The sequence below is a fragment of the Rhinolophus sinicus genome, chromosome 17 (assembly GCF_057876585.1).
Source record: "Rhinolophus sinicus isolate RSI-liver-muscle chromosome 17, RSI-T2T, whole genome shotgun sequence".
Lineage (NCBI taxonomy): Eukaryota > Metazoa > Chordata > Mammalia > Chiroptera > Rhinolophidae > Rhinolophus > Rhinolophus sinicus.
In genome coordinates, this window is record NC_142517.1 from 44,322,513 (window position 1) to 44,446,701 (window position 124,189).

Here is a 124,189-nt window from a genome sequence, read left to right on the forward strand (position 1 = left end):
TAAAAAATATAAACTTCCAGTTATATGATAAATAAGTACTGGGATGTAATGTACAACATGATGGCTATAGTTAACACTGCTGTGTGGTATATATGAAAGTTGCTATAAGAGTAAATCCTGAGAGTTCTCATTAGAAGGAAAAAAATGTTTTTTCTTTTTTTCTTTCTGTATCTATATGATGATGGATATTAATTAAACTTATTGTGGTAATCATTTCACAATATATGTAAATTAAACCATCATCTTGTACACTTTAAACTTTTACAATGATATACATCAATTATTTTTCAGTAAAACTGGAAAACAGCCAACATTACAACATCAACTTTCTTACACTAGAAGGCGGCAAATAATTAGAAGGGACAAATAGAATAAAATATTTGAGTATCACATAAATATTGAAGCACTGGAGTGAGCAGAGAAAGAATAATATCTGAGAAAGAGAAATAAAACTTCTACCTGGCTGACTCCCGCACATTCTTTAACATTTATCATTTATTTCTTCCTTCATTCAACAAACAATAACAAATTATTAAACAAATATTTAGACTATTACAAAGTGCTATGGGAGTACTTCCTCTATGCTGATTTTGTAATTCTCAGATACCACATGAAGGCTTAATTTGTTGTTGCTCTTGTACAGGCAAGAACATGTTTTGGTCTTTGAAGACTCCATATTTATTATATAACTTGGATACATAGTAGGCCCTCAGATTTTACATTCAGTTACTAGATTCCAAGCATAACATGCATTCTCCTACCTCTGTAGCTTCGCATATCTTGTTCTCTGTATGTGGAATTATGCCCAACACACACACACACACACCCTTTCAAGTGCTTTCTCTTTGCCAAGCTGTCAGTGACCATCATAAGCATATCAAAGCTCCCTCTCTGTGTTCCCAGCATCCTAAGAATGACTATAACAGTAGGAAGCTTTGTATTATATTTGACTGTCTCTTCCACTAGACTGAGTAGTGTGTCATGTTTTTATAGAACTACTACCTAGCACAGTTTCTCTCACAGAGTAGGCCTTCTGTAAAATTTTGTTGAGTGATTTAGGTGTGTTACAGGAAATCAAGCTTCTACGTTAGAGGTCTGATCATGAATTATAAATGTAGGTGCCAGTATCTTATAATTTGGTGTGGTAGCATATGGTAAGATTTGTGAAAGTGGACAATAAAGCAGAAGTCCCTCTAAGATAGATTTAAGGTTCATGATAATACATTGTTATATAATATTAATACTAAGGAGAAATATGAGGAGAAGGAGCAGAAGCTGAAAAAGAAAAGAAGAAGAAAGGAGAGAAAAAGGGAAAGCAAAGGGAGACGAAGAGAAAAGAGAGGGGGGACACTGTCTGTGCCAGGCACTATTCTAAGCACCTTATTTCATTAAATCTTTATAACAACGCTATGGTAGATAGTATTATTATTTCTGTTTTACAAAATAGGTTCTTAAAATTTGAGAAACTTATGCAAAGTCTAGACAGTAGGTGATGAGGTCTACAATGATTCCATTGACATTTGACTTGCAGAAAAACTACTGGTCAGACTAATCAACATTCAACGCACTTGTTATGCAAACAATATGTAGGTTTTCTTAATGTAGCCTTATAACTTCTTGGTTTACTTATCGTACAGCTTTAGCAACAGGAGAATTGAAGTAAAATAATACAGAGTCAATACTGAGTGCTTCTAATTTTCACTATATAAAAAAATATTTGCCAAAAATAGTGTGGATTAAGGAATTTGAGTGCTGATGATAGTTGAAGAAATCCTGAGCAAAACAAAACATCTCTAGATCTCTTTCTCTTATATTTCATCTTTTTCTCCCACTTAACTTTCCTTGAGTCCTGTAGCGGACAGCTGCCATTTGTTTGCCTCCTCTTCCCCAGCCTCACTCCCAGAATCTGTATCCCCTTCCATGTTTTTGGCTTTTTGTCAACTATACTGAATCAAATAAAATAGAACTCAAAGGAATTAGGACAATGCAGTCAGGAAAATACACAAATAAAAATTATTAATGTCCTGTGAAATTGCAGAAGATAGGGCATCTATGGAACAAGAACAGGATGCTATAAGGAGGAATTTCAGAAGTGAGATACATTAGTTATCTATTGTTTCATGACAAATTACCTCAAAACTTAGCAACTTACAGCAAATATTTAATATCTCACATAGTTTCTGTGGGTCAAGAAGCCGGGAGTAACTTAGCTGGATGGTTCTGACTCAAGGTCTCTCATGATATTGCCGTCAAGCTGTTAGCTGGGACTGCAGTTTTCTGAAGACTTGATAAGGACTGGAGGATCCTCCTTAGGATGTCTCATTCCACGGCTCTTGGCAGGAGCCCTCAATTTCTCACTACATGGAACTGTTCATAACACACATTGTGTGTTCTTACAACATGGCAACTGGCTTCCCCCAGAGCAAGTAATCCAGAGAAAGAGCAATAAGGAAGCCACAGTGTCTTTTATGACCTGGCATCTGAAATTTACACACCACCACCTGCACTTTTTTAAATTCATTAGAAGTTAGTCACTACATCCAGTCCATACTCAAAGAGAGGGTTATTTAGACTACACTTTTTGATAAGAGCATCAAAGAATTTGTAGACATACTTTAAGCCACCACAGAGGAAGAAAAATAGCTCTAGGAAATTATAAATATGATCAAAACTATCAAAATAAAAATTCAATAAAAGCATTAAAAGGTAAAGTTGAGACATATTGACGGTAAGCCAGAGATGGTTACTACGAGAAGAATGTTAAGAAAAATCTTTAATCCAGAAGCTCAAATTCCCAACTAACTGGAATTTCAGGAAAAGCAAACAAAAAAAATAGAAGGGGGGAAATCAAGGAAAAACTTCCCCAGAATCAAAGGATATAAATCTCCAACTTCATAAAAGTGCTCTCCTACTGCCTAGCACAATGTATGAAAAGTGACCCAAACCAAAACATGACACTAGAAATAAGAGGAGATTCTAAACGCTTCCAGAGAAGAAAATTATTATTTTTTAATTATAAGTTTCCAAGACCCACCCATCTGATATTCAAATTCAGTACAGTTGGGGGGCAGGGGGATGCGATTTTTCATATCTGTTAAGTTGCCCAGGTGTTTTTAAAGATTAGTCAAGTTTGGAAACCTTTGGTACAAAGAGTTCTGACGAAAGTGAGATAAACATCTTTATATTTAAGTAAGTATCACCTTTCTAGGAAATCACTGGACATATTTTTCAAATATTCTGCTCTAAATAAATCCACCTTTTTTTGTGGGTGGCAGAATTATCCTCATTGTATAGAATCAGGATGGAGAAAGGAGAAAATAATTTCTAAAGCACCCATTAAACTAAATTTCAGTCACATGTAACGTTCCCCTCAGATTTATACACAAGGAATGGTAACCTGCTCTCTAACAGCACTAAAGAAAGAATAAAAGGAAATGACTTAAACTGCAGCAAAATAGCCTGAGGGTAAGGAAGTTTCCTGACATTGAGATTAGTTAAACACTAACATGGGTTTCTAGGGATGTAATGAAATATTCATCTCAGAGCGTTTTTTAGAAAATGTTTTGCATGTCTGAGTTTAGAGGACAAACCTGAAGGAAAGAAGATTGTTGCAAAGACTGAATACATTCATTCATTCAATAAGTTCTTGATGAACTACTGCTAAGTGCCTGGGACTGTGCTAGGTGTTGGGTATTTTAAGATAGCATTTTTAAATTTATTTGAACATGGAATACTTCTCAAATGAATGTGTATGAATAGATCTCCATCAAGAGGAACTTTTAAAATATAATGCTTATTTGCATAAAAAGTAAATAGAAAAAAGTCTCAGATTAATTGCTGAAAGAAAATAAAAAATGTTAAATTTATCAAGCTTAGCAAAAACAGCTCTCATCTGATGTTTTGTTATAAAACATGATACACATTTTTAAATTGTTTATACACATGTATATAAAAAAATCAACTATACTTTTTCAGAACATGCAGAAGTTCATTGAAGTGATGATACAAGATAAATATACAAATATTTTCTATGATCAATTATAAATGTAATGAGATAGTTGAAATAGGGGTCTATTCCCTAGACCAATCAAAAATATGAAATATCTATCTATAAGATTACAGAAAACAAACAAACTATATGTGAAGAATCTGGGAGCAATTTACTGAAATATATCAAAGAGCACTTGAATAGATGGAGAATTTCAGGAATGGAAGACTCAGTATTGTAAAGATACCAGTTCCTCTCAAATTAACCTACAGATTTAATGCAAGTCTAAGTAAATTCCCATGTGTGAATGGATAGGTAAGTTAGTATAACATGGAAAACTGATTATAAGTCCATCAAGAATAAATACATTAAAATAAACTGAAACAGATGGCAAATTGACCAGAGAAATTTAATTCCTTTCCTCCAAAGTCCCACCTAAAAATAACATTAAATAGATTTTTGAAAAAGATAAACTCACAAGGAAAAGAAGGATAACAGAGAACACAAAATGATATCAACAAAATTTTGGAAGATGGAAAACAGAGAGATGATAGCAGAAAAGAAGAGGATGCTATAAATTAAATGCCTACCAAAGAGAAACATGTAGATTCACCTCAGTGAACCCCTAAGAGGTTCAAACTATGAATGAATTAGGTGCTCTATCTGTGGGGATAAGAAGCAGGGATAAAAACAGAGAAATTGGTCAAAAGTCTGTATACAAAATGACTAGAACAACAGGTCTTCTCAATTTAGCACAGTCAAACCACTCTCCTCTCTGAAGAAAGGCTCTATGCTTCGACACAAAGGCACAGCAGAACGTAGGAGAGAAGTATATTGTAAAAACCTGCATCCCGAGTAGTGAGAAGCCAAGGTCCTTCCTTCATTCTAGGAATTCTGGTGATCAGAGACACACATCACAAGCAGACTAGAGGATCCTTTTTTTACAAACTGAATGGCCGTTTTTTAAAATAATTTACTATTTACTAATATCTAATACTAATGTCTAGGGATCCTAATAGGTAAATCACCCTACAGTGAAGCCAACAACTCAGCTTTTTTTTTTTTTTTTTTTGGGGGGGGTGGTAGCAGGGGAGGATCATATAGATTATCAAATGATGTTTAATGTGTTTCAATACATTATGGCCAATATTCTTTTTTTGGAGAGTTTATTTTTAATATTTATTTTTCAATTACAGTTGATATACAACATTATATTAGTCTCAGGTGAACAACACAATGATTAGACATTTATATAACTTGCAAAGTGATCACCCTGATAAATCCAGTACCCACCTGACACCATACATAGTTATTATACTACTCACTGTATTCCCCACACTGTACTCTACATTCCAATGAGTATTTTGTAGCTTCCAACTTGTACTTCTTAATCCCCTCCCCCATCTCTGAATGGGTGAACCCATCTCTCCACCACCCTGTACCCAGCAACCATAAAAATGCTCTCTGTATCTATGAGCTTGTTTCTGTTTTGTTTGTTCATTTATCCTATTCTCTAGATTCCACATACAAGTGAAATCATACGACATTGGTCTATGATTGTCTGAGTTACTCCACTCAGCAAAACACCCTCTAGGTCTATTCTTATTGTTACAGATGGCAAGATCTCATTCTTTTTTATAGCTGAGTAATATTCCATTATATATATGTACCACCTCTTGTTTAGCCATTCATCCATGGAGGTTGCCTCCAATAGCTAAGTGGCTATTACCACTTAGTTTTTTTTTAAGCACCTCATTCTAAAATATAAATGGCTAGTCTGAGTCACCAAACATTTGAGGAGAGTCTCTAGCATATAATACTGAAATAAACAAACAAAACAGGGCTGTGGGTGGATAAATAAGAAGGAACCCCAAAACAGATCTAAGAAAATGAACAAAAGAAAGCATCCAGTCATTTTGTTTTGCCCCTTGGTGGGAAAAGGGAAGACATAACATATATATGATAAAAGAACAGTGTTATTTTTTTTTAAGTAACAATCAGAGAACAGGAAATAACTCTATAAAAATTAAAACACAATCATAAAAATTAAAAATTCAATAGAGGATTGGATTGATAAGGTTCAGATGGTATAGCAAAAAGAAGATTAAAGAAACATACTATAGTGTGATAATATTAACAAAAACAAAAAAAAGAATGATACAGGAAGTATAATATCTGACTAATAAGAATTCCAAAACAGAGAAAATGGAAGGAATAAAATAATGAAAATAAATTTTTACAAAGGAGATTTTCCAGATTAAAAGAATCTACTGAATATCCAGGAATATAAATAAGGAAAAATTACATCAGTATCATTAAATTAGTAACAAAACCATGAAATTATGGTACACTTAGAATAGAGTCTAGAAGCTTCCAGAGATCAAAAATGATCATTTAAAAGCAAATGAGGGGCCGGGCCGGTGGCTCAGGTGATTGGAGCTCTGTGCTCCTAATGCCGAAGGCTGCCAGTTCGATTCCCACATGGGCCAGTGGGCTCTCAACCACAAGGTTACCGGTTCTACTCCAGCAAGGGATGGTGGGCTGTGCCCCCTGCAACTAACAATGGCAACTGGACCTGGAGCTGAGCAGCGCCCTCCACAACCAAGATTGAAAGGACAACAACTTGACTTGGAAAAAGTCCTAGAAATACACACTGTTCCCCAATAAAGTCCTGTTCCCTTTCCCCGAAAAAATCTTAAAAAAAAAAAAAAAAAAGCAAATGAAACAATTAATTGAGATCATTTAAGAGTGATGACAGTTGAGTCAGGCAAGAATTATCAAAGAATTCTGAAACTAGTAGGTGACAGTAATATAAGAACATTACATAGTCAAGAATTCCCCCACGTATTATTTTTATAATTAATAAAATTAGTAACTTACAATGGAGAAATTTGACAGATACCATTTTAACCAAACGATCAGAGTTAATGGTACTGATAATGGAGCAAACTGACATCATGTGCCTCTTGATGGGATGTACTGAAAAGAACACACTAACATTTATATAGTGTTTCCATCAAAAATATATAACCTGAATCTATGCATGAGATCAGACAATCCAAAAGTGAGGGACAATCTACAAAATAACTGGCCGGTTCTTTTCAAAAATGTCAATGTCAAAAAAGATAAGAAACTCTGAGAAACGGTTCAATATTAAAGATACATTAAAAACTTGGAAACTAAATGCAATGCCTGACCCTGCATTAGGTCCTGGATCATTTTTTAAATATTACAAAGGACATTATTAAGGTTTAATGTTAATAAAGTTTTTAGATAAAAATATTGTAACAATGTTAAACTTCCAGCTTTTCATAATTGTATTGCTGTTATTTAAGTGAATGTCTTTGTTCTTATGAAATTCACACTTTAATATTTAAAGGTAAAGGTATGTAGTCTGTAAAATTTACTCATAAACACTCAAGAAAATGGGGATAATGGTATCTAATGGTATGCAATATAGGGTGCTAGGAGCAATGCCTCTAAAATTCATAGGGAAAATGATTTACCCCCAGAATGTTATACCCAGCTGTATTATCAGTTTTCTATTGCCACATAGCAAATTACCATAATCAGTCACCCACTTATTATCTCAGAGTTTCTCGGGGTTAGAAGACTGGGCACAAAGTAGCTGGGTTCCTTGCTCAGGGTCTTAAAAGGCTGCAATCAAGCTGTCAGTTGAAGCTGTGCTCTCACCTGGAACTCAAAGTCCTCTTCCAATCTCATTTGAATTATTGGCAGATGTCAGTTCCTTGAGGTTGTGTGACAGAAGTCCTTGTTTTCTTGTTAACCATCAGGTTGGGACTGCTCTCATTTCCTAATGGCTTGCCCTCAGGCCCTTGCCATATGGCCCCTTCCTCTCACAATATAGCTTGCTTCATCTTCAAGGCCAGGAGGAGAACATCTTTCAAACACTTTATTTTCTCTTGAAGGACTCACCTAATTAAGTAAGGTTCAACCAGGATAATCTCTCTTTCTCACTCAAATCAATTGATTTGTAATTTGTTAATGGGAATAATATCCCATTATAGGTACTAGTACCACCCACACGAGTAGGGTATTATGCAAGTTGTATACATCAGGAATAGGTAATCTTGAGGGCCATCTTAGAATTATGCCTACCAAATTCAGACAAACCTTCATTTCAAGTTTGAGACAATCTGGTTCTCAACCTTGGTATCACATTAGAATCTCCTGGGTGACTATTAAATCCTAGTATCAGAATTTTCATTTAGTTAGTCTGAGGCAAGGCCTGAGGTGTATTGATTTTGCTTCTGCTTTTAAGGCTCTTTTAAGGCTTCTGCTTTTGAGGCTCTTTCATGTAATTCCAATATGCAACTACTGAAAACTACTGCAATAAAACAAAAAAATTTTCAGATATTTAAAATCTCAGAGAATTTACTTCCCCTTTCCCCTTTCTTAGGAAGCTACTAGAAGAGTACTCCTCTGAAATGGGGAAGTTATCAAGAAAGAGAAAAGCACAGGATCTAGGAAACAAGGACTCTAAAATAAGAACTAGCAAAGGGAAGTCCCAGATGATAGGCAGCAGGAGCCTAGAAAGCCACCAGTCCAGACAGGAGCAAGAGGATGAAGGGCTCCGGGATATGGCCTCCCAGGAAAAAAAAAAAAAAAAAGTAGAATGAATAGATTATCTGATATATCTGATCAGATATATTGGGGGGAGAGAACTTGTATTATGCATATGAGAGAATTGATATCTAATTGGAACAAAAGTAAGAATAGGAATATAGAAAAATTAAAATGTGATAAATGATGCTCAGAGCACCAGTGCCAGGAAGAGGAGTCCCCACAACAGCTGGCAAATGATATCAACAAAATTTTGGAAGATGTGAAAATCAGCAGGGTCTCAGTCCAGGTGCGACAGAGGGCTGCTAGAGACACAGGCATCCTCTTAAAGGGCCTGAGCATAGACCCACCGGCTCACAAACACTCACTCTAAGCTCCAGAGAAAGGACAGCAGCTCAAAATGCACCAGGGACATACAGAAATGTCTAGCTCCAAGGTGAAGTCTTCAGGGGCTGCGCTCTCTGGGATTAATGGTGCTGGCAGGCACCATTGTTCCTTTCTTGAGCCCTCCCCACACACAGCCTGCAGGTGCAGGCAGGCGCCAAATCTGAGTCTCTATTAACCTGGCTAATACTGCTCTTGCCCCACCCTGGTGATTCCCTGAGTCCCCACCCCACCCAATTCACACACCCACCAGAACCTCTTTCAGAGGCTAATCCACACAAGCAGCTGGCATGAGCTCATACTGTGGAATTTCCTAAAACCTCTCAAAGATCCACAAACGCCAAACAAGCAGAAGCTGCCCCGAGCATGCCCTATACTTCTAGCTAAGTGGCCCTGAGCCCTGTACTAGTGGCAGCCAGCCTCAGTTCACTGCATAACCACTCCCAGGCATCTCCAAGCCCAGCACCAGCAACTACCAAGTGCAAATCACTTTGTAGTTCCTACCAGGTGGCCCAGGGCTGGACTTAGGCAGCAGCTAACCTTGGCTAGCATCTGAGCCCCTCTTACGAGGCCTCAGAACTCACACACCTGGTGGCCAGTTTCAGACCACACCAGAACACCACCCAACTAATTTCACAAATGACACACTCAAAGGGTAGACTCGGTAGGCACTAAAGCCCCACTGAAGCAAATCCTCCTCCATGGGGTTAGCCCTTGCACACAGCTTGTCTGATGTAGTCATAGTAAGTCCTCATAGCCAGTCAAACTGAGAGTCAATCCTACCCCACTAACATGACAACAGCCATCTAGATTCAACTACAATAGGAGAGGACACACAATTCACACGAGGGACATACCTGGAGTACCTGAGGTGAACAGGGAGATTGTGACACTTGGCCCCACAGGAAACCTGCTACATAAGGCCACTCTGCCAAGATTGGAAGATATAGCAGCCCTACCTAATACATAGAAACAAACACAGGGAGGCAGCCAAAATGAGGAGACAAAAAAAAAAAAAAAAATGTTCCAAATAAAAGAACAGAACAAAGCTGCAGAAAAAGAACTAAACAAAATGGAGACAAGCAATCTATCAGACACAGAGTTCAAAACCCTGGTTATAAGGATGCTCAATGATCTCAGTGAGAACTTCAACAAAGTGATAGGAAACATAAAAATAGAAATAGAAAACATAAAAAAGAGGATTTCTGGTCAAGATGGCAGAGTAGGTAAACGCTGTGCTTACTTCCTCTCACGACCACATCAAAATTACAACTAAACTACCGAACAACCATCATTGAGAATCACCTGAAGTCTAGCTGAACCGAAGTCCTACCACTAAGGACATATAGAAGAAGCCATCTCAAAACTAGTAGGAGGGGCAGACATGCAGAATGGACTGGTCCCACACCCACATGTGAATACTAAAAATTGAAAGGGATATTTTGGCTGTGGAGCCTCTCACTCCCTCGAAGGAGTGAGAGGTCCCAGCTCCACATTAGGCTCCCCAGTCCAGGGTTCCAGTGCCAGAGAGAGAAGTTTCCATAGCTTCTGGCTATGAAAACCAGTGGAGCATGTGGCTGAGTGAGACAAGGGTGGCTGTAGTCCCAGCTGCTTTTCTTGAAGGGACCACGCACAGACTTACTCACTGAAGACTAGCTCTCTCTGAGCTCCAGTGCTGGGGCGACATCTTAAAAGACACCAGGGACATATAGTGAGGAACTGAATTGTCTGGCTACAGGGCAAGGACTAGAGGGGCAGCTTTCTCTTGGCCTGAAGAGTTGGCAGAAGCCATTGTTTCTTTGGTGAATCCTCCCCTATCCTGGTGTGCAAATGCAGGTGGCCGCCATATCTGAGTCTCCATCAACCTGGCTAACACCGTTCTTTCACCCCACCCCAGGGATTCCCTGAGACCCTGCTTCACCCAACATTTGTCTACATCCAACCCACTTCCAGTGGCTTTTTTGTACAAGCAGCCAGTCTTGGTTTATGCTGTGGACTTTCCTAAAATCTCTCAAAGGCTCAGAAAACCCAAACAAGCATCATCTGGCTTCAGCATGTCCCATACCTCCAGCTGGGCAGCCCTAAGCCAGGCATCAGCGACAGCCAGCCTCAGTTCACAACTTGGTCTCTCAAGGCACCTCCAAGCCCAGCACCAGCAGTGGCCATCTGCAGATTACTTTGTTTCTCATGCCAGGTGGCCCCAGGCAGGGCACAGACTGCAGCTGAACTTGGCCTCTAGCAGGTCCCCTCCCGGGAGGCACTGGGGCTGGCATGCCCAGTTGCCAACTTCTCACAGAGCCATAGCATCATCTGGCCAACTCCAAGGACAACACGTCCAAAGGGAGGACTAGCCGTGCTAAAGCAAATCTTGCTCTGTAGGGTCAGCCCCTACACCACTGTTGTCACAGCCAGTCCTCACATCCAATCAGCTAAGGCTCACTCCCTTTCATTGATGTGCAAACAGCAACCAAAACTCAACTGTAACAGGAGGGCACACACAACCCACAAAAGGAACACACCTGAAACACCCAGTTCTGGTGACTGAAGACTGCAACACTGGGTTCCACAGGACACCTATTACATAAGGCCACTCATTCTACTAAGACCGGGAGGCATAGCAGCCCTACATAGAAACAAACACAGGAAGGCTGCTAAAAAGGGGAAACAAAGAAACACGTCCCAAATAAAAGAACAGAACAAACTCCAGAAAAACAACTAAACAAATGGAGACAAGCAACCTACCAGATGCAGAATTCAGAACACTCCTTATAAGGATGCTCGGTGATTTCAGGGAGAACTTCAACAAAGAGATAGAAAACATAAAAATGGAAGTAGAAAACATAAAAAACAAAGTCAGAAATAATGAATACAGTAACTGAAATGAAGAATACATTAGAAGGAATCAATAGATGAAGCAGTGGATTGAATCAACACTTTAGAAGATAAATAGTAGAAAACACCCAAACAGAAAAGAAAAAAGAAAAAAGAATTTAAAAAAATGAGGAGAGTTTAATGGGCCTCTGGCACAACATCAAGCATATCAACATTTGCATAGGTGTACCAGAAGGAGAAGAGAACAAGGAATTGAAAAACTGTTTGAAGAAATAATGACAGCAAATTTTCCTAACCTGGCCAAAGAAACATACATACAAGCCCAGGAAGAGCAGAGAGTCCCAAATAAGATGAACCCAAACAGGCCCACACCAAGACACATCATAATTAAAATGCCAAAGGTGAAAGACAAAGAAAAATATCTTAAAAGCAGCAAGAGAAAAGCAGTTAGTTACATACAAGGGAGCTCTCATAAAACTGTCAGCTAATTTCTCAACAGAAACTTTGCAGGTCAGAAAGAACTGATACAAAATATTCAAAGTGATGAAAAGAAAGGACCTACAACCAAGATTACTCTATCCAGCATGGCTATCATTTAAAATAGAAGGACAGAAAAAGAGCTTCCCAGACAAGAAAAAGCTAAAAGAGTTCATCGCCACCAAACCAGTATTATAGGGGGACTTAAAGACAGGAAAAAAAAAGATAAATAATATGAATAATAAAATGGCAATAACTACATATCTATCAGCAAGTACTTTAAATGTAAATGGATTAAATGCTTCAATCAAAAGATTAATGGATAAAGAAGATGTGGTACATGTATAAAATGGAATATTATTCAGCCAGAAAAAAAGAAATCTTACCATTTGCAACAATACAGATGAACCTAGAGGGTATTATGCTAAGTGAAATAAGTAAGACAGAGAAAGACAAATACTATGATTTCACTTATATGTGGAATCTAAAAAATAAAATGAATTAACAAACAAAACAGAAACAAACTCATAGATACAGAGAACAAACTGATGGTTGCCAGATGGGAGAGGGGTCAGGGGGAAAAAGTGAAGAGATGTGGTACATATATACGATGGAATATTACTCAGCCATAAGAAAAGATGAAATACTGCCATTTGCAACACATAGATGGATCTTGAGATTATCGTGCAAAGTAAAATAAGTCAGACAGAAAAAGTTGAGCACCATATGATTTCACTCATATGTGGGATATAAAACTGAAAGCAACAAACGAAGAAGACAAACAAACAAGGAAAAACTCATAGACACAGAAAACAGTTTAGTGGTTACTGGAGGGGAAGGAGGGTGGTAGAAGAGGGTGAAAGGGGTCAAATATTATGGTGATGGAAGGAGAATTGATTCTGGGTGGTGAACACACAATGCAATATATAGATATATATTCTAGAAATGTACATTTGAAACATATAATTTTACCAAGCAATGTCAATCCAATAAATTTAATAAAAATAAAAAAATTTTAGAAGTAAAATAAAACAAGAACAAAAGGAAACTTACTAGTAATAATTTAATAGTTCAAAGGAAATAAATTGATAATGGAATGTCAGTTTTAACTCAATAGGCTAGCAAAAGCTAAAAAATCTAACATCAATAGTTAGGAAAGATAAGGGGAAATTCGCAACTGGTAGGATGGTTAGGGTACAGCAACTGTGGAAAACAATTTAGCAGTCTAGTAAGATTGAATATGTACACATCTTACTACCTAGAAATTCATATTCATGCAGGAGACATAGAAAGATATCCAATGCAGCACTGCCTGTAATATGGAAAAATTGAAAATAACTGAATTGTCTCTTGATTGGCATATTACTAAATTCATTTGTTTATTAAACAAATATATGAGTGGCTGCTAAATGCCAAAACTAGAGACACAGCAGTTAATAAAACAGACAAAAATCTTTGCCTTCATGTAGCTTACATTCTTGTAGAAGACATATAACAAACAAACCAAGAAGTACTTAATGTTAGATGGTAGTAAGAGATACGGAGAAAAACAAATCTGGGAAGGGATAACAGGGCCCCTAGGAGAGACAGTGTAATTTTTAAAAGGATGTTCAGGGAAATCCATACTGACATTTGAATAAAGACTTGAAAGAAGTGCGCAAGCAAGCCAAGTGAATATAGGAGTTAGAGGTGGAGAGAAGAGTGTACCAGGCCTTTAAAATAAACTAGATCAACATATATCAACATAGAAAGATCTCAAAAAGATAATGTTGAGTTAAAAAGGCTGCAAAACAAAATGTGCCACATGACATTATTTAAAGAAATAATTTTAGATATAGGTAGGTAAAAGTATAAAAAACACAGGTGAAACTAAGAAGGAAAAACACCAAATTAAAAATAGTGGTTCATTCCGGGGAAGAGGGAATTGGAATGGGGCTTGGATAGGGAGTCAAATGATACTTTAACTTTATTGCAATATTTTATTTCTTTGATGTAAAACAATAGGTTTCACTCAAACAGAACAGACTGTTAAATATAATATATATACTAACTAAGACATAAAGGTCAGGGAGCATGGGGAGGGAACCTATGATGGTTGCAAGGTGTCTTTCTACATTTTACGTGAAGTGATGTAATATTAATACTCAGTATGCTGTGAAAGTTTAGGTATGTATATTGTAAGTCATAGAGCAATTGCAAAAAAAGAGATATATCCAAAAAGATAATATATAAATTAAAATGTAATGTTAAAAAACATTCAAGCCACCCAAAAGAAGGCAGTAAAGTAAGAACAGAAAAAAACAAAAAATAGGGAACAAACAGAAAACAAGTAATAAAATAATAGGCCTAAATCGAACTATATCAATAATTATATTAAATGTAAATAATCTAAACACAGCAAATAAGACATTGTCAGACTGGATTTTTTTTTTTAAAGAAGACCTAACTGTTGTCTACAAGTAACCCATTTTAAATATTAAAACATAGAAAGATGAATAAAAAGATAGGAAATGCTATATCACACAAAAACTAATCAAAAGAAAGCTGAGTGACTATATTAATTTCAGACAGAATAGATTTCAAAACAAGGCTATTACAAAGGACAAAGAAAAATAGTACATGATAAAAAGTCAATTCATCAAAAACACGTAATTCTAAATGTGTGTGCACCTAATAGAGCTTCAAAACATACTAAGTAAAAATACACAGAAGTGAAATAGATGAATTCACAATTATAGAGATATCAATGCTCCTCTCCCAGAACTTACAGAATTAGTAGAGAAAGCCAGTAGGAACATAGAAGACCTAACTAAGAACATTAGCAACCAACCTGATATAATTGACATTTATAAAACGTGCCATCCAACAACACACATTAAATGTTCTTTTATAAGTGCGCATAGGACATTCACCAAGATATTCTGGGGCAAAATAAGCCTTAACAAATGGAAAAGAACTTAAATCTTAAAAGTATGTTTTCTGATCATAACTGAGTTGAAAAGTGTCATACTGTAGCTTATTTAATTAACTCAGTGGTTTCACTGTTTGACTTGGCAGTTTTATACATCCAGCGTATATTGCTACATAACCAAGTTGACTCTTGTTTCCAAATGACTTCAAAGCTTAGTAGTGACTTAAGTGCTTTTAGAGAATGTTTTGGTGCACAATACACATTTGAGTATCAGTTAGTTATCTCTATATTCAATGGAAGTAAGTCCAAAAGGCAAGTAACTGTTATATTTCCAATGCGTTAGAAAGGAACACATTTCATCTTGGACATTTCACCTCCCAACTTTAAAAAAATTAGGATGCAGTTCTTTAATTCTGAAATATTCCATGTTTTCATTTGATTTATAATCTAGAATCGCTATTTCAACTTTTCCTTTAAAATATTCTTTCAGTCACAGGAACTTGAGCAATGGGTTTTGTCACACAGATGTCTAACATACTCTAAAACACTGAATAATGGTGCAAACACCTTCAGAAGCAAGATAATACACATGCTAGATCAATGGTCAACAAATAAACCCAATGCACCAACTGTGAATTGGGCAGTAATCGCTACTCCTGAACCAGTGAATACATACATTCAAGTACCAGGTTGGCATTTTCTGACACGTGATTTCTTAAAGGAAGATTATCCCATAAAAATCAGATAATTAATAAGCATTTTCTTATTAAAATATAAATTGTAGAAGGAAAAATATACCTAGCATAATTTTTCCCCACCGATGACCACGTGGTAATCTCTCAGGAAACTGCCTAGAAACACAATTTGGAAAACGCTGCCTTGGGGTTTACTTTGAATACTAATTCAATGTTGCTGATTTTTTTAAAATGCCCTGCTCTGGAGTAACATAGTGTTCTGAAACTGCTGAAAAACACTGGTTTGAGAAAACTATTTAGAAACAGAGACCCCCTGGAATATGAGATGAAAAGCAGAGCTTAAGAGAGAGAACAGAGGAAATACAATCAAATGAAACTGTGACCATACATAGAAATGGATCTCATTTACGATTGGGTATGCACGTGTGGTGTCAGGTTTTTACCCTGGCTGACCTGTTGGACTGTCACATTTCTAGGGTGCGTCACTTCCAAGTCCTCTGCTTAAAAATTCAAGGGAGAGCCAACTTCTAAGGACTTGTATCGCAGACTTCTAATTAGGGCTCCCATAGCTTTTCAATACAATGAAAGACCACTAGGGGGAGAAACACGCAGAAAACCCGACCCTAATCAGTTGTGATCTCAAACCGCAACAGATCTCATTACAGTACTCTCAGGCAAAAAGAAGAGGCTACTATGATACGTAGCACCAAAGCACAACCTTGAATCTAATTTATAACCAAGATGGCTTTTCTGACGTGTCCGTGGGCACTTCGTGGAAAAAAGCACTTCTTCTGAATAGTCACAATGAAACCCTACGAGCTGATTCAAATCTGAAAAAACGAAACAAAAACAAACCAAAAAAAAAAAAAAAAACCCAAAACAAAAAACAACAAAAAAACCCACAACGGGGGCATTGCAAAAGGTGTCCCCGGAGTGAGTCTAAGGATTGCGGAGGGCTGCGGCAGTGCATTCCTCTTTCGGGATGGTCTACAACTTAACCTTAGGTTAGCACAAGGACGCGCAGCACCGTTTTGTAAAAGGCCTTCTTTCTAGCAGTATCCCTAACCACTTCTGGTTAGCCACTGACAGCGGCGGTTAGCCACCGCGCCCCCTTCTCTATGCCCCAAACAAGAGGAAATCTCATTTCCTCTAAAGTGAATGAGTTCAATTGTTTCCCCCCTCATTTCTGTATCTCTACCCTAGCGCGCCTGATGCTGGTAGAAACAGACATGACACATGTGTCGTCGTAGGATGGATGACACATCCTCACCACTGCAAAAGAGGTAGCATTAAACACACGCACTCCAAAAAAATAGACCCAATACAACCAGAACTTTGGGCGGAAAAGCAGGACGCAGCCGCACTGGCACACTGTTACCGGATTTGCCCACATGCCCCTCCTGGTCTCCGCAATTTCACTTCCGCCTTTACACATCTGCTTCCGGGGCATGGTAGGCCCGGCCCCTCCTCAGCCCTTACCCTCCTCTGCCAGAGGAGGGGGGGAGTGGAGGGGGTGGGGAAGAGTTCGTTGTTTGTTTACACGATGTGAGCGGAAAAGGAGACCAATAAAGTTTATTCTGGAAACAAAAGGAAAAAAAAAACAGGGGTGACAGAGAAAGGAGACGGGGGCGGGGGCGTGTGGTGGGGGCCAGCGAGCAGAGAGAACGAGAAGGAGAAAGCGGCAGTTCCGGTGCCGCCGCTGCGGCCGCTGAGGTCTCGGGCTGCTGCTGCTGTCGCGGCCGCTGGGGCTGGGGCCGCCGGCGAGGCAGGGCTCGGGCCCGGCCGGGCAGCTCCGGAGCGGCGGGGGAGAGGGGCCGGGAGGCGGGGGCCGTGCCGCCCGCTCTCCTCTCCCTCGGCGCCGCCGCCGCCGCCGCCGCCGCCGCCCGCGGGGCTGGGACCCGATGCGGCTAGAGCCGCGGAGCCTGGAGGAGCTCCGAGCGTAAGTAGAGCGCGGACTGGCTGGGAGCGGGCGCGGTCGGGATGGGGACCGGGTGGGTGCCGTGGACTCTCGGGCGCGCCCGCCGTGTTGGGCGGGGGCTACCGCGGGTTGTCTCTCCCGGCGTCGGCCCGCAGCGGAGTTTGCCTGCGATCGCCGCTCCCTCTCCCCGGCCTGCCACTGGCCTCAGCCAGATGCAGATACGAGGGCTCGCCGCTCCCTCTGTTTTCTCCCTCTGGCCGCTGTCTCGCTCCTCGTTTCCTTCCTCTCCCATTTTTGGGGATGGGGCGGCTGGGGACTGAGGAAGTGCGCCCAGGGCCGCCGCCCCGGCCGCGGTAGCTCGGTCCCCGGCGCCCTTGCACGCCCACCCGGCCCGCGGGTGGCCGGGCTGCCTCTAGCACCGCGGCGGGAGGGATCCGGGCGCGGAGCCGCGAGCTGGTCCTCAGGGGCTGTCACGCCCGAGGACTCCGGCCTCGCCCGCGCGGAGACCCTGCGTTTGCCTCATATTGGGTTTAAATCGCCCGGCTGGGGCAGGGAAGGAAAACCGCTCCCCCCATCCCGCAGTTCCCCTCCCATCCTTCCTTTGGAGGTTGGTGTTTTTGTTTTGTTTTGCTTTGCTTTTAACCGAGACAGTCGAGCGTATTTCATTCATAGCCCTGACACATTGTCTCGTGATTTGTGTCTTTGCTAAGTCTATTCTGTGGTGTCTGTTCCGTAGCTCCTGCGTGGTCGGAACGACAGGCTCGCGCCCGGGTCCGGGCCATGTAAACACCAGACGGTCCGCCAGTGTGTTTCGACCGCGGCTTGAGGGGGTTATTTTAGCACGTTAAAGAATAGTGGTGATGGTAGCTAGTTACCCGACTTGGGAATCGAAAGCTACTTTCTCAGACGTCAATAATTGGGGAGCTGTTTACATAGTTACACGAAGGGTAAGGGGAGCGCAACTAGAGGGTCTTTTAGAAAACAGCCTGCGTATCGTTTAATGAGTTGCGATTTCGTTTTTTGGTGAAGCTTCCTCATTTTAGTGCTGCGCCTTTGTGCACATGCGGGACAGGGCTTGCGAGATGATATTTCAATCGTAGTTTGTAAAGCCTGGGAGAACCCCTAGAAAAGTTGGGTAGATAAACTCCTGGTAACTCCACTTGGTAACTCCAGTCTGCGTCCACGTTTGAACCACTGAGGGCAACACTGGTCGTCTGTTTTCCTGCTTAGAAACTAGATTCTCTGTTTATTTGCTTACATTGCACTGGACAAAATTTATGTGTTGGATTGCATGTTAAGAAAAGACTTGGAAAATACTTAAGATACTATGTTGCTAACTTAATTTGGACAAATGAGAACACTATTAATGGACTCTTGAAGCAAAGGCAGCATAAGAATTTGTTAATGTGTATTCAAGTTTTAAGATTTTTTTAACTGAAGCATTGATTTCTGTTTGACAGCACAGATCTCTATCTAAACATCACGTGTTTTGGAAAATTTTAAATATCAGATTAACTGTTCTGCAATGTCATCAACCAAAATTATCTGAAGAGGGCCCAGTGGGGTGTGTGTGTGTGTGTGTGTGTGTGTGTTGATGTTTTTTAAGTTTTCTCATCTCATGTTTTGAGATAAGGTTAAATAAAATTTCATCGATAACTTTCAAAAGTTTCTTGTGTTTTCCATCATTGTAAAATAGAGTGCTTTCCTATTAAAATCATTAGAATAAGTGATCGAAAGAAATGAGAGCATATCATAATAGTAATATCATCATGAGGGAAACAGCAAGAACATAAATGAATATTAATAATATTTTATCATTGAGTATAATAAAGTTTGAAAGGCATTCCTATATCAGTTTTAGTTGAAGAATTAAAAATGAACCCCATATAATGCAGAAGTGTTTTTATATATATCTAAATTTTTTAAAATTATAAATAAAATGGATATAGCATTAAAGAAATGTCACCAAACACAAATACTGTACTTAAACTGAAAAATTACTGCATGGGGCTAGATCTATATAAAAGGGAGACTGTAAAAGAGCAGTGGCTTTGCCTGGCTCTGTGTATGGAACAGTCCTGGAGGCAGAGCTTCCTTCCTGTCAGGATAAGATCCTCTCTATCCCAAATAAGTATTCTCTTAAAACAAAACAAAACCCTAAATTTATAAATAAAATACTTACATAAGGTAGATCATAACTTTTTCCTAAAAGTTTACTTTTTGTGTATCACTTTCCTTATTAGTGCCTTTTCCTGAGTCAAGATTTTTAAACAATTGCTATTACCATTTAAAGGGCATTTGCTCTGTTGATCTGTTTATCTGAAAAGAGCTAACTTAATCCCATTTGCTCTCTTTAGCAACTAGAGTAGCATTAAAGAATCAGTTCCATTTTATTATTTTAATAGCTTGAATTCCAAGGTAGGGGTGCTTCTTTAGATGAAACATCATAAAAGACTTCATGGCTGGTGAAATATTTATGATCTTAAAATGTGTGCAACTTTAGCAGCCTAAGTCTTGTAATATTGTGGTTTTTATTTTATTAGCACAGCTATCAAGCTGTTTTCTTAAGTATTATTTATCCTGAGTATTACAACAATCCTGTAGACAAAGCAGTATTACTATCTCTGAGAAATGACATTTTAATCTAAGGTCAGATAGGTGTCAGGTTACAGACTCATTGACAAAAACCAATGTTTTCTGAGTTCTTTCACTTACCGTGCTATTTCTATCCTGCTCCAGCCTGCTTTTTAATAGATTTTAAAAAACTAGGGCCCAGAGAAGCTTAGTTACTAAAGATCACCTTTTATTTGCAATATATTTTTAATTCCTTATATAGCTTAAACAGTGGTTTTCAATCCTGCTACATATTAGAATCATCTAGTTAGCTTTTTAAAAATAACAGTGCCAGGGTCTCATTCCCAGAGATTCTAATTTAATTGGTCTAAGATGGAGCACGGACATCTGTGTTTTGTTTGTTTGTTTTAAAGTTCCCCAGGTAATCCTAACAGACAAAATTGTAAAGCCCTTGCTTTCAAGGACCTGTATGATTTGATTTGGCCCTTCTCTCTCTAGGTTCGTTTCCCCTCCCTCCTACTACAGCTCCCCTTTCATTGTTCTCATGTCCAAATGTTGTTTGCTCTTCCTGAAACATTTGCACACTCCATACCCCATCCTTAAGTAGCTGACCTCCTACTCATCTTTCATATCACCGCCTTTGAAAAGTCTAGTCTGGGTTAGGTGTCCCTGCTTCCTGTTCCCATAGCATCTTGTACTCCCACTGCCATAGCATTGACTCACTCTATTATAATTGCCTCTATTTGTCTGCATCCTCCACCAGGATGTAAATTCCATAAGGATAGGGACTCCTTCTATCTGATATACAGTTTATTCTTATTGACAAGCACAGTAGCCAGTATATAATAGGCTTTTACTGAGTAAATACATATATTGGCAACAGACTTTTTTAGAGCATGTAATAATTTATAAATACCAATTATGTTTTTATTCTTGCCAAATACATTTAATTATTTTGTCACTAAAAATGTACATCCTTGAACTTGCCACACATATGAATTTCATTTGGAGACAGTTGAGATGTTATAAGTTATATATAAATTATATCAAGAACAACACGCACACATACACACATGCACACGCAAGAATAAAGGTCATTATTACACACAAAACTGCACTGGAAATCAGAAGACTTGAATTCAAATCCCAGTTTCAGCACAAGTGTTGTGTACTTGAGCAAGATTCATTCTCTTTGGGCCTCAGTTTTCTCCTCTGTAACACAGGAGTTATACTGGTTCTCTATATGGTACTGGTGTGGTACTAATGATCTAGGCTTAAAATCATGTGAGTACTAAAAATACTAGCTTTGGAATCTGAAGCTTCTTGATGCAAAGCCTGACTCTTACACTTACAGGAGTACTTTGGGCAGATGTCCTAATCTGTATAATGGGAGTAATTGCTACTTGATAGTGTTGTGGTTGCTGAATTAAATGAGATAATACAGACCCAAGAGAGTTTTTGTCCTGGATCAGGTGCATAATAAATGTTCATTTCCTTTCCTCTTAGGAGGTGTTAGAGCTCATGAGTGGACTTACCTGAGATAACAGAAAGACTGACGGCTAGTGTTACAGATGTGACTAGGGACCAAAACTACTGTGGTCTTTAGTTTCATTTTATTAGAATCCCATCCCATTGTCAAACACCAAAGACAACTTGCCTGGGAAATAATTATGCCTAGAAGTCTGAACCATGACAGGGTAGCAAGTGCCATGCTATCAATACATCCATAATACGTAATATGGGCAAGGGGAGAGTCCAAACTGATGACCTTACACCATCTTCAAAGATAAGTAAAATCAGACTTCACCAGTCGAAAAGAAGGGGACAAATTAAAACTAAGGATGATTTACAAAAGAACACCCGAACATTTTGGTGAAAACTGTTCACCAAAGCTTAAAATTCAGGAACCATTATTTAGTAATTTCCAGGAGATACAGGAAATAGACCTCTGATCAGGACCAATTGCAGAAGATAAGATTGTTCTCAATGTCAGACTAGCAGTTTCAAATATCAATTAGCAGACTGAAGTTATTGATATTTTTCTCTATTTGGGAGCCATGTTTCTTAATTTTATATAGTTATCTTAGCTTTTATTTACTTGGTGATAGAGTAACCTTCCACACAATGTAATCATACTTCTCTCTGCTGAAGTTTCTTGATACTAGTTTTATTTTTGTATAAATCAAATTGACTTGCCTAAGTTTTTCCTTAAGTTTATGTTTAAAGTGAATTTTATTAACAGTCTTTTTGGAAAAAATACTATAGTAAAAATGAAAAACTGTGGCTAGGAGAAACTGAATTATTAGGGCATGAAAAAGAAATTTGAGACAATATAGTGAAGTCTGAGGATTCAACTTCAGAGCTTGAGATTTCCATTATTCAAAAGGTTATTCAACCTTAGCTATGCCGATAATGTTTTATAGGAATATATGCCTTACATTTAATCCTTTATTATATGAATCAATTGATCCTGATTAAGGACTTTTTAGGTTTTCTTTCTTCCTCTCCACAAGGATACAGATTGGGGAGTTTAAAGTTAAAATGTTTCAATAAAGAATTTGTAAGTTTGTAATAAAGAGATCGCTTAGAGGTTTTTCTTCAAGTTTAATGTTTCTTAAAGTGAAGCTGTTTTCAGTATTGATTATAGAGCCCTGGTCTGTATGGCTGAGAGACTAAATTCCAATCCCAAAATGCTACTTTGTATTTGTGTATGGGGGGAGAGGAGGCGGAATATATCACAGCTTTACCTCTTTTTCTGCATTGATTACAGTAAAAATATTAATATGTTGCTTGTTAAGTAACTAATATAATTAATGAGATAGTTTAAATGATCCCAAATTACATAAAATTATTTAAGGAAAAACGTATACATACTAATCATTATTTTAAATTTATATCTAATAGAAGAATAACACGATTTCATATTTGACCTAACAACTAAATATTCGTTTCTTCTGTATCATTTTAGTAGTTAGCTTGATAATTTATCTAAATTGCTCTCATTTAGAAGAGGTTAAATTTTAGTAACTTTTAGCATATAATTGCAGTTGTTACAAAGGAGTCTTTGTATCAGGGCCAGCCTTGAAATAAACATGGGATTAAAAAAAAAAAAAAAGTAAGAATTCTTACAGACTATGGTTATCTGGTACACTTACGAGTTTAAACATTTGTGTAGTGGAAGCCAAAGAAGTCAGTGTTGTGATGTGCAAAATGCTGCATTAGGATAGACTCATTCTGCTCTGGTCGTAACTCTCTTGCCTGACTCACCAGGAGTTAGTGAGACTCAGTGGAGAGATGCATCTTATAAAGTAGCATAGAAATTTAAGGCAATATTATGAAGATAATTTTAGGCATAATTTTTTTAACAGGAGAAGACCATGTTGTGTTCATTCTTGTATCTTCAGCACCTAGTATAGTGCCCAAATATCGGTGACCAGTAAGCATTGATATTTTTGAAGTACAGTCACATTCGGGACTCAAAATACTTACCTATCTATCGCTTAGTAGCTATCATATACTCTATTTGAAAGGTAGGTAAATTGCTTTGTGCCAGTTTTGTTCATTTATTCAGTATAGTTTTGAAATATATAAGAAATACTTTTCTATAAGTTTACTAGTTGCATATTTCTATTGATATTTGGAGACATTTTTAACAAAGACTGATAGGATAAGGAAAACTGTGTGCTATGGTGAAAAGAGCACTAGATCAGGAATCTGAAAATCTGGGTTCTATATTGAACTATGAACTAGCTGTTTGGCCTTAGATTTTAACTTTTCAGCACTTGTTTCTTCACCTGCAAAATTTCTTAGTTTCTTTACAACTCCAGAATTCTGAGATTCCTAGTACTGTAAAGCCTATTTCTGATTTCAGGGAAGGGCAAGTAAGCCACTCCTTAGAGGGAGATTAGTCTATCTCAGTTTGTTGTATTTTCAGAAGCTAACATCCTTTTGTCTTCCTGTTTATAAATTTGCACATGTTTGAAGGCCCTGTGTGCACTTCTGTGGTAGAGACAAGCTGCCATCAGAAAAAAATGGACTGGAATAATTTTTTCTTTCTTTCTGAAACCATCAGTGATTTTGAAGATTCAGACTGACTGCAGGCGTGGCCCTTTTGCTTACTACTAGCACAGAGCAGTTCAGTGACTGCCAGGCTTTGAGATCAGATCATCCATTGCACACCAGTTGCCAGGGTTATGAAGGCCAGCAGAGCAGTCACAGCACTCTTCATAGCCACTGGCCACCATCCTTACTTGTTAAAGACATAGGAAAATATGTACCATAATTTCCCTTGGAAAACCAACCCATCCCACTAGATGGTTTTCAGAAAATGTGTTGTAATCTTAGAAACACAATTCCAGAGGTATAGTAAGCTTCTTTTTTTCTCTGTGTATCCTCTGTTATGTATACAAATATGTGGAAAGATGATAAAAACCACTGTCCTTAATCAGAAAGCAATAGGTTTATACTATTGATTTGTTGTTCTGTCAATATTCAAATTGTTCACCTTCAACTTTTGAGTACTTTTTAACCAGCAAACTGTTAGGGTCATGGGATATTATTTAGAGTTATTTTGAGTATGTACTCATTTTTCAACAAGCTAAGCAGATTTCTGTGGCTTATTCTTCCTTAAGAGATCGTGCTTTTCCAAGTACTTTTCTGATGGACTTATTGCAGTTCTAGACCTGAAAGTACTATGCATTTTGAAACAATTGACTGCCTTTAGCCTAAAAGTGAGTGAATTGTGTTTCTTTTCTTTAGGAGGTTAACATCTTGGCAAATGCAAAAATCTTAGAGTCTTTTTTGCTAAGTAAGTTACTGTTCTGTGAATATAGATTTATGGAGCACATCATCAAATGTAAAGCAGCATTAATGAGAAAATTGTGGGGGTAATGATTGAAATTAGGCCCTACTATAATGTCCAGTCTGAAATCAGACCATACATGACAGCAGAGAAAGGAAAAATTATATTTTCAAACTGTCATTTTTACACTTATAAATATTAGTAGTAACATCATTTTGAAGTGATTTTCCGTATGAAGATTTCCCTAAATCCTAATGGCTATTATTTGTGTTGAGACTCTGATAGGCAGCATCTTAAAGTATTTATGAAAGAGATGTTTGTATTCTTTTTCTCTATCTATACACCAGTTGTAAAAGTTGAATATTACTTTTTCAAAGCAGTTACTGTACTTGTCTTGATAATTACAATGGCAGTAAAAGTAAAAGCAGTTTAGAATTTGGTAATTTTATAGTGTGAAGACTTTATTTTCTTTTCACTATAAATGACTAATTTTCAGCTTTCTTAGTGATATTATGGGACTGCAGATTCCCTCAAAATCACTTTGAATAATTTTTACTATTTCTGTACAATAAAAGCCCCTCTTTGTACAGTCGTGTGACGATGTTTACAGCTATTACTGGTCTTTTCTTGTTAAGTATAAATATCAGACATATAAATTAATACATTTTCCTGCAAATACTGTTTTCCCAACCAAAATGGGGCAAGGAGTTTGACAGCAGGACAGAATATTTAAAGTCAGAACAGTTTTAGAAAACACCATCAGTGTACTTAGCCTTCTCTGATTTTCCTTTCCTTCTCCTAAATATGTTCCATGATGATTAAGAGTGTGTGCTTTGGAACCAGACTATCTATCGAGATGACTAGTTTTGTAACTTAGGGCAAGTTGTTTAGCCTGCCTGGGTTAAATATTCTCCGGGTTAAGACATATTTCCTCTTTTGTAGTAGAGGGATACTACACAGTACCTATGTCTTGATACTATAACAAGGATTAAATGACTAATGCTTCGTGAAGCCTGTGGAACAGCACTCACTAAGCACTTAAATATCTCTAGGCTCCTTGAGAGCAAGAACCATGTCATATTCATCAGTTTATTTGGGGGCTTTAACATTAATGAATTAAATTCTGTCCATTCTGCAGATTTACTAATGGATCTAGTCTCTGGAGAATGAACAATAAGGTTGACTTCTAACAAGCTTCTTGATATTACTACTTGCTTTTTGTTCTGTTACAACTTTCTAAGTTTTATTCTAGCTCTAGGAATCTGAATTCTATTTTATACCTAGTTCTAAAAGAAGTTAACACATGGAGATTTAGCTTGATAGGAATGAGAAATTAATGGACAGGAGATATGATTTTTCATTTTTACTCTGATCTTCCAATGGATTAATTTTTTCTGTCCATTCCTGGAATCTCAGAATCCCCGGCAGATATCTTAATAGCACCCTGCCATTGAAGCGGTACCGGTTTTGGGCTATTTGGTATTTCCTTTCCCTGTCTTCCTCCATGCACTAAAGACAGTAGTTGTGTCATAGTGTCACATGTTACATGGCTTTTATAGAAATGTCATGTTTTAAAGCTCCTTATATCTCACTTGCCCATAATACTTACTATGAAGTTTTTATTGAATACAGTATTTACTCTTTTGTATATCCTTGTACCTAGTTTACACTGATTGGACGTTATACAAATCTTACAAGTCATTTATTTGAAAATAAGGAAAGCAACTATGTGTTTTGAATATTTTCATCAGTTTGGTCTCTAAGTATTTCTCTTTAATCACTATGGTAGAGGCTGGCATCACTGATACAAGTTTCTGTGGCATCGCCTGGTTTCAGTACTATCATTGGCACCTTATATAAATGAGACTATTAGTTCATATTTAAGTTTTGGTAAATATATATGAGATTGTATTTTCTTACCTCTCAATAATTAGCAGTTTTGACTAGACTGCCCTTTTGGACACACAAGGTAACTTATTCTTTTCAAGTCTGTATCTCTCATTTACCAGATTAATAGTAATAATAATAAAAGCCATACACTTTTTAAAACTACATATATTGTTATCAATTTATATAGAGATTGCTTTAAAAAGGAGCTGTAATTTTTGACATAATTGTTCAAAATTTTTCATTATTACTTTAAAGAGTTATCAAGCATACTTTCAAACATTTTTATGCATGTAAAACTGTATAGAATTTAGTCTCTCTTGGGGGTGATTACACAATGAAACCAAAAACAAAAACAAAAAACCATAACACTGGAAGTGACCAAGAGTTTATTGCGAATAAGGTAGTTATGACTAAATTAGGTATTGAAGTTAAGAATTTACTTAATTTTAAAATGGCATCACAAAGAATTATAGTTGGCAACCCGTGGGAAAAGTTTCCTTTGTCTCTAAATATACACATTAGTATATATATTTTGAGTTACCTCAAACCCTAACTTTAATATCATGAATCGGGAAAGGGGAACGTTATGGACTTTGCGTATGTTCTCTCTCTAACTCCTCACAGCAGCACTTCTGTACACATGTAGTCTGTCCATTTCACAGATTAGGAAACTGAAGTTCCACATCTAATCAGTACAGTGGAGTCTCATTACATTTAATTTTCATGAATTCAACTATACGAGCAGTATGTACTCAGCCGGAAGTAAAATCGTGACAAAAGTAATCATTTAAATTTGTAGTAACATCCCACTACTGAGCTTTTGCCTCTGAGTAGACATGAGACTAACGATGCGAAATTGTTGTTGGCTCAATTGGTCTCAATGTGTAGATCTGAACATCCCACTGTGCTGAGTGTGATTCTGTTATTCAGACATATTTAATGTTCATACAACATGGCCTCTAATACCAAGCCTCTCGTGCTCCACCAAAGAAACAGCAATTTGTTCCAGCTGGAAGAGAAACTGCTGAGCAAATGTGTTGATTTCCAAGGTGGCCTGCAGATAGGGCCACAGCAGACTGTCATCTCGGTGCATGTGCGTTCTCTGAGACATGTATGCACGTGCATAAACCCACTTCTTTTAAATACATATATTTTTATATATAATTTCATTATGTGTTCTAGATTGCCGTATATAATATCTTTATACAAAACGTGTTTCTGTACAAGATAGTATACAAACAAATGTACATTGTAATTACGGGTGATTTAAGAGATTTCTCAAGGAAAAATGTTGACTTTGTACATCAGCAGACTGTGTATCCAGGGCCAAGCACATTGCCAAACACGAGGTTTACTGTAAAGGGGGTCAAACATATGGTGATGGAAGGAGAACTCACTCTGGGTGGTGAGCACACCATGCAGTGCGTATATAGGTGACGTATTGTAGAATGTACACCTGGAGCCTGTATCATTCTACTAACCAGTGTCACCCCAGTAAATTTAATTAAAAAAATAAATAAATGGGAAAAAGTTTAATCACTCAGCTACTTATTAGAAAACACAGTGATTGTATTTTCTCGTCCCAAATTTCAAAGGCTTTTTTGAAAAACCTGCTTCATTCTGATTATTTCTTAAGTCGTATTAAAACAATATTGAAATAGAATATTAGAAATTAAAACTATCTCACAATATGTGGTCCTAATGTGACCACTGGACTTAAGCATTATTTATGTTGTTTTTTCCTTTCGCCGATCTATTCTTTTATATGTGATGGATTTGCTAAAGGAAAATCAACCGTATTAGGCAGAATTTATTTTATGAAAACTCTGAGTGGGTTTCTGCTAACTCTTTTGCCTAGAGAAGTGGAAGACAGAATATGTAAATATGGTGACAAATCTACATGTTATTCTCACTTCCTCATGGAATATTCACTCCCTTAATACAAACACCCACTTTTTGAATGTCTTTTTTGAAGTAGAACTTCCCCCAAAGCCTTGGGAAGAGAAAAGTGTGCCCTGAGCTGCCATGTGCCGCCATGTGCCCTTCTGTGTTGCTGGCCAGAAGACATGCCCTGCTGGCCAGAAGACATGCCCACCAGGCCAAGGAGACATGATTGCTCCTATATCGGGGAGAAGGAAAGGATTGAAGCAGTGAAATGGGACATTTGCTTGTAATTGTATATCAGAACCAGAATACCTAACCTGCCTGCTAACAATGTGACAGTGACTTATGTTTTATGAGCCTGAAAAGTTGTTACCAGATGGCTAGTCACTGAAAGAGATGTTTGCAGTGCTGTGTTCCAGAAATGAGCTTGTGCAAATAAACTCAAATAAAATAGCAACTCTAAATAAAATAGGAGTAAAAAATAATTCAATAGTGTATTAAGTCTGTATTATGTTTACCAAGTAGGAATTATTCTAAGAATGCAAAGATGGCTCAATATGAAATTCTGTCATGTATAGGTCAGTAAGTCTGATTAGGGCCCCTCTTGAGCTTTGCCTTTGCTCAGCCTGCTCCAAACCCTTTGGAGTGTACTTTCTCTTCTAATAATGGCCTTGAGCCACTGCTTTCTGCTCGGGCCCAATTTCAGCTCTTTGAAGTGTACTTTTTCTTCTAATAAATGACTTTTCTAGTGCTTTAAAATAAATATATAAATTAAGTAAATAAATAAATAAATACATCTGATAAGGGAAATAAAGATCCTGTCAGTGAGTATGGAGAAGAAACTAATAATTTCCTTTTTATGTCTTTAAAAACCAGGAATGAAGAGAAGTTTTCTTAATATGTCAAACTAACAGCTAAAATAATAACTAATGGTGAAATACTACAGAAGTAATTGTTACTAAAAACTTGGAAACCCGTTATTACTACATTATTATGTAACATTGTTCTGGAAGTTCTGACCAATACAATAAGACATGAATTAGGAAATGAGTAAATACTGAGAAAGAAGCTGCACAATTTCCAGTTCCAAGATCAAGTGAGAAGTTATTAGAATTAATAAGAATATAGATTTAAAACAACTACTTTAAAATCAATAGTTCTCTTTTATGATAGAATTATTTAGAAAATATAATAAAGAAATAATTTTTAACAATAATAGAAAATATAAAATTATGTATGTTAATTAGAAATGTGTGAGCCTATGTGAAGAAACCTAAAAACTATCAGGATATGGGTGGAGGTGGGGGAGGGGTGATTGCAGGCAGATACGGGGAGAAGAATATCATGTTCCTGAATGCGAGTCCAACTGTTACAAATATCAGTTTTTCTTAAGTTAACTTACAGGTTTTGCATAATTCTGAGTTTTTAAAATGTCTTTGAGACATCAATGAGATAATTCTTAATTTTGTCCAAGGGACTAAACAGCTAAAAGTGAGATGACTTTTAAGTGAAAAACCAAGAACAGTGACAGAGAGCTCTAACACTATAGCCCTATCAGATATCAAAACATACTATAATATTATAGTAAATTGAACAGTTGGGTGCTAGCATAAGCATTGATAGTAAAGTTACTAAAAAGGAATCGAGATCCCAGAAGCAGATGTTCTAAATGGTATAATAAAGGTGTCATCAGAAATCAACAGAAAAAGGAAGATATTCAGTAAATATTTTTGAGAGTATTAAATAGTTAGAAAAACAAAGTCAATTTGAGTAACAAAATAAATTCAGGTAAATTGAAGAGTTGGATAAAATAGAGTAAATACCCTTATGCTAGTGTCATTTAAGAAAGATATTTATTTGGGTGGGCAAATATACCTTTCAATCTTTAAAGAATTGGGAAGACTTAGGAGAGGGAAAATTCATTACATTTGACTCAAATAAAATGTTGGCGTTTACTTTGTCTTTTTCTCCCACTTTCTCTCCTTCCAACACAAATGACCAAATTAAAAGACATACAAACCAGGATTAGAAATTTGTAAGACAATGTAACAGATGTTTATATCTATTTTATTATTTGGGTGGGGAGCAGGATCAAACCATTTTATTGAGAGGCTTTGGAAGAGGGCAGAAGGACCGCGAGGTCAATGAAATCAGCGTCCTCAGCGCAGCGGGATGTCCCCAACTTCACAGTCACCGAAAGCCAGGTGTTTATCTTTGAATTTTAAGGTGTTCATACAAATACTTTCAAAAGCACCAAGATCCATGTAGATGAATGAGCAAAGAACTTGAGATAACAAGTTCATTTACTAAAAAGGAATTAAAGGATATGGGGAAATATTTTTCCCTGACAGATAGATAATCAAAGAAGTGAAACTGGAAGGTGGAGTGTTGTACATGGTTTTAATTTTTGAGTTAGTTTCTTCTAATGGTGTAGGTGTTGGTGAAGGTGTCCTGAAGTGTGCTGGCTCATATATTTCTGTTGGCAGTCTAAATTGATTCAACCCTTTTGGAAAGCAAGTCGGCAATTTTTGTGCCTTTAAAATTAACAGGCCCTTTAATCCCATAATTCCATTTGCAGCATCATATATAATAATGGAAATTTTAAAACAGCTTAAGTATTCAACAAGTAAACTGTGCTGTATTTCCCATAGCAAAAGGTGCTCATAGAACGCTATTGTTTATGAAGAGTTTACAATAATTTGAGGAAATCTTTTTGAAGTGAAAAGAGCAAATTACAGAATTACTATACTACATAAACACAACTACATAAACCAAAGAAATGAACTAAAAAGTATGCATAGGAAAAAAGCTGCAAAAGAATACATCAGAAAATGGTAATGGTGGTTGTCTGAGACGTGTTTCTCTGTTTTGTTTTCCTCATTCTTCTGTGGACCACTGTATTTTGAGGAGGTACAGTGCGCAGTCCTAGACCTTAATAGACGCTGCAGTTAGTATTTAAGTAGATGAATTTCTATAATAAGCGTGAGTTACTTTTACATTGAAAGAAATACAAATACAATCCACATCTAAATTAGGAAGTGTGGGAAGCACTCTAGAAAGGAAAGCAACCTGATTAATAATATCTTACACTTAGATTTCTAGAATTCAGAATGTTTTCACAGTTTTATTTTATATGATCCTTTTCTGTTATCATGACTTGCCTAAGTTAGAAATTTCTGTTGACTCTATCCTCTCTGACCTCCCAAATCCAACTGATCACCAAATCTTGGGTATTCTTTCTTAGAAATGTCTCTTGATTCCATCTCCATCTTTTCTCAGTCACTGCCGTGGTTTAGTCCTTTCCTGTGTCACTGAAGTATCCCAACCAGTCAATACACTTTTTTTACTTTTCATGGTGCTGCCAAAATTATCAGTCATGTATGTAACTAGCAGAATTTCATGAATGTGCTGTGTACAATAAATAGGTCTATGGAAGAGAGCAGAGGAGAGATTGGCATGGCTTTTAACAATACAGAAGTCATCTGCTTAAAGCTTAATAATTCCTTATGGTCTGCATTGCTGCTTCTCAAGTTTTGAGTGTGTAAGAATCACTTGGAAAAACTTCTCAAACTGTGAATTATATAGACCCTAAAAAATCTTGATTCAGTGGATCCATGAGCCCGGAAACGTGCCTTTTAACAACCCTTCCTACTCTTCATCCTCATGCATGTGATCCCAGGACAAGACTTTAAAGAACACGGACCTCGGAGTGAAGTGCAGACTCATAATTCTCCTCACAGTTTGGTACCAGCCCACTTTCCTGTACGTGTTTTCTATACTTTCGCCTCACTGAACACCTTACTGAACTGCCTCAAACTGACCTAGGTCTTCCTGGACTCCTGTGTTTGTGCTCCTGCTGTTCCTGCCTCTCGGAGCTCCCCCTTTGGCTGTGGCTCCTCCTCCCAATAACTTGTTGACCTGGCACACTGTCTGTGGCTTCTGTATAATCTGTATGAAGTATTCCTGGACTCACTGTCCTAGGCCGAGTCCATCTCTCCCTCCTCTCTATTTTCATAGCTTCTATTTATTACAGCAAACACATCCTAGGTTTTGCTTGCTTATTTACATATCTGTCTTCCTCAATAGACTATCAGCCTCTTGAAGTCAGGGATGTCGTTTTATATTGGAAGCATAATCCTGGCACATAATAACTGCTTAATAAATGTTTGTGGTGTGATTAACAATACAATAAAGAAGGTAAGGAAGGAGGGGTTAGTCACATTTTTGAGGTCTCTTATTGTTAAGTATTTGCTCACAATACCCAGTTTATAAGTATAGACTTGAGATTCACACCCAAGATACCTACCTTCCTTTCTGGTTTTGGTCTTTTTAGGTAAGGTATACTGTCACAGTAAAATTACACACACACGCACACACACACACACACACTCCTTTTCACGCATTTTCCTTTTCACATATTAGTTGATCTTGTATCATTTTGGAGGGAAAGGTATTTTAATAAACTTTTTCATCATCCTCCCACTTTATAAAATAATACCTATTTCTCCAATCAAGAACCAATTGCTGGATATTAAGCTATTTGTCTCTCAGTTTCACATCCAACCTCCTCTGCTTTGTGATATTTATTTGCATTGTATCTCTTGCAGAAACCAGTTATACTACCTAATGGGGTGTCCACAAAAACTTTTTTAAAATTTAAATTCAACTGATACTTATAGGTAACATCTTATTCTGCAACAGTTAAGACAAAGTCACATGTGTATAAGTACTCAAGTGGGTTTCCATCATATTTTTTTAAAGCTTGATTTCCAAAGTTTAGATGTGTTTTAGCCTTGCTGTAGACTTCAGTCTTTAGGTGTTGATGGAAATTCACCACCAGCTGCAAAGTTCAGATCCAGTGTGCCACAGAATACACGTAGCTATGGCTTAAACCAAATGTTAGCCATGAAATATTTGGTAGCAACTGTTCTTTTATAAGAAACATTTTAGATAATTAGAGTCATCTTGTAATAGCCTGATACCCAGCTGTCAGCTTTTTACTTTTTCTGCCAATATTTCTGGAACTGAAGTGAAGAAAATGGAAATTAGGGTGCCATACTTTGAAATATACTGAGCACTTGAAAAACTGTTACATCTTTTAAAGATATCCAAATTGAGTTCCTTAGTGTCTCAAAAAAATTTTTTTATAAAAAGCAAATAGCTGTAATAATCCTCTTGAATATTAAGCTGAAATATATATTAGTAAATAATAAGAACATTTGAGAAATTGAAGAATTGCCTCCATGATAGCCATTGGGCTTAAAGACTATGAAACTAAATCTTGAGCATTTTAATTTCACTTTTGAAATTTTCTGCTACTGTTTCTTAATTTTATTACCATGTTTCATCGGTATCTCACTATCCTTTTATTCTCCCTTACTTTAGCTTCTGTTGTTAATCATTCTACTTTTAATATATTCGAATCATTTTCTATCACATCCACTTCAGTAATATTCCTGATTCCCCACTGCGTTAGACAATGATAATAGTACCCTAGTTTTCCTTTTAAGTCTTCTCTTACCCTTCCACAACACGTTAAATATACAATTACTTTTATACTGTCAAGTAGTGGTAATTTTACATTCTATTCTGTAGCCATACTTAAATCGTCTTATGTTTTGACTATAGGTAGATTTTAATAATTGAAACTAAAGTATTTACATTAATATGATTACATTGGTATGAATATAAAATGCTTCACTCCATAACCAATTGGAATGCTAGGATTAGATTCCTTTCTCTATATGTTCAATACCATGAACTACACAGAGTATTCTAAGCATTCATGTCACATAGTTCTTTTTTTGATACACTCCACACATTGCTCAAAATTATGCTGTTTGCTTCATATTTTGAGATTGGTTTTATACTTTTTGGGTTGTTTTTCTAAACTTTCCGTTTGCCTTTTTTTCCCTATCATAAAAATAAACGTCATTATGACTCCTCAATTCATTTGTCTGTTGCTTAGAATCTGTTATGTTCTTTTTCCTAACCACTTTTTACTTGGACCACACAGATCTCATCTTCTACTTTGGGGATATTACCTTGGGCTTATAATTGATGTAAAACTTTACCCTAGGATTGCTTTTTTAAAATTTATTTATGTTATTTTGTCAGTGGGTCTGTTCTATCATTTCTAGCATATGACCCCTTTTTCTTTTTTGGCCTCCATCTTGGATTGGCTGGAGTCATAACTCAGGTGTCTTAGAATTGGCTCATGGGAGTAATACCCATGGAAATACCTTTATTTTTTCTTTACACATGATAGTTTGCTGGGTATAGAATTCCTGGTCAAATTAATGTCCAGCAGATTTTAATGACTGCATAGTTTTTCACTCCTATTGCTATTGGTGAGAAGTGTTGCCAGTCAGATAATTGTTCCTTTACATATTACCTATTTTTTCCCCTGTGAAAGCTTTTAGGCTATCTTTATCTTTTATTGTCTAATAGATATTTTTTAACATTTATTCTGCTCAGTGGTCCCTTTTAATCTGAGCATGTAAGTCTCTCCAGCTCAAAAATGTTTTTCTTTTATTTCTTTAATTTCTTTTCTTCCATTTTTCTCATTTCTTCCAGAATAGCAAGTATTTGGTAGTTTTATAAGATGTTTAAATATCTAGTAGGGCTAGATCCTTCTCTCTCCCTGCTTTTTCCCCACTCCTAATTTTTCCTGCTATTTTGAACATTAGAGTCAGCATGATAAAATCTACACACACACACACACACACACACACACACACACACATCATATTGGTATTTTGTTGGGATCATGTTAAATGTATAGATTATTTAAGGGAGAATTGACATCTTTATGAATTTGAGTCTTCCAATCCAAGAATGTGATTTTTTTTTTTCATTCCTTCAAGTCTTTTATGTTACTTGGGAGCATTTTTAAGTTTTCTTTGTATATCTTAAAGCAGTAAAAATCCAACTTTTTTTTTCCCTTCCAAGTGGCTAGTCACTTCTACCAGGATCCATTAAACAATCCATCCTATTACCCCCATTTAGAGATATACAAGGGGCAAAAAGGGACATTTCAAAATTATAAAGGAATGAATACAGCAGGAAAATATTAAAATTCTAAATCTGTATGCACTTAACAATAGAGGCACAAAATACCTGAAGCAAAAACTGACAGAACTGAAAGGAGAAATAGACAATTCAACATTTAGAGTTAGACATTTCAGCACTTTTCTCTCAACAATTGATAGAATAAGTAGAGAGAAAAACGGGATATGGAAGACTTGAATAAAGCAATCCACCTACTCAACCTAATTGACATCTACAGAATACCACACCCAACAACACATTGAAAATGCATTTGAAACATTCATCAGGATAAGCCATATTCTAGCCTCCAAACATAAAATGTATTAATAAATGTGAGGGGATTGAAGTTATGCAGTGTGTTCTGCAACCACGAAGGAATTAAATTAAAAATCAATACAAAAGAAGCAATAGAAAGAAATAAGAAAAATCCCCAAATATGTGGAAATTAAATGAATAACCCATGGGTGAAAAAATTCATAGGAAAAATTAGAATAAATTTTAACTGAATTAAAATAAAAATACAACATATCAAAATAGTATGTAGCTAAAGCAGTGCTATGAAGGAAATGCATAGCTTTAAATGCTTATACTAGAAAAGAAGAACGATCTAAAATCAGTCATCTAAGCTACTGCCTTAAGCTAGAAAAGAAAGAGAAAATTAAACCCAAAGTAAACAAGGAAATAATAAAGATCAGAGTAGAAATCAAGAAAATAGAGAAAATAAATGAAAAGCTGATTCTGTAAAAGTTCAGTAAAATTGATAAACTGTTAACTAAAATGATCAAGAAAAAAGAGATGTAAATTAACAGTATTAGGAAATAAAGAATGGATATTATTACAAATAGTGTAGATACTAAAGAAAAGATAATAAAGGAATATTATGAACAACTTGATACCAGCCAATTTGACAACTTAGATGAAATGGACAAATTCCTTAAGTACAAATGACTAAAGAAGAAATATAAAATCAAAATAGACCTATTTAAAAGAAATTCAGATAGCAAAGTAAAAAAAAAAAAATAATTCAGTTATAATTAAAAACCTTCCAACAATAATAACAAAGAATCCAGGCCCCAGTGTCATAGCTGATAATTCTGGCAAACACTGAGGAAGAAAAAATATCAGTCTTACCCAAATTTTCAGAATATAAAGGAGTCGAGAACATCACAACTCATTTTATGAGGCCAGTATTACTCAGATACCAAAGCCAAACAGATATCACAAGAAAAGAAAACGAGCAGTCAATATTTCTCATGAACATAGACACTAAAATCCATAACAATATTAACATATTGAATCTAGCAATATATAAAAAGGATATTACATCACAGCCGTGTGGGATTTATCTCAGCAATGCAAGGCTGGTTTAACTTCCAAAAATCAATTCAGTGTAATACACCATGCTAATAAGATACAGTTGAAAACCTGTGCGATCATTTCAATAGATACAGAAAATGCATTTGATAAAATTCAATACAAACACATAATAAAAAGTTTTAGCAAACTAGAAATTGAAAGCAACTTCTTCAACTTGATAAAGGATGTCTATGAAAAAATAACATCATACTTCACGGTAAATGATTTTACGAATTTCAACTCAATATCAAGAATAAGGAAAGAATGTTTGCTCTCATCACTTTTTTTTAGCTTTATACTGGAGGTCCAAGCCAGTTCAGTTAAACAAGTAGAAGAAATGAAGGGATATACAGAATAGAAAAGAAGTAAAACTTTTATTCACTGGTGACAGGTATGTACAAAGTTCTAAGAAATCTGGGGAAAAAAAAAAAAACTAAGAGAACTAATATGTGAATTTAGCTATGATGTAAGATACAAGATAAACAAGAATTAATTATATTTCATATACTAGCAATGAGCAATCCAAAAATGAAATTAAAAAACAAAAACAAAACCACAATAGCATTATATAAACCTGTACACTGAAAATTATATTGCTGACAGAAATTAAAGAAGACCTAAATTAACTGAATGATACACCGTGTTCTTGAGTGGGAAGACTGAATATTGTTAGGATGGCAGCGCTCATGAAATTGATGTATAGAATCAGTGCCATCCCAATCAAAAATGTGTCTTTTTCATAGATACTGAAAAGCTGGTTCTGAAATTTACATGGAAATGTGAAGACATAATAAAGTAAAAAAGAATTTAAATATAAAATCTTGAGTACCAGATTTTTAGACTTTCTATAAAAATTTGCTTAGTTACCATTGCATTTGAGTTTGTCTTCCTACAGGCTTCCGTCCATCTTTGTAACAACTGTCACCTGTGAGATCATTCGTTTGGTTCTTTTCCTTAGATATCTTTACTAGAGCCTTTAGTTTTACTGATTTAATGTTGACTGCTCCCTAGATCTGTTTTACAGCTGTTGGAAGACGTGTCTTTGCTCTCATCCTGGAAATTCCCTCCACCTGCTTCCTGTGTTGGGGCCTTGATTCTGTCCCCCATTACCTTCCTTCACCGTTTGCTCCCTCATTCTCAGCAGCATATCCTGTAGTTGCTTCCTAAAAAGGGGTAACTGAAAGGTACATTTTTTGAGATTTTACATACCTGAATTTAACATATTCTACTCCTACAACTATGTGGTATTTTAGATGACTGTAGAATTCTAGGTTGAAAATCATTTTTACTCAGAATTTCAAAGTATTGTTCTAATACCTTCTAAGCTTCCAGTTTTGCTATTTTGTGATCCAATACCATTATGGTTCCTTACCTTTTATTTTTTTTTGGGGGGGGCGGGTTTCTCCTTGGAGATGATTATTATCTTCTCTTCACGCCTGGTGTTCTGAACTTTACCTTGGTGTGAGGCTTTTTTCATTCACTCTGCTGTGTACTCAGCAGGCCCTTGTTCCCTGCAGACTTAGGTCCTTCAACTTTTGGAAATTTTCTTGCCTAACTGTTTTTATGTTTTCTCTGTTTTCATTATTCTTTCTGGAATGCTTATAAGTCAGATATTTTTTACCTTTCCCTCCTCTTACTCATCTTTGTTTTTACTCTGCCTTCTGGAAAATTGTCTTGATTTGAACTTCAAACTGTTACTTTCTTTTCCCTCCAGCTTTTATTCTCTGATTGTTCTTTCTTTATTGGTTTCTCTTCTGGTTAATTATGCAGTATTTTCTCTTTCTTAGAACTTCAATTAGTTTGACATTTTCTTGTCTCCCATCATTCTCTGTTTCTCAGCACTCCTGTTTAGTTTTTTTCCCTGTCTTTAGTATTGAGACTTTCTTCAAATGCATAAAGATCCTTGGCTGTCATTCATATTTAAAAGGCATTAAAACCGCCTTGAAAGATCTGAGTTTGAAGGCAAAGCCCTTGTGTGTTGGTGGGCTGTGCTATAGGTAATCCCTAAGTGTCATGATCTTTCTCTAGGTTAGTCAGTTTTGGGTTCTTTTCTGGAGAAAATCTACCATCTCCTGTGTGAGGCTTCTTATGATCTAAAGCTATACCGAAGAAAGGGGCATTGGGTTTCATTAGATTTTCACAGAATCCTCTGGTTTTAGTCACAACTTGTGTCTAAGTCCAAAATCTCTTGGGTTTAGTTTTCCAGAAACTATGCCTTCCGGTTTCTGAAGGATTAGGAAGTCATTCACTATACTAAGTGGAGTTAGAGACCTGGAATTCTAATAGTTTCCAGGTATCTCCTAGTCCGGAACCTTTCTGAGGTTCCGTGAGAGTTGGCTTGCTTCTTTCCATAAGCACTTAAATTTAGTATTCCTCACCTCATTTATTCTTTTTTTTACCTGTCTTTATATATTACGGTTTAGGGTTGCAGTTTTTAGCTTCATCAAAGTAGGTGTTTGTTTCTCTTATTCTCCATATTTAGAAGCGATTGAGGACGCAAAGGTCTATACTCTGACATTTTGAAATCAGGAGATTTCAAATTTTACATAAACACACTGTTCTACAGCTCTTGCCCCACCTCCTTACTGTATCTATGGTGATCTGCATCACGTACAAATCTACACCATTCATTCTAACAGCGGTTTGTATTGCATAAAGTGTTTTACTATAATTTATGTAATCATTCCCCTATTAATGAATATTTTAGTTTCAATTTTTTGCTTTCATGAACATTACTGCAATGCGTATTAACCTACTTTTTGGTGAATTTTTACAAATGTATCCATATAATAAATTCCTAATGGTGGGATTGCCTAGTCTAAGAATATGTACATTTTAAATTTTGAATCATATTGTCGGATTGTCTTCTGGCAAGTTTACATTCCCACCAACAATCTGAAAGTGCAATCTCTGCAATAATGGATTACATCAAGCTTAATTTTTTTCCAATCTGATAAGTTAAAAAAAAAAAATGGGAACGTATCATTGTTTTTATTTGCATTTTTAAGTTATTATTATCTTAAGTTTATCCATTTAATTTTTTTTCTGCATGCTGTGTATTGGTAATGTTTTCTTTTTCATCTTATTGGATTGTCTGAGCTATTTGTAAATTAGTAAAAAAAAAAAAAAATTAGCCCTTTGTCATCTGTGTTGCAAATATATCTTCCCAGTTTGCCAATGGTCTTTTAATTTGGTTTATGGTACTTTTGCCAAACCCAAATCTTTGACTTTTACTTAGTCATATTTATCCATCTTTTTTGTATGGCTTCTCAGTATTACAGCATTAATTTATAAATAAATCATAAGTTTTCCTTTATATGAATAATAACCAATTATATAATGGAAGAAGGAAAAACCTATTCACAAAATTAACAAAAAGATCACTTATATAGAAATAAACTTAATAAGCCATAATAAGAAATAAACTTATATGAAGAAATTTTTTAAAACTCTACTGAGAAGACAAAGATTTCTTGTCCAGGACACAGAAAGCGCTGATCATAAACGATGTTGGATAAATAGGACTTTATCAAAATTAAAAATTTTTCTTCATCAAAAAATAACATTAGAAAAATGAATAAACATGCCACAGAATGGGGGAAAAATTTTAAGTACTTTTAAGTGACAAAAAACTTATATCCACACTATATATAGAACCTCTGAAATCAACATTTAAAAAAAATCAACTACCTAATATAAAAATGGGTAAAAGATTCAGTCGTTTTCACAGAAGATATACAAATGACCAGTGAGCACATGAAAAGATTTTCAACATCATTAGTCATCAATAAATACAAATTAAAACACTAGAGATACTACTATATACCAACTAGAGTAGCTAAAATTAAAAAATTAAAAAAAAAACTGATACCACTACTGTATTTCCCCGAAAATAAGACCTATCCAGACCATCAGCTCTAATGCGTCTTTTGGAGCAAAAATTAATATAAGATCCGGTATTTATATTTTATTATATTATGTTATGTTATAGTATACCCGGTCTTACAGTAAAATAAGACTGGGTCTTATATTAATTTTTGTTCCAAAAGACACATTAGAGCTCATGGTCCGGCTAGGTCTTATTTTCAGGGAAACACAGTAAATAGTTATTAGGATGTAGAACAACTGGAGCTCTCATTTATTGCTGGTGGAAATGTAAAATGGTCAGCCACTGTGGAGAACTGGTAGACAGTTTCTTATGAAGTAAAACATAACATTTTCCTTATGTGTCAGGAGGTTAGCAGGACCACCCCCAGGTTTGATGATTTGCTAGGCGGACTCACAGGACTCAGTGTGTAATAGTACTCATGGCTATGATTTATTACAGAGAAAGGAAACAAAGCCCAGTCAACAAAGGCAAAAGGTGCATGGGAAAAATCCAGGGAGACTAAGGTGCAAGTTACCAAGGATCCTCTCCTAGTGGAGTCACACAAGATACACAATTCCTCCAGCAAGGAACTGAGACGTGTGAAATGTAGCCAACCAGGAATGTTTGTTAGATTCAGTGCACAACTATTTTAATTAGAGGCTGATCCCTCTGCCCAGCACATACTCAAATTGCAGAAGTTTCCAAATTCCAGAAAGCACGTATTCAACATAAACCATATTGTTTTCATAGACAGTTTAGGCACAGTGAGCTACTCTTATCAGTTAAGGGGGTAGGAATCCTCTCAAAATCCAAGATCCAAGTTCCCAGACACAACCAAGAGACAATTTTACAACCACAGTGTTTTAAGAGTAAGCGAGTCTGCACACTGTATAACCCAGCATCTCATTCCTATTTACCAAAAGAAATAACAGTATATGTCTACGTAAACAAACAAAAACTGATGTAAGAATGTTCATAGTGAAAAGTGGAAACAGTCATATATTGGAGAAGAAACAAGTTGTAAGTATATTTTGGACTGCTATTGGTGATTAAAAAGAACCATTACTGATATATTAACAGCCTGGATAAATCTCAGAAACAATATGTTAAGCAAAAGAAGCCAAATACAAAGGAGTATACATACACTGATTTGATTTGTATGAATTCAAGAACCATCAAAAGTCATGTGTAATTACAGACATCAAAATGTGATTATCTGGGGGTAGAGAGAGATTAAATGGAAAAGAGCATAAGAGAATGTTCTGGGGTAATAGAAATTTTCTATATCTTGTTTTGTGTGGTGGTTACATGGATGTAAAAAGTTATCAGAAAGTCATCAAACAACATGTAAGATATGTGCAGTTCATGTTACGTTAATTATTGTTCAATTAAAAAAATACTGAGGAACACTGAAAAATAGATTTAAATAAGTGGAAATACATACTTGGATAGGAATAATATCTTGTAAAAATCTCACTTTCTAAATTCAAATCAAAGTGGTCTCAATCAAAAACCAACAAGTTTTGCTTTGATCTTTGTTTTTTAATTTATCAAAATGGTTCTGAATTTCATCTGGAATTATAAGTCCAGTTTTAATGAGACTGAAACGACTGTAGGGAAGGCATTTGGGCTGTATTTAAAGGGTAAGTATGACTAAAAATGGCAACTGATGGGAATAGAGGGATAAGAAACATCGTAGACCCTATTTACGAAGGCAGAGAAGATTGATCCAGTAAGATTAGAATTTGGAAGTGGGGAGAAGAGTGAGAGTGGAGCCTGGTTTTTGGAAAGACTTTGGGTTTGAGCTGTACGTAATCTGTTGATACTAGAGAATCAGCATATTGTTTTTATTGAGTAGCAGTGTGTTAGGTATGTTCTGGTGATACGGTGGTTAATGAATTTGGGAGGGGAGAAACTGAATAATGTGTGCTTTTGGGGCTTTTAGCCTTAGTTCATATTGCCCACTTCACCCTGTGCCCTTCTCCTCATTCTGTACCTGTCAGAAATCCTTTTTCATTCCCTAAGTGTCTCTCTCTTAAACACACACACATTTTCTCCTATAATTACTAGATTCTGCCTTGTAGATTGTAAGTTAATAAAGGTTGGAACTCTGTCCTTTTCACCTTCACTTACAAACAATCCCTTTACTTTAATTGTCAGTGTCTTATAGATAGCAATTGCTTAATGAATGTTTGTAGAATTAGAGATAGGTTAGTGTTCCGTATGAGAACTCTTTAGGGTCTAAAAGTGATAGAGAAGATAGCCAAAAAAAAAAAAAAAAAAAGTGATGAATTTGAGGGCAATTTAATAGGTGGAAGTGACATCATGCAAGAGGAGTTGAGAAGTCCAAAGGTTCTAACCTTGGAGACTGAGAGAGCGGTGATGTCATGAAAAATGCCCACATTTGAGTAATAAACAGTATAAGAGATACCAACAGAAGAATCAATGAAAGGAGGGCAGAAAACTATAGAAAGATCATCTTAACTTTTTTATTGGGAAATGTGGGGGGTTGGGGGGGGCTTTAATTAAATCATGGCATCAATAGTTCTTACCTTTGTAACTTCTACCTTTTAATAATGAAGATATTTAAAGGTGAGATGTAAAATGTGCACCTGAGAACTTTTTAACATTTAACATTAAGGAAATAAATATCCACTCTTATAACGTTCTCTATGTATATTGCAGTGACTTTGTGATAGATGCTTAGATAGTGAAGGAGAAGGTGTGTGTGTGTGTGTGTGTGTGTGTGTGTTATCCTGGGAAAATGACATCCTGACAGGACAGAAAAACAAAAGAACGGGACTGAAAATGGCTAGACTAAAGGTTGTTTTTCTGTCACCACACATCAGATCTGGAGAGGAGTAAAAGACAGATGGACACTTCAGCTAGTTTTGGAGTGTTCGAATAGAGAAAAACATTCTGTTCCCTTTTATTTAGAAAAGGAATTTTTAGTTTCAATTACTGGTTTTAGTAATAAGTTTCATATTCTGACCAAAGAAACATTATTTTCTTTTTTACCCTGGGGATAATGACTCATCCTTTTCTCAGAATTTTGCTTTTGTGGAAACTAAAGTGCGGTCATAAATACAGCACTATTATTTGTGTCTTAGTGCTAGTGATACTATTGTGAGTAGACTACTGATGGGTAAGAACACTGGTTTGTAAAGACAATTTTAACAAAGGGACCAAGCACAGGTTTTAATTAGCCGATTCCTAGAGATGTGAAAGTAGATTTTTTTCCAACTAATAAGCTAATTGTGATTTTGTTAGTTATGCTCTAAAAACAACCCATACTTTCATCTTTTTAAAAAAGATACTTCCTTTTGAGGGCTTTGTGACAGAGGGTAAATTTCTGACTTCCAATATTGACGGTGGAGATTCTTTAAATAATTTTTTCTGCATTTTCTTTTCTTATGCCCTTCAAAATTGGTATGAGACTATCAAATTATAACCACATAGACCGTAAAGCAACTATCAAATAATAGAGATGATTAGTGTTGACTAGATGAAATTAAAAGCTTATGTTCCAGTTTTAGTTTAACCTTAATCTTGCAATTTAAGAACTAGAACTTTGAGTGTGCATACTAGATGTTATGATGCTGAGTTTTCATCACATCAGGACTCTCCATCACGTATCCATCACTGTAACAACCATTACTGGGCACACACAAGCCCCGACAGCAGCTGTGTCCTACCTGGGGGCCTTCCCTCCTCTCTCTGATCTTTGCAATCATTCCCTTTCTTGAGGTACTACTTCCCAGGCAAGGTCTAGCATTTTAGTTAAGTTCCCCTTTTCAAACTTTCTTTTATCACCCTTGGGCCTTTATTTTAATTTCACCAAAATTAGCTAATGAATCATAATGTATGAAGCAGTTGTTGGGATAATAGTTCAATGACTTATGTTAAATAACCAGTTTAAAATGTTTTAGAAGTTTATCCATTTTTAAGCAAGTACTTTAACTTACTGTATTAGTATAAGGTAATTTATTGTTTAACTGTAGGCCTTATGTGGTCAACGGATGACTTATTGTGTACTTACTGATCACTTCTATTGCTGTTTTTACTCTTACACGTGTTTCAATTTGTCATTCTCATTTTTCTCAATTTAGGGTATAGTAACTCTAATTTCCCAGATTCTTGGTGCATTGTACAATATGAAGTATAAGTGAACACTAAATGTTTGAAAGAGCAAAGTAAAGATCATCTAGTAATGTTTCTCTACCATCGTTAAATGGATTCTGTAGTACCTTGCCCATATTGCATTGGCTTGAAAAGATTGATTTTTTTTTTTTTAAATCTGTGATTACGTGACTGCATGTTGTTGCTGTAATTTTAGGACTATTTCTCTCCACATCTTGGCTAGATGACACTTCTATTGAAATTAAGCTACCCTCTCTCTGATTGCACTTCTGGGAGTTCTGTGTTTCTTTGCTTGCCAAACGGCTGTAATGCATTACTTCAAATTTTGCTTTAGTGAAACAGCTCTGTTACCAGAGAGCAAATACTGAAAGATGATAAATCACTATTAGAGTTGGTCAGTTATTGCTTGCCATGGGGTTTTTCACCATTACTGGTATAATACTAAAGTATTCTCTTATTGCCAGAAAATGGAGCAGATGGCAAACAATTACATCAGAATATAATGTCATCTTTTGGTCTTTCTCGTTGAAAAAGTGGTTCTAAATCAAGTTACTACTGTATTTTATGTCTTTCATCCAGTGTTGTAGCATCCTTCTTGAAATGTATTGTTACCTATGTATATACTTGGGTAATATTCACTGAACAAATAATATAACATCTTACATTCATTAGAGTATAGTTTGAAGAAAAGGGAACAAATTTGCAAGTAGCTCTTTATGGGTTTATCTGCTTAAGTAAAACTGGGGAATATTTGTTTTGGCCAATAAATTTGGCATGTGAGATGAGCAGATTAAGAATAGACATTATATGATCAGTTTAATTGAAATTTGGTGAAATAAAATTTCAGTGCCCTATACGTTCTATGCTTTGTATCCATTTGTAAGAATGCCAGTAATATATCAATAGGTATGATATAAGAGGAAACACTACTTGAAGAGATTACAATACTGGCCTCTAAGAAAAGAAACCAGGTCAAGGACAAAGGTTGAGATTGTGATTTGGGGACAAAAGGATCATAGCAAGGTAGATAAATAACTAGACAAAAATGTCAAGGACTTAAGTACTGATGTGATAACCAAGGATACTCAGTACATCTCAAGCCAGACTTTTCCAGTTTAGTCTAATCTTGGTTGTATAATACTTTGTAAACTAAAATATGTTTTCATGACACGGTATTCCACTGATACTTAATTATGTAACGCAGCCGTTAAGGAATATGCCTTGGGATGAAGGAAGCTAAAAGCAAGGTCCTCCTAGTATTTTTGGTAAAAATTCATTGGCTAGTACCTGTTTGCACAGAACATACTACTAAAGTTGGAATGACGACAAAAGACGAGCATGACTCCTGTGCGAGGTTAAAGCACACATTCAAGAAGTACTCCATATTTTTAAGCTATTGTTTTAATTTCATTCATTTATCAGCAGGCTGCTTTCCTGCCTCAAGCAAATTGGTGGAGTCCGTTTACTTCATCTGGCCTGTCAGCATCGGCAGCATCACCACCCTGATCACTGCGGCACAATCCAGACCTTGTCATTCAATTTTGAAAAGATTGGTGCCGCAATAGCCATCAGGAATGAGAATACCTGCTTTGTTCATGGCTTGTGCAGAGCAGTGTGTAATCACAGGCACAGACACCGTAGCTGCCGTGTTATGACACTTGGCCTCAAGAAATAGGGAAATCTGTTGGAGATAGGAGACCGTGATGGAGTTTTAGGATTGGTCTCTGATTCTCCCAAATCAATTTGGCCTTCTGGCAGACAGTACAAATCTGTTAAGTTTAGAATGCTGAGTTGGTCAAAAATGAAAATAATACTCCAAAGCCACAAGACTGTCTATGAAATATACCTGGATGTGATTAGGTGAGTGTATTGTGTCTGCTAGCACCCCCAAAGTTGCTAGCACCCCCAAAGTTGCTAGCTCCATCTTGATTGGATGGGACTAGACTGAATTGAATATTTATTAATTTGGAATTTGTTGTTGTTGTTTTCTTTTTTTCTCTATGGACACAAACTACCTGTTCTGTGCAAAGAAATAAAGCAACGGTTTCTACTGAGAAACTTGGAGCTGATGCAAATTTTGCTTTGTTTATAAGGGCATTCTAGGGTTGGCATGTGAGACTCATCCTTTTGTTGTCAAAAAAGACCATAAAATTAATCAGTGGTGTGCAGACAAGTTTTAATGCATCTGGACACTAAAGGGGTACCAGAAGGAATAGTACTTGACTAGAAGTCCCAATAATGACTAAATTATTTTCCTCCCATGACAAGGAAATAAGGTAGCTGTTCGTTTTTGATGAAGAGAGAAAAAGACAAAGGGGAACAGTATGAAGCTAGTATTTTCCAAAACTCCATCTACACCCATCCATAGTAGTAGGAAGACTGGAAAGACTATTGAGGTATTTAAAACCAGGAAAAGGCTTATGAAGGCATTGCCCTATACCAGAAAGAAATAGAGCGGGAAAGCCAGCTGATATACTGCAGGGAGAGTTCTCTTTCCTGAGGGTTTATGGAAACATCTTGCGGTCAGCTGGAAGACATGTTGCTACCTAGTGTTACCTTTCTGTAGATGTTCTTAATTTAATGACAATGTTTAATCTAGATATTCTTAAACTCTTTTATGAATGTATCCAGGTGAGTCCTGAATAATGTAGTCTTTTTGTCTCTTCTTTCTCCTTAGATCACCAGCATCCAGGAAGTAACTATTTTCCACATCAGCCAAGTCCAGATTGGTGGTAGTTAGCTTCATTAGGGCAAGAAGAGTGAGGCTGTTTAGATGAAGCCCTAGGCTTTTGAACCAAAAAGAGGGGACAGTTAGTTTTAATACTGACTTTAAGCAGAAAAGTATATCCCTTTTATACTTTTTTTTTTTTTAAAGTGAACTCCTCAATCAAGAAAGGAACAATATGTGGTTGGCATCATTTGCCTAATTCCGAGTAATAAATGGATTTTATTCCTGGAGTATATGGGACATGATTGTAAAGGGGAAATTACAAAGGACTGTGTGCCGCATTTTTTTGGTTATCATCAGTAATAAGTTTGGTTATAAACTTTTACTTGTAAAAGGTTAAGCTTTCAGGACCTTTTCTCTTTATGTTCCATGGAGCTAAAATTTCAGCTTAGCAGGAAATTGGATTAACATTTCAAGAACCCCTTCATATTTTGCATTTCCTTTATAGTATAATAGGTTGTCTTCCTTGCTGGGCTGGTCTCTCGAGTGATTTCATTGGTTAAATTTTCATGGGGGCAGTTAGGTGCATAATTAGGCTTCTCTTTTCACTGTCTTGTTGAAGTATATACTCTTGGCCGTTAAATGTAGATACAGCTGCCAAACTTAAATACCATAGGGTTGTTTCTCTGTTTGTATAAGAGATATTACTTTGTAACCATTTTACAAAGAAAGTATCATTTTTCTCACTTAAAAAAAATATCCTCCACACTATATCAAATTTCCTTTAAGTATTGCTTCAGTGAACTCTAAATAGTATCTTAGTAAATGTAGAACATGAGCTGTGTCATTGATTTTTAGCCCAAAAGTATCATCAGTGCATATTTCCAATCAATCCAGATATGATTAAAAGGCATTATTTTTTAACATAAAGAGAAAATCAGTGATATATGGTCTATTTCATTCTTCTTTATTTTTCATTTTTCTTCACTGGTCATGTTTCTTCAGTCCAAGAGCTAAACATTTGTTACCACAGCTTTGTGTTTTATTTTTATTACTCATTGCAATTTCCCCTTTTTCTTTAAATATGAAAACCAATATAATCTCATGTATAAACCTAAAGAAGTAGATTTTACAAATTACATATAGCACAATTCTAAAATAAGAATTTTTGTGCATATTTCCATCTGCTTTTTCCGTATGTTTCTTGTTGATTTGTATTGTTTTCTCTTATGTTTTCTCATTATTAAAGATGCTGAGAGTGAACAAACTGAGCTAAAGAGATACAGGCGTCACCCTTTAGGAACTGTGGGGTTAAGTAAGAATACAGAGACATATATAAAGATGAAGACAGAGATCTGTACAGATATCAACTACATGAATGAAATAGTCTGCATCAAAAGATATATATGTATAAATATTTTTAAAATAATTTAAAAAATAATATCTACCATCTACTTACAACAAGCCTGAAACAATAAAGTTCTGGCCCCTTTCTGAACACATGGCTCTGCATTGATCCAGTAGATATAAGAGAAAGGGAACCTTTATTGAATTTCCATGTCCCAAGCACATGCGAAGGACTCTACATGTATTATCTCATTTAATTCTTACAACATCCCTGTGAGATAGTAACTATTTTTATTTACCTTGTGTAAATAAAGAAATTCCCCAAAACTTCCCCTCCTGAGGAAGTCTTAAGCATTTCAGAGTTGTCCCTAAGAGTCAGTAGACCTAAGGATGGTGGAGCAGTGATCTGAACCAAAGCGAAGACATTTTGGTCAGAACATTTCTGTTCTACGCTTAGAACTAGACTAGGTTCGTATATGTTGTTCCCTTTGCTACCAAATAATAATACACAGTTGAAAAAAACGTAGAGGTTTCCAAAACATTTTCAGGTCCCTTGGTTATTCATTTGCTACAGGTGTTAAGAAGTTAAAGCTCAAGTCACTGGTTTGATTCCCTTTATGGAATGTTTGGCTTTGTCCTTTCCTTTGGGCAGAAGGAGCCACCACCTTAATCATGGCCACCTGGCATTACAGTGCATGCCACCAGTCACAGGCGAGCTGGGTAATAAAGAGAAATCAAACCACTGGAGCACAAGTATTCCACTCCTAGAAAAACAGGACAAAATATTAATGTATTGTTTCATTGGAAGTATTAGTCATTCTTTTAGTTCTGTTTTTGAAAATCATAATTCACCAAATACTGCCATGTTGATCTGAAAAAGTAAATGGGGTTCCTAGAGTTACCTGATTTACAATTTACTTCTGACTGCCTGCTGTTTGTTTTATTTGAAGCTATGATAATCTACCTTGACTCCCTCACAAAGATGAGAAAAGATATATTTCCTGGAAACTATGTCACTCTGGAATCGTTGTCCTATTAAATTGTATGTTATTATGAAATAGCTCATATTTTCTACATTGTTTACATGAACTTTCCTCATAATCCTATCCCTCATCTCTATCTATTAATATTTTCTTTTGAGCTTAAATTTTAAGAAATTGTAACATCCTATCACACATTAAAATTTGAACTTTTAAAGTTCAAATTGGGAAAATTAGTGACTAATATTTTGAGATTTGGTATGGTTTCTTTTTCTGTTTTTTGTTTTTTTCTGTTATGGGTTTTTTATGTATCTATGTATAATACAGAATTTAAATTTATAATTAATTTAATCTAAGATCAGTATTTATTAACCTACATTTCCTTACTGGCTCTTACATTTGTTTACCATATTTGATTCTGTTACTCACACTGGATTCTTTTAACCCACCTTAATAAATCCTTGTTCACATTTGCTGATAATCAAAAGTCTACACCGGTGTAGATATTACTGACCTTCTCCTTAATTATTTGTTATTATTTTTGAAAATCCATTTGCACAGACCCTTTCTAACGATCTGATGTTAGGGAACCTTTGTCTTAAATAATGCATTAAATCTCTAAAGTGTATTTTCATTACACCTTTCATAACACTATGAACTTAATAGTGAAAATGAATTGCATCACCTACTAAAGGAATTTGAGTTTTCTACATACTGATCATAAGAACTTGATTTTCTACCCTGAAGTTGTTAAGGTCTCTCTGAATCACTAAAAGGGTGAATTAAAACTGTTCTCTCATGGTCAGCTTGTAAAGGTCAGTGGACAGCAGATTGAAAGAAATGGATAATATGCATCCTTCCAGAGTTAGTGTATATTACAGCTGTCCCTTTGGACTCACTCCAGCAACAGCTCAGTGACTCTTAGAAGAGAATTTCAGAGGCCCTAACTGGGGCCCAGGACAATTACACTGAAAAACACTTGTTTCCCATGCATATCCACTGCAGTGAAATTTGGTTAAAATCATGCTTCTTATCCCTCATATCCAATTATTCTCTCAATGCTTTTGATTATCCTTTAAGGCTATCTTCAGCCATCTCTTTCTTGCTATTAGGTACCATTGCTACTTCTCTTTGTTCAGGCCCCTATTACATTTTCCCTGAGATAATTTCAACAATTTTGTTTCCCTGCTTATTTTTCAATGCTCTAGGACTGTAGTCACCCAAAACAAAACCCTATGCTGGAAAAGTTCAAGTCTAGCAGGAAGTCAAACATAGATGTAGATAATTTTAATAAGAATGTGTTAAAGTGTAATCATAGGACTACATTTAAGAGGCTGGGTAACATTAAAAGGGGGAGTAATTAACTCTGGAAATAGTTAAAGTAACTTTTAAGGAGAATAATCAGACCGTAGAATTATTAATCCAGATTTTAATAGCAAGTGTAGAGGGAAGTTTCTGTTTTCTTATTCTAAATCAAACTAAATTAAAGATTTATTGGTAATTAAAAAAAAAGGAAAACTTATTTTCTAGTTAATGAGCAAATAAAGAGATATAACTGAGTTAGCCACAAAACTACATGTAATGTTTTTGAGTTGACGTGTCTGAAAATGAGGGTGGAAAATATGTTGTTAACATGTATCTAAATATATATATTTATAAATGTATCAGTTAAATCTGATGACGTCTGTTACATGTATCAGTAAGATACGAGGTAAATATTTGTAAAACCTTTCGTCATTCAACAAACATTTATGCAGCTTTTCTATTTATGGAACGTGGATATCTAGAAAATACAAGATGCTTATTTTAGCAAATTGTGGCTGTTTGAGATGATTAAGCTGCCAATAGTCAATATAGATATCCCCTAAATTTGCAAGTATACACTTCAATATTGCTTTGTTATTTTTAATGATTTTCTGATGCAAATATTGATATTTTAAAAATAAATAACTGTTTTAAACATAATACACTTCTGAAACTGAAACCTGAATTTAAAATAGCTAAAATATACTGTATGTATATTTTAAAGTAATCAAGTCAGCAAAAGTCTCTGCAGTCTTAGGCTGTTTTTATACAGATACAATTCACAGTCAAATGATAGTTTTCTGTACCCTCCCTTGGTGATACTGACTCTAGAGTATTGTTTTAGATTTTGTTGTCACATTTAAGATGAATATTAGCGAAAGAACACACCCAATGATGTCAAAGAAATGGTGCTAAACTATCTCGATAATTCTGTTGAAAGAAATTGGGGCTAAAAAGGCCTAGGGAAAATTCTAACACCTGTCAAGCATGTGGAAAGACAAGAGAAGGCAGACAGAACTGATGGCACAAAGAAGCTGAGGAATAACAAGCTGTAGGGATAGCTTTGGAAGTACTCCACAAAAATTTTTGTATCAGGTAGGGAGCTCCCAACAGTGAAAATATCCAATTAAGTGACTTCTGAGAAACTTTCTTATTTTACGATTTTTAACTTCACTGGCTTAAAATCGATGCTTCCCCTCACCTCCCCTCCCCCCCAAGGACTTAAATTGAAAGTGTAGGACTGTAGTTGCAAAGGCAGGCTTGGGGATTCCTTATCCAATGTTCATTTAGAAAATTCTCCAGTTTGTATCATGGAATTCTGATACCTTATCAGAGGTTAGCAAATGTTTTCTGTAACAGGCCAGATAGTAAATATTTTAGGCTTTCCAGGCCACATGGTGTCTATGTCTCACCTGCTCAGCTCAGCTGTTACAGTGCGAAAGCATCACTGACAATATGTAAACACAGTTTAATGGCTGTGTTCCAATCAAACTTTTATTTTCAAAAGCAGGTAGTGAGCTGGATTTGCCCCATGGGCCACAGTATGACAACTGTTGTCTGAAATGATGAAATCTGGAAGAACTAGTCTAAGGGAAGAAAGGCTTTCAATTTAGGAGTTAAAGAACAGATTGCCAAAATGGCATTGTCTTCTTGCACTGAAGAGTGCACGTCAGATGTTCAACATACTGAATTGTCCAATGAATTAAGAATTAAGAAACCTTCCACTCTAAAAGTCAAATGACCATGGAGAGTCTGAGACTATTTTCTACTGTTCGTCTCTGCTCTTATTTTGTCCTTAGAGGTGTTTTTCCTCCTGCTGAGTGATACCGTCTCCTCTCCCTGGACTGTAATGCATACCCATCTTTTACGAAGAAACAAATGCAGGCTCAGGCCTTCTAAGGACTGAAAGACTTTCAGTGCCTCCTGCCCAAACGGTAATTTTTAACAGTAATTTTAGTATCAGAACAAGGAAGTAAACAGAGACTTTCTCTAATCATTAAGGTATTTGTATATTTTGTGCTTCTAATCTCATACAAGAGGGGTTCTCACGTCGTCATTTGGTCTGTTGGTCTTTTGTTTGCAAAATGGTGGTCAAGTGTTGATGCTGACTAGACATGAAAAATAGAAGCCGAGGCTGCTACTGTGTTTCCCCGAAAATAAAACCAGGTCTTCTATTAATTGTTGCTCCAAAAGACGCATTAGGGCTTACATGCAGGGCTTACGTAGCAATCTGAAAAATCATGCTAAGGCTTATTTTCCAGTTAGGTCTTATTTTCGGGGAAACATGGTATCATCAGGCAGGCTGGCCACAGCTAAGAATGACCATTGGCTGCTAGAAAACAAAGGGATGGGAGCATTTTTAAAAAGCACCATCGCCAATCTGGGGTCGTTCGTTTCAGGGCCAAAGATACCCTCAGACTCTTCAATAGCACTGAAGAGCTTTGCCATATTGTGTTTTAGTATAGCACAGTAATTGGTTTTACAATGAGGACTGTAAACTCCTTAAGAAGTGTAAATTGTGAATTATACATACTCTTTTAAGAAAACAGGATTGCCCCATTGAAATAGTTTATCAGCAGATACATACAAATTTAGGATAAGCAAAACCAATTTATTTCCTAAGAGTTCCGAATAATTATGATTTGTCAGTATGTGAAAAATTCTGGCATTCTGAACTCAAAAGCCCAATAGAGTAGTTCCTTGACTCTTAAAGTGTTTTATTTTTAGCAGATAGATTTTTTTGTGATATCAAATCTCCAAACTGCAGATTTGTATTTTAAATATTTTATAATGATTTCTATTTTTCAAATAAGTTATTTTCCTTTGTAAATATATTTTGCACTTAAGTTTGGATAATTCCACCTTCTTTATCAACTTTTAATTTTCTATAGTGTAAAGGCCCTTTTACTTAAAATGTTATATACTCTGATTTATTAACTTAAGGGGTTTTTCTCCAAATTCAGGGAATTGAGAAGATACCAGTTTTTATACCTTGGTTTAATGTTTATTTGATTATGTCCTATATTTGAAAAGCAAAGTTTTAAAGAAATCTGAGTTAAAAAATCATGAAAATGTGTCATGTCATTGTTTTGCTCAAAATTCTTTAGAGACTCCCTTTTGCTTATTATAGTGTACTACGTAAAATTGAAATTTAACATGGAGTCTGGCCACCCTTGTGGTCCCTGCCTACCTCTCACCTGTCTTTCCTTGTCACCCACCCTGCCTATTCCCATGCAGGTCAAACTCAAGAAATAAAAATAAAAACAACGTGTGTTGCTGGGAACAGGCTGCGTTCTTTCATGGTCTGTGACTTGGCACACCTACGCTTGTGGCAATCTAAAACGTGCTCATCTAGCTCTCCGTGATCCAGCCACCCCTTCTCCCTACTAATCTATGATATTCTACTTAAATTTTACCCCTCTGATGCCTTCCCTAACCTCGTGAGGCAGTTGGAGATTTCTTGTGACTTTTCCAAAGTTCATATTTTGTCTTATAACAGTTTTCCATTGTTAAAGTTGTTCTTGTGTCTTGTCTTTCCCCAATAACCTGTGAGTCCCTCAGCAACCAAAGGGAAAGCGTCTTGTTTACATTTGTTTTCATGGCATATTTAGCCTAGCGCCTAGCACAAGCAGATATTTCGCCAAAAAGAGGAGTGGGGGAAGGAAATGCAAGCGATTCCTCTCTCCTAAGCTAGATAGCAGTGCCATTTAAATAGGAATAGCAGGAGTCTAGGGAACTAGAAGCAGCTACAAAAATACCAGCATCGGAGCCATTCACTACTAATCCAACCTTGTCTGGGAGCCTTGTATTACCTCCCAGTGCTACCTTCAAGTTCCAGCTCTTGGAAGTTGGCACTGCTTTATAAAGCTCCTTGTTTATTTGCCTCCCTCAGTAAAAGAACCCAACCCCCCTTTTCCATCTCTGTCTGGTGCTAGTCCTGGATAATTCATAATAGCTTGAAAAGATAATGTGGGTATACTTTACAGGTTTAATAGGAATAATAATGTTTCACATTTAGTGAGTGTTTATTGTCTGCAAATCTCTTTGCTTCCATGTTTTTCATATATTATCCAATACAACAACCAGATAAAGCATATACCATTATCCCAATTTAACAAATGAGGGGGGAAATAAGGTTCAGTGAGACGAATTAAACTTCTCAAGGCCACACAACTATAAAGGCAGCCCGAATTTTAATCCAGTGTAACTTTAGAGCCCATTCTCTTATTTACCACCAATGACTATTACCTGGTCATAACTGAAGCCCTAAATAGCAGCATGCACTTTGAAATCACCTAGACCTGGGTTCAAAATTCATATCTAATATTTACTGGCGGTGAATAACTTCACATCTCTGACCTTTGTTTTCCTCATGTGAAATGGCAATACCTGCCCCAAAAGAGTCATTGCCTTCCAAAGTGCATCATATGTACTAAATAGTAAATGCTAGCTCCATTCGCTTCCTCTGCACTTTGGCTCATGTGAGCTCTGATGTAATAATTTGTACAGACTAAGGCCTGGCATAAGAAGACAGAGAAGCAAGTTAGATCCTCTCTCTTCTGTACAGTCTGCCATAATGTCTGCCAGTGCCTGCCTTCCAGGATCTCCAAGTCTTGTATGGCTATGATCACATTTTGTCTCGTATGAGAAGAGTGCCTCTTGAGTATTTCATAGTTAGTTGTTAATTGCCCATAAATTTACTATAGTAGAATAAAGATTAGAATCAATGGTCTGTCTACTGTATTAGACTTCTCTTTTGCTAATTCTTAGGGAGCGTATGAGACTCTGGGGATCGTTATTTATTATATAAAAATAATAATTGCTCCCATGATTCCGTAACAGACCTAGTAGTGCCATTCAACAAAGAAAACTATAAACACAGCTGCTGTTTTGGTGTGAATTGTGGTTTGGTTTTATTTGAACTTTTTTATGCAGGCAGATCATTATTTAAAAGTAGTCATTTGGCTTTTTCCCTTGCATTCTTCAAATTCTTTTGTATGTTTTAAAAAGCTTAGCTTAAATCACTTCTATAATTATGCACACAGATTGATCCATCTGGTCTTTTTACTAGCCCATGAATTTTCTTTTAAAAATATAATAGGATAATTATATTTTAAATCCTATAACTTCAGTTGGTATCTTTTGTAAATTGGAAGAACAATATTTTCAACTATTAAAAAGTAATTTTATATTCTTTATTATCTTCCAATTGATTTCTATATCTCCAGAGGTGGGGGGGGCTTGAAATTTCTGCTCTTTCTACTCCTCCCCCCTTTCCTATGTTAACACTGCAGCGTACCGTACACACTTGTTTGCAACTGAGACGTGGTACAGCAGAAATGTCTGCTCAGAGTAGGCCATTGCTCGCTAGGTCATACTGGCTGTGAGGTGAAAGACGGACTGTAGGAGGCAAACCTAGATGCAGGGAGACCGTTTAGGCCTTTGCAGTGGTCCAGACAAGAAATAGTAGGAGTCTGATCCAAGGTACTATGATAGTGAAGGAGCGTAGACGTATTCAGGAGATAGAATTAACAAAATTTGTTGATGGATTAGATGTTGATGGGTATGACATAGAGGAGTTAGAGATGGCAGGTTTCTGCATTAGATGCCTCATGCTCCTCACATCTTATTGTGTTTGCTTAATTCCTGCTTATCCTTTAAAAAAATCAGTTTATATGTTACCTCCTGTGGAAACCTTCCCACTCCAACTTCCATTGAGTGAGGTGACAACTCGGAGCTTTTATAGCACCTAGCACTTCTCTATGAGAGCATTTTTTCTTCTATTTTGTACCTGTGAATTTAATTACCCCACTCGCAACATACACATAATCTTCACATTCTTGAGGTTGTCTTGTGCGGCAAGGGCCATGTGTCTTATTCATCATCATATTCCCAGCACCTACCGTGTTTCCCTGGAAATAAGACCTAACCGGAAAATAAGCCCTAGCAGATTTTTCAGGATGACATCCCCTGAACATAAGCCCTAATGCATCTTTTGGAGCAAAACTTAATATAAGACCCGGTGTTATTTTCGGGGAAACACGATAACACGGTCCCGGGGACAGCACTGGTACATTTTTAGTGACTAAACAAAGTTGTCCACAGTGCCTGAGTAATCGAATATAGTAAGTTATCTGGGCCTTTTGATTCGTTTCTCTAGCTTAACTTTTATTTCTTTTTTATTTTATTAATGTCTCTCACTTTACTTTTTTGTATACCTTTACAGTTTAGCTTACTGAATAAAAGAAATAAAACACAAACAGCAAAAAATAAACTTGTGCTTTGTGGGTTTTGACAGTATCTTCCAAAAGAACCCCCAAGATTATTGATACCTAAAAAATGAGGGCTTCAAATCATAATAATAATTGATATATTTTAAATATTACAAGTGCTTAATACATTTGGTTGAAACATTGTACTGACAAAGAGAGTCAGTAGGTCTAATTTGTGTGTAGATCATTTCCATCAGAAGTATTAGGACAGGGATATTTGATGAAGTGGATATAGATCACTGCAAATTTATCATATCTCAAGGATACCACAGGGTGGAGGTAGGGGTGAGAAAGAAAAAGACTTAATTCCTCTAGCCTTTACTTTTCTCATCTTTAAAATGAGAGCAGTTGATCCGTGATGTAAAAGTTCCTTTCCTGCCCAAATAGCAGAGAATGATAGACACGCTATAATATGTGACAGAAATGTTGGTTTCAATTATAACTTAGTTGATTCTTCCCATAGCTTCAGCTCTGTCTTGATAAGACCCGACTTTTAAAAAATTTACTCAAATAAAATTTTTTTTAATTAAATAACTATTAAGTATAATTAAATAAAAGTGATTTTTCTAATTTCTGCTTTGCATTCAATTATTTCAGCCTAATTTGAAGCAACAGTCTCCATCACAATATTTAAGATGCATTATTATTACTTCCCCTGCTTTAATTCAAACTACAGAAGATGAATTTTTATATTTAATAATGCTATAAATGTATTCTTTAGCTATTTCTTTTTTAACGTATGTTTTCCTTCTTTGGTTTAGATTTCTGCTTTGGAACAGCTACACATCTAATCCCTTGAAGTAGTTTTATATGTAAAACTTGTAAAGGATCAGAACAATGCCTCCAAGACCATCATCAGGTGAACTGTGGGGCATCCACTTGATGCCCCCAAGAATCCTAGTGGAATGTTTACTACCAAATGGGATGATAGTGACTTTAGAATGCCTCCGTGAGGCTACCTTAATAACTATAAAGCATGAACTATTTAAAGAAGCAAGAAAATACCCTCTCCATCAACTTCTTCAAGATGAATCTTCTTACATTTTCGTAAGTGTTACCCAAGAAGCAGAAAGGGAAGAATTTTTTGATGAAACAAGACGACTTTGTGACCTTCGGCTCTTTCAACCCTTTTTAAAAGTAATTGAGCCAGTAGGCAACCGTGAAGAAAAGATCCTCAATCGAGAAATTGGTATGATATAATTTTTGATTAAATGGCATTATCATCCTGTTCTAAATGCAGATAACTGTGAAACTTAACTGTTTTATCATTACCAAAATACTTCTTTCTGAACCAGTTAATTACCTTTGTAATCTTAAAAATAAATAGATTTTGAAATAAACGTCATTATAAATCTAAAGTATTTTTTGACTGTTGAACTATTTTTAACACCTTGATATTATTCTATAAAGTTTTCTTTAAGAAGCATCATTTGTAGCGTTAACCTAGATTTGTTACATCCCAGTTTGGTTTTACCATTCTTTAAAAAATAACTGACATGGATAATGCTTGCTGCCTTTGCTCCAAATTGCTAAATATGTTTTATATATTAAAAATATTGGAGTCCTTGTCAATCCTTACTATATGCGTACATCAAAATTTTTTTCAACCCAGAGAAATTTCTTTATTCTATTGGGACCTTCCAAAACTACCAAGTTCCCTATTTATAAGAAACTTGTTCATACCCTGTATTTAATAGAATGTTATATTCTTTATGTAATTTTTTAAGGCTTTGCTATCGGCATGCCAGTGTGTGAATTTGATATGGTTAAAGATCCAGAAGTACAGGACTTCCGAAGAAATATTCTGAATGTTTGTAAAGAAGCTGTGGATCTTAGGGATCTTAATTCACCTCATAGTAGAGCAATGTATGTCTACCCTCCAAATGTAGAATCTTCACCAGAACTGCCAAAGCACATATATAATAAATTAGATAAAGGTAAGAAACCTGCCAATCTACCATAGTTGGTCGCTGTAGTGAAAACTTCTATCTGTGCCTATATTTTTATACAGTCTTTTTATCCCAGTTAGATGATAAGCATCTTCAGGTCAGGTAGGTACTGCTTATACTGACAAGATACAGTTGAGTGCCAAGTACACAACCTCTGTACAATAAATATTTATTGACTGAATGAATTGTGTGCATATGCTGTTGATCCCTTGGTTAATTGTTTATCTCAGAATAAAACTAAAGAACTTGGAGTTTGAAATTCACTATTATGGAATTACACCTTATTATCGTTCTTACAAATAAAAACAAGAATAAATACAAATATTTTATGAAATTTTGGAAAAACTTTACACAGTGTTCTTATTTTTCATCATCTATCATTATCACAAAGACAAAATAAATTTCTTAATGTTAAATGCAGTAATTAAATCTGATCATAAGTGATGATATATAGGTTGACTTTTGACACTTAACATCAATTTCTAGAATTAAGTGAACATGAAAGTATATCAACTATATTGTTTTGGAAATGAAAATCTTATATCAGATAAATATCTGTAGATTTTAAGATAACAAAGGGAAGGGTTGAATTTGAAGCTGTAGAATAGGTTAACTCACACTCTTTTAAATATAAAATTCTGTTAATAGAATAGATTATTACCATTTCACCCATATTATTCAAAGTAGTTTAATGCGATATAACATAACAGCTTCACTTGAAATTCTTTTCTACTCTAGCATATTTTAAAAATGGAACACTCATTTTTCTCCAACATGCTTTTTGAAAAATTTCCAACATACAAGAAAGTTGGAAGAATTATACCGTGAACACCCAGACCACTCTGACATAGTTTTAATCTTTCCATTTTCATCCTTTCTTTATCATTCCCTGGCTTAATTGATCTTAAAAGGAAAAAATTAGAAAATCCATCTTCTTTCCCTTCCTCCACCATCTTTTCTCTTATTCAGATTCTTTCTTTCAGTCTCCATGATTCTTGACCATAGTTACCAAAACCTCTTCCATTTTTAGTACTCTTGAACCTTTGGTACCATCATGAGTCACTCTTCACAGGAGTTGTATCCATGAAGTATGCCATGCAGTTTAGAATGGAAATTAGCTTGGTCTCTGGTATTTGTGACCCACTAATCACAGTTTTTCGTGCTTGCCATAAAACATGAGATTTGGGCATGGTCTGGTGGCCCTATTAGATTTGAAGATTTACCTGTTTTTAATATAGTCTGATTAAGTTATTTTGGATTATGGTTAGAGAAATGGTAGTGCATACTTTTTGAAATTTGTCTCTTGAAAAATGAAATACATATGGTGATTGCACCTAATAATGTTTTCCTGTTATAGGGCAAATAATAGTGGTGATTTGGGTAATAGTTTCTCCAAATAATGACAAGCAGAAGTATACTCTGAAAATCAATCATGACTGTGTGCCAGAACAAGTAATTGCTGAAGCAATCAGGAAAAAAACTCGAAGTATGTTGCTGTCATCTGAACAACTAAAACTTTGTGTTTTAGAATATCAGGGCAAGTATATTTTAAAAGTATGTGGATGTGATGAATACTTCCTAGAAAAATATCCTCTGAGTCAGTATAAGGTGAGTAACAAGTTTCAAATATATTGATTAAACTTAAAAAGGAATCACACCAGGGACTACTGTCTGTATTTTTAGGACATATTTTTTGAAAAATGATTAATATTAGTAAATAGCCTTCATAAATTTATTTTTATACTATAATTAATTTGAGATCGGTGAATTTAATTTGGAAGAACAGATACTATTCTTCCTTTAAATTGTATATTGTTACTATTTGGGGATATGGCTACTTACGTGGATAAGTTGATTAACATTTTTGCAATTGTAACAATAGTTGTATCATTATTCATATACAGACATTTGATTTGTTGACTATTTAATTGTGCCATGAGATAAGATAAAATAATGTTTCAGGTATTGTCCATGCAAAAAAAAAATGCATCATGTGTTTTTCTAGATTGCTCCAGTTTTATAGTGGAAATACTTTTATTAGCCAATAGGAATTTTAAATAATGTGGAATTTGCACAGAAGGCTTTTCATGTGCCTTTTTGAAAAAGGGGGGGGGGTTTACTGTATTCATTTGAATATGCAGTGTAAGCAAATAAAGTAAATGTGCCCCTTGTCAAAAAAAAAAGCACATAAAAACATGTTGGCAGTTACACTAACTGCAAAATATGTGGTAGTTCACGATTTTTATCTCTTCCCAAGCAATGGCATGACCAGTAATTAAATTTTTTTTTTAATTCATGATTTACTGTTAAGATATATTATTAATACTATGCTACTCTCTATTCATCAAATACCTATAAGAAGCAACTGCACGAGATGTGATCAAACAATATGGTGAATGTTTAAATTTAAAAAACTTACTACAGTAGAAGACACACTGCCATTAATCTCCCTCAAAATACGCCCCCTCGCTTCAAACACACTTATGCCATCATTCTTGCCACTTTCTGAAGCAGTTCTGGGAGTCCTCTTTTGTGAGTGTCTTTAATTGCTCTGTCGTGGCTGCCTCGATGTCCTGAATAATTTTGACTTTGGGGAAGAGCCATAAGTCACACGGTGCCAGATCTTGTGAATAAGGTGAATGAGGACACAGCGTGATACTTTCATTTGACAGAAGTTGCTGTACCAGGAGTAGTGTGTGACATGGAGGGTTGTCATGGTGGAGGATGATTTACGGCACACTTTAAAACACACCTTCTATCAACCGTAGCTCACTCCCGACTGACTGCACTGAACAAGTTGAAACTTGTCACACACTGTTACTAAGGTTCGACATGCCACTTCCCATATTGAAGGTCCCTGCCTTTCTGTTGCTTTCACAGTATATTGTGATCACAACGTAAAGGCTCTGCATCACATATCACCTCTGGTGCAGCAATTTCTGTCCAATAAAAACATTACAGTGTGTCCTCATCTACCTTATTCACCGGATCCGGCACCGTGTGACTTCTGGCTCTTCCCCAAAGTCAAAATGATTCAGGACATCGAGGCAGCCACGACAGAGCAATTAAAGACACTCATGAAAGAGGACTTTCAGAACTGCTTCAGAATGTGGCAAGAACAGTGGAATAAGTGTGTTGGAAGCAAGGGGGTGTATTTTGAGTGGGATTAATGGCAGTGTGTCTTTTATTGTAATAAATTTTTTGTAATTTAAGCATTCACCAAATTTTTTGATCACACCTCGTATTTATACCAAGCCTATGCTAAGTACTGATTTACAATACCCAGCAAGACATGGTTCTTGCCTTCAGGCTGCTTAAAGTCTAAGTGGGGCTTGTGGATAAGAAAATAGGCTATTATAAAATGTATGCAGTAGCATTTATATTAAAAATTACCATCCTAACTACCATTTCAAGGTTCAGACCAATGTGTGTTGTTGTTTTTTTAAATATATCCTATAATTTTATCAGTCTCCTCTCTTTGTGGTTTTTTGTTTGTTTTATTTTTTAACAAAACAAAGATTTCTCAAATGTTGGGACAGAAGAGCAAGAGGGCAGCAACCCTTGGATTGGACATCAATATAACTTAATAGATTGAATGCATTATAGGAGCTTACTAAATGATGTTGCTTTTCCTTTAACAAGTGCAGTGTTTTCATGATCAGTATCCTCTGATCCTTGTTTCTAAGTTTTTCTTTTTTCGGTTGGTGGGGGCCTTCCAGTTAAGCATAGAACTAGTGTCAAAAGCTGACTTTTTTTTTTCTTTTATACAATTTATATTCCAAGAGGTGGTTGGTTGATCCTGTGCTGTAACCTAACTCCCAAATGTTAGTATTTTAAATGTTAAGATATAGCAACTGCTAAGAAATGTGGTCGATAATGTTTGATTTTTTATTTTTTGCAGATTAGTATGTACATTCTCTCATAATACTCTTACATGTTGCTTTTAAAATGAAAAACCTTATAAAAAATGGCTTCTCCACATCCCCCTTCATCTCTTACAGTATATAAGAAGCTGTATAATGCTTGGGAGGTTGCCCAATTTGATGCTGATGGCTAAAGAAAGCCTTTACTCACAACTACCAATGGACTGTTTTACAATGCCATCTTATTCCAGGCGCATCTCCACAGCTACACCGTATATGAATGGAGAAACATCTACAAAATCCCTTTGGGTTATAAATAGTGCACTCAGAATAAAAATTCTTTGTGCAACCTATGTGAATGTAAATATTCGAGACATTGACAAGGTAATGTGTTGATGCTCATTTTATATAAATTATTTTACGTAAACCTTTTTTGTTGAACTACATAACTCTCTTGACCTGCAGTGTGTTTTCTGATGGCTAGAAAACCACCTGTCTACCTCAGCTATTCCACAGTGTATGGTCCTTTGTCTGTAATTCTAATGCCCCAAATTCTAGTATTGCAGTAGTTCTTATACCTATAATTCTAAACTCTTAAAACTAAAAGTTTCACAGAATTCATTTGGCAGCAAGACCTGACCTGACCTGAAGCGAGGGTTTTTTTTTTAGTCTTTATTTATCCCATTTAACTATAAATGTTCATGTGTTTTGTTGCAGAAATATTAATATCTTTATGGAGTGTTGTTCTAACTGCTGAGAGTATTAAGTAATATTTAGTTTATCTTTCTAAAATATGAGTAACTCTAAGTTCCATACCTGGCCTAAAGGAATTGTGGGCTTATATTGATATATATTAGTCTCATGTCCCCCTGAAAGCAGCAATAAATTTTGGTAAAGAATCTGCATCAGTATTAACTTACTATTTATGTGAAGGACAGAAAAGCTCTATTTGAATAGAAATTTCGAATGGATTCTCTCATATCAGTTACACTATTTTGATATTGTTTAATATTGGGTCTATCTAGTATGTGTGTATGTATTGTGTATGTACGTGTATATATATTTGTATACACATACTTATTCTTTTTATTTTTTCTTAGATCTATGTTAGAACAGGTATCTACCATGGAGGAGAACCCTTATGTGACAATGTGAACACTCAAAGAGTACCTTGTTCTAATCCCAGGTAAGGAAGTATATGGATTTATATTTCCACAAGTCATATTAGTGTTTAGCAGTATAATCAATAAAAGAAGTATAGTTTACATCATTAGTTTTCTACGAGTCATATAAATCACCAGACATTTACATACAGAACATAAGGACATCCTGTCAAATGAGTGTCAGTCACAGGATCACTTTATTGATTCTCTATAAAATTTTATCTGTAGTGTTTTTCTGATTCTCTCTTCCTGTTGGATCAAGGAGAGAACAGAATATGGTTACAGTTTTGTACTGATTATTCCCATATATTAGATTCCTAAACCTAGCATTTTATTCTTTTCTTATCTCCATTTATATTAGGAAGTGAGAGTTAGCAAACAACTCCAGAGCCAGACTCTGAGGCAGTTTTCTTTACATCACTTCTAAGAAGAGATAAATATGACATTCAAATAAAGAGTCTTTGGGAATAGATCAGTTTCTTAGGGGGAAGGGGAGTTACTGGGAATATTTTAAATTATTACTGCCTAGATATAATGACAAAATAAAAGGTAGTATAATCTAAAAGCTTGCCATCTACCATTTCTCTGCCTTTATAGAATCATTTGGGAATATAAGTCTACCCCTGAATATGTAATAGTAATATTTTAAGACAACCCAAATTGATATTAAAGATTAAAGCTGTATGTTAAAGACAAGTAATAGAGCAAACCAGTGAATCCTCCAGAAGTAAATTTCATAATGAATTTAGACTGACTTCTAGGAGAGTCAAGAAAGAGTTTCGATCTTATAGTTAAGTTGCTAGAGGTGGCTACCATTCGAGAGCCTAGGTAAAGCTCAAAGAGATGGTAGCCACCTCTACCAGGAGGAACGAAAATAGTTCCTCACCTCACCTGAACCATTGTAGGTCAGAAAGTACGTCATTCAGGTTAGCGCTTATGCTGTGGCAACAAACAACTCGAGGATCTTTTAAAATGTTTGTTAAAAAAACAAAAGCTTATTTACCACTCAGACTGCATGACTGTCACAAGTTGAACAGGGTGGTTGTGCAAGGAACAGCAAAACAATACTTGAGTAAAATGGCCAAAATTTTTCCAAACTTAGTGAAAACTATAAAACCAACAAACTAAGCAGTTCAACAAGCCCCAAGCAAAGACTCCAAAATAATAGGTTTTGGAGGTTTATCCCAGTTGTTTTAAGTACCAAAAAGTGAACCAATTTTATAAAAGTAAAAGGTAAATTTAATTATGTAAGATTAAAATGTCAAAACTTTAGTAAATAAAAGGAGATATTTACAAAGGATTTACATTTGATTATCTTTTCTGCAACAATTCTCTAATACAAAAGGTAAAATCCCTATGGTAATAGTATGAATATTTAAATAAATTTTTTAACTTTACCGAAAAAAAAAAATTAGAGATAAAATGAAGTTATTAGAAAGATAGAAAAGTAGATTTTAAAAGTTCTTACTGAGATTGATAGTTCCAAATCTGTGCTTTCATATGCTAGGTATATTTATGATTTCTTCATAAATGTTACCAGTTATCTCCCAAAATCAGAATCAGTTTGGACTATATATATGGGGGTGCCAAAAAAAATATACACGACTTACCATCTCTTGTTATCGGTATGTATTATTACAATGTTAATGCAGTTTTTTCTTTTCTTAAAATGTGTATAAATTTTTTTTGGCACCCTCTGTATATAAAACCATTGCCTAAAAATAAAGAATTTCTGTGTGTGTGTGTGTGTGTGTGTACTTTAGAAGAAACATGCTGTATTTGGTTAGCAAAGTACTGTAAACAACTACGTTCACTGGATATACCTGTCATAAAAAGTGTGTAGAATACTCCCTCTCAATTATGAGCAATTCTAAAGATTTAGAAGTAATGAAACCCTAGGTACCTTGACTGTGTACTTATCAAATCCCACAGTAGTTCTTCTTCCTGTGTATATTGTTTCTTTTTCCTTTAGAAGTCCTTTGTGCTAAATTCTCCCATTTTAAATGTAAGTCTTCTCTGTATAAGTGGATCTTTTTTTTTTAATCCTCATCCATACTGAGTAAAGATACTAGAATAAATAGAACTTATTTTACTGATAAAGTTTTATACCTTAGTTTGGCTAATTAAAGTTAGAATTTTTATACCATTTTGTTGTTAGTCTTGTTTATTTATAATCAAAAAATAGAATTTTGAAGAAGCCATTTGAAAAGTTTCCAAAATTAATATCTAGCACTTGAGCTTTTACCATGGACCAATTACTCTTCTAATCGATTTACTTAGGTTAACTCATTTAATCTTCACAACAACTTTATGGGAGTAGGTAGTATTAGTCCCATTTAAAAGATGAGAAAACAGACAAAGTGAGGGTCACACATGTAGTAAAATAGTTGAAACAAGATTCTACTCTGCATACTGTGACTTCTGAGTCAGTATTCTTAACCATTGCTACAATGTTTTTTAAAAAAATGACAACTATGTATTTTACTTGACTCAACAAATATATCCACCAACTAGACATAATTTCACATGTACCATCCAGTAAATTGGAGAGAATTTATTAAAATTTGAAAAAAATTGTCACTTTTTACTCTTTCCTTATTATAAATGTCAAGTTTTATTACTTGTGAAGTAGTCCTAAAGTTCAAATAGTTTCTGCTAACATATCCTTCATGTTATTTCTATACTGACGTATTTAAATTAATGGTTTCTTCTGAATAAAACTATATCATATACATAATTAAAAATAATCATAATAGGAAATTTCATTTTACCTCGTTGAGATTCCCCTTTCTATTAATATTTGCTTTTATAAGCTAATTTTTTAACTGAAGTATAGCACAAAAGCATAAATGTATCCAAATCATCATTGCACAGCTCAATGAGTTACCACAAAGTGAATACCTACATACCCACTAGACTGATCAAGAAATAGAACATTGACTAGCATTCCAGAAGTCCCTCCTCATGTCCCTTTCCAATCCATTAACCTTCTCTCCTCCTCAAAGGGAACTACTATCCTGATTTCTAAAACTATTGGTTAGTTTGGCTGTTTTTATATCTTACATAAATGGACTAACAGAGTAGATACTCTTTTGTGTCTGTCTTCTTTCACTCAATACTATGTAAGATTTCATCCACAATGAAACTGGTGTTGATTTCCATGCTGTGTAGTATTCCATTATATGAATATACTGCAATTTATCTGTTCTGCGATTGGATATTTAGATTGTTTGCAGTTTGGGGGATATTACAAATAATTCTGTTAACATTCTGTGTACAAGTGCACAAATTTCTTTGGTTTTATATCTAGAGGTGAAGCCAAGTCATAGGTCAGTTTTAGTAGATTATGCTTTCCAAATTGGTTGTATAAATTACACCTTCACTAGCAGTATATGAGGTTTCTTTCTACTATCCATCATTACCACCCATTGTTTTTGTCAGTCTTTATAGTTTTAGCCAATCTCTTGTATAGTGATATCTCGATGACATTTTGTTTTGCATTTTCTGGATGACAAACTAACGTTGACTGCTTTTTCATGTTTATTGGCCATTGGGATATGATCTTGTGAAATGTCTGTTCTAGTCAATCTCTGGCCTGTTTTTCATTTTATTTTTTTCTTGATGATTTATAGGAGTCATTTGTATACCTTTTTTCTTGGTAAATTGTTCTGTTCTTTCAAATTTCACATAGGTGGAACGAATGGCTGAATTACGACATATACATTCCTGATCTTCCTCGTGCGGCTCGACTTTGCCTTTCCATTTGTTCTGTCAAAGGCCGAAAAGGTGCTAAGGAGGTAAAGTGTTTTAGAAGGAGCAATTCTATTAACCTCTAGACACTACTAAAGTACTGCTGATTGAGTTTTTAGTCAAGAAATTGATATTATTTTTCTTTATCTAAAATAAATAAAACATTATAAAATTTTTAATAAATAAATGTATCATAGAAGAACACCTTGGGAGCTTCCAGAATTTATTTGTGGTATGTTCTGAGGTCATATTGATACAATTTTTTAAACATGCAAAGTGACTACACACAAAGATCTGTTAAGTGATTACATTCAAATATCTGTCTTGCTTGCTTTGGTTCATATTTCCTATTAAATAATTAAAGAAAATACATGTAATTTCATATGGGAAAAAGGAGAGCAAGTTCTTACACTTTGAAAAGGTTAATATGGCTTGTTATAGACATTATGAAAGGGGCAGTTGTTGACCTCTCCTTCCTGGGGAAGAAAAGAGTTTTGAAATGCGTTCTATAATTTAATCCACAGAGTATGAATATTTTCCTGCATTTAATTTTTTTTTTTAAGGAACACTGTCCATTGGCCTGGGGAAATATAAACTTGTTTGATTACACAGATACTCTAGTATCTGGAAAAATGGCTTTGAATCTTTGGCCAGTACCTCATGGATTAGAAGATTTGCTGAACCCTATTGGTGTTACTGGATCAAATCCAAATAAAGTAAGCTAATAAATTATCATAAATTACAATTTTTTTTTATGACAGTCAAGCACAACAAACATATACATAATAACTTTCATTCCATCTCTTAGGAAACTCCATGCTTAGAGTTGGAGTTTGACTGGTTCAGCAGTGTGGTCAAGTTTCCAGATATGTCAGTGATTGAAGAGCATGCCAATTGGTCTGTGTCCCGAGAAGCAGGATTTAGTTATTCCCATGCAGGACTGGTAAGGCAAATCACTGAGTTTTCTTAAGTATCTATCATCATCAGTGGATTTGGGTACATACTCTTTGTATGGAAAGGGTTTCGTGTGTTTTAGTTACACTGACAGAGCTACTATAGGCTCTACGACGGTATTGCAATATAATAAAATTCTCTATATCCTAATATTTTTACTGCAGCTCTGCCTCTTCTTCTTTTACTCAGAGCTCTAGCCTGCCTTCATTTAACAAATACTTCTTTAGTTTCAACAGACCCAATGTTAACTGAAAGATAGAATCAGTTTTAGTCTCTTACAAAAAACAATTTTTCTTTGAAAGAAAAAATGTATTGTATGGTATGTACTAGGTCATAAAGTTGTAACCTAAAAAGACCTCCATTGAGTATACAGTCTAATGGTGAAAATAGACATTAAACTGGTGAAAAAAGAAATATAAGATTATAAATCATGGTAAGTGCCACAAAGGAAAAAACCATAGTGTACCAAGAATGAGGAATGGAGGGTTGGGAGAGAAAAGCTAATATATATTGGGTTCAGGAAAGACCTCTCTGAGATAGTAACTTTGAGGTTGAATCAAAGTATAAATATGTTGTTAACTGAGCTTGGAAGCAGAAAAAATAGCTTCACCACCATAGCCTAGATCCCCTAGAAAAGAGTATATATGAAATGGAATTTAAATACTGATCTAATTGTCTGATCTCTGCCTCAACTTTGCAACCACAATATAAGTGGGGGTAAGGACCATTAAATTCTCTCTTATTTCTCAAGGGCAAAGGTGTCAGTGCTAAGAGAAGAGAATATTTTTGTTCTTTGTTGTTGTTTTTCCCACTTTTCAAATTTATCACTTTTTCTTTGGCCTAGTTGTAGGTTATCAATAGGCCCGCCAATTAATATGGGGCTAAGAGGTCCAGAAATATGCCTACCATGTTTCATATACTCCTGGATGAGGTAACAGCACCCAGGGGCAACCAGCAATCTTTCACTTAGAAACTTTTATGAGTTTACAGCTGTGTAATCAGTAAGGGGTTTACTAATCCCTTTTGTAAACTGAGTAATAATCATAATAACCTTTAGCCTTCCTGCCTGTGTACTTTCAAAGATTTGTAAAAGGTATTTTGATAAGTACAATTAACTTAAAATCATTACTGAATTCTATCAGATACTGAAAGTACAGTTAACTTTTTTGACATTGAAAAGATTCCCTTTCTTGAAAAATGTAGTCACTATTCTGTAAGTTTAATTCCTTGATGATAATTGCTAGCTAACATTTATCAAGTACTTATTGTGTACGAAATGCCATACCAATCACTTTTTACATATTATCTCATTTAATGTTAAAAGCAATCTCTATGAACGTAGGTACTATTATAGTCCTTATTTCACCAGTAAGGAAACAGGCTTAAGGAGTCTAAATAACTTATCCAGTGTCACTCTTTAATAAGTATTGAGCCTCTTATTCCTAACCATTCTGTTGTAACCAAACAGGAATTCCTTAATTTTTAAACTGGGGTTGAAATACTGGTAAGCATTCCCATGAAGTGTCATAGCCCTGTCCAATTAGTTATGCTTATAAACTTAGTTACAAGAGTAAAGTCACTTGAAAACTCATTTATTTCCTGTTTTATTCTTTCAACTATTGAATTCAGTTCACTATCATGGTATGTTGGAACCAATTTTAGCTTTTGAATTTCTTTTTTGAGCAAGTCTAACACTGTAAGGTTTGATATTTTACGACATTTTTGCTTCCTAGAAAAATGTTTTCTTTCAAAGAAAAATTGTTTATCTTTATAAGAGACTAAAACTGATTCTATCTTTCAATTAACATTGGGTCTGTTGAAAAGTTTTATAAATCTCAGGCGCATTATGGGGTCTTAGTTTTCCTATTTCATCATTTATCAATTTTATTTCCTACTATGCTTAAAAAGACTAAAATAATATGAAAATATAGAAGGATAAAATAGCTTAGGAAGGTGATAAAATAGTGAAATAAACCATCACTATTACATCATCCTTCAGTCTTCTTATTGCATTGCCTATTGTCTTACATCATCTTTCCAGAGGTATAAAGAAGTCTGCAAACACCACCTTTGTAGTTTTTTGTTGTTTTTTAGGTTTTCATTGAATACTGTTGAGAATTCAGGAATTTTCCCTTACCACTCATAATGACAAAGAGAAGAAAACGGACTGAAGGAAATATTTCACAATTATTAGAATATATGAAATATTCTGAAAAATATTCTGTGAAATATTTCACAAATTAGAATATGATGCAAAGAGACAATAGCACTGTAAAGCAGAATTTCTCAACCTCAACACTTTTGACATCTTGGGCCAAGTGATTCTTTATTAATAGACGCCATCCTGTGCATTACAGGAAGTTTAGCAGCATCCTTGGTCTCTAGCCAATAGCACTACTACCCCAAGTTGTGACAACCAAAATGTCTCCATGCAATATCAAGATCCCTGGGAGGTAAAGGGGACAAAATCACCCCAGTTGAGAACCACAGCTTTAGACTCTTAATGATAATGGTGAAATTGATTATATAAGTGAAATATCAAATGACAACCTAGATGAATTTTCCTAAACTCAAATGATGAGTGAACAATATATTTCCAAGGACAAAAAGGAAATACAGTATTCATATTCAGTTAGTCATTCAACAGGAATGACTTCATCACACAGTATTTTTTTTTATAAGAACCTGGGCACACATCTTTTGCCGTATTCTATCTTTTATGCTACATTTTCTAAGTGGATAGATGCTTCAGGCGGGTGTGTATACAAAAATGAGTGGAAAGAAGAAGGTGATGTAGAAATTTTAAAATTCTTTGAAATTGATATCTGTAAAGATAAAAATAGAAATATTTTGCAATTATGAAGCAAGGAAGATGGTCATTCTCTCTAGCAAAATCATGAGCCATCAAAGTTTTCAAAAGTATTGCTTTTTGACATGCAAGTACAAGAAAAACCAGAAGTGATGACAAGCTAGAACTTACTAGATATGTACTTAAAATCCGGAATCAGTATTTGCAAGATGGATATGTTCCAGGCTCATGCATGACAGTTGATAAGCAAGCAGTTAGTTGATTCAGAGGATGTTGCCCAGGTTGGATTATAAACTTGGTTTTACTGGGTTTAAATTCTTATTAAGATGTCTAACATAATTGTTTTCACCATCACTTTATTATTCTCTAAATTATTCTATATTGAAAATATAAACAAATAAAAATAAGCAAATATTAAAGTATTAAGAGTTCATTGGACCCCAGTGATGAATAGTAATGACTACTTTTCCTGGTGAAATGAGGGTTAAGTATTATCTCTTCCCTGGACTATTACAGTAGCTTCCTAACTGGTCTCCCTCTTCCACAGAGCAGCCAAAATAATCTTTATTAAACATAAATCAATTCACGATATTTATCCTTTAAATACCTTTCAATAAAAATAAAATTCAGGGGCAGCCAGATGGCTCAGTTGGTTAGAGTGCGAGCTCTGAACAACAGGTTTGCCAGTTCGATTCCCACATGGGCCAGTGAGCTGCGCCCTCCACAACTAGATTGAAGACAACAAGCTGCCGCTGAGCTTCCGCAGGGGCGGCCAGATGGCTGAGTTGGTTAGAACATGAGCTCTCAACAACAACGATGCCGGTTCAATTCCGGCATGGGATGGTGGGCTGCACCCCCTGCAACTAAAGATTGAAAACGGCAACTGGACTTGGAGCTGGGCTGTGCTCTCCACAACTAGTTAAAGGACAACGATTTGGAGCTGATGGGCCCTGGAGAAACACACTGTTCCCCAATTTAAAAAAAATTAAAAATGAATAAAAATGAAATTCAAACTTTTTACCCTGGCCACAGATTTTAATGCTCTGAAACTGACCTCCTGTCATTCCTCTACCTCATGTACTGGGCTTCAAGCCCATTGGCCTTCTTCCTGTTCCTCCTTCACACCCAACTCATTCACTCTGGGGCACTTTCATTGTTCCCTCCACCTGCAATAGTCTTTTCCTGATCTTGGTGTGGATCTTGTCATTTGGGTCACAAATTAAATATTAGTTTCTAAGAGTTCATTTCCGAACATCCAGCCTAATGTAACCACTCATTCCCTGTGACATCACCCAGAGTATTTATATCAACTCTCCAATATTTCTCTTATATGTTCACTTAATTTCCCACTATAATGGAGGCCCTGTGAGAACAGGTTGTTTTACTCTTCTGTGTCCTGAACAGTAAGTACAAGACAAGGCACACAGCACATGTTTTAATAAATATTTGTTGAATGAATATGTGCCAGCAATATTTCTTTATGTTGTTAGATAAATTAACAATGTTTAAATGTGTAAAAACCAAATAGCATGGATGTTTGCTTTCATTTTTAGCCATTAGGAATATGTGTAACCCATTCTAAGGAATATATATGTTTTGTATAATATATTAATATGCATTCATAATTATTATGTAGTTAATGTATCTATATTTAAAGAGAATAAATACATTACTTGGAATCTTGGAATTATACCAAAAGTGTTTTCTTTTTAGTTTCCAAATACTCAACGTACAGTGTATTAATGGAGTTTCTTCTTTTTTCCCTTATTTATTTTTACTTTTTAAATTTGAAAGCCTTAGAGTAATTATAAGGATGAATTCAGGCAAAGATTATGAAAGAATTTACATTTTTATTTAATTATTTTACTATTTCTTATTCCGGAAGTATAACCAGATTAGTTAATAGAAGACTATTATTCACTACTACCCAGTCAGCTCTTACTCCTGACTAACTTTGTCAGTTACAGTTCTGTGGTTGGTGGTAATGTTAACCAAATAAGTTATTGGATTTGTTCCACAAATACTGTCTTACATTGATTCTTCCCTGTTCCTGAAAATAAAGTCTTGCAATGAGAATTGTAAACTAGTTCACATCAGTTAATAAGCAATGTAAAGTTATTGACAGTTTTCTTTTTCTGTAGATCATTCATGAATCCTAGGTGAAAATACATGGCAAAGGAAATCACAAAAGGCACTGTTTTATTTTACAGAGTAACAGACTAGCTAGAGACAACGAATTAAGGGAAAATGATAAAGAACAGCTCCGAGCAATTTGTACCCGAGATCCTCTATCTGAAATCACTGAGCAAGAGAAAGATTTTCTGTGGAGCCACAGGTGAGTGTTAAGAGTCTCTGTTTCTTTCTTCTGTAACAGAAGAAAGTACTGAGTTTGGCTGATCTTGCCATGTTTCTACCATACCTGTTAAATAATGCATAATTTACATGATTTTTTATTATAAACATTATGCTTTTTAAATCTGTGGGTATAGATCAGTATTTCTAGAAAACCATGCTGCATTGGTACTAACCTTGCACATTGAAGGCTTTTTTAAAACTCTAAATCCCTGATATAACTTATTTTAAGATTTGATTTTTGGTTTTATTTTTTAATAAAATTCAAGCTCCAAAAAAATATCCTGTAGTTTTAGGTCAATTTAATTGTGATTTAGTTGGTCGATTTTTCCAGTTTTAGGCGATACCTCCATTTTTTTTTTCTTTTTTTTTTTTTTTTTTACACTCCCTCAAAGTAATAGTGTAATGCCTTATTTTTACTTATGAAGAAATTATCCTACTACTTGGTAAAGGTACAGTGGCTTACTTAAATAAAGCAATTGTAGTGCATTTCTGCATCAAGTCCATTAAAACATAAATCCTGTCCAGTGACCGCAGCAGAGTGGTGACTCTTCTCATGGTTCATGTTGCATAAGTGGGTAAATAAAAGGAGCTTTAGAAAGAGTATTATAAAATAAATTTATAATTTTTCCTGAGTACTTGTCATCCATTTGGATTTTCCTTTTGTCTTCCTTGCCATTATAACTGTGTCTAAGTATATATGTACATATATATGCAACTAAATAGTGTTAAACTCTGATTTCTTTTGATTTTAAGGAAGGCTAGCAATGGTAAGAAGTTTTAAAGGTGTTTGGACCTTCTTAAAGATTGCACAGTTGAAAATGTAGACATGTAGGCCTTTTGAATAACATGCAAGAATATTTTTTATTTTGTTTTGTCTTTTCCACACAGACACTACTGTGTAACTATCCCTGAAATTCTACCCAAATTGCTTCTGTCCGTTAAATGGAATTCTAGAGATGAAGTAGCTCAGGTAAATGTGTGTTTCAGATTACTGAATAACTGTTGCACAAAATTGATATGTTGCTTAAATTGTTATCTCTCGAAAGTCTGCATAAATATGAGATGAAATAGACTTTTAAATTAATAATGGTAATATAGTGGAGAAAAATACCGTTCACACCTCTTCCACTGATAAAAATTAATCATGCTGAACATTTTAAGCACTGAATCATAAGGGGAGCTTTTATCTCAACTTTAAAATAAAAAGACAGTGTCTTAGAGGGTTCATTTACAACTATCTTTGAGTTATAAGTATGAGTCCTGGTCTTTGTCCTGCACAGATGTACTGCTTGGTAAAAGACTGGCCTCCAATCAAACCTGAACAGGCTATGGAGCTCCTGGACTGCAACTACCCAGACCCTATGGTTCGAGGTTTTGCTGTTCGATGCTTGGAAAAATATTTAACAGACGACAAACTTTCTCAGTACCTAATTCAGCTAGTCCAGGTAAAATAATGTAAACTAGAAAAATACGTTTTTATTTTATTCTAAATCCATGCAATTCTCAAAAGCTACTGTATTAACTGGTTTTATGCTTTTTTTAAAAAAAAGCATAGTAATAACTACTTTCTCTCTAAAAATTTTTCTTTAAATCCAACCATGCAAAAATTGACCCTGATTGATGTAAAATTGTTTTTGTTTGTTTTTAAACACGTAGGTACTAAAATATGAACAGTATTTGGATAACCTGCTTGTGAGATTTTTACTCAAGAAAGCATTGACTAATCAAAGGATTGGGCACTTTTTCTTTTGGCATTTAAAGTAAGTCCAGTTATTTTCCCATTAAATTATTAAGATGCATATTACTTTCTTAATGTATGTATAAATATGTATTACTTATATACTATAGTTTTTGTTTGTCTGTAAGAGTTTTCCATATTGTATCAACGATGAGCTTCCCCTCAACTTTTTAATGTTAAATAAGCAGTAAAATTCAAAATGAATTTTATACAGGAATGAGAGCTGAAATATTTTTAAAAATTTTGATTCTACTTTAAGCAAAGTTAAGTTTGCTAGATTAATGTTGCAGTTAGTTTCAGTGCATGTGGGTATTAAAATATACCAAAATAAAGAAAAACACAAAAACCTTACCTGGAATTCAGAAGACTGACAGAAGCTCAAGTTTCTTACTAGAAAACAAGCTAAGAATAAAAGTATTTTGTAGAATATGATATATCTAATATGCAGAGTTAGGGGTCATACACTTTTCTTCTAAATTTAAAAGAAGATTTGTAATTAACATGATTTTTTTAATGTTAAGATAAATTAAAAGTGGGATCTAGAAGCTAGGTTTAAAATAACTTAAATTTAGAGATAGTACAGAAAAGGGACAGACAGGTATGCCAGCAGTCAAATAGTACTCACTGAGCTCTTAACTCCCACCCTATTCATTTTGTTACTTTTGTGCCTACTTTCCTTTTTTTTATGTTAAAATATCTTGTGCTGAGATTAGTAAATGAAAAGTAGTTGAAATAAACCTAAAAGCCAGTTCATTAAATTTACATTTCCAGGAACTACGGGAAACCTTTGATTGTCTTGCTTCTAAATAATAGGTTTTAAATCATTTTATTGTTAGTATGATTATAACATTTATTAGATTTAGAAAATGGGTTTTCTTGGGGTTTTTTATAATTAGTTTCAGGTGTACAAAACAATGTAATAGTTAGACATTTACACCCCTCTTATTTTCTCAAAAAAGATTATATGCATACTCATTTAAGACTATATATATCTAAATATAAATATAAATATATATATGGTCTCTCTTTTTTTTTTTTTTTTTGACTCTTGCACTGTTCTTTTAGATCTGAGATGCACAATAAAACAGTTAGTCAGAGGTTTGGCCTGCTTTTGGAGTCCTACTGTCGTGCATGTGGGATGTATTTGAAGCACCTGAATAGGCAAGTTGAAGCTATGGAAAAGCTCATTAACTTAACTGACATTCTCAAGCAAGAGAAGAAGGATGAGACACAAAAGGTATGTGACTCTGGTTTGTTGTTGAGACTCTGTTCATTGCAATGGGGCAGGGTTATTTGAGAGCCAGTACGTATGCAAATGGTGGGTCTTAAGAGCATATCAGAATTTGGATCCCAGTTCCACTGCCTCTCAGCTGTGTAATGTTAGACACGTTATTTAGTCTTTAAGACTCATTTTCCTCATCTGTAAAATGGGAATAACATTTTCTTCATAGGGTGGTTGTGAGAATTAAATTATGTGAGATATGCAAAGCACCTGTCACAGTCCCTAGAACGTGGGAGGTGCCTATTAGCTCTCTCTCCTTTCTCTTTTTACAGCCCTAACTTTTAAAAATAATTTCTCCTTATTCTGTTTCATATATTATCTTTTAGTAATGCCCTTGAAAATGAGTGGAAAGAAATCAGTTTATACATTTCTAAGTTTAAAATGGACTCTTAGTCATTCAGTGAATGTATCACATACTCTAGTCATCTGCTGTCTAGCTTAATGTTACTGAGGAATATTAAATGTGAAGATTTTTCATGACCTTTTCCTACTCTTTGTCTCTTATTTAACACACATTTTATAGTAAAAAGTGAGATCATTCCTCACCTCTAGTGAAATGAAAAAAAAAAAAAAAATCCCCATTTATTAGGGAGTCCCCAGAGGATGGAAAATATAAATTTAAAAGTGCTGAATGAATTTTTCCAACATCTTCGTTAATATTGCTTGAGGGGGAAAAAAAACAAACTTTAAAAGAAATTTATTGTTTTAATCTAAATGTCATTCAGTGTGTGACTCAGTTGATTTTATTGAAGTTATGGTACATAAGTTTAAATATGTATAGGTTTTCAGAATGTATAGGTCATTAGAATGTTTCTGATGCCAGAATTGTGAGCAGGAGGGGACTAGATTGCTTTAAAATAGTAAAATTTATTATATTTAGATAGTAACTGAAGTAAGAAAAAAAGAAACTTGATATTAGTTCAATTTGTAAATATAGGCATTTCTTCTAAGCTGGAATTGTCATATCATAGATTGGCTATGATACAATGGATTAAGAACATAAAATTCATTACTCATTACTACTGGTTTAAATGGGACTGTGACAGAAAACTAAAAGTTCAATCATAGGAACAAAAGCTGTTACTTTGAGTGGTTTCATGTGTTATAATAACAATGATAAAGTGTAGGAAGCAGTGTGCTAACACTAGGGTTGACAGTGAGAGAAAAAGAAATGCCTTTACATGAGCAAGAGCTGCCCTAGTCAGTGATGACTAGATTTTCTAGTTATTTGCTTATACTTAGTAAGTAAAAACGAAAAACTGTTACTAAAATTCCTACATGAAAATTAATTTATTATGAATTCCTAGCTCTTAACTTCTTTTTTCCCCACTCACATTTTGAATTTTCGATAGATGGAGGTTTCCTGAAATACAATGGCAGTTATTACATGATAGCTCAGCAGTCTGGGCTCTGGTTTGAATTGATTAAAAAGGGTTGCTTCTGTCCAGCTGTATACTAAAACCTAAGTATAGCGTGAGACTCAGTGGAGCAAAGGTTTTTAAAAGTCCTTATGCCAACCGTCTCTTTTAGCCTTACATGACCTTTTCTACCCGACAGAGAGAGAGTGAATATGATGTTTTCTGAAAAGCTTTAAAGTAACGTTAATAACATGATGTCGCCATAGTTTTTCCCCTACTAGGGTCAGCAGACTTTTCCTTAAGAGGCCAGATAGTAAATATTTTAGATTTGCAGGCCATGCGAACTCTGTTGTAACTACTGAACTCTGCTATATTCTGTGTGAACGTGGCGTATGTCTAAATGAATGGGCCTAGCTATATTGAATGCAATTTGATTTACAGAAACTGGCAGCTGATCTGCTGTAGTTGACCACGCCCTGTTCCACAGCCTCTGTCATCATGCAGAGTTCTCGCAGGAAGGTGCGCGGTACTGCCACTCTTGCCTGTCTGCCTGAGTTGTGATGCTGTGTTGTAGAAACCCTTATAATTAGAATGCAGCCAGTCCAGGGTATGGATTCCAAGACTACACAATGCTGAGGTTCCAATGTATAAAAAAGATTAGCAGTTAGTATTACTTCTGATGAAATCAATGTCTAACCGTGATTGTACTTATCTATCAGGTACAGATGAAGTTTTTAGTTGAGCAAATGCGGCGACCAGATTTCATGGATGCTTTACAGGGCTTTCTGTCTCCTCTAAATCCTGCTCATCAACTAGGAAATCTCAGGTAAGGTACTTCATGGGAAGTTTTATTGATATATTTAAATAAGTACTCTTTCTGGAGAAAATCTTGAGAAAAGTCAAAGTGTCCATTATAATGAGACTGTTCAATTATATATGCTTCCCTGTCCCATTCTCCTACCCTGTAAAATAAGAGTTGTAAAATTCTCTTAAATTCAGACTGCACTTATTCAGGATGAGTTTTTACTACTTTAATGACAGAGTTTAAAACACTCTATGGCCAGAATTTCTGGTATCATAGGATAAGAAATGGAATATAATGTCTGTAAAGGTAAAGATATGTCCCTATATTTGTTGAAAATTCATATGCTATTATATAAAATAATTTTTAAGCATAACATTTATTTTTTATACTCCCTGAGAAATTAATTCATAAATAAGATTGAGTAGAAAGTTTAAAATTTTTATAACACTTCAGAAAGCTATACTGTATATGTATTTTAAAATAAATTTGAGGCTAAGAGACAAATAAAGCTAAGGTGTCTAGTAAAATTTTTAACTGTTTCAAAGGCTTGAAGAGTGTCGAATTATGTCCTCTGCAAAAAGGCCACTGTGGTTGAATTGGGAGAACCCAGACATCATGTCAGAGTTACTGTTTCAGAACAATGAGATCATCTTTAAAAATGGGGATGGTAAGGAAAAGTATTAATGAACGTATGATGCATGAATTTAGCTATCTTTTTATATACAGGATATTTATGAACCATGAAGACTATTGAAAGCCATTTAAGGAATATGCATGTGGTAAAGTATACAATATTAAGCAGATGTCTAAACCTTTAAATATATTATTGAAAAGTATAATTATTGAAAAGAAGTACTAGGTTTAGAATCAGAAGGCCTGAAATCACTTTCTAACTATCATTTGCTGTGTGAGCATCCATATATTCCATAAATATCTGATGTGCTAGACCTTGGGGTTGTAAGAATAAACAAAACAGAATCCTTGCCTTCTTTAAGCTTATAATCTAGCAGGGAAAAGAGAGATGTTAACAAATAATTACAAAAATAAAATTATAACCACGCTACAAAGGAAAAGTGTAGTCTGCTAAGGGATCATATAAAAGAAGGTCCTAGTTTACTTGGAGAACAGGCTGTAAAGGGAGCAGTGAGAGGATCCACTCATGGGTTTCCTTTGGGAAATGACATTTCAGCACTGAATTCTGTTAACCCAATATTTTAATATAAACGTTCAAATTTAAGGATTCAGAAAAATAAGTACTTTAAATATCTTAATTTAAAATTTTTATGAAACAGCTTATTCTGCATTATTATACAGGTGGGTTTATGCAGATACTTCAGAAATGGTTTAAAGAATCACAATATTGTTTTCCTTATGGATTATTTTGAAGAGTAAATATAGTCTGTTTATTTTCCACTTGAAAACAGTGTGATGATATGATACCCAAATATGCATTTTTGGCATTAAGTGGTGGTACATATTATTTGAATTTCAGATTTACGGCAAGATATGCTAACACTTCAAATTATTCGCATTATGGAAAATATCTGGCAAAATCAAGGTCTTGATCTTCGGTAGGTAACCAATAAGGCACTATGTATGTTGAAAATTATCCTGAAAAAGTAAACTATTAATAAATATTAATTATAAATCATACAGAGGCATTATATCTATAAAGAAATGTATGGGATAGTAATTAACACTAGTTGATTACACTATGATATTTTCATTTGTCCTCTTCCTCTGCTTAGAATAAATAGCTCATGAGGTTCATCTAGGTAAGAAGAGCTATGTCTCTAAGCTGGTAAAGGCTGCAGCTGCTTCCAGGGTGTCACTATTTAGAAACAGGTCATTATTTAGAAAGGAGACACAAAAAGCCCCTGTTTTCTTTCAGAAGTTACGAGCTTAGAAGACAGTTTCTTTCATAATATAAATTTTCTAATTTTAAAACTTTCTAAATCCTCTAATCTTAAATCAGTTTTGCAGTAAAATGTATGAAGTCAACTACCATGTTTCCCCGAAAATAAGACCTAACCGAAAATAAGCCCTAGCATGATTTTTCAAGATGACGTCCCCTAAACATAAGCCCTAATGCATCTTTTGGAGCAAACCTTAATATAAGACCCGGTCTTACTTTCACGGAAAAGCAGTAATCTTAAAGTTTTGGCCATTCTGTTGATTTCTGCCCAGCCTTCTGTATTTATCAGTATTATCTCCAAGTTCTCTGTCATTCATTCAGCTTCTTCTAGTCATTTTTTGATTCTAATGGTATTTCCTTCTCTTACTCATCTCTTTGCAAATCTAGAGTCATTCAGGCAAAGGCCACTGTCACGTCCAGTATTTTTGTCTGTAAGTTGGCACCGGAGTCAACTCTAGCTGCAGCAACAGAGTAGATTAGGGTTTATGTGTGTGCTTCGTATAGATTAAGAGTATCTAGTATATAAAAATGTACTGATAACAAATAGTAGCATCCTTCTATTTCCAAGAAGAAAAATGGACATCTCAAGTAACCTGCCAAATCACAAAATTCAGTCATCAACTTTAATTCTTAACTCCTGGTTCTTTGCTTAATTTCTGCTGCTTTCCCCAAACAATTATTATTGTACGAGTCAAGTTTCCTTTTGTGGTATAATTTCCTGTGTCGTGGGAGATCCACCTGCCACTACTACAAACCACCCCCAGGGGAATAGAGTACAAAAGAGAATGTAGAACTAGACAGAGTAGAGGAAAGGACTTAACTATATAACTCCAGTAATTATAATATTTAATTGTAAATTAATGATGGTTAAAAAAAGCATCTAAAGTTAAGCTAGGTCATTGGAAAGTATGTTGGATCTTTGGAAAGCTTTTAAGTCTTATAATGTTTTTAAAATATTTTTCTTTTAACAAGTAAATTTAAGTACAAGTTTCTGTCTAAAGTTTAATTTTAAATAAAAAGCAAATTTAAGTAAAATCATAGCATTTTTATTTATACCTGGCCAAACTTACATTCAGGTTTATGGTAATTCTGCTTGTTTGTTTGGTTTTTTTCCCAACAAGCCTTATGGGACTATGGGACTGACTATGTGACTACTGTGACCTAACAGGACTATGTGACTCTTTAAACTATGAGCATGTTCAACAGTAATACAATGTAAAGCAAGAGAAAATGAGCAGCAATTCAACCTTAAGAAATTCCTGTACTTACCAGGACAGGTAGAAGAAAAGTTTCTATAAGATAAATGTTCAAAAGGGTAGGAAGACCAGAGTAAGTGATTCACAGAATCCAAAAAAAGGTGAGAGAGTCACAAAAATGTATAGTGTCGGTGCCTTAAGAGTATAAGGACTCTGAAAAAGCCTTCGGAGTCGATGATTCATGGTGAGCTTAAGGAAGAGCTGACCCAGTAGAGGGGTAGGAGTAGAAGTTAGGCTGCAAGGACTTAAGTGAGAAAATGAAAACAAGTGTAGACTATTACTCTTTTAGGAACTAAGAAGTAAAAGAATGGGCAGTAGCTTATGAGAACAACAGTTCAAGAAAAACCATACTTTACTACTTATGTGCCATTTGGTGTGTTAGGTGCTTTTTTTCATTGTCTCTTTAAATCTTCACATCTCCACCCTTGACATGTTCTTTTTAGTATTCTGTGTGATGAATGGCACACAGAAATACCCATAAAGCACTTCTGCTGCATGCCAAAGTGTGGCTGTATCAAGGGAAAGCATTTGTGGCTTATTTGAATTGTGAGCTGAACTTGCTTTTTTTTATAGAACAATATTTTTACCTAAAGAATAACTAATAGATAAGCTATGATTATTAAAGCATGGGTATTTGGCAGACAGTTTCTTGAAAATGAACAATCTGAGCTTCTCTTTTCAAGGAGAAAAACTGACAGAATTTGTTGTTAATTGTCAAATTTGAGCTTTCCGCAAAAATTAGAATTTTGAAAACTTTGTGTCCATCGCTGTAAGCATAACACCTTCCCCAAAATTAAAGATTTTTCTGATGATATCAGTGGTAATATTAACAACTGTGACTTTTTAGTTGGTATAATGAAAAGGATCAACATTTGAGAAACACCTCTTTAACTCAGTGAACTAATGTCTTCCAAATGACTAATGCGGGATATTATAAAGTCATATATGGGTAAAAGTTCCATACACATGTTAGATAGATGAATGGATTTTAATGTAACAGAGTATGAAAAGTTTATTGTTATGTTTTCAGATTGCATATTGCAATTTGAGAAACTATCTCTTGTCAAATTTTGGAATAATATCAAAGAAATATCATAATTATCTGAAAAGGCTATTATAATACTCCTTTTTCAAACTACATATTTCCACGAGGCTAGATTTTCTTCATATGCTTCTATTAAAACATTGCATTAGATTGAACACAGAAGCACATATGAGAATCCAGCTCAGTACTATTAAGCCAGACATTAAAGAAATTTGAAATAATGGGAAACAGCATCACTCTTCTAAGTTTTAATATATGGTTTTTTGTTTCATGAGACATTATTTATATTACCGTACAATAGTTTACTGTTATTTTTAAATGAATTAACATTTTAATTTTTTATTTTTTCCATTTTAATTTCTCGTATCAATAGATATAACCCACATAAATAAAAGCTTTTGGTATCCTCAGTAATTTTTAAGAGTATAAAGGAGTCCTGAGACCAAAAATTTGAGAACTGCTGCCCTAAAGTATTATTTAGATATTAATTAAATATCGTTAAATTTCTAAGTTGTAAATATTTATGAAATTTTATTTTATTTTTTGTTTTGTTTTTTAAGATTTTTATTAAAATATAGCTAACATACAATATTATGTTAGTTTCAGGTGTTTATGAAGTTTTGATTGCCACAATAATTTTCTTAATGCTTTTCTGATACATAATTAAATCCTTTTCAGTTGATGGTTATAATAAATGATGGCAGATAATTTTAAGGATTTTTCTAGGAATATGTGTCATACTATAATAACAGAACATTAAAATTAGGTTAAGGGAGTAAATGTCATGCATGACAAATTTGCAAATACTTGACTATTTCTGTATTAGCCTATTAAAATATTTGCTATTTTAAAATTCCATCATTTAATTGCAAATGCCTTGATCCTTTTTCAGAATGTTACCTTATGGTTGTCTGTCAATTGGTGACTGCGTGGGACTTATTGAGGTAGTGAGAAGTTCTCATACTATTATGCAAATTCAGTGCAAAGGAGGCCTGAAAGGTGCACTGCAGTTCAATAGCCACACACTACATCAGTGGCTCAAAGACAAGAACAAAGGAGAAATGTGAGTTTATTCTTCTTGTTTACCTATTTAATCTAAGTTATTGTCAGACAAATTCTTTAATGGTTGTGTCTATTTCTGAATTAGACCAGAGAAAACAACTGTACTTACTTAGGCAAAAAATATGTTCAAACCTTTGACATATTTGAGATTATTGTGTTTAAATGACCAGAATTGCTTAAATTTAGTGAAATCCTGTACATTCAACTTAGGTATCTAAAAGCTGTTTTTCTTACTCTTTTTTAGAAATATTAACATTGCACATTCAAAATTTTACTTCTGACTTATTGTTAACAATAATTAGAAAAAATTCCTTTTAATGACGTATTTTTTCACTATAATAAGAATTCTGCTTTGATCAGAAAATATCTAGAAATTTCTTTAGAAATCCTTGAAAACTTCAGAATCTCAAAATGTCTCAGATCCTTGGACATAATTACTTACTCCCCTGTCAGTGATTATTTTCATTGTTTTAATACAGATTTGGACCATCTTTTCCCAGTTTGCATCACTCTGTATTTCCACACTATTCATCAGGTGTTTCTTTCTTCTTTGTAGATACGATGCAGCCATTGATCTGTTTACACGTTCGTGTGCTGGATATTGTGTCGCTACCTTCATTTTGGGAATTGGGGATCGTCACAATAGTAACATCATGGTTAAAGATGATGGACAAGTAATTCCTTTATCTTTTTAAATTGTTTTGGCATTCTTAAATTTATTCAGTCAGGATATTGTATTTCTGCATTTGTCAAACTATAACAATTTCTTATTTTCAAAAGCTGTTTCATATAGATTTTGGACACTTTCTGGATCACAAGAAGAAAAAATTTGGCTACAAACGAGAACGTGTGCCATTTGTTTTGACACAAGATTTCTTGATAGTGATTAGTAAAGGAGCCCAAGAATGCACAAAGACAAGAGAATTTGAGAGGTAAGCTCAAGAAAAGTTTTTACTTACTGCTGTTTAAAGCATTGTACTCCACCTTCTCTATATTGACAAATAAGGTATAGTGCTGATAAGACATTTTTTAGTCACACAATTTGAGAAATTCGGTCAACTGTAATTACCATGTTTATTCATAATCTTTGTTACCACCTTATGGTATATCATTCGTCTGTCTTAAACCTTAAAGTACTTTTAAAATCTTTCATAAAATTTCATTTTATCTAGAACTCAGTCCTGGACCTAGCCTGAACCCTAAAAGTTTTAGTATGGATCACTTCATACATTTAATAAATCCTTATTAAATTCCTAATGTGCCAGGCATTATTCTAGGTGCTGGTGATAAGCAGTAACCAAGTCCTGATTGGCTCATGAGATTTACGTTCTAGCGTGGGGTAAAGGGATTGGGGGAGGAGAATGTTGTTTTTTATAGGTTTATCCAAGAATCCCTCTCTAATGCTGTGACATTTGAGCAGAGAGCTGGAGGTGTTAACGCCATTTGCTCGGTACTGACCAAACTGTTTTTATTACTTGTAGGTTTCAGGAGATGTGTTACAAAGCTTATCTAGCTATTCGGCAGCATGCCAATCTCTTCATAAATCTTTTCTCAATGATGCTTGGCTCTGGAATGCCAGAACTACAATCTTTTGATGACATTGCATACATTCGAAAGACCCTAGCTTTAGATAAAACTGAGCAAGAGGCTTTGGAATATTTCATGAAACAAATGAATGATGCACATCATGGTGGCTGGACAACAAAAATGGATTGGATCTTCCACACAATTAAGCAGCATGCTTTGAACTGAAATGATAACTAAGAAACTGAAAGCTCAATATTGGATTCTGTACTGCACTGTTAATAACTGTCAGTAGGCAAAGACTGATTGCATAGGAATTGCACAATCCATGAACAGCATTAGAATTTACAGCAAGAACAGAAATAAAATACTATATAATTTAAATAATGCAAACACAAACAGGGTTTGATAGCACTAAACTAGTTCATTTCAAAATTAAGCTTTAGAATAATGCGCAATTTCATGTTATGCCTTAAGTCCAAAAAGGTAAACTTTGAAGATTGTTTGTATCTTTTTTTAAAAAACAAAACAAAACAAAAAAAAAAACCCAAAATATATAGAAATGATGGAGAAGGAAAAAGAATGATGTTCTTTTTTTTGTCTTGCAAATGTTCTATGTTTTGAAATGTAGACACACAAAGTCTATTATTGCATTAGGTCCAAGTAAACTGGAGTTTGATGTTAAATTATATTAAGATTAGAAAACATGAAAATTTCTTATTTTTTCATTGCTGTTCAACTTATAGTTTGAAGTGGGTTTTTTGACTCCTTGTTTAATGAAGAAAAATGCTTGGGGTGGAAGGGACTTTTGAGATTTCACCAGAGACTTTTCTTTTTTAATAAATCAAACCTTTTGACGATTTGGGGTCTTATCAGCAAAGTTTTGGAAACAGTCACAAATGAGACCTGTTATAAGGTGGTATTTTTGGGTTTTTTTCTGGACAGTATTTACAAGAATTTGATTCTTATTTCCCAGGGAAATTCTGGGCACCCATAAAGTAAAATAATCATCGTAGAGAAAGAATGAGCAGGAATAGTTCTTGCTCCAGAATTGTACAGTATTCACCTTAGGTTGATTTCTTTTTTTTCTCCTTTTGCAATTGAATTGAATACATTTTTCATGCATGTTTTCCAGAAAATAGAAATGAGTATTAATGTTATTAAAAAGATTATTTTTTTTATTAAAGGCTATTTATATTATAGAAACTATCATTAATATATATTCTTTATTTCACAATCTGTCCCATAGTCATGCATTGTTTTGCACCCCAAATTTTTTCTTGTTTGTATCAGCATGGTCAGCTTTTCTCTTGGTCTGTGGGTAAGGCTCAGGCACTATCCCATTTATACCAAACTAGTGAATAACTACTTAAAGAAAACAGATTAAAGTTCATCCTCTTTCCTTATTTCTTTTTGTTTTTACATGAATCCCCTATCTTCCATCCTCCTTTATAGTTCAGAATGCCTCAATCATATGAAATTAAGTACCAAAATTAATACAATTTAGAGTATCTTCCTGATTGCTTAAACCCTCTACCGAGGTATGCTCATGAATAATACTTTGTAATATGGGGAAATAGAAACCATGAACTTTTTGCCTTTTTAGGCTATTTATCCAATATCAAAATAATAGAAGTAGGACCTTAAACCATTTTAAGATCACATCCCATGTCCAAGTGGTCAGGTCTCACTCTCCAACTTTCTTAAATTGCATTGGAGCGCAGGATACATTCTTAAACATTTTGAAAACATTAACCCAGGATGTAGGGATTAATGGCTAGTCATCACTTCAGAATCTGGTATTTTACTCAGTATTTGAAATGAGTGATTAATACCCTAGGAAATAGCTTTAGCAAATGTCCAGGTGCCACACCAGAAAAAGTGCAATAATTGACTGACAGTTTTCTAGATTAGGCATATTATGGGAATACAACTTTATAAAGAGTGCACATTGTATACTCCAGTGTAACTGCATCACTTAAAAAATAGTCACTTATGAAATCAGTTACCTATAGTACAAGTCTTGAATAGTGAACAAGGACTCTAATACAAATACTCTTAATATTTGGCTATTTTAGAACCCTTAAAGGGCATAATTATTGGAGATTTAGGTACTTCACTAAAGCATGTATATAATATTGACAAGAAATATAAATTTGAAGATTAGGGGAACTTATTTCTCTAAACTGTCTTGGAATAGGTAAGAAGCATTTAAACTCTGTTTTAAGCAGCAAACCAATAGATTCTTTTGCAGATACAGATTTCATAAGATTAAAAGTTCATGATTAACGTTTTCTGTCTTTTAGATCTATTCAGTTATAATACATACTAACATCCCAGTCTTTTCTATATCAGGGATTGATTACAGGAAAACTCAGTGAAATGGTACAAATCTGAAACTTTGATGGTGGAAACTGAAGTTTTAACAGAGAACCGTGTTTTACCCAAGTGCCAAAAAAGCTTTGAGCTTCCTTGCACAAAATTTATACAATTTTTGCATTTTCCACATCAGTCCAGATAGTCCCCTTTCCCTGGGACCATTAAAACATAAGCCACGTACCTTAGTTCATCATTGACATTATTTTCAAGAGTTATTATAACTCAATTCTGTTTGAAACACTGTAGACAAATTTTATAAAGAACATAGATAAAGTGGTCTAGCTAAAAAAGCAAAGTAAACTTTAAACAAATCCAAGCAGAGTTTAAGTAAACAGCATTAAAAATAAGAAAAGGGGCAGGTAGTTCTCAGAAGGCAAAGAACCAAAAACTGAGTTAAAAGCTACATGGCTGACTGGGAAGTTTCAAATCAGTGATAATAGTCACTTCCAGGTACTTCAGTACCAGAGATCAATTCCGATTGGTCAGTTCTTATGGCCAACCATCCTTGTCACGGAATGTGGTATCACTGACTTTTGGCTCTACAATTTCATTTGGTCACTCGAGCAGTATTTCCTTCAATGACTATTTTGGAGGAAAAAAGCAGGTTTAAGAAAAGTAAAACCTAATTTTAAACACATTCTAGCAAGAAATAATCAACTGTTTGAAACATCATGCTTTAACTTTTTGTCATTCTCAGCTATATGAAGTTTATTTTAAAGATTTTTAGATTGCTGTTAATTTGAAATCTGTTTATCATATTGTGGTATTTGGTTTTTTAAAAAAGATGTTTCTAATTGGGTTTTTTAAACAAGAATGGAACTTGGTCTCTATTTTATGATAGAACCTAAGCTTTTTGTGGTTCTTAGTGTCCTGTGTAAAACTTAGTGTCAAAGTAATCAATTTTGAGGTTTTTCCCTTCTACTCTGCTTTATATTACAAGCCCTATAGGAAATGGGAACCTGGTAAATATACAATGAATTGTAAAATATTTTAATGTGTAACTTTTTCAACTGTGAAACTATGACTATTGGTTTTTTTTTCTTTTTTTGATGAAAACAGCTGCTGATAAAGTATTTTGTGTAAAGTGTAGTTCTTATTAATCAGGAAAATAATCAATGACTTGATTAGAATGTATATACCCTCTTGGATTTTATTTTAAATGGATATGGTAATTTTCACGTAGGTAAAACACAGTCCATCTGTATTCTTTTTTCCATCAAAAATTGCGTGATTTGGCATTATAAAAAAATTATGAGCAGCCTATCTGTTTTTAAGGGCACCATGGAAATTGCACAGCATGTAAACTTGGATTTGTTTCTTAATGATTTTTTAAATCCATTTAATTCATCTTCTGACCAATAGCCCATGCTTGCCAACTCTTTGAAGAAATTTAATTTCCAGCATTATTTTAAAGCCAGCAGGTTCACTTTTACTCAATTTTATAAGTTCCTTTTCTTTGTATGTCTGCATAAACAGCAGACCTGGGCTGGACCCACATACTCAGAATTCACTTTAAAAATTGATTTTGATGTCCATGACGTCACTAAAATATTTCAGTTTAAAGACCATATGTGGTGTTAATGGAATGTGGTGCTTCTACTATTTAAAAACAACTTTCATACTTCAGATGTTTTTGAGAAGAGGGGAATGTGGAGGGAGGGGGCTAAACAGGGAGGAGCTGTTTGAATGAATCACATTCTTCATATCCATCCTGCTCAGACGGGGCACTAGAGAAGGCTGAGATCTGTGACAGGATGTCGTACATACCATGAGGGGAAAAACTCTTTATCAAGGGTGGGATTGAGAAGGCTGAACTATAAAGTTCAGCATTGATAGGATACTCAGATAATAATTCTTGGTGACAGAATAATACAGCTGGGCTGTTTTTTAAAAATAAAAACAAACAATTTTTATTTCTTAATGTTGCATTAAAAACTGTAAATGTATCTTAACATGCCATGGCCTGGGAAGCCTTTTTTCTTTTCTCTCAAAAATTATGCTCACTTTCTGAAAAGATGATAGGGTTTAGTTCAAGATAACTATGGTCCAGATAAAATCGGATTGGTAACTCTACCTCAGAAGGTTATTAAGGAAAAAACTAGATGAGTCACAATTCAACACTTCAGGCTCTGATATTACAGAAATTTGCAGAGTACTGTATTTTAGATTTATAAAGTCAGAGTAGACATGCCTTGTTTCTAATGGCATTGGAGACATTAAGAAAAAATTTTGGTTAACAATTTAGTCACTGCTCCAGCCATTTGGAAAAGGCAATCGTGCTAAGAAGTTCATGGTACTGGGTTCTTGAATTTGACATTTGAAATGTTATGTTCTTTTTTCTGATTATTAGTGAAATTACTGTGTGCATATTTGCACACATTTCTATTTGTATACACACTGCTTGCTAGCTCTAGTCAAAAGGCATCTTTTATAAAAGGTGTAAACATCAAGTTTCTAAAATTCAGAAGAGTTTAGAATTTATTAGGAGTTTCCCAAGTTGGGACGTTAGTTTTTAAATAAGCTTATTTCATTCAAGTATTCCACTTGAGTAAGTTTTGCACTTCCTTTTTATCAGTGCAGCGCCATTCCTTTTGCTTAGATATGTTAATATTTTAGATATGTTAATATTACAACCATGGTAGTTAGCATAAAGTGACAGTTATGAGCCATAGGAATTTATCTGACTTAATTTTTACACAACTACACATCAGAGTTTTAGCAGAGAGGAGAAAAGCAAAATCAGTCTAATTGTACATTTAGTGTAGTTGGGTAACTGATTTTTCACTACCAACAGTGGACTCCATTCCTCATGTTGGTAAGTATGGAAAGGGGTGTTTTTTTAATGCATTTTTGTTAGCTATTTAAGTCTGAGTCTATCTGAAACCATATTTAATCTGTCACTACAATAATTTTGTGGTTATGCTAAGAGCCGTTTACATTTTTATGTGATTCTTATTTTTGTTAATTCTTCTAGGTTAGCAAGGAGGCAGAAAACCAACTCTAATATTGTCTAAAAATAGCTTTAGTAAGACTGAACTTCTTATTTCTAGCATGAATTTCCAAATGTGGTCATTATCTATTGATTTCATAAGAAAAAGCCCCTTACCAGATTCAATTTATGTTCCTAAAGCTTGGCCTTCATCTGATTTCTAGAAAAGTTGTTGGCTGTGGAACCTAAATTTCAAATGCAATCAGTGGTTTCAGTGTGATTCAGTCCATGGACATAATTGGGTTGAATAAAATCTAAAACAATATATCCTTCTGGAACATAACACTTTCATATCTTGGGGAATATGGCACTACCAACAGAAGACTACTAAAACACATCAAGTGTTGACTTTTGGAAGCTTCAAAAGAGCTCCCACCACGCTTTTTAGCCCCCCAAATAGCAAATCTATTTCTCTATATTTTGTCATTCAGTAAATTGAAGTCCTGTGGTATACTGCATTAGTTAGGAGAAAAAGGGTTTTTAAATGTTCTTTTAATGATGGCCCCAAAAGTATCTGACACAGCAAGATGCATGTGTTATTGTACTGAGAATATAGAATAATCCAGTGTCACTGAATTTAAGACCTCTTCCCAGTCTTGCTGTTCCTAGCAAGAAGTTTGGCCTGTGACTGCACTTACTGTCTGTGCTCATCAGAAACTGTCAATGTTTGCTTTTCTTTAACTGCAGTCTGTAACATCACGCTGTTTATTAAAAAAAAAAAAAAAAAAATTAAAAAAAATTGTGTCCAAACAATCTTTAGTGTACTATATATTTTAAAGGAAAAACTGTGGTAATTATATTTTGCCGTTTCTTTTGAATACTTAAAAGCAAACCAGTGTTGCTAATAATTAAAATTTAGCTGAATTTGAGTTCTGATCAATAATGACTAAGAATAATTGAATGAAAACTTGAAAACTATTATGCTTTAAAAGCCAATTTTTCTGCCCTAGTAAAGTGATGAATATTAGAGAAATACCTGTTTAAATATTAACTTCCTTTAAGCATAAAGAATGATATGCTTGTAGTTCAAGCAGAAATGTATGTATACACATACATGTATGAATGTGTTTGTATGTGTAGGCAGACTTTTTTTCAAGTCAGTTAAATACCAGAACCCAAAAGAGAAGTTGGTTAGAAGCAAACTGGTTTTGCTTTCAGTTGTTGTAAACCTTGCAAAGGGGGACATTGATACTTCTTAGTACTTCTAAGCAATTAACAGCAAATAATTGCTTAAATTTTGTTTATTTGCCAAGTGGTTTGAGTGATTTTGAATTAATATTGTTCTAAATTGTCTTTGTTCTCTAAGCATAATGTCTCTCTTTCCTGAAATGAACCAAGTAGCCACTATACAAATGAGAAACTGTAGTAATTGAAACACTTTAGGTTTCACACACTCTAGGTTTCAAATTAGTGGTTTTCAAATTAGTGGGATTTGTTAGGAGAAAAGTCCCCAAAATTGCATATTGTTAGATGGGTTTCAAACTTAAGAAACTGTGGAACAGAGATGTGCTCTTAATTTAAGAAAACTACAGAAACTCAATTTGCAGAATGATTTAAAAATTGTATGCATACAAATATTTTATCACAGAGAAGTCTTCGGTATACAAAAGAATTTACCACAACCTTTTAAACAGCACATTCTGGGACCTTAAATACATGATCTTATTCAGTTAGCCAAGAGAAGGTGAGGGAGAATCCTCTCCTGCAACTTCCTACTCTTGCCTTTATACAAGTTGTCCGATGAAAAGTACTAAGGCTGACTGAATTTATTTCATTTTTTAATAAGAATTGTATACATTTAAAGTGTACGATGTAATTTGATACATATACACATAGTGAGATGGTTACTACAGTCAAGCTAATTGTGTCATCTCACAGTTTGTGTGTGTGTGTGTGTGTGTGTGTGTGTGTGTGTGTGTGAGATAAAAGCACCTGCAATCTCCTCTCATAGTCGATGTCCAGTATTCAGTACAGTGTTAACTATAGTCACCATGCTACATACTTAATCTATACTTATCTTATATCTGAAAGTTTGCACCCTTTAACCGACGTCTTCCCATCCCCCCGACCTCTCTAGCCCTGATAACCACCATTCTACTCTGTTTCTATATATTCAGATGTTTTAGATTCACATATGTATGAAATGCACTTTTTCCTTTCTGTGTCTGGCTTATTTTACATAGTATATTGCCCTCCAGGTTCATCTGTGTTGTTGCAAATAATAGGATCTTATGTTTTAAAGCTGAAGAATATTCCCGTGTGTGTGTGTGTGTGTGTGTGTGTGTGTGTGTGTTACCACAATTTCTTTATTCATCTGTCAATAGACACAAGTTGTTTCCACATCTTGGCTACGGTGCTGCAGTGAACATGGGAGTGCAGGTATCCTTTAGAGGTACTGATTTCCTTTCCTTTGGGTATATACCCAGAAGGAGGGATAAGGCTCACTAAACATTGAAACTTAGCAAAAGACTTTTTTTTTTTTTTTAATCTAACATTTTAAAGCGCCTCTACTAGGTGCCAGAAACTAAGCTAGGCATTTCACATATTCCCTAAAATAATCCCATGAAAAAAGAGATTATCCCCATTTTATAGGTGAAAAGAGAGAGGCTCAAACATGCAGCTGAATTGCCAAAGGGACCCTATCTGGAAAGTTGTCATTAAGACCTACAGACTCAAACCCTCATCTGAGAACCGTGCTCTCCCCACTATTCCACAACAGAAAGAGGAGAAAACGCCAAAATTGTTCATTATTAGTCAAGTGAATATTGCTCTATTTAATCAGTTTATTTAGTAATTTGTGGCTTCACATTAATTTCTAAAAAGCATGTCTTTGCTCCTTCCTTTGCTTCTCCCCACCCTTCACAGTTTGAATTAATGCTGTTCCATACAAGGTACTTGGCTGCCTACCTCACCTCTGAGTGCAGTGCTGTGTCTTGCACACAGTAAGGACAGGTACTGTGTCAATCTCACCATGCCAACAATCAGGGCACCGCCTAGCAGAGTTAAGGAAGGCCAAAATAAACAGTGGAAGATGACCGTTTGGTCATACTTTTTTATAAGAATGACATCTTCAGACTGGCTGTCTGGACTGTAGAAGCATGAAAAGGGGGTTCCGTTTTTGTGATCGAAGAATTCCTTTATGTCCAGAGCTCTGTTGAGCAAATCATTTCTATCTCGGTGGCACTTAGGTGTGTAAAAGCACTAGGAATATGGAAGAGGAAGAAAGATGAGGATGCCCTCTCTGACATCAAGCACTTAACTAAAACAGTTTTAAATCTGAAATAGCTTCAAACTGAAGCTTTTTGTGGGGAGTTTCGGTCTCAGGAGGTGATGAGACCTATTACATCGTACGCAGGGAAGGGTTGGCAGGAGGGCCACAATGAAATGGCCATTTCCAGGCCCTAAGCGAGGATGTGGGAAGGTATCCTTAGAATAAAGACACTGCAGAAAAGGCGCTGACCAACTTCCTAAGGACCACACTTCTCCCCACATGCAGTCTATTCCTGAACCGTAACTCAATGCATTTGTCCATTCAACAAATACGTGTTGAGCTCTATGTGCGTACAACACCTATTAATCCCTCTGTCATCTTTGTCTTGACTTCCTGTAGTAAGATCTTTCCCTAAAGGATTGGCACATGGGGGCTTTTGCCCGAGGCCCACAGAAAGGGCCCCCCCTGGGCTCTGGTTCCTGGGAGGCAGACCCAATGGAGAATAAGGGAGTTCTATCAGCTGGTGATGTTCTCCCAAAAAGCTCCAGGCTTATTACGAACCCACCAAGCGCTGTGCCAAGAGCCTACAAAAATGTTTGAAACCTGAAAAATCACATCCAAAATAGAAAACAGAAATCATCAGATTGAAATTAGTGCTTAAGTAAAGACAACGTGTAACATGTCAACTAATCTAATACAATTCAACTTTGGCAGGTGTAAGTGTACATTTTGTCATAGAACCAGTTGAGTAACTTATTAAAATCAAAACTAAGAATCCTTTTACATTTCTCTGGTGAGAAAAAATATTGCTCGATTTCAGGTGGATTTTTACCATTTTTGATATGGGGAGTGGGTCCTCCAAAAGTAAGACTGCCCACAAGTGACTCTTTTCTTTGGCTCAGCCTATAAATTCCAGATACCAATTTATGAAATTGGAATAATATGTCCCCTTTCCGTATGCCCCATTTTTTCCTCCAACAATGCTTTTAGCTTCATTTATTCTGCTTTGACCACTAGGAAAACATTAACTGAAAAGAAACAGATTTATCCCTAGAGATGGCCCGGGGTTCTGCACCCTGCTAGGCCAGGCGATGGGAAAGGGTTGCTATAATTAGAACTTTTTAATTACGTGAACTTTACATTACCTTGGAATTTATCTGGACAGCCTCTTCATTATAATGTAGGAGAGCTTTCTGACCTGAATGGGTGAGGTTCACAGTCACCTGAAGACACGGGTATTTGCTCTGACCTTGGCAGCCCACGTCACAGGTGAAAGCACAGCCCATCCAGTCATCCGTGATGCGTGTGTGCATCGTGGTGCAGTTCGATTCTTCTCTCTGAGTGCTTCAATTTGAAAAAAAAATAAATGATCTTTACCCTCTAGAAAACTTAGTTCTAGATTTCTAACGTGGTAACCGGAGGCGTTTATCCATTCTGAGGTAATATGGAGCCATTACAGAAGGAACACAATGATGAGAGAGCATGGCGGACGCGGAGACGGAATATACAGCAGCAAGTTGCCAAGTCCCGTATCAGTTACGTCCCTCCTGGCATATTTCTCACTACACCAACCCTTAGATCCATGGTTTTCAAACTTCAGAGTCACATGAGTGAATGTGTTAGAGTGAAGAATTTGTAAAAATATGGATTCTACGCTTCACACCCAGAGATCTGGGTTCACTTGATTGGAGTTGAGGCCCAGGAATCTGTCTATTTAACAGAATTGGTGATGCAGGTATTTGGAGAACCGTACTTCGAGTCGTATCACCATAAATACTGTAACCACCAAGATTCACACACACTCAGAAACCTTGTCACCTCTCGTGCGTCATCATTTCAAGATGCGTCCACTGGCTTGCCCTGATGACCATGTGCCTTTGGAAGAAGACCAACAACAGGGCTCAGTCGACACAGCCCCCAGCAGTTCTGGTCACAAGGAACAATTCCATGTACCCACTCTGCTTCCACAGAGGCAAATGCAAATCACACGCCGTCCCATTAGAGAACCCACCACGTCTTTGCCATCGGTGGTTCCTTGCGGTCAGGACCTGCGTCCTAGTCATCCTTATGTTCCTCACAGCTTAATAGTAAGCACTCAATAAACGTTAATTGTGTTTGTTGATGAGAAAAAAAAAAGTTTAAAGCTCAATGCCTGTCTCATAGTAAAGGCTCAGTGAGTGCAGTGAATTCAATTTGACTTGGAAAGCCGTCCGTGAGAATTTTCCTAGGGACACCATACAAAGGATGTCGCAGGTGCAATGACAAGTGGTAGACAACATTTCTTCCCATGAAGACTGTGGTGTTGAAGAGAAAGGACATGTATGTGTGAAATCATTAGAGCCCAAGTCCAAGATGAAGGAAATGAGGGTGAGAGGAATGGCTCTGATGGAATATACAGGACCAGCTGCTCGAGCACCCTCACACCCACATCTAGGTTATGTGGTGTTTCCCTGTGTGTTTCCTGGTGACTTAAACACAAGAAGTTAGAGTATCGAATCCTGAAGTCAGAATATTTGAAAAGCATTGTTTAGCTAGCTTCATACTGTACTCCTGTTACGATCTGTGACCGTAAGTCATCATTGCACTTTATTAATATAACAAAGCTGAGACACACAGTGTAGTTTAACACAATCTTAAGGCCCAGGACATAAAAACATCACTGGATGGGGGCTAGAAGGAAAATGTGTTGGACAAGTGAAAAATACAAAAATGGGAAATAAGGTTCTTTCACAGGTTTAGCACTGGCCTACTTTTTCACAAAATTAATTTCCATACTTATTTAGAGTTCTCTGCTTATCTGTGTTAGAACTTAAATTCTCTAAATCCTAGCCAAGTGCCGAATGGAGTATGATTTGAACCTTCCTTGAAGATGTCAGGAAGCTCCAATATAGAGAGCGGGACATTCTTTCCTATGCACAAGGGCTGGGCCAGGCCCTTACAGGTGGAACCAGAGATGTATTTAGCCCTGAAAAAAACTGAGCACATTCTTTCAATAGCATTGTATGTCTATCTGTCTACAAATAGACAGAAACCATCCTTTGACTGAGAGATAAGTATTTCACAGAGTGGAAATAGATATGAGCTACCCAAGCCTCTTAATTATCATTTTTATGGAGCAGAACTACTCTCTGGTGCCACAAGATCACAAGGCAAAAGAGAGATGAGACTTCACCACTCTTAAGCATTCACTACGTCACTTTAAAAAAACCAATTTCCAGAAATGTTTTGAAAACTAAAATTTAAATATGAGCAAGAGTTTGGTGCCATCTTCAAACCATCTAGCAAATACATCACATTTTTAAAAGACAATCTGACCTGCACACAAACATACACATACACACACATATTTATTCAATTTACATAAATATATGTAATGCAGAGGTGATAGAAAGAAAATGTAGCAACAGGAAAAGGAAAGTAGAAAGCTAGAATGAATTCAAGAGTGAGGTACAAACACCTAACTTGTAGATCATAGATCCCTGTTAGTTGTGAGAACTGGGCCACAAATTAAGCTCTAAGCTTCCTAGCAGCCAAAGCAATAAAGAAAACACAACCAGGTATGAGATTCCTGGTGTCCATTGAATAAAAGTAAGCTGGTTGATCAGGAGCAAGAAGAGATTCTCCTGGTGCTGATATCAGAGAGAAAATTCTCCTTGGATCCTTCTAAGAGTGGCACTATGTGCTATACTGGATGGTCACCTCTACATTGTTGCCCTAACCATGTTAACCCTGGAATGGCAGGAGATTAGGCTGACAAATAACAAAGTAGGCCACCCACTTCTTTTTCTATGACCTCTTTTCTTCGCTGAACTCCTAGGCATTCCTTTTCCCATTCCCTCTGGGCCTTGTGTTGTTCATCGGCTAGCCAAAGAGAAAGTGTTCCTTGCTTTCCCAGTACTGCCCTTCCCCAAAATACTTCATGTTGTGTGAGCCATCCTCTAAAATTAAACAACTCCTCCCCTGCCTAATCAAAATGTCCATCCCCCACATTGCAGCAACCTTCATTTAAGTATTAGGAGGCAAGAAGTCTTATGTATTCTTTACTGGCTGTGTGACTTTGGGCAAGTTACTTGGCCTTTCTGATCCTCAGTTTCTCATTTATAAAATTAAAATAATGCTTCCATTATGGGTTTGCTGTGGTTTAGAAAGGATGAAACATTGTATATTTGTCATATATACTTAGTAAATGGTAACAATTTTTACATGCATCTAATAAGGAAACTAATTATAAGAAAACGAAAGAAACTAATATTTATTGAGCAACTACTACCATGTTTTCCCAAAAATAAGACCTAGCCGTACAATCAGCTCTAATGCGTCTTTTGGAGCAAAAATTAATATAAGACCGGGTCTTATTTTACTATAAGACCAGGTATAATATAATATAACATATAATATAATAATATAATACCAGGTCTTATATTAATGTTTGCTCCAAAAGATGCAGTAGAGCTGATTGTCTGGCTAGGTCTTCTTTTCGGGGAAACATGGTATATTCCAAGTAGACATCATCAAATTAAAAAAACTCAGACTCTAAAACTTTTATTGTACTCATGTATAAGGCATAAATTAACCCTACCAGGGGATATCTGTATGTCAAAGCAAGAATTTGTTACCTACATGAATATCTAATTTGTGAACTAGTTGTTGGAAGTATTTTTGAGATTGAAGCGGGAAGCATCAAAGAAATACCTTCCATTTTCTTACCACCTCTTCCTCCACACCCAGCTGCCTCCCAGCACTGAGACAGGAACAAGTGAATCTCTTTCCTGTCCTAGACACCGGTCAGGAGGGCTGCAGAAACCAAACCAGCCTCCCTCCTCTACCATTGTGCCTGCATCTGATCTGAATTGGAAATTCTGGGTCTATCTTTCTCTGTTTCTTACCTGAGCATAAAAGGCTTTAGGATGGTTATTCCAAACAAGAAGAACATTAGGACTGAGAAGCCCATCATTGCAAATCCTAGAAGCATGGCTCGGTCCTCTCCAGCACTGGAAGGCAGCTTCTTGTGCATATTCAGTGGGTCTCCATTATTGGGGTATATATTTCTCTTCCTCTCTGAGGTAGACAAGGCTGTCCTTTGGAAGAAGTGGGGAAGAGATATTTCAAAAAGCTCATAAAGAAGTGGGAACATTTACCAACAACCCATGGGGTGGTGAGGGGATGATCTCATTTGCTGCCCACCTAAGGGTCGTGAGCAGGTTTGACACAACACAATGAGATCCCATGTGCAGAGCGTGGTGAAAAGTCCGTCTAAACACGCTAAAATTATGTGTTATACTTTTTTTCTTTAACGTAACAAACTAAGGAATGTTAGCTGGTAGAAGTCTTTACAGACCTGTTTAATTGATGGCTAGAAAAGAATTACTTATAAAAGTAGCATTCATTTGTTTGGTGTAAACAAATATTATGAATTTGCTTATCTTTCAGGGATATTGCATTTTATCCCTGAAAATATTTTTTATGTTCTTCGATAAACTTCATATGGAAAGAATGACTCAGAAAGTTCACATTTGGACTAAACAGCATCCTGAAATAGGATCTGATTTGTTCTTTCATATCCAGCTGTTGGAAAGGCAGCGTATCTACCATGGGGCTTTCTGGCCCCGGGCCCAATCCACTCAGAACAATGAGGGCTTCACGGCTGCCTTCTCCTCTCTCCCTTCACCCCACTTCTCTTCCTCTCTGTCCACTCACACGCTTCATGAGTGGCCCCACATTTCTTCCCTCCTTCTCCCTGCTCTGCTCCAGCAAAGGATGTAATAAATTCTCTCACAGTAGGGTTCCAGAGAACAGTAAAGTCCAATACAAAGGTTGCAGACTCGTGACCCATGAATAAGATCCAGCCCAGAAATGTGTTATGTTTGGCTTTCTCTATAGTGTTTTTTTTTTTTTTAATGGATAGTTGTTAACACTTTAAAAATCATGCAATTTCTCATAAAAATGCTAATTTCTGACTTTTGAAAACACCACCAGATCCACATTCCTGCCTATGAACAGCTGGCCAGACCAAGCAGAGGTCCCCCTACGGAGAGCAGGAGTGTGTTCTCCAATTTGCCTCCATCTCAAATCAGTGTCACTGGTTTGCTGTTCCTGCTCAGAAGGCAATTGAGTCCCTCAGGTAGTTCTGTTTCAGAGACTTAGTGAAATCTGCAGCCAAACAATCGCAGTTATCATGGTACAGGCTCAGGCTCCATCCAGCCTTCGTAAAACGCTTACTAAATTTTGAAACTAAGTAAAACTCCTGTCAAGGGAATTGCTAGTTGTTTCCTTCCAAAGCATATTTTATACTTTCTCCCCCATCCTTTCCCTTCCTCTTCCTAACTCCCTTTCTCCTAGGCAACACCTTCAAACCAAAGAGAGTGAGAGGCATGTATTCAGGATGTTCCAAGAGCCTGCCCTGGGAAGCACTGACCTCAGACGGCAGCAATCCTGGTTACTACGACTTTGGGGATCAAGAACCTGGTCTGGGGATTTGTAGACTGCATTGATACTTTACTTATCCTCTCTCATCCCACCCTCAGAGAATGAGCAGGGGGGAAAAAAATTAATGAAATTTGAGCCAGTACATTTGACAATTTATCAACAAACATAACTGATTAAGAAAAGAGTTTTCGTCCAAAAGTGAAGTTCAGATATTTTGTGGGTTTCCAATACCCAACACCCTGCATTTTCTCTTTTGTTCTGAAACTTGATTTTAGTTGCTTGGACTGTAAGGTATCCTAGAGGCTTATTGTAAGCTATCTATGGATGCCATGCGTGAAGAGGCTTATTATGAGGTCTCTCTGGCATTTCTGATATGTTGATTTCATGTACTCAATTATAATTGAATGATATACAAAATGGGCATAACCTGATTCTGATCTAATTTAAGAATAAGCAGACCTGGTAGTATACTAGAGTGTATTATCTCTTACTAATATGTCTGTCCATTTTGTTCTAAAGCTTTATGAAAAGATGACAACCTCATAGATCCCTTGTAAAGAAGTTGTTTCATGTTTGAGGGGAAGGAGATATAAAATAATCACCAAAAATAAATACACAGATATATTTTTATTATTTTTATTAATGGGCTTCTGTTTCACCAGCATGGTGAACTAGATACCCACTCTAACTGCAATCAATTAAAAATTTTGGTCAAAGCTTTATAAAAATAGTTGGAAATACTCATAGGACAAAAACATTCTGGAAGTAGGAACACAGAGAAGAAAGTGAACAGAAGTAAACTTTTGCCTTGAGGGCATGTACAGAACTTGGTGACCTTGAGCTTCAGTTTCACAGTTTGGGGGAGGGCACAGGGACAGGAGACAATGCCCAAAACCTATCCAAGGTATAAGTATGAGATTTAAAACACCACTCATCTAGACCTGGGACCCCCAAAGGACCTCATACTCTGTGTAAAGATGAACTAGAAATAACCACCTCACACCCTGAAACTAGTAAAGGAGGAAAATTGTAATCTCCCCTTGAGATTTGGTAACTTTAAGGTGATCACAAGAGAGTTTTAGCCTGAATTCACGCTACCTGGGAAATTCAAAACCTTAACCTAAGAATTGTGTTTAATGTTGTCTCAAGTAGTTGTCCCTTTAGCAGCTGGCAGAAGCAAATACACACTTCTCTGGAAAAACTCACCTCCGACCTAAGCCTCAAAGGAATCCTATAAAAGTTCAAGGACTATGTGTTCTCACTCAAAAGTCATAAAACACACAACAAGGACCTTTGAGTGAGAAAAAATACACAACAGAAAAAAAACTTCAGATATTTGGACAGTGTATGAAAATATATCTATAATGTGTTTGAGGAAATAAAAGAAGGATTGGAAATATCAGAAACAACAAAAGACTCTAAAAACTCTAGAATTTCTAGAAATGAAAAATAATTGAAATAAAAACTCAATGGACAAATTAGGTACATCTGAAAAGATAATTAGTAAACACAGAGATGGATCTGAAAAATAGAGTATAATACATAGAGATTTCTTGAATGGCAAATATTAAAGCTAGGTTAAGAAACATGGAAGATAAATAGAAAAGGTAAAAAATAAGGTCTATTCAAGATTTCAGAAAAAGGAAAGAGAAATAAGTCAGAAGCAATATTTTAAAAAGATAATAAGATTCCAGAATTGATGAAGTCCACAGATTCCAAAGGCCCAGTATGATAAAATTTAAAAACCCATGTTTAGACATATCACAGAGATATTGCAGACACCAAGATAAGAGAAAATCTTAAAAGCAGACAGAGGGAAAGGCAGATTAACTTCAAAGGCATAACAGATAGGCTGAGAGCTTATTTCTCTATAACAAAAATGGAAGCCAGAAGACAGGAATATTGTCAATATGCTGAGAGAAAGTCACTACTAGCAAAAATCTCTCAAGAATAAGTACGAAATAAGGACATTTCAGTCACACACAAAACTGAGTTTGTCATCAATAGATCGTCACTAAAGGAAAAGGTCAGGTATTTACCTCAGGCAGAGGGAAAACAATCCAGATGGAAGAGTAAAGATTTAACCAGAAATGAAGAGCAATTACAGGGGTGAATGGGTAAGTAACGATATTATCCTTATAAAATAATGATAATTAAATTTAAATATTGAAATTTAAATTATTTTTAAATTTTTTAAATAATTAAAATTATTATCATCGTCATTATGGGGATAAAAGATAAATACATCACAAAAGCATATCACTTAAAGGGGGTGAGAGGGTTAGTGTGTTCCAAATGTCTGATATTTTTCAAGGGGAAGATAAAGACATTGATTTCTCCTTAATAAGTTCAAGTTTCCATACTAAAATTTATGGAGTATCCACTAAAAGAGTACAAATAGGTGATATAGTTTCCAAGCTAGTAGAGGGAGAAAGAATGCGGGGGGAGGGGGGGGGAAGAATCAATCCAAAAGAAAAACAGTAAAGAGGAGGAAAAAAAAAACCTCATGGAAAAGACAGAACAAATAGAAGGCACACGCGCGCGCACACACACACACACACACACACACAACATGATAGAATAAATCCAAGTACATCACTAATTACAATAAATCTAAATGGATTAAATGATCCAGTTAAAAGACAAAGATTAAAAAAAAGACAAATATTGTCAAACTGGATTTAAACATGTATAATTTTATAAAAGATACATCTAAAACACACAGCTATAGAAAGGTTGAAACTTGTCAGGCAAAGTCTAATGAAAAGCAAGCTGATATGAACCTTAAGGTTAAAAAGCTTTATTAAAAGTTAAGAAGGTAATAACACTGATTAAAGTTTCAATTCACCTGGAAGATTTAACGATACTAATTTATATGTACCCAATAACATTGCCTCATTGATAGGATTACAGGGAGAAATGGACAAAATTCACTGTCAGATTATTAGATATTTTTATGTACTCCATTAGTAATTGGTAGCTCAACCAAGACAAATCAGTAAGGAAATAGATTTGAGCAATTAACAAGCTATATCTCAATGATAACACAGGATATCATCCTCTACAGAATATACATTCTTCTCAATACATATATGAAGCATTCATGACACCTAACTACAAACTGAGCCATAAAAAAAGCCTCAAAAAATGTCAAAGAATTTGTGACCATAACGCACTTTTTATATTTTCATTTTATGAAACTTGGAAAATACAGAAAAGTCTAGAGAACAAAAATAACCCACAATTCTAGTACTTAGACATCATAACTGTTCACTTACTGAATTATTTCCCTCCTCTATATTGTTTTAAATAGAATGAGATCTCACTAGAAATAGTGTTTTCTTTTAATTTTGTGTTATTCACTTAACATAATAAGCCCTTTCCCATGTCAGCAGCAATTCTTTGTAACCCTTTTATTGGCTACGTAATACTGCATCAGTTTGATGTGCCATAATTTCCTTAACCATTTCCTTATTGTTGAATATTAGGTTGTTTTCAGTTTTCTGAGACCACAAGCAGCCCTGTAATTAACTTTGTGGTATTTACAAGTACTTTCATCCAAGGACCTCAAAGCACTTAGGAATGATCTAATTTTGCTCCCTAGCCAGAGATGAGTAATCAGCATTTGTATTCTTTTTTGCCAGCAATACAGCTTCATTTCTAACCAGTGTGTTACCCAGAGATGTTTTATTCATAAAGGCAGGATCCACCCTCTTCTGTTGTCTCCCCTGCAGACAGAACTGACTTTCCCAACAGCCCTGACTTCTACACTTGACTACAGGTGTCTTCTGGCTTAGCCTGAGGCAAACTCAATTTCAAAGAGCTTGAACCTGCTCATGGGGTGTGATCCCTGCAGAAGCCAGCAGCCTCTCCCTCCGACACTGTAACTTGTGCAAAAAGTGTTCCTTAGAAAGATGCTGTAGTTCGTCAAAGCTTGATAATTCATCGGATTCTCGTTTCACACATGTATGCAATTTTAAGCATTGGTATGTTAAATTAATATTTCACTGCAATTTATTTGTGTTGCAGAGGATATCTGAGTAATTATTTTCACACTTCTATTTTTTAATTACAAAATTATTTAACAACTTCTTTTGAAACAGCAAATGAGGTGAAGTAAAATCAACGTGTTTCATCGAGTTTGGTAAGAGGAAAGAGCAATAATCCAATTGTGCATTTCAGAAATGAAAATGGGATACTGTACTGCTTTGGGGGGTGCATGACTGCTCTCCTATCTAGCTAATTATGTTAAGACCAGGGCATTAAAACTTGTTCCATTGCATGTTGTCATTTGATCCTCTGCCATACAGTGATTCACTTTAATTGTCTTTTCACAAAAGCTTTAGTTCATTTCTAGGAGAGAGGTGTGTTTGCCTGTATCTCTTTCCTCTGTAGCATATCTGTTCCTTCCTCCTCCAACTCCCATATCCGTCCAGACCCCTGTATCTCACTCTCCTGCATTCTCTCTCCCAAATACCCATGAGAGTAGATGATGGAAGTGGGTAATGTGATGAGCAGTGTGATCTTCACTGTTTCCACTTTCTCAGCTCCCAACTCGACTTCAAATCACTAATAAATCATCCATGTTTCCAGATAGAGCAAGTGAACTTGGCTATGAAATGTACCCCTCCCTGGAGTAAGCTGGCAAGCTTTGACTATCCCATGCCTCCAACACCCTCAGACATGGCTCTTCCCTCCACTTTGGTGTCCACTTCTGACTGCCCCACTGCCCCTAACCAGGGGACAGGCAGAGGGAGAGCAGTGTCATGTAAGGCTCTCAGCCCCTCTGCTTTGCATTCCCCTGGGGAGAAAAGAGGCCCTCAAGATAGCTTAGTTATCTCACTTCCCCCCTTAAGGAGTAGGTTATTTCACTTCCCCTCTTAAGATGGCTAATAACTGGCTAAAATACTTTAATGGAAAGGTATAGAGAGTACACAGGGAGCATGCTAAGGTACGTGGAGGATATTACTGTCCCCATTTCGTGGACTAGGGGATGAGGCAGAGAGATTAACTGACCTTCCCACAGTCATCCAGCTAGTTAAGTGGTGGAGCTGGGATTTGAACCCAGGTCTGTGACTCCAAGGCCCAAGCAGGCTTCAACAATCGGACCAAATGCTGGTGGTAATTTCCTCATTCCTTCACTTAACCAAGAGATATTTATTGAGCACTAACTATGCGCTGGGCTATGTGCTAGTGATGGGAGCCAGGGGTGAGTTTAAAAGGTTCCTGTCCCTCCAAGAGCTTGCAACCTGGAGGAGGAAGCCAACAAGAAAGGATGCAGCCCCCCATGTCAGTGCTGCTGGAAGCCTGCAGGGTCCCCCAGGAGGCATGGCAAGGGGGTACTCTCAGCGGATGAAGACCAAACTCAACCCCCAAACTCGTGATGGCCGCACTTCCTCTAGCCACTTGTTCAGCGAGATGCCCACTGTAGAATGAGAGATTCCGGGGGGTGACTTACCTCCCCTGGCACCGCCGGCTGCCCTGGAGTGCAATTTGAACGGGGATGTTGAACGGCTGCATGAGAGCAGGGGGCTGGGCAAAATGGACTCCTTTCAGAGTCATAGCCTCTGAGGGTAGGAGAAGGGTGAAGCTTAAGCATCAGCGGAAGTGGGGTCCCACAGGGAGCCACCCGTTCCCCGCAGGGGCAGCCACCAGAAGCTAACACCTGGTGGTGTGCAGTGCCAGCCTTCCTGGACAGGTGGGAAGCCTAAGGCAGGCCCACCTGGTGGCTGTGCAGACTCCGAACAAGACCCAACAGGCACTCCTAGATGCTCAAAAAGACCCTGCGTGGTTTTCTGCAGCCAGACCTGCTCCCCGTGGTGTCCCAGCGCCTGCTGCCGCCTTATCACCTGTGTTCCGCTTCAGCAGCCAGATGCATCGCCATAGAGACCCAACCGCTTGTGGAAAGTTCTGAGGCCCAAGGGACCCCATATAATTGGTGAGGGACATTCTCAGTTCAAGGTTTATAAAAAAAGGAAATTTTTTCCCTGGCTGGCCACGTTTCCTTTATCACAAGTTGTCTGTTAGGGTGCAAGCTTAGAAAATGGACTTTTCTGGTTAATTGCCTGTTCCGATTAAGAGACTGTTTCTATACTACATGTGATTTCCCAAATTTTCAAGACCCAAACGACCATAAAATAACTCACCATTAAAACTATATCAAAGGTTAAAAACTATCAAATATCCTTTCATCTTTCTTTGATAACCTAAAAGGCATTTGGGGATCTTTTAAAATGCCCCCAAAATCATAAACGGCAATTACCATTATATTGTAGCTTACTGAAATATGGATGATAGAAGGCTAGCTATACGACTTTTGCTGTGTGTTTTTTAATGCAGGTAATATCATCTCAACATTTCCTAAAACACTGGTATAAGCAAGAATGTAAGCATAATCTATAAACGTTCATGTCTATATATAGATGTATTAACTGTTACTTGCAGCTATTTTAATACTGTTTAATGAAAATACATAATTTATATACTTCTGATTTGTATTATTTTTCTGTTAGTGTTATGGACTTTTTAAAGTATTTGTTATAGTCCTTTTTCAACTTTTTGTTTTTAATGAACTGATGCAATTTGAAATAAAAACTGATAGCAACCAGAAATTTTTGCTTTCTGCCTCCTACTTGTAACCTAGCCTTGTAAATATAACAATACAATAACCTTTCATTTTCAGATTTAGATGTGCTAATAAATTCTCCTCCAATGTAGCATGTAACTATAAAGACATGAATGATTTGCTGCTGTTTTTATGTATTTGATTTAACCTCAGAAGTGTGGTGATGTTGAGCCTGTGAAATCCCTGCTTGCTCCAAGAATTTGCACCTGCCTTTACTGGGGCTTCCCAGCCATTCTCCTCTTCTAAGTCTAGCTCCATTTAAGTGAAAATACTCATGCACAACCTTTAAAAATTCACCTTAAGATGATATGAAGAGAGAAAGTGAATTATTTTAAATTACTTTTAGTCTCAATTCAAAAGTTCTGGTAGGCCCAAATAGATTTATCTGGGGTCCTGGACAATTCTAAGCCTGGAAATGTCTTAGATGTAGTTGTCCCATTTGGCCACCTGAGATTGATCTCAGACCTAGCCTAGGCTTTTTTTTTAGTTTCATTTTAAATAGGGCCAAGAGAGCAAGTAAGAAGGAGTAACGTAATCTGCTGTCCTTTGAGTTTCTTCCTGGTGCCCCTTCACTTGGTAACTGGCTGCCCTCTCTGTCCACCAATACCAGACCTCTCTCCTCTTGCCCCTACAGTAAGTCCTGTCCACACACACACTCCACTGGAGAAGAACCTAGAGTGGTTGGTATGAATTGCAATCTCAATGTACCCATTCAGGGACATGGAAGCTAAGACAGGAGTGTGGTGGTCAGAGACACCAGGTCCACGTCCCTTCGCTCTATATCAGGATCTCTCGTCCTCACTTTTGGTCCCCAAGACCCTCTCTGAACTCCTAGCTTATTTCTTCCCCTCCAAGTTGCTGGAGGTCACTTCCTGCTCCATGAAACAGCAGCCATGAGTAAACTGTCAAGTTACTACGTATGTAGGCCCCCTTCCTCCCTGGGCCAGAATATTTGGTACAGGGTTCAAATCCCAGCTCTGTAACTACAAGTGCCTCTTCAAACATTCTCTGCCCTGGTGGTTTTCCTCAGTAAAAAGGGAGTGAATAAAACAGTGTGAGTTGTAAGAGTATGGTGAAACTTAATTGGTGCCCATAAACTGTTGTGAGATTTGTAGATGAAAGGGGATGTTATTGCAAAATGCTGGCATCATGAATTCCTGGCTCCAGAGTCCAGAGTCATTTTCTTTTGCATTTTATAGATGCTTTACTCAAGGAAAAAAAGAACCACCTCTCTCCTTCACCATACTAGAGACACTACATCTTCATTTTTTTACATTCTCTCAATTACACACTCCTATTACAGCTAAGAATTCTTTTGTAGCTGAGCTTTTCCATGTTCGTGAGAAAATTTTCTCTCTTCTCAAGTTTAGAGATGCACAAATCATTTGTAACAACCTAAAAAGTATACAACAGCCTATGTTCTTTGCACGTCTCTGTGTATTTGTGTGTAGGAGAATAAACCCCAAACTGAACCATCACCCCAGTATGGGTAGTTTTTGCTGATGCAAGCAACAGTTTGAATGGTCAAAAGTAAAGTCATATCAGATCTCACATTCTCTTTGCAGGGGGAAAAAAACAGCAAAGGAGTGTGATCTGTGCCATGTACTTATGGAGTCTTAGATGGAATCTTCCTTTTCCTTTATCTTAATGACTATCTCCAGCCACGTTTGCTCATTAAATTGACACTGACCCTATGATCTAGGCTCATGTCAGAGAAACCAGCATCACCTCACTGCAGATGTTCTTCCTGCTCTGATGAGTAATAACACTAGTGACTAACATTTACTAAGCACTTCTTATGAGCCAGGCACGGTTCTAAGACTTCACGTTTTGTTTGTTTGTTTTTCCTGTATGTAGCATTAAGGGCAGTCACCAAGCAACTGGGGTAGGCTTGAAAGATTAAAACATCTGGATATCCCTGTCTGGATCTTCCATTCATATGTACAGCCCTCCACAGTATGAACTAAAGTTCAAAATGATGGTTGTGAGGATCTGCAAGATTTTTAATCATTCTATTCAACAAGCATGTAGTGAGCTTCTCTAGTGTAGAGTTCAATTATAGACACATATCCAACTGCAGTGGTTCTCAAAGGGGATGGTGCCAACCCGTAGTAGGCATTTTGGAAATCTGTGGGGTGTTTCTTGGTTGTCACCATGACCAGAGTGGACAGCCACATGTGGCAGATGTCCTGCAGGGTGCAGGAAAGTCCCATGCAACAAAGAATTGCCCTGAGTGCCCTGGAACTTTCCATGTCCCACTAGACATTCACGTAGATGAAAAACCTGTTTATAATGGTCTAACTCCATTTTATGTATAAATCCAAAATATCTTGTATTTGAGTGTCCTTTGCATTTTTGAATATCCACTGAATTTTTGAAAAATGCCTCTACTGTGTAAATTGAGAGAAATATGTATTCTGTTCAAAACTTTACCAAAAATTCTTCATGTCAAAAAATCACATCACCATCAGCAAAACTGTTCATGGTATTTGAGTTGCCAATATAATAAAACAGCCAAATCAGCCAATGTTTTCAGCTGTCACTCCATGGTGATTATTCATATAGATTCATATAGATGTCAGAGTATATAGATACGTACTCCATTGTATTACTGATGGAGCCAGTGCAAGTTCACAGAGAGAATTACACATTTAACGGTAACTCACTTCACTTTTATTTCTCCTATATTATATAGTTTGGGCATTATATTATTTTTTAAATGTATGTAGGTCGGTAATTTCATCTATAAATCTCATTTCAGAGTACTAAAGTATTTCAACTATGAATGCACTCCTGGAGCACCTGGAGCAGGTGACCTGGAAGACTGCCAGGGCCCCACAGGTCACCTGCTACATAAGGCCACCCGGCCAAGACTGGGAGACATATCAGATCCACCTCATACAGAGAAACAAACACAGAGAGGCAGTCAAAATGAGGAAACAAAGAAATGCATCCCAAATGAAACAACAGGGGAAAACTCCAGAAAAAGAACTATACAAAATGGAGGCAAGTAACCTACCAGAGATAGAGTTCAAAACAATGGTTATAAAGATGTTCAAGGAACTTAGTGAGAACTTCGACAAATAGATAGCAAGCATTAAAAAAGGACATAGACTCCATAAAAAAGAACCAGTCAGAAGTGAATACAATAACCGAAGTGAAGAATGCACTAGAAGGAATCACCAGCAGACTAGATGAAGCAGAGAATCAAATAAGCGAATTGAAAGGCAAAGTAGCAGTAAACACCCAATTGGAAGAGCAAAAAGAAAAACGAATCCAAAAAAATGAGGATATTTTAAGAGACCTCTGGGACAACATCAAGTGTAACAACATTCACATCATAGTGGTACCAGGAGGAAAAGAGAGAAAGCAAAGGATTGAGAAACTATCTGAAGAAATAATGACTGAAAACTTTCCTAACCTGGCAAAGAAAATAGACATACAGCCCAGGAAGCACAGAGTCCCAAACAGGATGAACCCAAACAGGCCCACACTAAGACACATTATAATTAAAATAGCAAAGTTAATGACAATGAGAGAATCCTAAAAGCAGCAACTAGTAACTTATAAGGGAGCTCACATAAGACTGTCAGCTGATTTCTCAACAGAAACTTGGCAGGCCAGAAGGGATTGGCACAAAATATTCAACGTGATAAAAAGGAAGGGACCAACAACAGCAAGGCTACCATTTAAAATCGAGAAACAGATAAAGAGCTTTCCAGACAAGAAAAAGCTAAACGAATCAATCACCACCAAACCAGTATTACTAGAAATGTTAGAGGAACTTCTTTAAGTTGGGGTCAGGGGGAATCAAAATTATTAATAATAAAATGGCAATAACTACATATCTATCAACAATTACTTTCAATATAAATGGATTAAATGCTCCAGTCAAAAGACATAGAACTGCTACATGCACAAGAAAATCCTTACATATGCTGCCTACTAGAGACTCACTTCAGATTGAAAGACACACAGACATGGAAAGTAAAGGTACAGAAAAAGTTATTTCATGAAAAAAAAAAAAAAGTTGGGGTATCAACACTTATACCACACAAATTAGGCTTTCAAACAAAGGTTATAACAAGAGACAAAGAAGGACCCAGTAACCCCACTTCAGGGTACTTATCCAAAGAAACTCAAAATGCTCCTTCAAGAGGACATGTGCATCCATATGTTCACTGCAGCATTGTTTACAACGGCCAAGATGGAGAGGCGGCCTGGGTGTCTGTCGATGGAAGAATGGATAAAGCGGAGGTGGTGCATATATACACGGGAATATTGCTCAGCTATGGAAGGGAATGGGTTCTTGCCATCTGTGGCAGCATGGATGGACCTGGAGGGTGTTGTGCTGAGTGGACTACTTCCGACAGAGAAAGAAGGATGCACTGTGATTTCACTTATATGTGGTATCTGAAGAGTAAAATAAAGAAACAAAACAGAAACAAACTCATAGATACAGAGGACATTTTGATGGTTGCCAGATGGGAGAGGGCTAAGGGTGTGGGTGAAAAAAAGGGAAAGGGATTAAGAAGCACAAATTGGTTGTTACAAAGTAGTTATGGGGATGTAGGTTATAGCATAAGTGATATAGTCAATGATATTGTAATAACTATGCGTGGTACAGATGAGTACTAGATTGGTTGGGTTGACAAATGGGAGGAGATTGGGGGTAAGGGTGAAAAAGGTGATGGGATTAAGAAGTACAGACTGGTAGTTACAAAATAGTCATGGGGATGTACAGTAAAGCAGAGGGAATATAGGCAATGATATGGTAATAGCTACGCTTAGTGCCAGGTGGTACTAGACTAGTCAGGGGGATCATTTCTTAAATTACATAAATGTCTAACCACCATGCTGTACACCTGAAATTAATATAAAATAATATTGAATGTCAACTGTAATTGAAAAGTTTAAAAGGGGGAGAAAAGGTGAAAGGGAACAAGTGTTCCAAATTTCCAGGTATAGAGCAAGTTAAGTAAGGGATGTGATGTACAGCACAGGGAATATAGTCAATAATATTGTGATAGCGTGGTAACGATGTCAGATGGTTGCTGGGGTTACCATGGTGATCACTTCTTTAGGTCTATAAATGTTGACTAACTATGGTGGACCCCGGAAACTCATATAATATTGTATGCTAGCTATATTTTTACTAGAAATCTTTTTTAAATGGCTTGAATAAATGTCCCTTGAAAGATTTGTGCCAGAGGTAATGAATTAAAATAGAAGCAGCAAAGAGGTGACACGGTAGGGAGGCCCCCTATATTTTTATCTCGAGATGAGGTCTGGCACCAGTTTACTTTAACCACAAATATGGCTAATGTGCATCAGATATTGTGGGCATATGAAACATTTTATGCTATTCCCACCTTGCCTCTTTCTTTGCAGAGAAGAGGAGTAAAATTCCTTACCTGATCTCCTTCAGCTTCTTCCTCCCTTCTAACATGTCTCTGTTGCCACCTCACCTCTTTACCGCTTTCCTTCCTTTCCCTCCCAGAGGAGGGGGTTCTCCTCTTTTCCAAGAATCACCTGCAGCCTGCACTTTTATTCCCCTCTCCTTCATCCTCTGCAAGATCTTGATCTATCTTCACTTTTATAACTTCACTCTTCTGCCCTCCACACAAAAATATCCAAATCTACCCTATCTACTCACTTGGCACCAGGCACTGTGCTAAGTGCTGCGTGTGTATGTGTAAAACCTTCACTGATTGTTTCATTTGATATTCCAAATCTGGGGGACTGAGAAATATCCCCATGTCGCACAGTTAGTCAGCGAGTGAGTAGAGAGGAGTCAGGGTTCCGACAGCCAACCCTGACGCTGTCCACCAGACAGCAACTTACAGTCTTTGGCCACTACTTCCCCTTTTACTGTCTCCTTCACCCCTCATGGTACCTAATTTTTCTTCCCATCACTGGAAAGTTGGATTCTTTAAGGTGAATAACCTCTGAATGATCAAATCTATTCTACCACCTCTTATCTGTAATAGAAATTTTTAATTATTTATTTCACAATATTTTGTTTCTGATTCATTAATTAACACTGGTTCTCAATCTGGATCACCTACCTCTGGATCACCTACAGAGATTTTTTTAATTTACACAATATTTTGTAACAGGCAATACGTAACCACGGTTCACTACTCAGCAAAGAGGGGTCTCCCTCCTGTCCATATCACCCACCCAACCAGGACCTCTCCTCGGAGGCAATCAAAGTTACCAGTTTCTTATGTATCCAGGAGCTTTTAAAAAATACAGACTATTCTCCAGGAAACTCAGATTTAATAGGTCAATATTTTCAAAAGTAAAGGTAGTTTTTATTCTCTAAACTCTTTCTAAAGTTTAGAAAGAAGATTCCTAATGCTTTCTAAAGTTTCTGGCCATTTTTAATTTACCAGATAATAAAGTAAATGTTTTCTACCATTTGGACAATTAAACCTGACCATATCTCTCACTGGCTGAGAACCTTTCAATGGTTCCTCATGCCAAAACTGCCATAGCACTGAATGTGTGTCCTGGGAGGGGAGGGGAGGTCCCATGGCCAAACTCACTCGGGAAATGGCCTATTACCATGTCCAATACTGGGGAATGCAAAGAGCACATTAGCATATTGACCCAATTAGCTTTTCTAAAACATAATAATGATTTTGCTGCCCTTAGCCCAATGCCCAGCTCATGGCTTGGGTTAAAAGAATGTTAATTCTTGTTCTTATTAACCACTCTATCCTTTATCCTGTAACTGTCTCCTTTCTGGAACTTTTCTCTCTTGTAAATACTTAACATATCATTTGCATCCACTTGTTTAATTCCTACTTTCTTCATTGGCCTGTAAGCCCTGGGAGCAGGGCCCCTGTGTATTATTCCCTCTCTGTGGCTTCCCCCCTCCCCACCCTCCACCCCCTGCCTGATGCACAATGCTCAGTAAAACAGGTACCAACTGAAGAGTATGGATACTGTCTTTTAAATCAGTCTTCCCCAAATTTGGTTAACCATGAACCCCATTTACCATGCAAGAGTCCTTACCATCACACAGAACAAGTATTCCTTAAATGTTGGAAAGCACTGACCTATAGGTTAACATTCAAGTACCTTCTACAGCCCAGAGGCTGCTCTGGTTGGTCTCCCGTCTGCCACTCCCTGTCCATACTTTCCTGTCTTGTTCTTGTTCATCCCTCCCTGCCCTCCAGCCTTTGTCTGACTAGCTTGCAGTCATCCCCCAAGACTTCACCCTACCTCATCCCTCACCAAATCGGACTGAAATCATCTGCCCTCTCGCCTTGCACTGGCCTCAGGGCTATGAGCTACTCCAAGACAAAGCCTTCATCTTACTCATCCGGTCTTCATCTCCTGGCACAATGCCTGCCATGTAGCACGCAACTGACAAATGGTTGCTGACTAAACAACTAGTTTTCTTTCATAATTAAAATTTCATCTCCAGGATGGCATTACATAAAATTACCAAACGAATTATGTTTTTTTGATCTCCAGTCTGTAGTAACATAGTGGATCAAGGGATACACAGAATGAAACCATCACTGACTTGAAAGTGAGTAGAATGAGCCCGAGCTAGCCCTCATGTTGTGCGTCACTAAATCCACATGTGGGCAGGACGAGGTAGGCGCCCTCCGAGCACAGACTTATGATTCATGAGGCTGGCCTCACAAGAGCTCGTGTGTATAAATCGGCTGAGATGAGAACAGAGTTGTTCAGGAGCTGAGAATATCAGAACCATGACTCCGGAGTTGTCCTGAGTGGGTCAGGGCACATAACTCATTGGACCTGTATCCTTGGCTTGTGAATAGGAGCGTGTGAGTAGGAGGATGGCTCAGAGCAATGTAACTTGACACAGTAACAATGACGTGAGCTCTTTTGCAGGTGACTGGCCAAAGTTTCAAAGGCCTGTTTCTTCAGGGACATGGTTTTTGGATAAATGGCTATTAGATTAGTTAATTTTATCATTGCATCGCTAACACTGACTTATCTCTTGCATACCAGATTCATACATCTGGTTTCCTAATGCACCCACCAACTTGCATATTTGCACACAAATAATTGTGGAATTAAACTGTGACTCTGTGTTAGACACCAGGGATCCAAAGAGAAACTCCACAGAATTTTGCTGGCATAAAGCTCACAGTCTAAGTTGGAGAAAAGGTAGGTAAGAAAGTATACAATGCTACGTATGAGACAGGTGGATAATTAAAGACTGGAAAGAGGTGCTCCTGGAACAAGGAAGAAGGGATGCCTTGTACTGCGTGGGGGATCAGGGCAAGGGAAGGTGTTTGAGAGGACAGTTCTGAACTGAACCTAGAAGTCTGTCTAACTGACCAGGTGGACAGTTCCAGCAGAGGGAGTTGGTCAGCTCCAGTGGACAGCTCTCCAATTCACCTGCACAAAACCCTTTGCATCTCCTCCCCCGGTATAAACCAGACACCGTGTGGTTTCAGCAGTCAAGACTTGTTGAGTAACATTCTGTAAATAGTTAAGCACCTACTATGTGGCAGTCATTGTTTAGGCCTTCCAATATAACAGTGAGCATAGAGGGGAAGTCCCTGCCTTCCAGGAGCTATTATTCTAGTGAGGAAACAAGATGCAAGGACCCAAATAAAAGAATTCCAAATATATCGATGTGGTGAAGACAGAGAAGCAGGGTGATGATATAGAAAGAGATGGGAAGAGAGCAGGCAACATAGGATAGGAACATAGCACTTAAGCTGGGGCCTGAATGGCTAGGAACGGCCCGCCAGGCCAGGAAGCAACCAATGCAAAGACTCTGAGGTGAGAACATTTTGGTCAGCAAGGGGAACAAGAATAGACCTGCTGACTACGGCAGGGACACCCAAGTGGGGGAAGCAGAAGCTAAAAGTCTTGGGAGAGGTGAGCCCAGTGGCCCCCGGCCACACAGACAGTCAAGCAGAACAATGCTCTGGGGCATCCCAGCTGGGCTGACGTTCAGGCATCAGGATGGTAGCTTGTCACTGAGGGCTATTTGTCCATGTGAGGTAGAGCCCTAATCAACATGCCAGAAAGTCAGACAGAAGGGGATTGCACGAGTTAAGTTGGACAGCAGGGCCGAGCCTTTAGATGGATCTCAAAGCAGCAGTGGAGTGCTAGGACTAAGGAGGGGAAAGTGAGGCAGCTTACTGTGAGCTGAAACTCCGGCCACCCCAGCAGCATGTCTCACTCCCAGGGTCACCAAGCCCCGGGTCCAAACTGGAAACAAAAGCGCCCGAGTTCCAGAGGAACTCTGAGAGAAGAGAAAGGCTAGACCACTAGAGCACCCCAAAGCTAGAGCACTGGATTCTGGGGCCAGAAGAAGGAACCCCTCCCACACCCCCAGATAGCGGAGGGCATAAGAAAAAGGAGGAGGGTGGTTATTGCTTGGGTCTCATCGGGAGTGGCTCAAAAACTGAAGTGGGAAGCGGGGAATCTACCCGAGAGGCTGGGAATTATCTCTGCCCGTGAGCTCTGTCTTAATTAATGGCAGCAGCTTCCACCCCATCGTCACCCAAGCTGGAAGGCTGAGTCATCTCCTTCCCCTCCACCTCCACCTCCACCTACGGTCAGTGACTCACCACAGTCTGTTGCTAACTCCTCTGAACCATCTCCTGAATCTGTGCCCTGCCCCGATTCACGCTGGACCTGCTTTTGTGGTGCCTTCTTTCTCTCTTACAGGATAGAGTGGAACATGCAAGGACTGTAGAGTCAGGCAGCCGCTTTGAGCACAGCTCCTCTGGTTACCTGTTGTGTAGTGTGGGTTAGTCAGTTAACTCTCTGTACCTCAGTTTCCTCACCTGTGGAATGAGAATAGTTACAAACTTCATGGGGTTGCTAAAAGGATTGATGAAAGAACTTTGTAAAATCAGAAACACGCTATAAATATAGGTATTTGTAACCAGGACAAATGTAGGTGTCCTGAGGGCTCAGGATAGTGTCACATAAAAAAGAAAACAAATCAAACCTCGAAAGGTTCAAACAAGAAATGCCAGCTTTTATGGAAGTCTCTGAATATTTTTTGTTTTAGCTAGCGTGCTTCTAGCCTCCCTTTTGCTAGTGCCCAGTTTTCTTGTGGCGCCACCCTTCCTTCACTCTGTTTTTGTCTTACATCTCTGTCTCCACAGGTGACACAGGAGACTCAGGCCTGGCAATCAGAGCATCACAAACCCTTGGTCAGGTGTGTGATTCAGAGGAGGGCATGTGACTGAATTAGAGCCAATTAGACATTAAATAACTTTTTCTTGGGTTAGCAGCTACCATTGCCATCACAAGGATGAGTGCTTGGCCCAGACGGTCCATTTCCCATGTACTATCCAGCCTCCCCACCCTCGCCCCTCCACAGGGAATGCCGAGCAGAGCAAATGAAAGTTTTCTCTGAGGGCAATGTTGAGTCGATGGAAGAGAAACCTTCTATTCTCACTCAGAGTTGCTAAGCCAGAGAATATGGGCCTAGGGCTACTGTCACCCATCTTGCCTAGCACAGGAAGGAAACCTGCCTCAAGGAGAGGCAGAAACGTAGAGAGAGGAAAACTGTCTAGATGATAACATTTCAACCCCTAGTTCCAGCTGCGCCTGAAGCTAATCCACTACTGGCTGCACTTCCCTGTTATAAGAGTCAATAAACTCACTTTTTGCTGAAATTAGATGGACTTGAGTTTCTGTCATTTAAAAAGAGTTAATTTCTAAGCCATTTAGGTAAAAGAAAGGAAGTTCACCAAAATATTAAAATAAACATTCCTATTTCCTGCTTTCCTTTAGAGAAAACTTGACCCAGTCACAAACTTTTAAAGATGATGCAGAGAGCACCACCCATCTTTAAATGCCTATGTCGAACCAAATAGGCTAGAAAATCAAATTTGCTCTTTGTGCCAATTATTAATAATAGATTGAAGCCAATAACTCCCTACCAATACTGGCAAAGTTAAATTGTCAGACACACATTATTTTGGCAACAAGGACACATTACAAGACACACCATGATTATTTCCAGAGCACACAATTAGGTGCCTGGCTTTGCAGCCACATGGACAAAAACAATCAGCAACTTCATGGATTACCTGCTCTGGTTCATCCAAGCTGAAATATCAAGGCCATATTTTCCTGCCTTGATAAAGTTAAAAAAAAAAAAAAAAAAAAAAGTGGGGGTGTTGGAAAACAAACCCCACAAGTCATAATCCTGGACTGGATCCCAAGCATCGGATCCTATGTTACCCTTTTCCAAATAGTGGTTTATAGCATGGCCTGTCAATTCTTTCTAACCCTTTATTAATAAGCACAATTTATTTCCATTTACTCCTCAGGAAGAGAATTATAGAAGCTTGATTTCACAAACATGGTATGTGGCCTGCTATGCTTCTGTTTTGGGTGAGGTAACTGAGATGGGTGGGGTGAAGGGTCAAGTAGCGGGGTCAAGACAACAGCACAAATTGCCTGGGAAATCTGAGAAAAAACCACATTCTTATGTCCTAACACTTGGTGCTGGGTCTCTTTTCATTTTTCACATGAAACATCCTCTGGGAAGCTGAAGATTTGTTGAGCCTCTTGCCTCAGCATGAATTCTGTTAGCACAAGAAACATTTTTAAAATATATTAATGGATTTTCCGATTTGGCATCTCCACGTATGTGATCTTCTCTCTAGTCAGACAGAGACATACAGCTCTCTGGGGCATCTAGGCGGAGACATGGGGGAATATGATTTTTACAACAGGAATGTCAAGAGCAAAAGACTCACTACCCAGTCTCTGACGTCAAAAATATTTGATTTGGGGGCCTGCAGGAGCACGATAGATTTTGAAAGTCAAACTTTGTCCGGAGAAAAGGATTGTCTAAATGACTTTACGTTCCTTTTGAACACTCAAGAAGCAGATCAGATGAACTCGGGTCTGGGCAGCTGGATTTCTTCAAAACCATAAGGAGGATATGGCTTCTTTTCCCCTAGAACCTGAGGCTTGTAGTATGAGGCAAAGGGATCTGGAGGAAGTGAAAATCCCGAAGGCTAGCCCATGCCCGACACATAGTAAATGCTCACTAACAGTTTATCCACCTGAACCGGAAAAACTCAGAGCTGAGGGCACAAATAAGCTTTACCATTAGTATTCTGGGTTAAATTTCTCCTCACTGAAGTATGAATTCAAGAAATCAGAAGAATCCAAGACAGATAACCCACCCACACTCTCACTCGTCAGCTCCATATTCCGAATTAGGAAATTGGTTGGTATTAATTCCCACTTTGTTTGCATTCGTGCATTTGTTTCTGATTGGTTTTGCTGCAGCTGTGATCCAAACTCAGTACTACTACATTCTGGAGATATAAACAGTTTATTTTCCAGAGTCACATCTGTGACATTGAAATGAGGCCAGAAGGTCACTGAGTTGTTTCTCAGCACCTAAAGTAAATCGACCATGGAACAAACCAGCTCTCTAGGCCCAGTTGCCCCAGCAGGAGAGACCCCAGCGGCATCAAGCAGCCTGAATATCCCAGCTCCTTCCACATGTGAGTTCAGCTCTCTAGAAGTTTTGCTGGATGCACAAGAAACATCAATAGCATAAAACCTCTGAAACCGAAGCACTCTCCTGAATAAAAGTGGGGAGGGGAACCTCATGATAACACCGTGTTTCCCTGAAAATAAGACCTAACCAGAAAATAAGCCCTCGCATGATTTTTCAGGATGACATCCCCTGAGCATAAGCCCTAATGCATCTTTTGGAGCAAAACTTAATAATATAAGACCCGGTCTTATTTTCGGGGAAACACAGTAGGATAATTGGCTAGATAAAAAGATCCAGATTAGGAAAATGGGTGAAACAAACTTAAAATAAATGGTAAGGCCAGTGTCATTCATTCCAAAAATATTTATTGAGCACCTACCACATATCAAATGCCAGGACAAAAGATACACAAGGCTGATCTACTAACCAGCCACCCTACCCCATCCCCAGACAGAGCCACTGCACACCTCCAGGAAGCGCCATTCACACCAGATACCATGTGTTTGGCACCCCTGGGAGTTTGCAATATTGCCAGAGCCATTCATATTCCTGCTGGTGGCAGAGCTATAAAGGAGTAATTATGTGTGACGGGTGCAGGAATAAAGGTATATGCGAGGGGTCATGGGAACCTGGTCAAGTAATGAAGTGGCTCTACCCACCCTGCCTGCCATCCACAGTTTCCCCCGCGTACAGGAAGCAGCAGGTCCAGGGTCAGATGCCCCTGGCATTCCTGCATGCTGCATTCCTGGGCATCAGGAAGCACTACTGGAAAGCAATTAATACCGGATCAAAGGAAGATTTCTTAGCTTCCAGATTCGTTCCCAAAGCACAGACCCTGGGCAGTAGTGAGGTGTGACGCTAACCTGAGACGCTCCACAGCCCATGGAGCCAGTGACTCAAGTAGCCACAGACTGATTATTCCATTTGCCTTTTCTTCCCAAGAACCTGCAGAGGAATGGCTGGTGCGAAAGAGTAAAAACAACAGGTGGTTAAATGCTTTTTTAAAAATCCCTTTGGTGCTTTCTCCCCATTTTCTGTAGGGGAAAGCTGAGTGCCAAGTTCATCAGAGCCTTTTGAGCATCTCCGTTCTTGCCGAGGGGGCTGAGGACATCAAGTGACTTCAGTTGCCTGATGGTTTTCACATGCAGACAATCCCCTGCAGCCACCCAGAGTGTCAGTGTCACCAAAACTAATACCCGCTGAGATAGGGTCATATTTAGAGTTACAAGTCATAGGGGAGGACATTTTCTTTCCTGGTTTATAATTCTTTGCTTTAAGTATCAAAATAAACAGATTACACAGATAACAAAGAAATAAAGTAACCCTAACAGAAACCAGGCAAGAGGTGAAAAACTGCTCCAAAAGACTAGTTTTGTGCGTGCTAAATAGTAACTAAATAGTAATAATTGACTGATAACTTTTAAATTTTACAAGAACAAAATAATAATAACTGCCATTTCTTGAGCCCTCACCATGTCCCAGGCACTTGTGCATTGCCTCATTTAATCTTTACAGCAGACCTGTGAGGTAGGCAGAATTAGATGCAACTATCAGATGAGGAAACTGACTCAGAGAGGTTAAGTAACTTTCCAAGAATACACAGTAAGAAGTATCATGACTCAATTCAAATCCAGGTTTTTCTGACCCAAGTATCCACAGACTGATTATTTTCCTCATCACTATGAATAAGTAATATTGATTAGTTAAAACTAAAGCTTATCTTTCATCATTTTGTTAGGGTGGTGGGGAGGACATGAAGAAACTATACAAAGTAAGATGACACTGGCATCTACTCCAGTGTTTTTTCTCATCCGCCTCCTAGGGATCTCTATGGTCCACAGTGATACCCAGGAAAAGGGACATGTCTTCTCTCCCAAACAGTCTGAATTATGGCTTTCAACATTCCTACATCCTGAGAGGAGGATGCGTCAAAAGCCTGGAATACAACTACCGTTGACCCTTGAACAATGCGGGGGTAACAGGAACCCACCTGGGTGCAGTCCAACATCTGCGTGTAACTTTTGACTCCCCAAGAACTTAGTCATCCCTCTGGATCCACTGGGGGATTGGTTCTAGGACCCCCACGGGAACCCGAATCCATGGATGCTCAAGACCCTCGTGTACATTGGCGCAGAACAATGCATGCTGCTGTCCTTCCACCTCCACAGACTCCCAGCTGCAGATGGAAAATACTGCACTCAATCTGCAGTTGGTGGAATCCGCAGATACAAAACCCATGGATATGGAGGGCTGACTATATGCTTATTGAAAACAATCTGCGTTTAAGTGGACCTGTGCAGTTCAAAACCATTTTACTCAAGGGTCAACTGTAATAATTACAAAAACTGTCAAGGCAAAGGGAGAGTAAAGGGAGGAGGAGACGTGTGTGTGCACAGCTAGAAAGTGGGCATCTGGATCCTTTCAAGGATCCAACCTGAGTATAGCTGAGCCGTGTTATAAAAGCCGCACGTTTCCCGTGACTGCCTAAACCTCTTCTCACCTTGGCTCTTTACAAGAACTGGTGCTTGTCCTAAAACCCTCATGTCCTAGTTTCCTCTTTGGTCCTCATGGGAATTAAAAATTACAATCAGGGGGATACGAAGATTGGGGAGAATTTATTTCAACACGATCATAGGCACATCGCTTGGCACCTCACATATACTATTTTGTTGAACCCTTACAACAATCCTTTGAGGTAGATGTTTATGTCTATTCCTCAAGTGAGGAAACTGAGGCCCAGTGTGGTTAAATAACTTGTCCCAAATCACATAGCCAATAAATGGGGCTTTATAACTCACACTCTCCACTATGAAATTCATGCTTGAAGCCACTCAGAGCTGAGCTTTCAGAATTGCTACCTAGAACAGTAGATGTCATTGCTGGAAGACATCATTGAGATCATCTAGCTTATCACTATTGAGTAGAATACAATGCAAGCCACATATGTAATTCAATTATTTTTAGTGGCCACATTTAAAAGAGACAGGTGAAATTAATTTTAATACTATATTTTATTTAACCCAAAACATCCAAAATACTATCATTTCAACTCATAACCAATACAAAAACTATTAATGAGACATTTTAGACTTTTTCATACTGTCTTTGAAATACAGTGAGTATTTCTTATTTCTAACAATCTCAATAAGAATGCTACTTTATCAATGGTTAAAATGAAATACTGTCCTACCAAAGTTATGAAGTTGTGCTTAAAAGAAAAATATTTTATACTGCTTCAGTTTTTGAATTTAAATTCAAATTCATTAAAATTATGTTAAATTAGAAATTCAGTTCTTCCTCAATTGTATTAGCCACATTTC

General features: G+C 36.5%; 2 protein-coding genes across 3 annotated transcripts; one reads left to right on the forward strand and one right to left on the reverse strand.

The window, feature by feature from the left end:
- The first annotated feature begins 17,373 nt into the window (after positions 1–17,373).
- Positions 17,374–91,088, forward strand: PIK3CA (phosphatidylinositol-4,5-bisphosphate 3-kinase catalytic subunit alpha). Of its 2 annotated transcripts, none has more exons than XM_019751997.3 (21): positions 17,374–17,810; positions 58,686–59,113; positions 59,652–59,861; positions 61,231–61,481; positions 63,875–64,120; positions 64,837–64,922; positions 68,591–68,696; positions 69,213–69,365; positions 69,458–69,592; positions 74,623–74,747; positions 75,656–75,737; positions 76,048–76,212; positions 76,424–76,527; positions 77,571–77,742; positions 79,865–79,971; positions 80,496–80,617; positions 81,443–81,521; positions 85,059–85,229; positions 85,785–85,902; positions 86,009–86,160; positions 86,710–91,088. In XM_019751997.3, the coding sequence occupies exons 2-21, from the start codon at positions 58,762–58,764 to the stop codon at positions 86,978–86,980; spliced, it is 3,207 nt and encodes a 1,068-aa protein (XP_019607556.1). In that variant the 5' UTR covers positions 17,374–17,810; positions 58,686–58,761; the 3' UTR covers positions 86,981–91,088. The 2 variants fall into 2 exon arrangements, with proteins under 2 accessions (XP_019607556.1, XP_019607565.1); XM_019752006.3 differs by lacking the exon at positions 17,374–17,810 and adding an exon at positions 53,568–53,586.
- A 1,666-nt stretch (positions 91,089–92,754) lies between these two features.
- On the reverse strand, positions 92,755–108,359 carry KCNMB3 (potassium calcium-activated channel subfamily M regulatory beta subunit 3). The gene is given in 5 exon segments (XM_088794111.1): positions 92,755–92,803; positions 92,805–92,821; positions 96,477–96,675; positions 100,218–100,409; positions 107,216–108,359. Coding segments are annotated over 5 exon segments (561 nt in total). The 5' UTR covers positions 107,320–108,359.
- Between the last annotated feature and the right edge of the window lie 15,830 nt (positions 108,360–124,189).

What these genes read in the sequence shown, in the direction of transcription:
- PIK3CA (XM_019751997.3), top strand. Translation starts at nt 58,762, where the DNA reads ATGCCTCCAAGACCATCATCAGGTGAACTGTGGGGCATCCACTTGATG. An exon ending in GCCGAAAAGGTGCTAAGGAG is followed by an intron (nt 68,697 to 69,212) that starts GTAAAGTGTTTT and finishes TTTTTTTTTAAG; the next exon opens with GAACACTGTCCATTGGCCTG. An exon ending in GTTATTCCCATGCAGGACTG is followed by an intron (nt 69,593 to 74,622) that starts GTAAGGCAAATC and finishes TTTATTTTACAG; the next exon opens with AGTAACAGACTAGCTAGAGA.